This window comes from Malania oleifera, chromosome 7, assembly GCF_029873635.1.
Source record: "Malania oleifera isolate guangnan ecotype guangnan chromosome 7, ASM2987363v1, whole genome shotgun sequence".
Taxonomy (NCBI): Eukaryota; Viridiplantae; Streptophyta; class Magnoliopsida; order Santalales; family Ximeniaceae; genus Malania; species Malania oleifera.
The window spans coordinates 20,351,249-20,495,427 of record NC_080423.1 but is presented as its reverse complement, the minus strand read 5'-3'; the positions used below and the strand labels follow the sequence as shown (position 1 = coordinate 20,495,427).

The 144,179-nt window shown below is 36.3% G+C and overlaps 2 protein-coding genes across 7 annotated transcripts; one reads left to right on the top strand and one right to left on the bottom strand.

Annotated features, from left to right (window-relative positions):
* The first annotated feature begins 29,277 nt into the window (after positions 1-29,277).
* On the top strand, positions 29,278-32,659 carry LOC131160777 (G-type lectin S-receptor-like serine/threonine-protein kinase At4g27290). Its single transcript, XM_058116662.1, has 6 exons — positions 29,278-30,583; positions 31,218-31,366; positions 31,484-31,694; positions 31,799-32,036; positions 32,160-32,310; positions 32,438-32,659. Exons 1-6 carry the CDS (start codon positions 29,278-29,280, stop codon positions 32,657-32,659), a joined length of 2,277 nt encoding a protein of 758 aa, XP_057972645.1.
* Positions 32,660-41,520: 8,861 nt separating this feature from the next.
* Positions 41,521-130,343, bottom strand: LOC131160227 (uncharacterized). Of its 6 annotated transcripts, XM_058115662.1 has the most exons (18): positions 130,028-130,343; positions 92,282-92,344; positions 91,930-92,084; positions 91,468-91,581; positions 90,348-90,413; positions 88,634-88,717; positions 88,463-88,549; positions 86,970-87,061; positions 86,833-86,893; positions 67,141-67,200; positions 66,927-66,987; positions 63,465-63,572; positions 62,894-63,012; positions 62,722-62,793; positions 61,929-62,014; positions 56,270-56,366; positions 42,372-42,514; positions 41,521-42,157 (listed from the first exon to the last, which is right to left on the bottom strand). In XM_058115662.1, coding segments are annotated over exons 1-18 (1,770 nt in total). In that variant the 5' UTR covers positions 130,329-130,343; the 3' UTR covers positions 41,521-42,156. The 6 variants fall into 6 exon arrangements, 4 of the variants coding, with proteins under 4 accessions (XP_057971645.1, XP_057971646.1, XP_057971647.1 ...); XM_058115663.1 differs by lacking the exons at positions 56,270-56,366; positions 61,929-62,014; XM_058115664.1 differs by lacking the exons at positions 41,521-42,157; positions 56,270-56,366 and having other exon boundaries at positions 42,376-42,514.
* Positions 130,344-144,179: the final 13,836 nt, after the last annotated feature.

The window sequence follows — 144,179 nt, the reverse complement described above, 5'->3', positions numbered from 1 at the left end:
TCTCATTTTCCTCAAGTATCTTTTCTTAATCAAAGTTCTTATGCAATAAGCTCAATTTTGCTTCAGATTTTCTTTCTTTTGATTTCACTTCATATTGCTTTTCAAACCTTAGAAAGTTAAGCCTTGTACAAATCATCCTATGATTTGGGCCAATAATGCCATTTTGTTTGTATTTGTTTCAATTGTTATAGTTATCAATGAGCTCTTAAACTTATCTTTAAGATTTTCTATTTCAACTAGTTTAATATCCTTGATTTGGATTAAGTAGCTTTCTTAATTTCAAAGGGGAATAACTAATCCAAATATCTTTGATGTCTTTGGTTTATGAATTAGTCTTTCATCTTGGTTTCCATACTTTTTTGGGTCCGGATGGTTTAACAAGAGATGTTTCTTTTGTTTTCAAAACTTGTTTAACCTTCACATCTTTCCATTTTAATGGACATTCAAACTTTATATGACCCTTCTTTTTACATAGGTAGCATATAGTGTGAGTATAGGCATTAGAAGAGTTGCTAGCATAGTTTTTGGATGCTTTCGTAAAGTACCCTAAATAGAAATTCTTTTTCTTTTTATTTTCAATTCCATTGAACCCTATGCCCTATTTATTTAGAGACATTCTTTGTCACCTATCATTCTGTCAAAGTTTTCTTTTCCTTTTGTGAAATTGTAGATTATTTTAGCTTGATCTTCAATTTTTCCTTTAAGATCACAAATTTCCATGTCTTGAGTATTTTTATCATTTTCTTGCAGTTTTACTTGCTTTAGAGACATCTTGCTGATTTTATTTTCTAATCCACAAATATATAATTCTTTTTTATTATCCATAGAAGTTTTGGACTTTAGAACTTATAGTTCTTTTATCACCTTTTTATTCTTGCTTTCTAATCTATGAATTTTTAACTCTTTTTCACTTTCAACAAGTCTTAAAGATTCTAACTCTTTCATCACTCCTTCATTCTTGATTTTCAATGATGTGTATCGTTTAGTCACATTAACTAGAATTTTATGTACCTTGAATAGATCATTTTGAAGTTCTTCATAAGAAGACATACTTTCATCATCGGATTCATTGGATAACTCACTGTAAGAACTATTAAAAGATTTGGATGATGAGCTTTCCTCATCGTCCCAAGCCATATAGCAAGTATAAGCAACCTCTTGGTCACTTGATTGGTTATCGGAACTACTTGTACTCATATTATCCCAAGTAGTTTCTTTCATTACCTTTTTCCTTTTTCCTTTTAGAAGCTTTCTTAAGTTTTGGATAATCCAATTTTAGGTGTCCAACTTTCTTGCAATTATAGCATGTAGGTAGTTCTTTCTTTCTTTCTTTCTTTCTTCTTAGTTTCTTCCTCATCTGAACTTGATTTTTGGATATTTCTTTTGAATTTATTCTTCCTTCTTAGTATTCTTGCAAGTTTCTTGGATATGAAGGCTAATTCATCTTCTTCGTATTCACTGCTAGAGTTTTTGTTTGACGCTTTAAAGGTTATAGATTCTTGGGCTTTGGTTTTTTCACTTCTTTCATTCATGGTCATCTCATAGCTGAGAAGAGATCCTATGAGTTCATCAAGGGATGTATTTTTAAGATTTCTTCTTCCGTAATTTCTGTAGCTTTAGGTTCCCACATTGGAGGAAGCCCTCTAAGCATTTTACGGATCATTACATAAGTTGAGTATATTTTTCTTAAAGCATTAAGAGAGTTTATTATGTGAGTGAACCTAGTGTACATATTAGTGATGGTTTCATCCGAGTTCATCTTGAAAGCCTCACACTCACTTGTGAGCATGTCAATTCTACTATCTCTAACATCTATAGTACCTTCATAGGTTACTTCTAGTTTATCTCATATTTCTTTGGTTGATTTACATGTCATGACCCTATTAAACTCATTTATATCAAGAGCACAATATAATGCATTCATAGCACTTGAGTTTACTTGTAACATCTTATGGTCATTGTTGGTCATGTCTTTTTCTTCTTTGGGTACTTATTTTCCATCTACAAGTTTTGTAGGAATTAAGTCACAATGTGTGACAACCTTCAAAGCCTTCAATCCATTGTTTGAAGATAAATTCTTATACATTATTTCCAAAATGTATAATTAAAATCACAAAATTTGGGTGGCCTAGTTGAGGATTCACCCACTCCAAAGGGAGCTACTCTTAGGTGTGCCATCTAGATCCTTATATAACTACTTGTTAGGATTTGTTATAACCCTGCCATGATACCAATTTAAAGTTAAGGAGTTGTCCCAAAAGGGGGGTGAATTGGATTATTAAAATTTCTTTTAATTCTTTTCGTGAATTCTTAACCCTTATTAATCTAACAATCACACAACCACACCTTATTTGGACAATCAATCCAAAAACCAATACTTCAGCACAACATAAGCAAATGTGTTTATAATCACAAGTTCAGCGGAACATTAATTAAGTTATAAACTTTTATGAACAAGTGTAATTAGGGTAACTTGAATACTTTGTAGATTTTTAGATATTCTTCCAACAATTCAATTCAACCAAAATGATCAAAACAATATACACAAGTTAGATTGATTCTAGCAGTGCTTTCAAGATTCAACACTTTAATAACTCAAAGTAATCAATCACAAAATATTCAATCAATATATGAAATCCAGCTCTTATACAAGTTTCAGCTTTTGTAGCCCTATATATATAAATTTGATTCAAGCCCTATAGAGAATGAAATTTTTCTTTCAAGATGATAAGCAATATAACATCCACACTCTTCCCAAAAACCAGATTTCAAATAAACCTTCAGTTAATAGGTTTTGGGTGTTGAATCAATCAACATACTCCCTTACGGTTTCCGCAATTAATATTGATCAACCAACATACTTCCTTTCGATTTCCGCAAATGCCAAAAACAAATTAATCTTTAGTTTATTTAAAATCCAATCCATTTAGTTTTTATGATTAGGAAATTTAAATCATCCACGCAGTTAATATTTGCAGGAAATTAAAGAGAATAGGGAAAGAGAGTGACACCACGTTTTTTATGAGGTTCGACTTATCCCCAGCCAACGTCCTCGCCTTTGGCCAATACCACCAAAGGATTCCGATAAACCACTCCTTTACAGGTTGAGTCAACCTTACACCCTCCTTAAATAGGCTAGAGCAATGCCTCTAGAAGTGATACCCCACACTCGGTCACTCCTTTAATAGGCTAGAGCAACGCCTCTCCAAGTGATACCCCTCACTCAGTCACTCCTTCAATCGGCTAGAGCAAGACCTCTCCAAGCAATACCCCATGCTTGGTCAATGATCCAACAACCTAGAATTGTCAAGAAAACAAGAAACACTAGCTACGTATATGACACTCTTACAAAGAGTAGATTAGTACAAATTCAATCACTATGTAGTTCAATAATTAAATATTAATATGAAATACAATGAAGCTCAAGATAATTTATCATTGATTTCCTTCTAGATGGGAATCAGCAACTCAGAACTCAGAAGTAGGATGGATCAGTACTTCAGAAATTTAGCACTTCAGTTGAGCAAAGATTTGAGCAAGAGAGAGTAGCAAGAGCTTCAGCTAACAAATAGATTTTTCAATTCTTTTGTTCTTGGTGTCTTGATGTTTAATTTTATTTGTAAAACCATGTATTTATAGGCTTAGAAAAGTAATTTCGTGTTGCCCAAGTTTACTTGGAGTATTTGCCAAGTTTTCGTTATTTTTGGGGCAAAAGAAACCTTTATTTGAAATTTAAAATGTTTAAAATTTCTAGCCATTGACAGTGTTCAAATGTCTGAACTGTTGGGTTCAGTCTTCTGATATTCCTTAATACACTAAAATATATGAATTAGACACAAGGTCAGACGACTGAACTATAGGTTCAGACTTCAAAACTCCCAGCTCAGACGACTGAACTGAGGGTTCATTCTTCTGAGGGTGTTCTTCCTGTTCTATGTTTCAACAAGTAAATCTTCAGTAGACTGAACTAATTCTTCAGTCTTCTAAAGAAATTTTGCAAAAGTCTGAAGTAAAACTTTAGTCGTATGAGGGTGCATCTTCAAACTTCTTAGGGTACACCTCGGTCATCTAGGCAGACCAACTTCAGAATTTTCATTTTAGGTTGCAAAAATCATTTTTCTCTCTTGCTTTGATTTCTTATAAAACATTTTCCATATTTTGAAATAAGGTCTCTAAGTCCATAATTAACCCTAGAAGAGCTTTCAACATATTTCACAAGATATTTAAACATCAAGTACTTACATAAAAACTTCTTAAGACTTTTGACAATCTAAGCACCTAAGTCTTCGTGCTTTTCTTTCTTTGAGCTCTCTTGCTTTGTCTTCCTTTGGCTCCATCTTGTATTCAAGCTTTAATATACTTTAAGCCTTTAGAAAGTCCTCTTTAACATCCTTGTTCTCATAATCTTCAAGCTTTATTGGATCATCTTTAAATCAATGCTTTGACTCTTTAAGCTTCATTTAATCATCTTTCTTGGAACATAAGTTTTGAATGATCCTTATGAGCATTTGACTTTGTATTCACATACTTGAATCCTGAAATATCATCACTTAACCAAATATGTTAACTTCATCTTATTTATTATCATCAAAATAAGATTTTAAACCTTGTAAGGCCAACAAAGATCACTCTAAAAATGACACTCAAAGCTGAAATTGAAAAGAATGATCATGATAAATCCTTGGGAGTTAACGGTAATAAATCTTTCAAAAATGGTTCATCTTATAAAAATCATAGTCATTTTTATGTCTCGCCAAGAAAAAATAGAAGATATAAGAAAAATCCTTCTCTTGTAGACAAAGCTGACTTATATCTTAAAAGAAAAGGGCACATTCGATTTACTTCCCCATCTAGAAGTGCTAAAGGCTTAGATAAGAAAATGGAATGGATTGTCAGGAAAGCAAACCCCGTAGGAACAAAAGAAGAATGGGATCCAGTAGGAAGTACATAATTATTTAATTCTTTCTTAGACCTTAGGATTAATTATTTAAATAAAATGGGGTAGTGATGACTAAAAGGCTTGGGAAGTGATATATGCTTAAAATGAAAAATCTTAGTATATGTATTCACTATACACTATTGTCATACTGAGAGTCTTAAGAGTAACTATCCAATGCGAGAATTCAAGTAATTTATCCAATCTGAAGTTAATGCATAAATATCATAATGATTGGATAAAATATGAACATATTGACCATAGCATGTGAAATTTGAACTAAAAAGAAATAAGTCAGTCTCTGCTCGAATAGGACGTCATGTCTCTACATTCTTCATATCATCCCTCTAAATTGTTCAAAGTAGAGGTTGAGAGCATTGCTAGAAAAATTTCTGGAACCTTTCATTTCTATGATGAATGGCATAAATTCATTATTGAATAATATCGTAGAAGCATGCTTGAATTAAAATCCACTTCCAAATGGACAAAGGCATCTGTGCCTAGTTTATATTTCTTAATGCTTAACTCTTGCTTAAATATGAAAATCTTAAGTTAAGCTTATTTGGTCCATTTTACAAATTTGAGTTTTAGAGGATCTATATTGTTATATTTCATTTATCCCTACTCTCATTTTTTAACATAAAAGCCATGATCAAAATGATAGTCATCACTCTAGGCTTAAGCACTATTAATCATAAATTCCTAATTCTACTAATGCTTATCATAGGACATCCTTCCGTAATAAAAATTAGAATACATCCACCAAGGGATTCATGTTTTATTGTTTAATCAAAATATTCCCTTTAAGCTTAAGATTTAAAAAAAAAATGAAAAAAGTATTAAAAAAAAAAAAAAAAAAAGGTCACTATTTTGGTCCATCTCCTTTATAGGAAATTCTTTATCATTCCACCATCACATCTAGTAAAGATTCATCCCCTGCTTCGCATCCTGCTCTATATTGTGATCATATCTAAAGGATACCTTCCAATCAACAAAGAGCAGTGTTCAGAATTTCATACTCCTAAATGTTCTTTGCCTAAAAGATGTGGACATTTGTGCCAGCATGAAAATAACTTGAATATTGTCCACTTGTAATCTTGTTTAAATACTCTTCAAAGCTCAATAGTGATTTAAATATTGAAGAGTATTTATCTTATACCTTTCTTCACAAGCTCTCAAAATTTTGAGTCAAATCCATTAGAGCTTCTGAATGTGATCAATGGCTAAGAAGATTGCATTAGGTTTCAATCTATATAAAAATGCAAAGTTCAAAGAAGCCTATGTACATACTGTAAAAATCCAAAGCCATTCGAACTTGTGCCTCTAACGTGTTAAGATCATGAGAAAAGAGGCAGAAATAGGCTTATGACCCAAATGAAATCTTGCTTGTGACTTTTTGGTCCTCTAAGCTAAAGCATGTAAAGTCAAATATGAATCATTGAAAATATTAAAGCACTTGGCTAAAAATTTGGAAAAAAAAAAATTAGAAAAGGCATAAGATGGATAAGTGCATAACTTAGGGAGAGCATTATCTTCCTAGTTCTACAAATTAAATGTTCTCATGATCATATTTTTATATATCCATATGTCTTCTTAAGAACAATACCAAACTCTTACTATCCATTTATGCTTAATGATTATATTATCTGATGGATAGTTCATGTGTTAATTTTATTTATGACTAAATTTACATATGAGTACTACACTAAAATGATGACTATCCACTATTATTTAGTGTTTATATTATCTTGAAGGATAGTTAATTTTGTTTGAATGTTCTTGACTACTGAATTGCATGCTTGTATTGAATGCCTCCTACATAGCAAATGCAGTGATGTGAATTGTATGCTAGTAGTGAATCTAGATTATTGCATGCTTAAATTGTATTATTTTTTGAAGACAATAAAGTTTCAAGTGCACATTTTGTGGGAAAATATCCAATTTACAGACGGTATGCTGGCAGAATTTTGTTAAAATTTTACCAAAATAAAACCATGTTCTAAGATGATTATGATAGAATAAATGTTAAAATATTTTTGAAATGATGAGTAAAAGTTGAATAAATATTAAATTTCATCTTTACATAATCATCGCATATTCAGGGGAGCTGAGCTCCATCCCTATCGAATGAACATAAAGGACTCATATGCATCACACATATTTACATTTTTGAATATTGAGGCTCTTCTGAAAATCCTGAACATCATATCCGGCTTTTAAAGTTTTATGATTGGATATGGATTGTTCTTAGTTATAAGCACAAAATCATGTCTTAATATATATTTTCATATCCATGTGTTATCTATAGGGAAGACTATACTGATCATGTGATGAAAATGGTTTAATAAATACTCGGTATAGTTGTTTCATATGTTTCAAAATGATTGCTTATACTACTTGGGATATGTAATGAGATCAATCGTTGATAAGAATAAGCACCCCATTTCACCTAAGCTGGCATTAAAATCTAGAAGGGGGGATTTAATAAAATCTTAGTCCTTATGCTCACCCTAATCTTAGCTCTGATTTAAAGCTTGTTGTGGAAGATGTCTTTCAAAGCATAGTAACTTTCTTTCTACTCATAGAAAAAATTTAAATTCATAACATAACAAACAAACAAACAAAACCAAGCCTTAGTCCCCTAAGTGGGGTCGGCTATATGAATCCTTTTCCGCTAATTTACACGATCATGGACCATTTCTTTTGATAGATTCAAAGACATTAAATCCTTACTCACTATCTCCTCCCAAGTTATTTTAGGTCTACCCCTACCCCTTCTACTGCCCCCCACAGTAACTAAGTCACTCTTCCTCACAGGTGCACTACAAGGCCTACGTTGCAAGTGTCCATACCATCTGAGTCGTCCTTCCCTTATCTTATCTTCTATAGGAGCTATACCTAACTTACCAAGAATATGTTCATTCCTTAATTTATCTTTTAATGTTATACCACTCATCCATCTAAGCATCCTCATTTCGGCAACTTTTACTTTTTGGATATTATGTTTCTTCGTCACCCAACATTCTGATCCATATAGCATAGCTGGTCTTATAGCTGTCCTATAAAACTTCCCGTTCAATTTTAAGGGTATTCTACAATCACATAGAACACTTGAAGAACTTCTCCATTTTACCCAACCTGCTTTAACTCTATGCATTACATCATCTTCAATTTCTCCTTCAGCTTGCATAATAGATCCAAGTTATCGAAATCTACAAGTACTATTTATTTCTTCATCATCAAGTTTAACTTTGTCTCCAATATTCCTCCTATCATTACTAAAATTACATTTCATATATTCTGTTTTATTTCTACTTATCTTAAAACCTCTAGATTCCAAAGCTTCTCTCCATAATTCTAACTCAGTCTCTACTCCATCCCTAGATTCGTTAATTAATACAATATCATCTGCAAACAACATACACCATGGAACCTCCTTTTGAATACTCTTAGTCAATTGGTCCATCACTAAAGCAAAAAGATAAGGACTCAAAGCAGATCCTTGATGTACACCTATGGTAATTGGAAATTCTCTAGTTTCTCCATCTATAGTCTTTACACTAGTCATTACTCCATCGTACATATCCTTAATGACATCGGTATACCTACAACATACACCCTTTTTTTCTAAAACCCACCATAGAACTTCCCTAGGTATCCTATCATATGCTTTCTCAAGGTCAATAAATATCAAATGCAAGTCCCTCTTCTTTTCCCTAAACTTTTCCATTTATCTTCTTAAAAGATAAATAGCTTCTGTGGTAGATCTCCCAGGCATAAAACCAAATTGATTTTCTGAGATCTTCGTTTCTAACCTTAATCTTTGTTCAACTACTCTTTCCCATAGTTTCATCGTATGACTCATAAGTTTAATTCCACGATAGTTATTACAATTTTGAATATCTCATTTATTTTTGTATATAGGTATTAAAGTGTTTTTCCTCCATTCATCTGGCATTTTCTTAGTTTTTACAATTGTATTAAATAAATTAGTTAACCATATAATTCCGTTATCACCCAAGCATTTCCAAACTTCAATTGGGATATTATCTGGTCCCATAGCTTTCCTATTTTTCATCTTTTTTAGTGCAAACTTAACTTCGTTAACTCTAATTTTTCGAATAAATCTTATATTTTTAGTCTTTTTCTTATTTGACAATTCTAAATTTACGCCTTCTATTTGGTTTTTGTTAAACAACTTACTAAAGTAACTTCGCCATCTTTCTTTAATATCGTCGTCCTTAACCAAGATAATATCATCCTCACTTTTTATACATTTTACATTTCCTAAGTCCTTGTTCTTCCTTTCTCTAGCTTTAGCAAGTTTAAATATATCTCTTTCCCCTTCTTTTGTACCTAATCTATCATACAAACTATTAAATGATCTATATTTAGCTTCACTAACGGCCTTTTTTGCATCTTTTCTTGCCTCCTTATATTTTTCAAAGTTATCGCTGTTTCTACATTTTTGCCACGTTTTATACCAAATTATTTTTGTCTTTATGATTTTTTGTACATCTTTATCCCACCACCAACTTTTTTTGCTATTTGAGAATCTTCCCCTTGATTCGCCTAAAATTTCTTTTGCTATCTTTTTAATAAAGCTAACTAATCTATTCCAAAGAGTATTTCAATCTATCCCATCCTCTAAGGTCCAATCCCCATCTTTGATCATTTTATCTTTAAATTTTATTATATTTTCTCCCTTTAGGTTCCACCATCTAGTTCTCCTACACTGGTTTATTTTATCCTTTTTCTTCCATTTTTTAATGCATATATCTAACACTAAGACTCTATGTTGTGTGGTTAGACTTTCACCTGGAATAACTTTACAATCCTTGCATGATACACGATCTACCCTCCTAGTTAAAAAAAAATCTATTTGACTTCTATTTTGTCCACTTTTAAAGGTTATTAAGTGTTCTTCTCTCTTCTTAAAGCAAGTATTCATTATACTAAAATCATATGACATAGCAAAGTCTAAGATCATCTCCCCAGACTCATTTTTGTCTCCATATCCATATCCTCTATGTATCCTTTCATAATTTTTATTATCTCTTCCAACGTGTCCATTCAGATCTCCTCCTATAAATATTTTCTCAGTCCCTGGTATGCCTTGTATAATACTATCCATATCTTCCAAAAATTGTCTCTTAAGATTTTCTGCTAAGCCAACTTGAGGAGCATAAGCACTAATGATATTTATTATCTCTTGTCCTAATACCATTTTGATTTTTATAATTCTATCCCTTACTCTAATTACATCCACAACGCTATCTTTTAAGTTTTTGTCTATAATAATGCCTACTCCATTCTTATGTTTTTCTTTTCCAGTATACCAAAGTTTAAAACCTAATTTATCGATTTCTCTAGCTTTCTCCCCCACCCACTTAGTTTTTTGAAGGCAAATTATATTAATTCTTCTTCTAATCATTGTATCCACAATTTCCATGCTTTTACCCGTAAGTGTCCCTATATTCCAAATTGCTAATCTAATCCTAGTTTCCTGAACTAACGTCTTTACCTGCCCACGTCCAGAATGATGCAGGAACCCTCACATATTTGACACCGTACCCGGGCGCCGACACGGCCCGTCGCTTCGGGGCGACGACCTAGCCCACCCTCGCCCACTTTTCGCTATACCCGGGTGGTTCAAGTGCAATGCGTCGCTCGTAGGGGACGTCCTAACAAATATTCGGTAAGGATTCATATCATAGTGATTTAGCAAATTTTACGCTGGCTGTCAGCTACCTAACGCAACCCTCCTCCTTAACCCAGGCTTGGGACCGGCTGTGTGTGAAAAAAATTAGGACATTTAAGTGCATCACAGGCGGAGTTTAAATTCATAACATCTAGGCAACTATTCAATTTTGAAGAGGGAGCTCTTGAAATAAACTTTCTATCTTGTTTGTGCTCACCCATTCTTATGCTTAGATATCTATTGAACATAATGTGGCATGTGCTTAAATGAAATGATATTATTGAAAATCTTAATTTGAAACATGTTGTTTAGCCACAATCATTTGGTTTGCCAGATAATTTTGCATTTAAAATTGTCTATCTTATTTTTGGTTTTCCTAAACGTTTAACCAGATTTATATTGCTTGCATGATCTTTAAAGTTTCTTTTTCAGCAATCATATGCCCTATGTACTTCTTGATAATATCCAAAGGCGAATATATCTATTCACACACACACACACACACACACACACATATATATATATATATGTATGTATATATTGGCAAGAAATGATTTTATATGAGACATATCTTGTTTCTTACTTGTGTGCTTAAATGATTCATGACATGTGCTATTTATATATATATATATATATATATATATATATATATTGGCAAGAAATGATTTTGTATGAGACATATCTTGTTTCTTGCTTGTGTGCTTAAATGATTCATGGCATGTGCTATTTCTACTTTAAATATTTCTTTCTTTCTTTTTTTTGCGTCATGAAATTAAAATATTTTTAAAGAGCATTGCACATCTAGTTCATTGATCATATATGAAAATGCATGCTAACTAGTTAGACTATATTTATGCTCAAACCTACATATAGCTATCATATGTCGTACATTTTAAACTCCATTTTTTTATGGGTCTTATGTTGTATTTGAATTGATATGGATTGAGGATAATGCTGACCAGACTTTGTTTAATATATCATTTTAAATTCATTTGGCTAGTTATATTGTTTTATGTGCATAGTTGCCATGCCCAAACTATTATACCTAAAAAGGGGGAGAATTTTCTAAGCAAACATAGTTTTTACATGAAAAAGGGGGAGTTCTCTTTTAAACTAAGTTTTTTTTAGTGCCCAAATTTTTTTTACACCTAACTTAGCCCTTTTGTTGATGCCAAAAGGGGGAGAATCTTTATGAGTAAAATGATAAATGATTTTCTAACAAAAGGGGGAGAATTATTTAATAAGAAAAATATCCAAGCTTTAATGTGCTTTATTGTCAAAAATAAATGCATGATAAAATTATTGTCTTCTTTCCTTGATATGCCTAAGCTATAATGCTTATTTTAAATTTTGCATATTCTTAAGGGGAGCCTTTTCAGGTTTAACCCATTTTGTTCTGGTGCGTTTGTCAACATCAAAAAGGGGGAGATTGTTGACTTTTTGAGTTTGATCTGTGTTTTGATGTTGACAAAGTACAAGTATCTTATGTGTGCATTTAGTGTGTGAATAGGTTTACATCTCAGCATGGACATAAGATATTGGAAAATGGAAGCCAAGGCAGATCTTAAAGCATAATCAACTTGGCATATTCCATGAAGTTTGAAGAGCATAGGAATGAAGACAAATTTGTTTTAAATGTAATGCATTTAGTTTTCATATTTGGTCTATAAGAATGCATTCCATACATGATATGATTGAAAGCTTAGGATGACCATAGACTGACCATAGGGAATCAAAACACGACCATATACTAACCTTAGGTCCCAAAACGTTTCATGAAATATCCCCTAACTTAAATGGCATACTCATACATATAGGGGTGAAATTTTTAAGGTCAAAATTAGGGCTAAAATTGAAAATTTACAAAGCTCAGTCGACCGAATTTTAGCGCTATAAATGCCTCGGTCGACTAAGCTCGGCCGACCGGCCTATTATTAAAGGCTTAATAACAGCCGATCGACCCTTCATATTTTGAACCGGTTTCTTTGGACGACCAACTGTCTATTTAGTTTAAAACTGTCATGGTCGATCGGCCTTCTTGAACATATAACCGGTCTTGAGCCTAGGTTGATCGAACCTACGAAGGTTCGGAAATCGCCTTTGGGTGGTTCACCATACCTTTTCAAGGGCAACCGAGTTTACTTTGAAAATTCAAATTTTTAGCTTGGACGGTCAACCGACAAAGCCCTAGGTCAACTGAACCTCTTGGCTTGACTTAATATTCAGCACTAATCAAGTTTATATTTTTCATTTAATAAATTGGAAAATGCCGAGTGTGTCCCTAACAATCAGATTTTTCCTAGATTCTATAAATACCTCCTTCATAAACATATTTAGGAAGATGATTAGTTATAAAACTCTTTGGAAATCGCCTTTGGGTGGTTGACTATCACTTTTCAAGGGCAACCGAGTTTACTTTGAAAATTCAAATTTTTAGCTTCAACGGTCAACCGGCGATGCCTTGGGTTGACCGATCCTCTCAGGTTGACTTAATTTTCAGCACTAATCAAGTTTAAATTTTTCGTTAAAAAAATTGGAAAATGCCGAGCATGTCCCTAACGGTCAGATTTTTCCCAGTTTCTATAAATACCTCCTTTATAAACATATTTAGGAAGATTATTAGTCATAAAAATCTACCAAATATTTTTGTCATATTTTCAACTTCAAAGCTTGATTTTTATACTCTTTTACTATCATTCATTTCAAAATCATTTTTTAAAAGAGCTTCGAGTATTTCTTTTAATCTCTTCATTAGCAAGTTCTTTGCTATTGAGGATTGTTCAAGGAGTAATTTATTTGGGCATTTATTTTACATTCAAAGCATAAATACTCTCATTTACTTTTTACTTTGAAAATATTTTTGAGAGTAAACTTAGAGGTTTCTCCATATATTTCCTTGGTAAATATTTTTGGAGAAATACATTCTTACTTGGAAACCTTTTTGCACATACATTTCAAATGCATATATTTTTTTTGTGCAAAATTATTTGAAATCAAAAAACCTTAGGTTCTCCTACACTTTATTTGAAAATAATTTTTGGATAAAAATATTATTTGGGTTTAACTCTTTGAGCACTCATCATATAAACTTTATTCAAAGATTCTACTGAGAAAAATACACATTCTCACGTGAGCTTATCTCATAACATACGTGAGTGCATTTGTGCTTATTGTTGTACATCATTTACCTGTTATATAAGCACTCTCTATGTACGCAAAATTTTTATTATTGTTGTTTTCCCAACGTGTGGTTAGAAGAGGATTGCACTGGCCTATAACGTGCACTGTATTGGCTCAAACCCAGTTAGGAGATTCGCGGATTTGTTTGAACCCGGTTAAGAGAACTAGGAGCACCATCCTGTAAGGCGTGGTTATAGGTTAGGCTCAACCCTATAATGTGAGCTGGGGTATTCCTTGCCAAGTAAGAAGAGGAGGCTGTAATCGGTGTCGCTCCACCCGTTAATTGAGCATTAGTGGAATCCTCTTACTTGTGAGCTTGAGGCAAGGACATAGGTAGTATTGGCCGAACCCCCGATATCATATTGTGTTGTGTTTTTCTTCCCTATGCTATTTAAATTTCCGCACTTGAATGTTTATGTCTTAAGTATTGTGAATGATTGAGAAGTACTTAATATGCTTGATATGTTCTATTTATCTGCTCAGTTTTATTTTGTTGGGTGATTGATATTTGCTTAAACAAACCCTAGGTTGTGAATTACTAATTGTGGATTTGAAGCTAACCTAGGAGAAAATTTTTTAAAATCTCCAATTCACTCCCCTCTTGGGATTACACCAATTACATCAGGTATCCTCCTGTCCTCTTGTTATTCACAAATTGGAAATGATTTTATAATTAAACATGGACATGATACTTGGTATAAACTGCACATTGAACAAAACTGTACTTAAATTCTCAACATGAAAAATTCTAAAGTCTTCATTTCAAATATGCTTGAACTATATTATCTTTTCTTTTTTTGGAATTATGCATATTGTAACCGAGAGCCTTATCGGGCAGAACTCATTTTGTTCATGTGTTTGCCATCATCAAAAAGGGGGAGATTGTTGGCTTTTTGATTCTGACCCCATTTTTATAGAAGCCATGAAGCACCTAATCGAGCACATCATTTGGCGTATTCCATGGGAATCTGAAGAGCAAAAGCATGAAGGCCTTATAAATTTGTGCATGCATTTCTTTTGGTTTAAAGTGATGCTCTCATATGACCTTAGGCTAACCTTAAGCACTCTATATTTTATGGAAAATTATTTACAAATATGAAAAAATTATTTCAAGGGAAAATTTCATTTTTTAAATGAAAAACTCCAAAACAAGCTTTTCAAAATCCCCTTCATGTTTATACAGTCTCATTGATGAGCACTTTTCTCAATCAATCATTTCTCATATTAAAATATGCTCAACATGAAAGTTGTGGAATTTTATTTTAGCTTTCTTTTGTTTCTAAGAAAGTCCCATTTAGAGTTTTCTAGAAAAATTAATGCCCAAAATACTGAAAGGTGTCCGTAGCAAAAAACTTCCTTTATGTCTCTGGCGCCTCAATGATGAACGAGTTTCTTAATAAATCACTTCTTATCTTAAAAATTTTTCAACATTAAAGTTGTGGTATTTTATTTAAGCATTCGGTTGATACTAAGAATGTCCAATTTGGAGTTGTATAGAAAACGTCGGGCCTAAACCAATGAATGGTGTGCGCAGCGAAAATCCAAATCTAGCCGACCAGATCTTCACTCCAGTCGACCGGAACTAACTGATTTGAAGCTCCAGTCGATTAGATCTTCACCCCAATCGACAGTACCTCTTGGGAAATGGCCCCAACAGCTAGAAAATGGATAGTTTTCAAAATAAACTATTATTTTAACACCCCAATGACCATACAACAACTATATTGGGTTTTTAATTATAAATATCAACCCCAAACACTTGGAGAATGTTGGAGAATCACCTTAAAAACATATTTGATTATTCTTTAATTCTCCCTCATTTTTGGAAACTTCTTTTGAAGATCAAACTCTCATTTCTCTTACTTTTCTTTGAAAATATTTTTGGAGAATTTTTTTTAAGGGCTGGTTTGAACATAGTTTTGCTTTCATATTTTGTAGATCAAAGCTTTATTATATGTGATACTTCAAAAATCTCTTTGAGCATCAAAGTCTTATTTTCTCCTACTTTCATTTTTAAAAACATTTTTGGAGAAAATATTTTGGGGGTTCATTAGAAAGGCTTGAGCATATATTCACACTCATATATTTTGCTTACAAACCTTCTTATATGATTTTATTTTAGAGGTCATTTTGAGAAAATCATTTCCACTCTCTCACTTTTACTTAGAAAAAATATTTTTAGAGAGAAACATCATATTCTACTGAGCTTCATTGCAAATCATTTGAGAGTGCATATTAGTTGGATTTTATTTGTACAAATCAACTTTAAAGAAGCATGTTGGCCTTCCGAGGCTTAAAATCTTGTTTTGATGATAACAAATAAGAGGAACTTAATATATTTGATTAAGTGATGACATTTCAGGACTCAACTATGAAAATGTAAGGTCAAGTATTCACAAGGATCCATTGAAAGCTTATACTTCAAGGAAGGATGATCATATAAAGCTTATGGCATAGATTCAAAGATGATTTAATAAAGCTTGAAGATTATGAGAGCATGCATATTAAAGTGAACTTACTAATAGTTTAAAGTACATTGAAAGCTTGAAGAAAATATGGATTCAAAGTAAGGACATACATGAAGACTTCAAGAGTTGAAGGAATCTTAAGGAAGTTTTATGTAAGTACTTCAAATAATTTCAATATGGATGCATGAGTCTCTTAAGTTAATTACTTGGACCAATATACCTTTTAAAATACTTGAAAAATATTTTAATAAGGTCAAAAATTATTTCAAAAAAAGGTTAAAATTATTTTTGGAATGAAAAGCACCAAAAAGAGGATTTCCCAATTGCTGTCATTTTTTCTACATCCGCATTTATGTACATTTTTCTCTATCAAAAATTCATTATTTTAAAAGGTGTTCAACATGAAAGTGTTGGGATTTTCTCTTGGCTTTTTGTTGACATCAAGAAAGTCAAATTTGGAGTTATGTAGAAAATTTTAATACAAAAAAACTAAAGGGTGCTCAAAGTTGACAATAAGACAATTGCCTGATCATGTTCTCTCCGAAGCTTGACTGTACAATCTAAGAAGCCTATCCATGTTCTAATAGGTGCCTGACACCCTACAACCTCTTTAAAAAAGCTAGGTAGTAGCCTGACCATTTTTGACAGGCGGTTGACCTTCGAAACATTTGAAATTTTAACAATCGGAAAAATTTTCTAAAATTGGTTTCTTGTACTCCAAACTTTGTGAAAACTTGGGGCATTATACTCCAAGAAACTTGGGCAATATGAAAATATGCTTTTTAATTCTATAAATACATGATTATACCCAAGGATAAAATACATCAAGAAATTATTCAGCAATTAAATACTCTCAAGTGCTCTCAATTCTCAAAGGCCATCTTAGTAACATCTTGTTATTCTCTCAATTAAGTTTTTGTTGATCTTCTCACATCGAAATTAAGCTTTAAAGTCTTAATCTTTCAATTATTCAAAGATTATACCGGTGATAGATTTATATTGAGCTTCAATTTCATTCCATATTGTTATTTACTTTGAAGTTATAGTGCTTAATTGTTGTACTAATCAGCTCTATCTGAGAGCACTCTTTGTACACATCTATTTGTTGTATCTCTTGTAGATTGTGATGATTTTAGGATTTTTGGATCATTGGCTAAGCGTGGGGGATCTCTTAAAGAGGTGTTTCTCTAACCTAATTAAAGGAGTGATCGAGTGAGGGAATATCACTTGTAGAGGTGGGCTCTAGCCTACTGAAGGAGTGTGTAATGATGTTGTTCCGCCCATCAAAGGAACTGATTTAGTAGAATCCTTTGGTGGTTTGCCAAAGGCGATGACATAGGCTGGGGATAAGCCGAACCTTGTAAAAACCGTGGTCTCACTCTCTCTTTCCCTTGCTCTTTATTTTCAGCACATATATTAACTGCGTAGATGTTTTAAATTCCTAAATCATATATACTACGTAAATTTGGAAATTAAGTAAACTTAAAGTTTAATTTTGATTTGGGATTACAGAAATCGAAAGGGAGTACGTTAGTTGACTATTACTTTACGGAAACCTCAAAGAGAGTACGTTCATTGGTTAACACCCAAAGATAAATTAACTAAGAGTTTATTTGAATTTTGAATTTTGGGAAGAGTGTGGATGTTTTGTTGAATATAAAATTGAGAAAAAAATTTCATAAATATAGGGCTTGATTCAAAATCTCATTCACTACAAGATTGTAAACAAACTAAACATCTTAATTGAATATTTTTTGGATTTGATTGATTGATTTTAAAGTTTGGTGTGGTTGACTGATTGTTTAATTGTGTTGTGGATTGTATAAAAGGAACTAAGTTCTTGTGTGATTGTTAAATCAAACAAAGAATTCAAGAATAAATTAAAAATATTTAAAATAAATTTTAAAACTCAATTCACCCCCCCCCCCTCTCTTGGGAGTACACCTTAGTTTTTCAAAGCACTCTTTGTACGAAAATTTTATTTTCATTCATACTTTTGCAGTTCGGGTTGTGAACCGCGGCCAAGTGAGGGGGTATCACTTGGAGAGGTGGCTCTACCTATAAGGAGTGGACCAGGCATAGGGTATTGCTTAGAGAGGGGGGCTCCACCCTATTTGAAGGAGTGTTGTAAAAGGGGGGCTCCACCCTATCAAAGGAGTGTTGTATAAGGTGGTTTCGCCTTGTTTAAGGAGCACTTAAAGGAAATCCTCAAGTGGGTTGTCTTGAGGTAAGGACATAGGTGGGGATAGCCGAACCTCGTTAAAAATTATTGTGTTTGTTCTCTCTCCCTACACTCTTTGTATTTCTGCACGTATATGATTTTATTTATATTGTTGTGATTGATTTATATACAAGCTTGATATATATTGTTATACACGTTTTAATTTTGATATTGTTTGGTGAATCAGAAAAATTATTTGCAAAAGTTTTTTAAAATCCAATTCACCTTCCCCCCCCCCCCCCCTTCTTTTTCTGAAATTACAAAAATTACACCATTTCTCACAGTTTCAAATAAGATTTTGGATAGATGTCCACTTGGGGAACTTGTGAAGGATAATAAGGTGAGTCAAAATGAAAATAAAATAAAGACACTAGTTTACAAAAGTTTGTTATTGTGATGAATTAAATTGACACTCTGGTAAAAAATAAATAAATTAACTGAGTTAAAAATAACTAAATCACAAAAGATTAGTATGTGACTTTAAGAGCTTATTTGAAATCAAATCATTTTAATTATATTCTACGCTAGATGTGAAACAAATCAAATTTTATTATTTTATAATATTTCTATTTTGTCAGAAAAATTTATTGTACGAGATTCTATTTAGTATAAGAAATCAAATTAATTGAATATTAAGAATGGGACATTAGTCTATTTAGAACCGTGTCCTTTATAGAGATAATAAATTTAAAGGTCGTTATGACAATTTCTAAGATAATTTTACATTAATTAGAATAAACTCAATCATACCCGATCTTAAAAAGGCATAGCTAGCGCTAACGTAAGCAAAGTAATAAGCTCATCCGACCTCATAATGGAACTTGATAAATGAAAATTGACGCATGAGTGATCATGAGATCATCCACTTAGTAAATACGATTGGACGACATAATTAATGTTGTGACTTTATATTTTTGGAAATCGAAAAAGCAATCATGATCAAAACGACCCATGTTATCCAAACACAGGTGCAATAAAATAAAGTTTTCCAATTTAAGAACTATTTTATTTTCTTATTTACTTTTGTTGTGGAAATAACGTTTTGACTTCAATATCCAAATTTTTTTCATTATTGTCACCATATCACCCTTTGTTTTGAGTTTGGTTTTGTTAATTTTGAATTGCCCTTGACATTTATGATGCAATCATTACATAATCTTACGTTCATTTTTTTTTTTTTTTTGACATTCTTACATTCAAATATTAGCGCATGTTTAATTGTGGAAAATAATTTTAATTATTTTTTATTTTGTAAATAGTTATAAAATAATAAAATTCAACAACCCCCTTGACTTTTTTACATATAACACTTCAACCCCTGAGTCTTCGAAAATTACCCAAAGTCCTAGAGAGCAAATTTTATCGACAAATTGAACATTTTAATCAGTTGACAGTTAGTCATCTGTGAACTTAATGTCAAAAAATGAATTTTACCCATATTAAATTAATATTTTAAAATGATATCAAATATAATAAACTATATTGATTTAATTTGTTGGTATAATGTCTTGAACACTAAATAAATGAATTGGAGATCTCACCAATTCTCAAATTGATCTGTCTATCAAGTCCAATCAGTTTGAATCAACTAATTGACATTTGCATAACAAAAAACCTTTTATTATTATTTCAATTTTTTTTAAAGTAATATATATATATATATATATATATATATATCAAAAAGGGAAAAAATACTAAAAAATCATAAAAAAATACAAAATACTTATATTGCTACAAAATAATTTGTAGATGTAAATTTCATAAAATTTAATGATTAAACACATAGAATAAATATAACATAGTTCAAAGTTCTTGATAGGGATGTGGCTCATATTCAGAGCGGATCAAATGCACTAGAGAAAGCTACATGAAGTGAGGGTGAGTGGCATAAGAAAAGTCTACAAGATAGAGGACAAACCGTTGACGGATGGGCCAAACCATCAACAATTTTAGGTAGAACGCAAGGGTATTTCTTTCTACTCCAAACTATCGATAGTTTCAGTCGGTGCAAATCACGTAAATTTAAATCGGAGTCAGTAGATTGGGCTAATCAGAGGGATTTCCTCCAAGGTTTAGTCGGCGCAGATCACGTATGTTTAATTCGGGGTCAGTAGATTGGGCTAATCGGATGGATTTCCTCTAGGGATTGCTATAGGAATGGTTTAGATAGGATCTAAGTTCTTTATACCTTTAGTGTTTGCATATAATCACTGATTTGTTACCCTATTGTAAGTTTTGACATTGTTCATAATTGAAAAAGGTTGCCGCTCCTGTGTATGTAGGAAAATTGCCAAACCACGTAAATCTTGTGTTTTTGCTTCTATTTTTTATTCTTATCATTACTGAGTGTTTGATTCTTAAGTATATTTCATCATCGAATGATTGCATTGATGGTTGTTGATTGATTCATGTGTGATTATGTGCTTCTTCGGTGTGTATCCAAGAACCAACAACAACATGTGGTATCAGAGCTATTGGTTCAATAATGGCTAGGGTCTCTTCGATGAAGTTCGAGGTAAACAAGTTTAATGGAACTGGTAATTTTAGGCTTTGGCAACGAATGGTGAAAGACTTGCTAGTGCAATAAGGGATGGTGAAGCCTTTGTACAAAAATAATATGAACGACATGAATGACGCGAGTTGGAAGGAGTTTGAAGCAAAGGTGGTATCCATTATCTAGCATTGTCTAGCTAATGACCTCATGTACAACTTCATGGATGAGGAACCGCCAACTACGATTTGGTTGAAACTTGAAAGTCGGTACATGTCCAAGTTTCTTATGAACAAACTATATATTAAGCAAAAGCTATATTGGCTTAAGATAGCAGAAGGTTTGGACCTTTCTCATCACATCAATACTTTCATTCAAATCATTAGTGATCTGAAGCGCATCGATGCGAAGTTTGAGGAAGAGGATAAGGCATTGATGCTATGGAATTCCCTACCAACGTCTCTTACATACGAAAATCTGGTTACAACACTGGCTTAAGGGAAAGAAACCCTGTAGTTAGAGGACATCACAAGTGCGTTGCTGGGGTTCCACCAAAGGAAGAAGGCCTACAATAACATTAGTGATTTGAAGCACATCGATACGAAGTTTGAGGAAGAGGATAAGGCATTGATGCTATGGAATTCCCTACCAACGTCTTTTACATACGAAAATCTGGTTATGACACTGGCTTAAGGGAAAGAAACCCTGTAGTTGGAGGACATCACAAGTGCATTGCTGGGGTTCCACCAAAGGAAGAAGGCCAACGATAAGGGTTCACATGATGAAGGGCTTATGGCGAAGTTGAAGAAGGATCAGGGGAGGAGCGATTTTTAGGATGGCTCATTTAGCCATAGGGCTCACTCCAAGTCTAGAAAGAAGAGGATGTGCAGTCTTTTAAGCTCGAAAAAAAAGAGCACATAAAATATGAGGGTCCGAAAAGGAGGAAGGGAGTTGCTAAAAGCAAAAAAGGTTCGTCAACATTGGCGAATGTAGTTGAAGAAGAAGAAGACTTTGGGACCAGTGACGGTGATATCCTCTCAATTTCATCAAGGTCAGATGATTTCGCAGATTCTTGGATTTTGGACTCAGTGTGTTCATATCATATGATGGCAAATAAGGATTGGTTCACTACGTACAAATTGGTTAGTTCTAGTTCCATTCTGATAGGGAATGATGTTGCATGCAAAGTGATTAAGATAGGAAATATCAGAATCCGAAGTATGATGGTGTGGTGAGGACATTATGTGACATAAGGCACATACCAAACTTGAGGAAGAATATGATTTTTGAGAACATCAACAGGGGTGTCCCTGCAACTAGGAATCCTTAAGCTGACATAGTGGTTATGAATGGCTATGGATTTGGACTTGAACCATTTTCCGCACAAGTGGGTTGGGTAGAGGGTTGCCCATGAACTGGAGTAAACCCCAGAGCATGAAAATGATCTAACTCTGTCTTGAGTTCTAGAGCTTGTGCAACCTTTCCCTTATTTGCGGCCATCAACAGTTCCATCATCTTGTTCATATGATCTTATATTTCCCTAACATCATTGCCCATCTCCTCTTGGCCTTGTTCTAGGCCCATGATATGGTTTTCCAAATGTTCACTCATGATTCTGGATTTTCTTCAAGTATGGTAAGGATACACAGTGGACTTAATGTTGAATTTTGTTAGCTGAGATCCTTCTTTATTTCTAAAAGCAACCCCTTTTTTCATAAGTATGTATGCATGAATATTTGCACAATGTATGAATGCTTATTTAAATGCAAATTAAATGATTACATTATCAAAATTATTGAAAGATCCCTTGTTACTTCAAAAGAAACAAGCATGGGTACACAATATCACTTAGTTGATTTTATTACAATACATTTTGCTGGGGTCACATTTAAATAAGTTCTGAGGTTCGATGTTTTGGCTGCATCTTGGTTGTCATTGCACTTATAGAGTTTGAGATTTCCTTTGGCAGCCACTGCTTTCAGTTATGTTCTATTGATTTGAGCCTCAACTTGAAGTTTCTTTCTTAAAGCTATTATTTCCTCTTTAGCTTGCACGCATTTGTACTTTTTCTGTTTCACATTTCTTTAGTACTGAAGTATTATTCAGTGTTCTCTTTTCTTGATCATTCTATCATTAAGCTCCGCTTCCATGATTCTTTCTTCAATCCGAGCCTGATCTGCGGATGCCACTAGCAGGGTCGGAATATTCCTAATTCCAATCATCGAGGAATTTGCACTTTGAGGATTAATCCGGCTTGTCACCCAATTGTAATAATCTCCATGGACCTAGATCAAACGCCTGCCTTAATCTAGTATATAGATGGTCTTCCATGCAGCCACAAATCATCCTACTTGCTTGTGGTTCACCTCTTGTTCATAGGCAAATTCTATATTACTTAATCCGTCAGTAATGGGTATGCACTGACAAGAGCCAACTTGCTTTCGAAACATGAAAGGAGTGTAAGAAATTCCTCCCCATAGGCCTATCAATGGGACCCATGGGAAGTCTCCACGTTGGTATATCATATTGGAGTTTTCCATCCCGTAGCTTGCCATGAAAATCCTTTTGTTTCCTAATTGCACATCCTTTCTATCCATTCGTTCTTGTTCGGGTGTTCTTCCCATAAAGCTTTCTCAAAATCTGTTAGAGGGATGCAAAAACTTAAGAGCATCAGAGGAAAATGCCCTTCCTTGCATAGAACGTGACTCATGAACCAAACATAAAGCAGTGGAACACAGAACTTCAATCGCCCTTTCCCCTTGACTCTAGAGTGATTCGAGGATCGAAATTTCTCTGCCAAGATGTCGAGTTCTTGGTTAGCCCTCTAAATCTAAGCCAGAAAAGAAGTGGTTCCGTGGTCAATGGTCTTTGTCTCTTTTGGAAAAATTACTAGTCCTTAGGTGGTGAGGGCTAGGATATTCATGTGAACTTCTTCCACTTCTTCCCCTTTTATCAAAGTTTTCAAATCTTCCTAAGCAATGACCTTAGCTTCTTTTCCAATCCGTTCATTTACCCTCTGAGCCTTGAGCCCGATCACTTTGCATAGTTCCCTCTTGAAAGACGTGGCAGGATTGGGTTCACAGGTCCCATAGGTCTTTGGTAGGTGTAACAAAGACATATACTCTTCAATAGTGAGAGTCATGTCTATTCCTTCCAAAGTGAAGCAACGATAGGAGGGGTTCTAGAATTCCGTTAAAACATTTAGTACCTTGTTGGGAGACTCTCCAAGGCTTGGGTCCTTAACTACCAAAAATAATATTTATAAAACCTAACTAATCCCAACTTCTATAGAAAGTGGGGGAAGTCAGGTGTTGATCCTCAAGGACTTAAAGTGCAGTTATCAAACCACATCCAATTCAGATTATTATAGCCTTGTGTTAAAAGAAAAGTTAAAGATGGTATTTTGCAATGAGTGTTTTCTAACATCTATTGGAAAGCACATAAAATCTAAGTTACCCTACTCCTACAAAATGATGCTTAAATATGAATCAGCCACTAGACGCCATGCCTCTGACTATGCTCAATTAGATATACATAAGAGTAGTAACCAGAGAATTTTAAGCCAAGTGGGAGAGGGTCATTCAAGGGCACAAGGTAGCAAGGGCGCACCAACCGTTCGGAGCAAGGTCAGAAGCCGGAGTATACCCTATCGCAACGATCACACGAACACCTTCGCGGTTCCATAGCCTACTTCCATCTGGTTGAGACTGTAGTAGTAAGTCCTTATCATACAAGACTTCATCTGTTGGAATTGGTGTATTCCCAAGAGGGGGTGAATTAAGTATTTAAAATTTTTTTCTTAAGTCAATTCAAATTCTAGCAGCAGTATTACATAAGCCTAAAGTCTATCTATGCAATCCCAAATGCGCAGATAAATATAAAGTGCGAAAATTAATTCATACGTAGCATTCATGGACTATTGAAAGTAACATACGTATGTAGTAAATAAATTGTAAAAATATAAATTCCACACACGATATGTTATCGGGGTTCGGCTAGTACTGCCTACGTCCTCACCTTAGCTCGCAAACCTTGGGATTCCACTAATGCTCACTTAACATGTGGAGCGGCACTATTTACAACACCTTAACAGGATGGTACACCTAGCTAACCTCAACCTTTACAAACTCTCCTTGTGGGGGGGGAGAAGGCCTTAGGTCAAATTCACAGGGCTGACCCCAACCTGATCCTTACAGGCTAGATCAAACCCCTTCAGGCCACGCCTAGAATACAATAAGATAAAATTTATCGTACAATGAAAAGTGCTTCTAATACAAGTAGATTTGTATCGATACAGTACAATATAATCAATACACACCAATAATGTAAGAACTATAAGCTCAATGCAATATGTGTGCAATCAACACTCAAAGTTATGACTATATCTAATCAAGCACAAGAGTGTATCAGCAAGCTAATCTTTGAAACCATGTATAAATGTAAATCTCAATCACAATTTAGGGTTTCAAAGATTTCTACTGAGAATATTTAAAATATCTCAAAAATGTTTTCTCAATATTCTAGCACATAGAGATATTCAAAAACAAAGTTTGTGAAAAGATTTTTGCACACTCAAAAATACAAGCTCAATGAGTCTTGCAATGATAATGCAAAGACTCACTATCCACTAGATTTTTCCCTACACTGATTTATTAAATAAAATCGAGGGAAAATCTTATGCTCAACTTTCAATCTGAAAATCAAATGCACAATACAATGAGAGTTTCCTAGAAAAATAGAACAATGTATAATCACTCAAATAATAGTCACAAGGTTTGGTTTAGCAAAAGAATAAGTGTATAAGAGAGTATGGGGTTTGTATTTGAAAAAATCTCTTTCAAAAATACAGAGGATATTTTACTAATCAAAGTGCTAATCTCTTGTTAATCTGAGCAAATGAACCCCTATATATAGAGCAGGCCTATATAATAACCGTTGGGGATACACAGGGAATTATTAAAATTGTTTTAAATGGGTTTAAGAAAATCAACCTTGTTTACACCCAATTAACTGCGGTAAAATTTAAGCTAACCAGAGAGTTTCGATCAACCGAACTAAGGTTCGGTCGCCTGAATAGACACAACAAAAAAAGTCAAATTTGAACTTCCGATGCCTGAATAAGGGTTCAGTTTGCTGAGTCAAGGCGATTTTCCAAATGTCTGCGACATGGTCACTTGGTATCAAGTTCGATTTACCGAACTTGAACATTTGGTCGCCCGAGGGTATTTTGAATGTGAAGTTCGGGCATCCTAATTGTTGGAAAAAGACAGGATATTCGATTGACTAAGGATGTTGAAGTCCTTTTTGGTTCAGTCGCCCAAAATCAGGTCAACACGCTAACTCATTCAACGGTTCGGTCAACCAAGGTGTTTTGAATACCAAGGTTCGGTCGCCAGAAGCCCTTATGATTTTTATACCTTAAGTCTTATTTCAATTCAATAGTTTCACTTGATAATATATGTGATAACGAGGACTAACTTAAGTGTAAGTGCAAGGACCTAGGGTCTTTTCGAAGGTCTTTTCAAATACGCCAAAAAACCTAGTGTTACTCGAATCCCTAAGGTCCATCTATGGTCTTAAACTTATAATCCTTACATGCATGATGCACATCAATTATTACAGACCATTCCTACTTTACTATTACAGATCTGAATTAAACATAATATAAATTACAATAAAAGACTATTCTGGGTCTTTATTCTTCAAGTCACCATGTGCCACCATATGATTTTGTAAATTTGATCATGCACACAAACTCGGCAAATATTAAATAACTTGTATTTGTCATTATCGAAAACGAGATAGGACTGAAAAAGTCAACAAAAAGAGTTATTTAAATAAAAGGACCTTGTTGCATGAACTATTACCAAAATTGGGAACCCAATTGAAATGATAAAAAGGATTATCAAAAAGGACCCACTTAAATAAAAAGAATGTTATCATAAGAAAATCTCAAAAAGGGACCCAATTGAACGAAATAATAATAATAATAATAATAATAATAATAATAATAATAATAATAATAAATAGGCATAGTTAAATTTAGGAAAATGAAAATAAATAAAAGAAAAATGTTATCAAAAGGGACCCTGATTAAATTCATGGAATGAGAGGATAAATGTTATCAAAGGGACATAGTATGAATGAAATAATGAGGTTATTACGAAGGACCCTAGCTGTGCTCCATGCGTTTGCACAAATAAATGAATAAAATAAAAGAAACTCTATTAAAAAATGAGCTCATTTAAAATTGGGTGTCTATTTTTAACCTTTTTTTTTTTTTTTTTCTTTTGAGAAATTAAAGAAAGGGATCATTTGGAACAACTTATAGAAAGTACTATTATAGAAAAAATACTTATCTAAAAAGTTACTTATCTAAAAATAGTTTAAGATTACTTAATACAATTAATTTTTCAGTAAATACATTTTTTTCACAAAAAAAAAATTATTTTTCAAATCTTTTTTCTTTCTAAATAAAAAAAATAGAAAAATATTTTTTTTGAAATAAGTACATATTTAAGTGTAAATCAAATACTAATTTAAGCATTTTTCATGTTAAGTATTCATTTATTAAGACGTTCCAAACAGAGGCATAAAGACTTCAATAATTTTTAAAAATAAGAAGAATGACTATGCATATAATCTCCGTTCAAGTCAAATAGATTTTCTTTTTGTCTTGGTAGCAAATATATCATTAGTAATATACAGTGATTTTAAAAGCAACATCTAATATTTCTTTCTAGTTAATATTTCCTATATAATGTATTATCTTTTCATTTCAATTTTGAAATGATTTTCGTCCCTCATCTTTGAAATTAATATTTTATCTCCTTCAACCTAAAATTTTAGTTCCTTGATTAGTTAATGCAATTTTAAAAATATTCATTATTTATGATCCCTTTGCTCGTAAAAATTATAATAGCTGTTTCTTGAATCCTATTTATAAAAGAGCTTTTAATGTGTACAACAAATAGACATGGGTTCTTTGACTTCCAAATCTCAAATTACATGCCACATTTTTAAAATAATAATTATTTAAAAAATACCCATTAGCGTACCTCATTTATTTGCATGTACTTGATTAAAGATATGGTTATGTCAATTAAATAAGTTGCCTATTCAAGTCTCTTTGCTAAAAATAATGTATGTTGAGTATTATAAAGCAATTAATTTGATTGAGAATAATTTTTTTTTTATTACATAGGAATTTCAGCCACCAACAAACCCTTCGAACCCCTGGTGCGGTACTAAACATACGGATCAACGTCCTCCCCCTAGGTCTCGCTAATCAGGTAAAGTCCGGAATGCGGACACGGTTTCTATGCATCAGTTGAACGTTCGGCCAATCCGACTCCCGGGACACATCTCCATTACCATCCGGTCCCCACTGGCTCACAGAGCGAACTCTCACCATTCACGATCCTCACTAGTTCCATGAGTATATTTACCTTAAATTGAACCTCCGATGCTCCTTCTTACGTGCTGATACTTTTCCACCACGCCATGCCCGTGAAAGCATTTTTTTTTATCTTAATACTCAATGGAACTTTTTATTGTGGATGTTGACCTTAGTAAAGCATACGATATTGAATTTAAAAAATATATAAAAATAAAAAAAGCACCCAAAAAAACTATAAATTTATCTATAATCAATTAAAATATTACATGTTAAAATAAATACGGTCTTATGCATAACACATATGAAGTAGAACAAGAGCCTCTAAAACCTTGATGTTAGATTCGAATAATTTTGGATTAAAAAATAAAACAAAATTAAATATACAACAAACTAATTTTTTCTAGTTAAATAAAAAAATAATGCATTTATTATAATAGCTTAGATGATTTACAAGATGTATTTATTGAGTCATTTTCAAGAACAAGGCATATTCATTCAAAGTTAAGTTTGACAGATAGGCTTATCGCATGTTTTGCTAAGAAATCATCTTAATTAGTCACTATATATAAATATATATTTCTTTTTTATTCATAATCTCATATATCCACAGTGAAACGGGAATTTGTTTTTTTTAATAAAAATATATGTACAGTTCCATCCTTAACGCTCTTTTTTTGTATGCCTTAGCTCACAATATATTTTTTACTCATTCTTGCTGTGAATTAAACAATGTGGGACCATTTTAAATAAGATATTTTCTTAAGCAAAATGTTAACTATCTCATCACCAGTCCTATCTATTAAACGAACAGCTGAGTACTGCTTTTGTGAGCCTTCTCAGAAGTGTGTCCGCGTTCTCAACTTAAAACAAGGAAAGGAAAAATGAATACCCTATCTTTTCTGTTTGTGACTCTAGAATTATTCTTCATCCTCAGAAGCTCCAGAGCAGCAGATACCATCAGGCCATCCCAATATTTGAGAGATGGGGACACCTTGGTTTCCAGCGGAGGGAAATTTGAACTGGGTTTCTTCAGCCTCGGCAACAATTCCAGCAGACTCTACCTGGGAATATGGTACAAAACCATCCCAGTTCGAACAGTTGTGTGGGTTGCGAACAGAGATAAACCCATTCTGGACACCCCTGGCACCTTGACGATCAACGGCACCGGTTGTCTCCTGCTCCTCGGCCGGAATCAGAAAGTTGCGTGGTCATCATCACAACAGGCCAGAGCTACTACTAATCCAGTAGCACAGCTCTTAGATACCGGAAATTTTGTTGTAAGATCAGATGAGCAAAAAGACAGCAATTCTGAAACTGGAAGCAGTCACTATCTGTGGCAAAGCTTTGACTACATAGGCGATACTTTTCTTCCTGGGATGAAGCTTGGAACAGACTTAAAGACCGGTCTGGTCCGGCGCATGTCGGCGTGGAAGAGCCCCTATGATCCGTCTCCGGGACTGCTTAGCTTCGAGATAGAACTTAACGCTTACCCCGAAGCTCTGATGAGAAAAGGCTCAGCCAAGTTTTTCCGAAACGGTCCATGGAATGGCCTCCGGTTTAGCGGAGCTCCGGAGATGATACCGAACGTGGTTTTCGATTTTAGGTTCGTTGCCAATTCAGAGGAGGTGTACTACGCTTACCAGCCGAGCAACGAGTCTATCATCTCCATCTACAAGTTGAACGACACCTCCGGTTCTGGTATCCGTTACATTTGGATTGAAGCTGAAAAGACATGGAAAACCTACCTGTCAGTTCCGAGAGACTACTGCGACAGCTATGGTTTGTGCGGTGCGCACGGAATTTGTGTGATCGGTGATCAGTTTCCTGTTTGCCAGTGTCTAAAGGGGTTTACGCCCAAGTCGCCAGAACAGTGGAACATAATGGATTGGTCAGATGGCTGTGTGAGAAAGAAGCCGTTGGGGTGTGGAATAAAAGATGGATTTCTCAAGTTTGACGGGTTGAAAGTTCCGGACACGACGCGAACTTGGGTGAACAAAAGCATGCGTCTTACGGATTGCAGGCGGAATTGTTTGGACAACTGTTCCTGTATGGCTTATGCCAAGGCGGATGTTAGAGGAAGAGGCAGTGGATGTGTCATGTGGTTTGGTGATCTAGTAGATATGCGGCAGATTCCGGTCAGCGATCAGGAGTTGCATATTCGAGTATCGCTTTCAGAAATGAGTAAGGGCTAGTTGTTGTTTTCTCTTCATTCCTTTCTTTCTGCTTGTTTTGATTTTTAATAATAATTTGCATTTTTTGACACCGAAGGGGACCAAAGACTGTCTGAGGTGAAGATAGTAGTACTGGTAACTATAGTTTTCATTGCCGTGGATTCTGGGATCATTGTACTCTCCTATTACATGTGCAGCGCTAGGAGAAAATTGAGAGGTAAAATTCAATAGGATTCTTTGATCAATGGAAGTTTTTTACTATGCAGTGAACGGAAAATTTCAGTTTTAACGGCAGATGTCATCATTTCATCAAACTTCTTCTTTAATAAATATATTAAACCCTGATTTTTAACTCGTTTAATTATTTACGAACCATCTGGGAAGGCCTTTACAAAGCATGCTAGTTTACTCTGAAATGGTGGCCCTTTATATTTTTAACTTTTGTTTTAACTAGGTACATCATGAAATTGCCGAGTTGGATGAATTTAATCATTTGGATTTTCAGAAAGTTAAACATCTCTAGCAAGATGTCCAGCTGCATATCTTGGCCTTAACTAATGTTCTTTTGAGTACAAATATACCGACTCCACTTTCTAGTTTCATTTTTAAAAACTAACATCAAGCTTGTTTCAATACCATGGAAAACGCAGACAGCAACATAGGGAATGGTTGCAATAAAGAAATGCAAGAGGGAGACGTGGAGTTGCCAACATTTGACATCACTAGTGTAGCTAATGCCACTAATAACTTTTCAGTTGACAAGAAGCTTGGAGAAGGTGGCTTCGGACCTGTGTACAAGGTGAATTTGCAAAACATAATCTGCTGCAATTTGACCAGAAAAAAACAAAATAACCCTTTTTCTACTTTGTATAACACTATTATTTCTTTGGTTTTATGAAAATTATTCACTATCCAGGGCACATTGTTAGATGGTCAAGAAATTGCTGTGAAAAGACTTTCCTTAAGCTCTAGACAGGGTTTGAACGAGTTCAAAAATGAAGTTGCACTTATGGCCAAGCTTCAACATCGAAATCTAGCAAAACTTTTTGGTTGTTGCATCGAAGGAGATGAAAGAATGTTGATTTATGAATACATGTCTAATAAAAGCTTGGACTTCTTTATATTTGGTTTGATCTCTTAAAACTCAATGAATATTGTTAGAGAATTGTTTATGTCCTATCATAATATTAAAGATTGAATTGATTTTACTAAGAATTGAGAAATTTGGCAGATCGAGCAAAAGGTAAACTATTAGAGTGGTCAACACGTTTTCACATTATTCTCGGAATTGCTCGAGGACTTCTGTATCTTCATCAAGATTCCAGGTTAAGAATTATCCATAGAGATTTGAAAGCAAGTAATGTGTTGCTTGACAATGAAATGAATGCAAAAATTTCAGACTTTGGCTTAGCTAGATGCTTTGAAAATAATCAGACAGCGGCAAATACAACTAGAGTGGTTGGAACTTAGTAAGTTTCATAATATCATGCTTAATTCTTATTTTGAATCCTTACTGGAACTTAGTAAGTTTCATAATATCATGCTTAATTCTTATTTTGAATCCTTACTAATATTTCCTTCCAATCTTGCAGTGGTTATATAGCACCAGAATATGCTATTGGTGGGTTATTCTCAATCAAATCCGATGTCTTTAGCTTTGGTGTCTTACTACTTGAGATAGTAAGTGGAAAGAGAAATAGAGGATTTTATCACCCAAGCCATGACCTGAACCTTATTGGACATGTAAGTATATGTCAATTTCTCTTCTTCTCATGGAAACAAGTTTATAGAAAGATCAAGTTTTTCATATATTTACATTATGTACAGTATTTATAAAGGATGACAAAAAAATGGTTTTAATGTGCATTAGGCATGGAGGTTATGGAAAGAAGGCAAACCCTTGGAGTTCATTGATGATTCCTTGTCCAAGGACTTCAACTATGTATCTGAAATGCTAAGAAGCATCCATGTTGGACTACTATGCGTACAACAAGAACCTGATGATAGGCCAAACATGTCTTTTGCGGTTCTAATGTTGAGTAGTGACACTATACTGCCTCAACCCAAAAAGCCAGGCTTTTTTTTTGGATAGGTGTTTGGTGGAAGAAGTAAATTCTTCTACTAAATCCATATCATTCTACCAATAATTGTATCATTTCACAAGTATTATTGCTATAGGAATTTAAAGGATCGGGAGGTTGTAGTTTCCTTTGAGATAAAAAAAAAAAAAAAAATTCCAAGAAGAGAGCATTTGATGTGCTATATTCAAAATGACACAAAATAGATTGAGCAACTTGCAAATTCAACCTATATTGCCCCACTGAGCATACAAAGTTGCAGTAGATGGTCAACTATTTTCACATTTTCCTTAATAAGAATACAAAATGAGGCTAGGACCCATCCACTTTTTTGGAGATTGTCTTGAGTAAGGATTTTATTTAGGGAACTACACCAAAGAAGGAAAGAAAGATATCTTCAAAGGAACCACTGGGTTTTAAATGATTTTGAATTGTAAACCTTTATATAGTCTTTGATTTTTCTTACTCAAAAAATAGTTATAGAGAGATCTCAGAGTGAAATTTCCTTTACTTGATAAAGACCATGAGCATGAGTCTTCTTCTGTGAAAGAAGTTCAAACAAAGTAAATCTTGTATGGTAGTTCTTGTATAGAAGATTGTTTCTACTCCTCTCGATATTCTGATAAAGGTAATGCCCCAAAATTGATTGCCTTGACATCCTCTCAAACTTTATGTTGGCCTAATATGGCTTTCGAATCTTATTTTGATAATAACAAATAAAGGTTAATTTAACAAAGTTTTTTATTTAAGTGATGATATTTCAGGAAACCTTGTATGACAAAGTTAAAAAAAAAGGATCAAATAAATGAAAGTTCAAGATTACAAGTACCATAAAGCCATACTCCATCAACAAAGTGATCAAAAGAAAGCTTAAGAGGACCAAGATGTTCAAAGCATATTGAAGCTTAAAGAAGACTCAAGCTCAAGTCTAAGAGGATTCAAAGCAAAGACATATATATAGACTTCAAGCTTATAGTGTTTAAGTCTTAAGGATGGCTTATGTAAGTACTTCATTATAAATATCATTTTGAAATGCTTTCAAGCTCATTAGGGGCTGATATGGACTTAGAGACCTTATTTTGAAAACCCTAAAAAAAGATTTTTAAAGTAATAAAGTAAGATGGCTAAGAGTTTTGAAACTAAACTAAAAAAACATATTTTATAACTATTCAGGCGACTGAACTTTAGACCTTAGATGCTTGAAGATTTTCCTGAACTAATTTTGAACATGCAGTGTAGGTCTAGGCGCCTGACCCATGAAACCTCAAGCGCTTGACCCTATTTCAATACACTATGTTCAGAAGGCTCAGGAGACTGACCCTGAAGCCTCAGGCGCCTAACCACTGTTAACTACTATAATTTTTAAAGTTTTTAAAATTTAAATTTATATTGCTTGTGCCCCAAACTTCGTATAAACTTGGGAAGCACTCCAAGTAAATTGGTCAACATGAATTAAACACTTTTTGAGCCTATAAATATATGATTTCTCAAATCAAATCAGCACCAAGAATTGAAAATTTCAAGCCATATTGCTCTTTCTCTCTCAAAGCTCTCTTGCTTATGCATTCATACTGAGAATTGCTGAGATATACTAAGTTTCTAATCACTCTTCTCTGAGCTCAAACCTCTAAGTTACTGATTCACACCAAGAGAAGAATTCTGGTGATACAATCTTGAGCTTCAAATCTCATTCTCTTTGATATTTACTCTGAAGTATATTAGTGCTATCAATTGTAGTAACCAGTTATGTGACAACCCGAATACTAATGGGATTTAAATAATAAAGAGAAAGGGAAATGGAAACAGTAACAGAAGGAAAAAGTCGAAGCGTTCGTCGACGACATTGCACTTTGGAAGGAATAACCGAGGGGAAATCATCAGGGCTTTGTCGATGAATACAGGGGATTCGTCAACGAAGACTAAATTTCATCAACGAAGAAATACCAAGAGAGTTTTAAGCCAACTGAATTTCGTTGACGAGGACTGAATTTCGTCGACCTTATTATTGAAGGATTCATCAACAAATGACGTGGTTCGTCAACAAATCCAGTTTTATAAATATGAAAAATCAGGTTTTTTTAACTTCTCAACTAAGCAACACTCGCCCTCTCTCTCCCCCCCCCCTTTGGTTCTTTCTCCCTCTTTCGTCGATTTTGGGCCTGATTTACGCCGGATCGACAATCCAAAGTCACCACGACGCTTCTGAGGAAGTTCTCTCCAAATCTTCTGGAGCGGATCGTTGGTGAAAGTAAGTTGAAAATCATCCCTGAGTTGAGGTAAGACTTTTTAAGCCAAATTTGGTCTTGTGATAGTTATAGGAAATGATATACACGCGAAAATACTGAGGTTTAATACTAGAAATTTTTAGTTTCAAGGTATTGATCATGAAATCATACGGGGGTTAAACCAGGAAATTTTAGGAGCTTTCTCAGTAATCAGGTAAGAGAATAAACTAAAACAGTTATTTTCCATATAAATTATTATTAATTATGAGTAAATTTATTTTCAAAAAAGCATATGTTATATTTGTATATTACAGATGAAATGTACGTTTGGGAAATACTGCTATTATGTTGAAATGTATATGTATGTATGAGATGCCAGAAAATTATGATTTTAGAATAAGATGTATGATTTTATACAGCGCATGTGTGGCATGAATATTATTTTACGTGAAATGTATTATGATATGAAAGATTTTATAAGCAAAGTATGTTTTCAGGTATTATGAAAAGATATGTTATGTTATGATGATTTGACGAATACATGATAATTGATTTATTTTCAGAATGCATATACCTGAAATGATTCCAGCACAAGGCCATGTAAATATGAAATGATTTCGGCGCGAGGCCGTATTTATGATTTCGGCGCGAGGCCATATCTATGTATGATTCCAGCGCGAGGCCCTGTATATATATGAAATGATTTCGGCACAAGGCCGTATTTATGTAATGTTTAGCACGATACCGTATTTATGAAATTATGAAAGATGATATATTATCATGTACTATATGTTATCAGAACCTGGATGTTAGTTTAGTTCAGTTCAAGAGCTCGGTACCGTAACTATGTATAGATCAAATATCTATGTACAGATTAGTGCTAACCACCCCACAAAGGGGTGGGAGATGGATAATCGATGTGGCTTTCAATAGAGTGTGGACATCCACCTGACAGTTCGGACCAGGGTGTGGCGGGCCCATCATACTTACAGACATTTTTTACTCGACAGTGGTCGGCCAACCTTTGTCGGGTCCCGCCTTCGAGCTGCACAACATGTCATGGGGGGTAATACATGACATTAGCTAGCTATTCATCCTGGGTATGTTTTCAGTATTACAATTATAGCAGTTGTTTTATGTATGTTATGATTTATTAACAAATATGAAAGTATATGATTATCCAATATGATATGATGAATGTTTACAGAGTTATGAAATGTACTGTATATGTATAAGTGCCTTAAATATTCATGCTATCACACAACTGTATTTAGTTTATTTTCCCTTATTGAGAAGTGTCTCACCCCCGAACATTAAATGATTTTCAGGAAACCCAGAGAGACTAGCGGGTCAAGGCTATCGTTAAGTAATTGGAGCTTCCCTACTAGAAGGCTAAGCATTGAACTAGGATTAAAAGATTTTTGTTTAATGATCCTAGTGTTATTTTGACTTTTTAGAGGTTTTATATAGGAACAGTAATTTGATGATATTGTAAACTCTGGTATTATGTTTCATGGTTGGATGTTTGAGATTTTATGTTTACTGCTGCTTAGGTTTCCACTGTGATTGACAGGTGTCCCTGTTACCCACAGGTTCGGGTCGACTTTTTCATTTAATTTGTTACATTATATATTGAGAATTTGAGGTTGTTACAGTTTGGTATCAGAGCCTAGGATACTAGGTTCTGTATACTCTAGAGTGCAGAAGTAATAATACTAGAGTATAAGATAAGGGAGTTTGAGGTCTAGTTTTGTAGTCTAGATGCAGGACTTCCATGGTAGTTTGTGTGATTTTCTTGGGGTGACGATTTCAGGAAAGTCATTGTAAACTATCGTTGGGTTGGGTATCTAGGTTGTAGGATTGAACCTTGAATTAGGATTAGGAGAGATGAATTAATTAGGAAAATATATTATATGAGTTGGATGGTATGTATTGTGAAAGGGGTTTTGAGTTAAGTTACTTGTTTTTCAGGATGGACCTTGGTGGCAATAGTTCCCACACTAGTGGGAGTGAGGGTACTGGACCCTTAAGCGCTACGGGTAGTGATTCAGATGCAGTCTTACGTAACGTAACACAGCAAGTTATGGCAGAAATATATTCCCTCAGAAGAGGGGGTACATGAAGCTTATAAAGTTCGTACTCTTTTGTTGCAATCATCAGGATCAGAAAATCAAGAAGATATGTTACAAAATACACTCCCAAAATTTTGAAATTTGTAGGATTTTTCTAAGTATGAAAATATTATCTTGGGAGGTTTCAGAATTCATTTAGGGTAGAAAAGAATGTCAAAAATGATTTTCAATTCTCAAAATATTTTTCTCAATTTTTGGGATTTTTTATAATTAGCCCTAATTTTCAAATAGATAACATAAATAGAAAAATAAATAAGAAAATACTAGATAACCGGTTCAAATCGATCTAGTGGGTCAAACAATTCGTAGAGGAGTAAACTGGGTTTAGGTTCAAGGTTGAACCTAACTTTGGGTTTGAGTTCTCGTATTCACAACTTCATACCCAGTCTATCACATTTTAGAATGTAACCCAGGAAGGGAGAGTCTATTAATTTTACCTCTCGTCTTCCTCTCTTCCAGTCTGCTTCTCCTGTCGATGAGTCTATAGGGGTCAGTCCATAGCGTCTTTCCGAGAGTGGTCCTTGAACTTTGAAATGAAGCACTACGAAGTGATTTCTTTAGATGGGATGACCTGACACCAGTAGGACACGAGATCGGTCAACCACTTGATCTCCCGAGAGAATGGAACGGAGCCTCACCACTAACTCACAAAGAGAGAGAGACAAGCTTCACAATCTCAACAATAGAAGACTTCAATATATTCCAAAATGTCTTTTTTTTTTTTTGCTTACAATGAGAAAGCTATTTATAAACTTAGCTTGGGACAAGCATGGGAAATAAGACATAGGGGAATAATTATGAAAGGAATAAGGCATGGGGTGAACAATTATGAGGGGAATACAGCATGGGGTGAATGATAATGAAGGGGACAATGCACGGGGTGAACAATCATGATGAGAATATAGCATGGGGTGAATGATAATAAAGGGATCAATGCATGGGGTGAACAATTATGAGGGATATAAAGCATATGGTGAATGATAATGGGGGGAACAAAGCATACTTGCATTTTACAAATTAAATAATAATAATAATAATAAATAAATAAATAAATATATGTCAAGTATGGCCATATCGGTGCGGGGCCCATGAAGATGTGTGGGGCCCACAAGTCATGTGGGGCCCATAAGCCGAAAGGGGCCCACAAGCCGTGTGGGACCCATTACGATGTGTGGGGTCCACAAGCCGCATGGGGGCCCATTAAGATGTGTTAAGCCCACAAACATTGTGGTGCCCACAAGCCATGTGGAGCCTACAAGCCGTGTGAGGGTTGTAGGAATCCGAGATAGCGTCAAAGAGGGTAACGTGCACCGGATCTAAGAATCTGAGCTAGCATCAAAGGGGGTAATGTGCACCGAATGTAGGAATCCGAGTTAACGTACCAAATGGGGTAACGTGCACCGCATGTAGGAATTCGAGTTAGCGTACTAAGAGGTGACGTGCATCAGATGTGGGAATCCGAACTAGCATCAAAGGGGATAACGTGTACCGAATGTAGGAATCTGAGCTAACTTACCAAAGAGGGTTACATGCACTGGATGTACGAATCAGGGTTAGAGTACCAAGAGATGACATGCATCGGATATGGGAATCTGAGGTAGTGTCAAAGGGACTCAATTTTGAAATAAACCAGGACTCAATCAGATCCTCCTACTCCCGATTTACAAAGTCGTCTTTCTTATCATACAGGGTCTCCTCGGAAAGGCCTTATTAGAATTGGGGTGTCTACAAATATAATTTCTAATTTGCTTTAGGGACAAAAAGACAACATAGACAACACATATACTAGAATAAAAAGGGTTAGAGTACATGTGTGTGGGGCTAGGCCAACATAAATAATTCAAGGAAGTGCTTGCCTTGCATGTGTGTGGGGTTGGATTAGCTTAAATAATTAAGTGAAAGGCTTGCCTTGTATGTGTGTGGGTTGTGCATATGAATAAACAAAACAACATGGGCCATCCAAAATATTCTCATGTGCTAATTGGAGAAGTTCAACACAGCTAGGGCTGTTTTGTAGGGAGAATTAACATTCCAACATGGGCTGGCCGAGTGCAAGGATTGTGGGCTGCTATGGCAGCTTTGTCATGGAGGAAAAGCAGCCAATGGGCCAGCAAAAATCAACCCATGTGCCTATCTCAATGAGGAAGTCGGCTAGGGCAACAAAGTGGGCAAAGGAAGCAAGGGTTTTTAGAGTGTGTGTGTGTGTGTGTGTGTGTGTGGCTGAATGTGAAGGGAGTTTTGGGGAGGCAGTGAGTTTGAGGGCTGCAGCAAGCTGGGAGTTTTGGATCACCTTGTGTAATCACAAGGCCTAGAATCCTCTTCTCTGCTCTTCTCTCCTCCTCTACTCTCCTTCTTTGTTGGTACTCCTTTGTTCTTTGTTTTGGGGAATATTTTGAAGGCCATTGAAGGAAGCTTGCAAGGGCTGCGGGTTGGAATCATTGGGGCAGCCGAACCTAGAGAGGGTCCCCTCCATTCGACCACACCATGAGATCCTTTCTTCTCCTCTTCATTCTTCCGTATTTAATCTTTTAATTGCTTTAATTTCATGTTTATTTCAATACCATATTTTGGTTTATTGTTGGATTAAGTTTGTTTCAATTAAATTGTTGGTTTAAGTTTTTTTTTTGTTTAAGTTAATGTTTAATTGAGGATTTTATGGTTGAATGTTTAATTTGATTAAAGATCTCATCTTTGGTCTTTTGTCCGAAATTTCATGGTTTATTTTATTGTTTGGATGAATCATTGAATGAGTAATATTGGTTGCGTTGGTGTTACGTAGTTGTTTAGATTTTATTTGAATTCAAGGGACGTTCTAAAACACAAAAAGACTAAACTTGGTTTAGTAACAAGGTTACAAGGTGTTTGATAAATTATTCGTTAGAGCATGAACACCATTTTTGGCCATTTATTGTTAGAAATAGTGGACAAGATGATGTTGTTGGATGTAGTTTAGCTCCTTGAAGTAAGGATAATCACTATTCATTCAACACGCATTCTCGATTCCTTATAATTTAGGGACAAAAATAGTGTCAGTGAAATGGATATTGGCGCGTGAATTTTTGAACTTGTTATGTAATCATATTTTATGTTTTACTTGGGTTGTGAACATGCTGCGTTTTAATTTTATTTAGTCCATTGATTAGGTAATTTACCATCTCATACAAAACAACAAAAAGAACCATCTTCGGATCATGTCCGGAAATACCATTTCAGTATAAATACCATTTTTGTTAGTTGTAGTGCTTTAATTCTTCTCATTTTTGGATGGTAGTTAAATTTGGAATTCACTCATAAAGTTCCTATGGGGATGACTTAGGGACTTCCTTAATTCATCTCTAAGGTGTTTTTAGAGTCTTAAGTCATTTGGAATCACAAATTTTGGGTTTAAATTTGGATTTACGTAGATTTAGAACAAACTCTACATAATCCACACAAATTAAAGTCCAAAATCCAAATTTCATGTTTTCATATATAATATAAGAATTAGAAATCTTGAAAATAATAAAAGGACATTTTCGACTTTTCCTATATAAATTTGAAAAATTGAAAAATAATGTGATATTTTTGTAATTATTTAAAAATAATTGAAATAAACACTAAAATTATTTTCACAAGCAAATAGTGTCTAAACTTTTTATTATTGTTCATTTTTATTATTATTCATTTATATAATAAAAATGTCATAAAAATGAGAAATTATCTAAAAACAAAATTTGCAATTTTTATAAAAGTAAAAATAAAAAATAAAAACCATTTTCACACTAGATGTACTTTTAATTTTTGTTGCTCTATGTTCATGATAGCTGCATCCCATAGTATACCGTGTTATTTGATAATGTGATAAAATATAATTGGATAAATTGAATTGCGAAATTAACTCTTGAAATAGAATAACAAATAGCATCCAAAAGAAAAAAAAAATTGCATTCATAACTCTTTTACTATGTTTTAAACTATAATTTTAGTGATAATATTTATTAATAAAGTCCTAAAAACATATGTTGCATATTGCTAAAGAAATTAATGAAATCTCTCTTTCTTAAACATTTCTCATTCTACTCTTCTTCCTTCTTATTATCGATCCTACATTGAATGCTCAACTAGTAAGTGGAAGAGGCACGATACTCCGCGAGTAAAGTCTTTCCTCAATCATTGGGTAAAAATACTCGAGTCCCGACTGCTTAAGCAATTTATTGAAATAATTGATCCCATCTTTTCTAAAACGAAGCAACTATTACTTTTATTTTTTTAATTTTTATATTTATATTAATATATAATTATCTTATTGGTATTGATATATAACAAATTAATTTGTAAATATATTAAATATATGTATACTATGCATCATTAAATATGCAAGCTTTGAAATTCTTTTGCCTACGGACCAATCCTTTTTCAAATATTTAACATGGAAAATAAGGAAACAGAAAATATCTGCCTCACAACATTTTGCATCCCACTTCATGCTTGAATCTTAACACATGTAAGTGAATTTGGTTAGTGTTTGGAAGCATAGAATTCACACCTTGAATCAAAGATTCATGTGAATTTAAAAGGAATTTTACAATTACACAAATCTAAACTCAAAGACCTAATTCCATACTCCAAACGCAAAGTATTCATGTCCTAGCTAATCTGTTTGGCTACAGAGCAAGAGTACAAAGTGAAAGTGTAGTAGAACAGCATTCTTGATAAAATAAGCGTTCAAAGTAGCAAGGCTTCAATACCAATGAATAGGGCAGTCTTGGCAGCAATGCCACTCCTGATCACCAATAATTCCCCAAGTACAGGCATTTACACTGTTGAATTGACGCTCGTGATGATCCACAACGAGGGATGAGTAGAATCCATGATCTCGGAAGAAGGCCAATACTGAAGCAGAAACATTTAAACCACTGAATAATCCTGCTCCTCACCAATATTATAATAATCTTTAGTTTATGTTCTTTTATCTTCATGTTAACAAGCCATTGTTAATGGTTTCCCTCATACAGCTCCTGTGTCATTCCCTAAATTTTTACGACTTAGCAGGATGGGAAGTGGGAGACATGGCCGGCCTGCAGCAAGCTTGGGCTTCCTTTTCCCTGCGATTCACAACCTCAAAACTTCCCATCACAGTTTTCACCAAGTTCCACAATTTCGAAAGGCATGAAACCTGAAAATTCGATTAAATCTCATAAATAAAGGAGATTGGAAAAAATAAAGAAAATATGCATAAAAATCCATCTCTTCTTCTGACTTGCTAAAAAAAATGGGCATACCCTGCAATAGACCAACAAATACAATTAATTGTGCTAATAGAAGTAGCCAATGAAGCTGTGTCAGAATCATATAATACTAGAAAACAGAAAATCAAGCATATAGCTTACTAGTATGCGGCTTCAGAGGATCGAACTAAGCGAGCTGCAAAGGCCCCATCAAGCGAATGCTTCAGAGGATTTGAGAAATAAAAACCATGCTCAGTCACAAACTCAGGTGGCACATATTTCCCAACAGGATCTATGCAGAATTCCTGCCCAAAAAACAGTATCTTTTTTTAATTTTGAAGGAGGTACAAAATACTTAATCTGAAATGGCAAATGCAAAGAATAAAACAAATAAGGTGCAACAAGATAGATACTTACAGTATTCCTCATTTTCATTTATTGATATCTTTTAAAAATACATAAAAATATATATAAAATACATCATTTTGTTCATCAAAAAGGGAAAAAATTATCAATCATTTTGCAGTAATTATGTGGCTTTAGGCAAAGATTTATTCTACCCACTAAAAGATTTTAAACGAGTTCAATCTTATCCCTAAACATTCAGGCCTTGTGGGTTGGCTAGAATCTTCTCATGTAAAAGTGGAACCACATGGAGGTATTTTGAATAGTATTGTAGAATCTTGTTAACACAAACGACATAAACTGAAGAACAGAGAACCATATTGAACTGAATTGAACTGAACTGTTTGATGCACTTCTTTTGAATAATTGGGTAGATTTGGCTCCCAAAAGTTGCGAATCATATGGTTTAATTCAGTTTTTGGTTCTGTCATATGTATAACCAACCCAAACCATAAATGGAGAACCAAATTGAACAGACCAAACAGCTAAAATAGAACTACACTAAATTTTAAAAATTAATTGCATTTTTTGAGTAATAAAAGCAAAAGTTGAACTCTCAACTTAAAGGCTTAAATTTTAAATGTACGATGGTGCAACCACTGAACCAAATTGTGGTTATTATATTTCTTTGGATGACATACATGACATATGTTGGATCACCATCACTTAGCCTAAAAGCTTACGTTGTTAGGTTGTGACCAACTTATTATGTTAGTGTATTATATATATAGAATATGTATTATTGGACATTATGTCCAGCTACAGGATTATGTACATTAGGAGATATATAGCATGTGTTATTATGGATTATGTCGAGCTATGGGTATTACGTACATTAGCAGATATATATGATGTGTGTTATTGGGGATACTATGTCCAGTTATTAGGAGATATTTCGGAAGGGATTATGTACAGTTGTGTATGTGAATGTCTTGTATGAATAGTCTCTTAGGCCTCTAATAAACCAGAGAAATTTTCCCATACTTTGTTCAGCTAACATGGTATGTGTATTAAGACTTAACACCTCCCTCACTGCAGCCCAATTGCACGTGGAAAGATAAATAACACACATTACAGTGGACATAATGTTTAACAACCATAAAATAAACACAGGCATAGAACCTAGGGGTCCTGGCAACATAACATGTTAGCAGAAGGGAAATGAAAAGAGGAGAAGGTTTGCTGCAACTTGAGAACCTACTTGACATTCAAACGTCATGAGTGGAAGCACAAGTTTTTCCTAAACAAAATGACAAAGTTCGATATGTTGCATTCTCTCATCAAAATTGGATTTGAAGTATTATCCCATATCAACTCCATAAGCAACGAATGTGGAAAACCAAGCTCTCCCAATATCTTTTTTAACCAAATCAATTCACGGTAGTATGGGCTGTGATTCTATTCTTGGACTCTGCCTTTGATCATGTGACCATCGCTTACTTGTTGCTCTTCCAAGGCAACAAGTACCACCAATAAATACACAATACCCTCTTGCGATTTTTAATCAAAATGTGATCTAGTCCAGTCTGCATCTGTGCATTGCAGAATACAAGTATGATGCTGATCCTAATACAAAATATGAATAACAGCATCACAATGACTCAAACAAGAAGAATCAAGGAGCATCCTCACAACACACACTGAAAGAGAGATTTGGCTGAGCAGCTGTGAGATAATTTAAATTCATAACCCAGTATCAGTAAACAATTACCTCCATCTTGCAATACTTTGTTGTTGGGACATATGGATGTATCAAGAAGTTTGAATCACAACCATGTCCCTTTCAACAAGCATAGAAGATATTTACTCTATGTGACACGACAGTCCTCAAATGAGATCTGGATACCTCAATTCCCAAGTACTTCAATGGTACCTCAATTCCCAAGTACTTTAATGGTCCAAGATCTTTAGTCTCAAAATTTGTCTGCTGAAGCTCCCCTAAATGTTAAGGTCGACTCTCATCATCTGTGATTACAATGTCATCCACACACACTAGAAAAATTTTTACCTACAACAATATAACAGTAGAATCAAAATGATCTAAATCGAACATATCTAAAAACTAAACTCAAGCACTGTCCTAAATGTATCAAACCATGCTCTGGAAGACTGCTTTTAGTCATACAATTGCTTTTTAAGCGAACCTCGACTCCACTAAACGAGAAACCCGGGAGATTGCTCCATATAAACTTCCTCCTGAAGATCACCATGTCAAGGCATTCTTCACTTCTAACTATGCAAGGGCTATGTAGTAGCTAATAAATAAAGGGATGCACTAGCCTGAGCTTGGTTACCAGAGAATGTGTATGAATAGTCTAAACCACATATGCATACCCTTTAACCACTAGTCTAACCTACAAACGAGCAAAAAAACCATCTGGATTTACCTTCACAATATACACCCAATGGCACGCAACCACAGACTTCTTAGTAGGAAGTGGAACAATCTTCAAAGTATCATTTGCCTACAAGGCATGCATGTCATAAGCCACTGTAGCTCTCGACCCAGATTAAGACAAGGCCTTAGATGCAGACTTGAGAAGATTGATCAATGATAAAGACGTAATAAAACAATAATATGAGGGGAGTGGGGGAAGCACAACACATAAAGTTAAAGATTGGATGCTGGGTATAAGTTTGTTAACCTCTCCAAACAGCAATGGGAAGATCAATACCACAGGAAACAGGATTGGTAGACAAAAGAGCCAAAAACACAACGCTAAAATCTAGAGAAGTCTAAACTAAGTTTAGTCACCCCCACCCCCCCCATTGTCATGCTTACACTTGTCAGTTAGGACAGTCCACATGACCAGAAGTACTCGATGAAAATGAAGGCTCAAGAGAATGACTAGGCAGAGACAATAAGCTTGAACAGGAAAAGAGGGAAGAGTAGGAAGTGAAAAAGAATCATCAAGATCTGTAGAGCTCAAAGAGATGCAGCAGTATGGAGTAGGCTCAAAGAAAGTAACATAGACAGGGATAAAGAAATGATGCTAGGTAGAATAGTAGCATCTACATCCTTTTCAAGTACGAGAATACCCCCAAACACACCTAAGAGCACAAGGACCAAACTTATCAAAACCTGGAACTAATTGATGGACAAAATAAGGTGACAAGCACAATGGCGTATTAGGGAATGGTACAGAGTGAAAGGCATTTTACCACCGAGGACAAAAATAGCACTCTATTGACAAAAGAGCCAGCAGTCCAGAACAATTTCGGTACATTCATGTGATATATAATAGAGTAACAGTGACTTCAAGAATTCTTCTATTTTTTCCTCTCAGCAACTTCATTTTTTGTGGTGCGAGTATTTTGATTCATCATCCCTTAGGTACTCATATAGTTCGAATTAGGTGATATATTATTTAGCATTATTGTAGAAATCCCATGTATATTGGAGAGATTTAGGGGGTATTTATTGTATATTATTGAGTGAGAATCTTTTAGGAGATTGTTTTCGTATATAGAGTAGAGATTGTATTATAAGTAATTTGTATTGGCTTGCACAAAATTATTCAAGAAATACAGAAATTCCATTCTATTTTCATGGTATTAGAGCTAGGGTTTCTAAACCTTAGTTAGCAATGGCAGACGGCACCGTCAACTGCAGAGGGTCGAGCTCCTCTAAAACTCTCTACGGCGACTCTAAAGCCACCTCCATTGTGGGTTCGAATGAGCTAGACAACTCGGCCTTTACACTCTCGGTGGAGAGATTGAACGGAAAAAATTTCTGTGAATGGGCTTAGTCCATCAAACTTGTGATTGAAGGCAAAGGAAGGTTAGGATACCTTGCCGGCGAGAGGAAAAGGCCCGCCTCAACCGACGTTGCAACTCTGCAAAAATGGAAGTCCAAGAATTCCATGGTGACTGTGTGGCTCGTAAACTCAATGAAGCCTTCAATCGGCAAGATTTACCTGTTCTTACCAATGGCGAAGGATGTCCGGGAAGCTGTTCGCGAGACGTACTCCGATGTCGAAAGCTACTCCTAGATCTTCGAGATAAAGACTCGATTGTGGCAGCTGCAGCAAGGAGAGAGAGACATCACCGATTACTTCATGGAGATGACAACTCTCTGGCATGAACTTGACCTAAGCGTTGATGAAGAGTGGGAATGCCCTAGCGACAGTATTCGCTATAAGAAGAGACTCGAGAATGAACGAGTCTTTGAGTTCTTGACTGGCCTCAACCGCGATGTAGACAATGTGCGAGGAAGGATTCTCGGCCAACGCCCTTTACCTTCGACTCAAGAAGTCTTCGCAGAGGTGAGGCATGAAGAAAGTCGTCACAGCGTTATGCTGAAGGCACTGACCGGACATACTGGGAATGATACATCGGCCCTAATCTCGAGAAATAATGGGCATGAGGTACTGGCCCTAATCTCGCAAAATCCTATGGGTACAGGCCAAAAGACACATAAAGGGAGACCCTAGTGCGAACACTACTGCAAGTCGGGCCATTTAAAAGATACTTGCTGGGAAATACATGGGAAATCTGCAGATTGGAAGCCGAGACAAAATCAAAAAAATTGTGGCTATTAGGCTACTATTGATAATCCAGCTGAGAAATCACAGGGCGAGAAAATTAACAATACCACTCCAAGTGGCGCATTCAATTCAGAGCAGTTGGAGCAACTCTATAAAATGTTCTCTACCATTAAAGCATCAGGTCAGTCTTCCACAAATATTTCCTCTGGTTCTTTAGCCCAACGAGGTAATTTTTTGATAGCCTTAAATACTATATCTCATTACAAATCACCATGGATAATTGATTCTAGTGCCTCTGATCATATAACTAATTCTTATCATCTGTTCTCATCCTATTCACCATGTGTCGGAAATTTGAAAGTTAAAATTGCAGATAGATCACTCTCATATGTTGCGGGTAAAGGAAGTATTCGAATCTCTAATTATATTATTCTAAAATCTGTCCTACATGTCCCTAAACTATCTTGCAATTTGTTATCCATTAGCCAATTCACAAAAAATTCCAATTGCTCTGCTAAATTCGTTTCTTCTCACTGTTTTTTCCAGGACCTATCATCGGGGAAGACAATTGGTAGTGCTAAGGCGTGTGAGGGACTCTACTACTTTGAGGAGGCAAACACGAGTGAACAATATAAAACTATTATTTGTGATTCTGCATCTGTTTCTAGAGATAGTGAAATTTTGTTATGGCATTCTAGGATGGGTCATCCAAATTTTCAATATTTAAGACATTTATTTCCTTCCATTTGTTCAAATAAAACATCTTCTAATTTTCAGTGTGAGATTTGTGAACTTGCAAAACACCAACGTAATTCCTTTCCAAAGTCCACATACAAACCATCCAGCCTGTTTACTATGATTCACAGTAATTTATGGGGGCCCTCATGCTCTCTTACTCGCACTCATACGAAATGGTTTGTCACTTTTATTGATGATCATACTCGTATTTGTTGGGTTTACTTGTTAAAAGATAAAACTGAAGTTTGTTCTATTTTCGTCAGTTTCCACTCCATGATTCAAACACAATTCCAAACTTATATTCAGATTTTACGTACTGATAATGGTACGGAATATTTCAATGATATCTTATGACATTATCTTCAAGAAAATGGAATTGTTCATCAAAGTTCCTGTGTGGATACCCCTCAACAAAATGGGGTTGTTGAACGTAAAAATAGGTATATTCTTGAAATAGCTCGGGCATTGATGTTCACTACAAATATGAAAAAATATTTTTGGGGCGATGTCATTTTAACAGCTACACATCTCATTAATCGAATACCAAGTCAAGTTCTTTCTTTTGCCACTCCTCTCCAGAAATTTCAGGAGTGTTTTCCCAACTCTCGGCTCCACTCCAATCTCTCTCTCTGAAAATCTTTGGATGTACTGCATTTGTTCATGTTCATGCTCACAATCGAGATAAATTGAAACCTCGTGCCATTAAGTACGTTTTTATTGGTTACTCTCCTACTTAGAAAGGCTACAAATGTTATGATCCTGTCACAAAAAAATTGTTTTTGTTAGCCTTGATGTCACGTTCTTTGAAACCACTCCTTATTTCCAAAAGCCCTCTCTTCAAGGAGAGAAGTGGAGTGAAGATCGGTTCTTTGATTTCTCTACTGAGTCTCCCATCTCTACTGAGTCTGTGCCACCTACTGAGTCTCCCATTGCATCATTTCCTGACCTGTCATGAGCAGAAGATCACTTAAACTCAAAGGGAGATGCATAAAAAAAAAAAAAAAAAACTCTCGGCAAATTCATAACATCCCAAGTTCCATTTTTCTCCAGGGCCCACATTTCCTCCATGACAATTTCCCTCCATTCATGAATCTCCAGGGCTTCCTAGATATTCTTTGTAATTTTTATCTTATCAAGGTTAGAAGTAAAAGCACAATACCCTCTAGACAGAGTTTTATAAGACATGTATTTTGACCAGGGATATAGAGTACATGATCTAGTTTGTTTTCTGACTGCAATGGGTAAATTGATGTCATCAGGTGCAGACTTATCAGAAGGAAGTTGTCATGGAGGAAATGTGGGTCCTGGAGAAAAATGGAACTTCGGATGTTATGAATTTTCCAAGAGGAAAGAAACCAGTAGGCTACAAATGGGTCTTCACAGTGAAATATAGAATTGATGGGACAATTGAACAATATAAAGTCTGACTTGTTGCAAAAGGGTTTACACAGACATATGGCATTGACTACATGGAGACATTTGCATCAGTGGCAAAATTGAATACAGTTTGGGTCCTCATGCCCTTGGCAACCAACTTGGGTTGGCCACTGCAGCAACTCGACATTAAGAATGCATTTCTAAATGGTGAGTTAGAAGAAGGAGTCTATATGATGATACCTCCAGGTTTGAGTAAGAAAGGTGAAGAAAATAGGGTATGTAAACTCAAGAAGTCCCTGTATGGACTCAAGCAATCTCCTAGAGCATGGTTTGACCGATTTGCGAAGGTGATAAAAAACCAAGGATACTAACAAGGACAATTAGATCACACTGTTTTTTCATCAATCTGAAAGTGGTAAGAAAATAATTTTGATTGTGTATGTTTATGATACAATCCTAACTGGAGATGATTTAGTAGAGATGGAATGATTGAAGAAAGTCTTAACTGCTTAGTTTGAAGTTAAAGACCTGGGACAAATGAGATACTTCTTAGGAATGGAAGTTTCTAGATCAAAAAAGAGTATCAGTGTCTCTTAGTGAAAGTATATCGTTGATCTCCTAACCGAAACTAGCATGCTTGGATGCAAACCTAGTGAAACCCCCATTAAAGCAGTAAAGAGAGTTGAAGACTGCGGAATATCAGTTGAAAAGGAGAGGTATCAAAGATTGGTTGGTAAACTCATCTATCTATCGCATACTAGATCCGACATTGCATTTACAGTTAGTGTGGTAAGCCAACACATGCATTCACCCAAAAAGACTCACCTAGATGCCATGTACAAGATCCTTGGGTATCTCAAGGGCTCTCCGGGCAAAGGACTCTTCTTCAATGAGTGTGTAAGCAAGGAAGTAGAAGTTTTCACAGATGCAAATAGGGCAGGATGAACAGAAGATAGAAGTTCTACCACCGGATATTGCACCTTTGTATGGGGAAATTTGGTGACTTGGAGGAGTAAAAAACAGAATGTAGTGGCTCAAAGTAGTGCTGAGGCTGAATTTAGGGCAGCTGCACAAGGGATATGTGAAGAACTGTGGTTACGGAAACTTTTGGAAGAATTATAGATCCTAGTGAAATTCCCTATCAAACTCTACTGTGACAACAAAGTAGCCATCAGTATCTCTCTCAATCCAATTCAACGTGACAGAACTAAGCATGTAGAAGTGGACAAACACTTTATCAAAGAAAAGGTTAAAGAAGATAAGGAACCATTTGTATGACATATGTACCTACCAAGGAACAAACAGCAGACATCTTTACCAAAGGGTTAGGCCGACAAAGTTTCGATGATTTCATCTGCAAGTTAGACATGATCAATATCTATGATCCAACTTGAGAAGGAGTGTAGAAATCCCGTGTATATTGGAGAGATTTAGGGGGTATTTATTGTATATTATTGAGTGAGATTCTTTTAGGAGATTGTTTCCATATTTAGAGTAGAGATTGTATTATAAGTAGTTTGTATTGGCTTGTACAAAATTATTCAAGAAATACAGAAATTCCATACTGTTTTCAATTATCACTACAGAAATTTCAAACAAACAAATTAAACCAAAACAAAAGGCACAAAAGATAGTCATAACTTTCTTTCATTAGATAAAGCCTGGTCATCCTTGAATAATCATCAACAAAAGGTAACAAAATACCAAAAACTCAAACTTTGAAAGAACATGACCCCAAACATCATAATGCACTAACACAAAAAGGTGACAGTCCTCTTATCAACATAAGACGCAAAAGGAACATGAAGATACTCTTCCAAATCCCTACTAACATGATTCACACACTAAATTAGACACAAGACTCAAACCAAGAACCAACTGCTTTAATTTCTCCAAGGTGGGATGACTACAACGATAGTCAATTTGAAGCAGTTTGGCCACAGCGACACAAGCAATGGAAGGGGATAGCAATTCAAAATAGTAAAATCCTCCATTTTCATGTCCTCCGTCAATCATTTTCTTTGTCTTCAAATCCTGAATGATAACATTACTGGGAAAGAAGGTAATTGAAAAATCCAACGCTTTTGTAATTTCGTGAACATAAGATCAAAGGGAAATCTAGGAATTTACAAAACAAAAGATAGGTAGATGCGAGGGTACATGGTTTGCTATCACTTTTCCTATAATTGCAATAGTGGACCAATTGGAAACGGAAAAATAAGGTAATTTGAATAATCTTAGAAAAGAGATTGGATGCACTTCCCATATGGTTACTGACATCAGAATCTACCATCCAAGGTCTTGAAGAAGAGGTACTATATGCAAAGATGTTACAAGGTTACCTATTTTGGGCAAGAGATGCAATGGGAAGTGATATAGAGATGTCTTATACTCCAAAAACTTGCAATTTTCTTCCACTAATATTAACACAGCATGCAATTCTGAAACAGATAAATAAATAAATAAAAGTACAGTCAGCATTGCTGCCTTGAAATCTGAGTACATAACACTGCCATTGCAAAATGTCTGCGTCAGTGCAAGCACCATTAGCAATCCTACAGAGTCTGCCATAAAGATCCATATATTGGTCAACTGTGTGACCTCCACGGCCACAATGACTACACTTCCACACTCCACCCCACACCCATCTCCATCACCATGACTGCCCTAACCACACCAGGAACCTCTATAACTACCAGACTATGCATCTGAACCCCCATAGTGAAGACTTGTCATACGTTCCCTTTGTTTTTAGATTTCAATATTTCTAGGATCGGCTAATCGGCACCCACTAAAGACTCTTTGTGATGAAAGTTTGTCAAGAATAAGCCACTATCTATCTTTGATTAGAGAGGCAATGACCAGATGGGTTTTCAATGGCAACGTTAAATTGAGGGCTAAGGATTGCACATCCAGCACATGGAGGGATAAACAAACGATAAATGACACCCATTATGAGGAATAGGATAATTTTTTCCAGCTATTCAATAAACACGGGCAACAAAAGTAGCCAAGGACCTCCCAGAAACTAAGGCTCTGATAGCATATCAGTTCACCACTTCACCTAAAAGATAGGTTGTAAGCCAACAAAGTAGGTCAAGCCTCAACAATATATATTACATAAATTAATAAAAATTAATAGAAAGATAAAACCTCAACAAAATTGTCTGAATACTTGAAGTTGGATGTATTTTCTTTCTTTTTTCTGTGCCATTGCTATAATTTGTGAACCATGATATAAATTTGGTTTAGTTGTTTTTACTTAAATTTTCAAAGTACCATTTTAATAAATTTAAACTTGAATTTTTTTATTTTATTTTATTTTTTTGGGTTATACCACCTGGGTGTTTCGTACAAGCCACGCTTTGCACTTATACCCCCTAGGTGCAATGAGAAATGTACAAGGGTGGAATAGACTGAGTCAGTCTAGATGGGAGAGGGCTAAAAAGTTAGCAAAGGAAACTAGGATTATATTAGCAACTTAAAAAAATATTCACTTACAAGAAAAAGCATGGAGATAGAAGATACAATGATTAAAAGGAAAATTAACTTAACCTGCCTTCAAGAGACAAAAGCTAGAGAAATTGAGAAATCAAGATTTAATCTTTGGTAAACTAGAAGAGAGGAACATAAAAACGGGATGGAATCATTGTAAACAAAGACCTAAAATACAACATAGTAGACATTAAAAGAATAGGGCATGAGATCATTAAAATCATGATGATAGTAAATGTTATTAGTGTCTATGCTCCCCAAAAAGGCTTAGTAGATGGATACTATGATACAAGGGATACAAGCATTTGAAAGGACATTTAGAGGAGTTGATTTGAATGGAAACATTGGAAAGGATAATATACGTTATCTAAAGATACATGGAGGTCATAGATATGGAGAAAAAAATGAGACCGGTGATACACTTTTAGATTTTCCATGTCCTATAATTTAGTAATATTGAACACATGCTTTCTAAATAGAGAAGAACATTTAGTAACTTTCTAGAGTGGGCAAAATAAAAGCCAAATAGAATTCTTCTTAACTAGGAAGCGGGATCGTCTATCATGTAAAGATTGTAAAGTTATTCTGATGAAAGTTTGACTACACAACATAAGAGTCCTACTATTAGATATATATAAGAAGGGAAAAACCAACATAAATCAATGCAAAAGGATTAGGTGGTGGAGTTTGAAGGGAGAAAATATAATAAAATTAACAAATAAAATGATTAAAGAGAGTGGTTGGACAATAGGAGATAAGGTAGATGCAAACATTATATGGAATAAAATGGCTAACTCTATAATAAAGATGGCAAAAGAGTTTTTAAGTGAACCCAAAGGAAGATACTCCAATAGTAAAGAAAGTTGGTGATAGGTTCAAGATGTCCAAAAGGCCGTAAAGATAAAAAGAAACTAGTATTAAACATGGCAAAGTTGTAGAAATATAGAAAATTTTTAAAAGTATAAAGAGGCAAGAAAACATGTAAGAAAGGGCTATTAGTAAAGCTAATCATAGAGCTTATAAGACTTTATATATAAGACTAGATACAAAAGAAGGAGAAAGAAATATTTATCAAATGGCTAACTCTATCATAAAGATGGTAAAAGAGTTTTTAAGTGAATCCAAAGGAAGATACTCGGGTAGTAAAGAAAGTTGGTGATAGGATCAAGATGTCCAAAAAGCCATAAAGATAAAAAGACACTAGTATAAAACATGGCAAAGTTGTAGAAATATAGAAAATTTTGAAAAGTATAAAGAGGCAAGAAAACATATAAAAAAGGCTATTATTGAAGCTAAACATAGAGCTTATAAGACTTTATATACTAGACTAGATACAAAAGAAGTAGAAAGAAATATTTATAAACTTGCTAGAGTTAGAGAAAGAAAATGCAAAGATTTAGGTAATATAAAAATGTATGAAGGACACGAATGATAATGTCTTAATCAAAGAAGAAGGCAAAAAAGAGAGGTCACGGAGACACTTTATGTAGTTGTTTAATGGAAACCAAACTGAATGCTTGAGCATGGAAGTGACAAATAAGGAAAAGAGTTTTATAATAGGATATTTATTCACAAATTAGAGCCCTTGAAGTTAAGATGGCTATAAAAAAGATGAAAGGTGGGAAATCTATAGGTCCAGATAACATACCAATTGAAGTTTGCAAAATGTTTAGGAGATAAAGTATATGATTAACTAATTTATTCAACACTATTATAAGAACAAATAAAATGTCAAAGGAATGGAGAAAAAACATGTTTTGTACCTTTATACAAAAATAAAGGCTATATTCAAAATTGTAATAACTACCATGGAATTAAGATTATGAGTCATACATGAAACTATGGGAAAGGTAATTCAACAAAGAATAAGACTAGAAGTTAGATTTTCAAAGAATCAATTTGATTTTATACTTGAGAGAACAATAATAGAAGCTATTTATCTTTTGAGAAGATTAATGGAAAAGTTTAGGAAAAATAATAGGGATTTGCATATGGTCTTTATTGACCTAGAGAAAGCCTATGATAGAGTACCTATGGAAGTTCTTTGGTGTACTCTAAAAAAACGGGAGTTTGCAGTAGATATACTGAGGTTATTAAGGATGTGTATTATAGAGTACGACTAGCGTTAGGACTATAAGAGGGGAATCTAGATAATTTCCAATCACAATAGGTGTACAACAAGGCTCTACTTTAAGTCCTTATCTTTTTACTTTAGTAATTGATGAACTCACTAAACTAGATCCCTTAATGTATGTTGTGTGTAGATGATATTGTCTTGATTGATGAAATTGAGAGTTGTGTGGAATCTAAGTTAGAACTTCGAAGAACTGTTTTAGAGTCTAAAGGTTTTAGGACAAGTAGGAATAAGACGGAATATATGAAATGTAATTTCAATAACGTAAGGAGGAGTATTGGAGAGAAGATTAAACTTGATAATCAAGAAATTAATAGCACTAGTATATTTTGATATCTTGGACTTATTATGCAAACAAAAGGGGAAATTGAAGAAGATGTAATACATAGACTTTAAGCAGGTTGGGTAGAAGAGAGGAGTGTGTCAAGCGTGTTGTTTGATCATAAATACCCTTAAAATTAAAAATAAAATTCTATAAGACAGTTATAAGGCCAGTCATGCTTTATGGATCAGAATGTTGGGTAACTAAGAAACATGTACAAAAAGTAAAAGTTATTGAAATGCGAATGTTAAGGTGGATGAGTGGTATAACATTAAAAGATAAATTTAAGGAATGAACATATAAGCAATAAACTGGGCATAGTCAAAGACAATACAAGGGAGGGGTAGCTTAGATGGTTTGGGATTTGAAATGCAGTCTAGTACCGCACCTATGAGGAGGAGTGAGTTAGTTATTATTAATGGTATTAAAAGGGTAGTGGTAGACCTAAAATAACCTAGAATGAAATTGTGAGGAAGGATTTAGTAGCCCTTAAGTTAAGAGGAAGAAATTTCTCTTGATCGAGTGAAATGGCGAAAAAGTATTCATGTAGCGAACCCCACCTATTGATACTCAATACTTCTTCTTCTTGTTGTTGAAAATTGAATATTTTTTGCTTTACACTTCACAAACTTGAAATCTTTCAATCTAAAACTTGAAAACTGGGAATGTTTTGATTTTGTTAATTCATTGACTAGCTCTACTAGCCAATAGATGAATGAGTTATGCAAATTAAATTGAGCCAAATTAAGCACCAGGCACCTCTTTTGTTGTAGAGTTATAATATGTTTTGAATTTCCAGTCCATGATTTTTATAATGAATTAATTATTTTAAGTCCAAAAGGCTCATATAATATCTAAAATTAATTGTTACCATTGAGATATTTGTTACACCTATAATTATGCAAAATCATTTTGGTTCACCCAAGAACCGAACTTAAGCAAACCAGAAAATTCCAGATCAATTTGGCAGCAATGATGGTTTAGACAACTTCTGACTGCAATCATGTGGAGCCATAGTAGTTTGGTTTGGTTCTAATATATGCTTAGAAATCCGAACCATACTAAAATAAACCATTTATGCCCGCAGCATTATTGCCCTTACTGGATGCCTAATAAGAAAAGCAGCAACCCTCTCTTCATTCTCTTCAGGATCAATTGAGCAGCTACTGTATACCAATATACCACCAGGCTTTACCAACCTACACATAAGAAAATAAAATTCAAAAATAAAAATAAAAGGAAGACAATTAAGAGTGCAATCTATGACTATTTAAAAATAAAAGGAACCGCTGCTGCATACCAGTACAGCATATAAAATGAAAGTAGCCAATAAGGTATGGGAGCTAGAAATAGAATACATAATGAATTTTATAGCTTTAAACTTTAAATCATTTTTAGAGAAACATCTAAAGCGAACAATATAAGAAACCGTAATTCTTAAATGATTAAGAGGGGAAAGTTTGTTGGAATTCTCTCGTTGCAAGTTAACAAGTTTTAACTATCGTGTGCCACTTGCTTTGAATCCTGCTAATTTTCTCCCCTGATTTGTAATTTTGTTTTGGTTTCTATGTCTGTTGATTTTTGCCTTGTATACGAAAATCTACAATCAACACCATGTTGAATCACACTATTATAGGATGTAAAGCTTCTTCTTCTATCATAAATGATGATTAAGCTCTGGAGAAATTGCTAGGATTTAATCCTCACTGTTTGTTGTTGATGATGATGCTACCACAAGGCGTCACAAGCAAAGTCCTTGGGTTAATCTGGCACTGGCTGATTATATGTTAAAAAGCCTAAAATCTGCTCAAAAAGAAAAATATGCAGTCGGTCAGAATGTTGATCCTGCAGGATTATCAAATGATTCCTTCGAGAATTCTAGTTCCAGAAAGTTTTAAGCAAGTTCATTGGGTTCCGATTCCCTGATTCAACCTGACCATAAGATTGAAGCTGATGGGCCTGATGAATTAACTGGCGATCTTTCTAATTTTTCCCCTCTCATATTCTCAGAATATTTTTCAAGGAAATGCAGGAAATTCTACTGTATCAATCTTTGATTGGAAGTTTTATGTTCCATTGCTTTCATAAGAATTCAGATTTGCAACTTTTCTAGCTTACAAAGGGGAAAGAATTTGTAAATCCACGTTATCAACATGTGCCAGATAGCCACCTCTACTAAGGTGGATTTCCAAACCGCCTTGACATAGATGGTGAACTCGAGATGATAAATTTGAATGGGTTTGAAATTTGGTCAAAAATACATACCAAAGGGTCACCACTAACCTACTTTACCCTGAGTGAGGTTAGAATACGTAATTAATTATTACCAATTGATTGATTGATCAATTAGCTACACCTAAGGTCCAAGGACACGATGGTCGAAGGTCTACATACCAGAGCCAAGTTCAAGGTTTGCCTATGATCACCTTCAAGTTTAACCCATCAAGACTTTAATCCTTTTGTTTTAGCATTTACCAGCATATAAGATATTGGCTAGCCCTGCACAAGACAGCAAATTTTCTCACCCTGAGATCCTCGAAGGTATGCACAAGACACCACCTTGATGTCCACCTTCAGATGGATTTTTTAATCATATAAGAGTGCTTTAGTACAAATTTACCCATCCATTAAATATTAAGTTAACCCTGCACATGACAGCAACTACCCTCACCTCAAGATACTCGAAGGAATGCACAAGACACCACCTTGAGGTCCATTATCCGATTTATTAAGGTATTCTAATGTTAGGCAAGATACCCTGTAGGTGAACAAGCTAAAATAAAGAGATATTCTACTTAATCATACAAGGGAATGCAGATTAAGACAAGCAATCAAAAATCAAAGCATGCATTCAAAGCTACCAAAATAAAAGATGCTAAAAGAAGAGCAAAATCATATGCAATACCTATCTATTCTACAAAAGGCAATTAAATAAAATCCAATATTACTTTCCTATATTTGAAAGACTCATCTTCCTAACATAAAAACAAAACTCAAAACTTTGTGTACAAGGAAACCCCCTTCAGATCCTTATTTTGGTTTTTTCCCCTTTCCTTTGCCATTTTTATTAAGTTGGAAACCCTATTCTTAAATAAAAATATAAAAATGAAAAAAATAAAAAGAGAACACTAGAAATCGTAGAAACCCTAGGCAAGTAACCCAAATTTTTTTAAAAATTTTCTTTATTTTTTAACACCTTTTTATCTTTAAATTTAAAAATTAATATTGATAAGGCTAAAGTCCAGTACTAATAATTAAAACTGAGGAAAACCCAATTTTTTAAAATCATTTGAAACATTTTTCATTTTTTTAGAATTTTCAAGAATAAAACAGGTAATAATAATAATAATAATAATAATAATGACATGAATTTACAAAAAGTTGAAACTTTCTGACTTATTTTTTTTTTTTTGGAATTTTTACATATTAAAAAACTATTTTAAATGACCTAAAAAAACAAAAAAAAATAGAAAAAAAATAACAAGTTGACCAGTCCAAGTGAACCGATCAACTGGTCCACCTCAAATGAAAAGAACACATGCACTGCATGTGAATGCTTCCCTCCCTTTCAGATAGTTTTCCCACAAGCATGAGGGTTTCTTGTGAAACCCTAGCATGCTTCAACTGATGCAGCATCATCCCCAACACTCTGCAGCACTGGTGACGACCAGGATTACTGCCCTTTGCCTTCTCCAACTCCATTGACAACAGCAACCACATTATCTCATCAGAAAATCATGAAAATTCCCTCTGTTATTCTCTGTTCCATTTTCACCGGCATGGGTGGCTGGGCAGTGTTTCCAGCCATCCTATGACTTTTCTTAGGTGCTGCAACATCAAGGCTACATCCAGATGTTCATATTGCTTGTCAAAACCTGCAAACAAAGCCAAAACAAGTTCCCTCTCTCTCGAAAACCTCTCTCTCTCTCCTTTCTTCTCTCCCTCTCTTATTCTAAGAACTTACCTTTTCTCTGTATATTTTTCAAAAAACAGCGGCAAAACACATAGAGTCTAAGAGAAAGGAGGAAAACCGAATCTTTACATGTAAAACCATAAAATCCAAGCGCAAAATCATGATTCTCATACCAATCACCTATGGCTACTCATCATAAAGAGCATGCAAAAAAAAAAACCAAAACAAAACAAATACACATCACCATGCCTTCAAACTATCTTTTCCATACAAGAACAAGATTTCTTAAGCATAAAGAAGATAAAAACCATACCTTGTAAATCTCTCCTTGGGTAACTCGAATAAGAAAACCAAGAAAGGTTGAAAAAAATCCAACGAAAAGTCGAATACTTGAATATGCTTCCTCTTTCTCCACTCGAACTTGAGTTTTCCTTGAGCGTAAGTCTCCTTCAACTAGGACACAGCACATGCTCTCCCGAATCGAACGTGAAACTCTTAATGCTTGAGCATGTGTCTCTCTCCTCACTAAATTAAACTTGTACTCTCCAAGGAATTGGTGCGTGTGTGCACAAAGGGAGCCCTAGCTTCCCTTTTATAGACCATTTGGGAAGGTAGGGTGTTTCCCTAATTCCCTATTCCCAAAAACACCCTTCAGAGACGAGGAAATCCCTTCCTTGTCCCACAAAGTCGTTTGGAAGCAAGCCAACTTAATCTTAAGGATAAATCCTTAATCAAATTTGTTAGATTACCACTTTACCTAAAAGATTAAGCCATTAGGTTGTGGGTCAATGATGTATATCAATCTTGAACACCCCACACGTGCAGTCCGATAACACGTGGAGAGATAAACACACGATAAATAACACCCATTACATGGAATGCAATAATTATTTAAACACCACACAATAAAACACAGGCAACAAGATTAGAAAATAGGAACTCCTAGAAACCTACTTTGATACCATGTTAGATTACTACTTCACTAAAAAGCTTAAACTATTAGGTCAAGGGCCAACAATGTATATCAAGTTTTAACAAAATTAAGATATTTCCCTATTTGACAAAGCTAAGGCAATAAAACCCTAAAAACTGAAACTAAAGGTCCCACCTTAACCCAAAAATTGAATTGCACTAGCAATGCCTTAGAGAAGGGTAGAGAAATCCTAATTAATTGCTTCATCGCTAATTATTATCCATTATTCTCTAATTAATTGAGAAATTTCCATCCCTGGAAAAAATTGGGTGTCTCCATGTGCCCCTATTTATGTGTTTGTTACTATAGAAAATTAGAATAACATTCTATAGAAGCAAAAATATAAAGATCAAGACCCAGTTTTGGACAAGGTCGGTAAATAATCACAATCCTAGAGGTGAGAAGAAAAGCTCAAGTGAGCATACATGTGTTCATAGTGGAGAGAAAAAAGAGCTATAGAAACTTTCAAAGATGTGAGAAACACATTTTTGTGTCATCGATGAGGAAAAATCAACTTGGTTTTCAAGCAAGGAAACTATCAGAGGCATGGATAACCAAATCACTTTGCAAATGATAGACATAGGTTAGCTAGGTCTACGAAAGATAAACCTCTAACATGGATAACCAATTGTATCATTGGTGAGAAAATCAACTTGGTTTTCAGGAAAGGAAACTATCAAAAGAATGGATAACCAAATCACTTTGTCAATAATAGGTGCAGGCCAACCTAATCTACAAAAGAGAAACATCTAACATGGATAACCATATCACTGTGTCATCGGTGGAAAAACCAACTCAATTTTCAAGAAAAGAAACTACCAGAGACATAGACAACCAAGTCACTTTTCCAATGATAGGTGTATGCCAACTTGGTCTACGGAAGATAAACCTCTAACATGGATAACCAAATCATTGCATCATCAGTGGGAAAACCAACTCATTTTTCATGAAAAGAAATTACTAGAGACATGGATAACCAAATCACTTTGCCAATGTTAGGTGTAGGCCAACTTCGTCTACGAAAGATAAACCTCTGACATGGATAGCCAAATCACTTTGTCATCCGTAATAAAATCAAGCGGGTTTTCAAGAAGGGAACTATTAAATACATGGATAACCAAATCACTATGCCAAGGTGTAGGACAACTTGGTTTACGAAAAATAAACCTCTGACATGGATAACCAAATCACTATGTCATCAGTGAGAAAACCCACATGATTTTCAAGAAAAGAAACTACCAAAGACATATATAACCAAATCACTTTGCCAATGATAGTTGTAGGCCGACTTGGTCTACAAAAGTTAAACCACTGACATGGATAATTAAATCATTGAGTCATCAATGAGAAAACCGACTTGGAAACTATTAGAGAGATGGATAATCAAATCACTTTATCAATGATAGGTTGAATTTGAAATTGGAAAAATCCCCTCTTTACGTGCCCAAATCAGAAAATTTATGAAATTCGGACTTGTTCTAATTCCAAAAAATCCCCAAAATGGACTTGTTCTAATTCCCCAAATCCCCATAATTGAAACAGCACATGACTTTCAGCACTTCTTTCAGTTCAGCACTTTTTCAGAAGTGATTCCAAGTTTCGACAAAAATTAATTTCAACTCTGAAATGAATGGAACCTACACAAGCATCAAATTTCAAAACCTCAAGATTATTTACCTTGTCAAACATAAGATATCTATTCATTGAAAAAGTTTTCTACTTCACATCTGATACCAGAAAAGGAAATAAAACCAAAACCAAGGATTTTACTATGTTTTGCAACTAATCAATCTCGAGTCGGTTAGGGAAAATTGCAAGGTGTGAAGAGCATTACATGCTAAGATCAGAAAAGAAAAGGATAAGTATTGGTCTCACATAGCAGCTGCATTTAGGAGCTCATCTTGTAAACTCTTCAATTGTTCCATATCTTCTAAGCTTCTGTTCCAACGCAAGTCTGCCCTCTTTGACAAAATAAAGAACAAAAGTAAGCTTGTGGACCAAAAATGTATATCACTCTCCTGCAGTGCAGCCTGATTATATCAAGCTTTAACACTCCCACAAAGTGCAGCCCAAATGCACATGGAGAGACACAAACAAATGATAAATAACACCCATTACAAGGAAAAAATAGTTCTTAAACAACCAAACAATAAATGGAGCAACAATACTAGAAGTTAAAACCCAGCACCTCCTGGCAACCATGTCTCAGCTACCATGTTAGATTGCACTTTGCCTAAAAGCTAAAGCTGTCAGGTTGTGGGCCAACAATGTATATCAAGCCTTACCAAACACAAATCCGCCCTCTTCAACAAAAAAAAAGTGGGGGAAAAAAAAGCAAGAATCAGGTATCCCTTAAAACACACACACACATACCCACACACAAGGGAAGCACACAGAGTATCACAGCATTGTTTAAGCATGCTGCAAACAGCCATATAAAAGCACATACTCACTAGCAGAGTCAGTAGTATCTGGAAGGCTTCACAAGTGACTCTACCTAGGGCGGGACAATGGAATTCAAGGCTGCTGACATAATATAGAAATTATATGTGATTCAATACTGCAATTTTATATTATTAGTGAGGAATGCTGAAGGTTGAGGAAGATAGGGAACATATGCTCTTCTATTTGTTCCGGCAACTAACATAAAGAGCCTTCATGCAAATACCTTTGAGAGAACACCAAGCCCAGAACATGGAGCATCCAACAGAACTTTATCCGACTTAACCTTATTTTTTTCCTGGAAAAGTTGTTAAAAAAATAAGGAACAAAGAAACACAAAATCAAAAGAAAGCATATTCCCAAAAAAAACTTCCATCTTCCATATAGTGGAGACTTACAGCAAATATACGAAGATCAGCATGAACAGTAGTGATGACATTATCAACATTGTGCAACAAGGCTGTCTCTTTGAGGATTCTCAAACGGCCCTTGTTTATATCAATTGCAGATACCATTCCTGAAACGTAATAAGGCAACATGCATATTAATTCAAAATTGCTGGACATTCTATCTCAAGAGAACTAGAAACATAAATATAATACATCATTAGCATTGACCATTTCCAGTCTACAATATCACTGATGTTCCAACAATTTCTTCCAACAAAAGCAGTTTATTCAATTTTTTTGCATTGTATTACACGAAATTATGAAATGAACAATTAATGTTGTCTTAAAAGGAGGAAGTATGTGACAGGATCATTTTGGACTCTCACTGAAGTCAACTTTTATATTGAGATACTGAATTGAGAACAAACCAGAATTTTTGCAGTAAGAACAGACTTGTTCAACACAGAATACTTTGTCTAATATCATTTTCAATTTCTCCAAATAAAACCCTTAATTAGCACAATTACTTGAATGGAAAGCACATTAAACGGCAGATAAGACTAGTTTGCTTAAAAATTACCTTGTCCCCTCATAAGGGATGCCATGAAAAGGGTCTTTCCTCCGGGAGCAGCACAGCAATCAATAATACTCTCACCTGGTTGTGGATCTAAAACAGAAACTACTAAACCTGTATAGAAATTATAATAAATTGAGTGTATGTCATTAGAAGATGTTCAAAACAGTTCAATTAAATGATTGGACCAGAGAAAAAAGGCCATTGTATTTTTCTCCGTTACTGTAGCTGAAAACTGCAGCATAATAAACCATATAGTTTCAAAACAAAAAAACAAAAAAAGAGTAAATCTATCATCACAAATGGATTTAAGTTTTTCATATACATGGCTTCACATGGTCAATAATAATGATGTGGATGACTACAAGTGGATAACATGAAAAGAAGCACCAGAATTTGACTGGATATTCTAACGAAAAATAAGTATACTGTTGAAGCAACTTTCATCCTAACAAGAAAGAGACCCTTGCAATTGAAATTATGACCCTTGTCCATGACTGCATGATGACTAAAGTAAAGAGGACAAAGAAAAACATCTGAGATTGAATATGCAAAAAATATAAATATATTTCGCATGGATCTAACTTTCACTTGAAGTAATTAAAAACAACTACTAGATCAGCATGAAACTCATTTCAGATGAAAACCTGTCAATTAATTCGTTAGCATACATTAAAGTCAACTCATGTGCATCATAATGTATGACATGAGCCAAGATTGTTTAGAGAACTTGCCTCTGACCACTTGTCTTGTGCACATTGGTTGGCTAATCATCATATAGATACTAGTATATATTTTTTATTCTTTTGAGTAGGACGCTGCTTTCATTAAAAAAAGGAAGTATGACTCCTCGATCAAGCTAATGTTTCCTCGTGGTAGAGTAGGAACTGCATAGAAAGCTCTTTAAGGATGAGTATTCATCAATTAACTCACTAGTTACTATAATTGTGTTTAGCCTACTTGCCTCCCCACCAAACACACTTTACCCACGGAATATGTGATAAATAAATTGCATTGCTTTACCATTTTTGACTCTCGTGTTTACTTTCATGCTTGCCTTCTGCATAATTTGTATTTGATGGTTGTGAACATGTTCATGTGGTAGTTCATGGTTTACTTTCGGCAGACTAGTTAAGCTTGTGTTCTACAACTAGTGCCATGTGACCCTTCACGCGGTGTGAAATACTGCATCACATGTCAAGATGATGCCATGCCCATCAAATTAATTTGTGGGGTACAAACCGGTGCCCACTAAGAAATTATAATAAATTTATTTTGTATATTTTCCCTAATTCAACATATTTAGGTTAGGTGGAATCATGAATAATACTGCACTTCCATCTTTCAATGAGTCCATTTTATATTGTCAGGCTCTCTATCAAATGACATTTTTCCCCTATATCTAAATGCCCTCTCCCTCCCAGGGTGGCAAAACAAGCCAATGGGTTTTGCCAATGGGCCAGGTATCTAATGAATCAGGGTTTAAACGGGTTCTAATTTAAGTTGACCCATTAATAAACAGGTGAAAAAAATTGATGCCCATCCCCTTCTAGTTACATGTTACAAACAAATACCATTTACAAATAATAGTAACTTTATTTTATATATGTTCCTTAATATTTTGACATATTTAAGTGGAAAAGAAGAACAATGCACTCATTGAAATGTGTTTATCTATTGTTTTATTATTAGTAGTAGCAAAATTTCACTTAGCATTACAATGCTCTTTAAAATCATCCATGTACTCGCTCTATTCTTTTTTCATAAGACCTTTAGTCATCATGGTGACTTACAATTAATTTGAATAGTTGAGCCATAAGAAGAAAATCAATCAATTAACGGAATTATTAATATTTTTTTAATTTAAAAAAAATACAAATTATGAGAGAAAGGATATACAGTCAATAGAGGACAATAAATCCTCAAAAAAGAGAACTGAAAAACAAACCTCAACAGTACCACCATCCAGAAAAGAACTAACAAATGCTACCTAAAAAAACCGCTTTTCAATCCCTTTCCATCATAATTAATAGAGCACAGAAAATTCGCTAATTCAGAGTGTCCCTTCTTAGCCTTACTTTTACCACCATCCAAACAGACTTCCTTAATTTCCGGGTCAGCTAACCACAAACCTATTTTATCCAACAAATGTTGAAGCCAGGACCAGGGACAAGCAAAATACCAGCCTCAGTCCGCTCCATATTGTCTCTTTCCTTACCGATTCACCCATTCTCAAAAAATAGAAACACCCTCTGAATCCTTTGGGAGAAGGAGGTAGGAAATAACGCCCACTAAATCAGGAAAGTCTGATCCATACCCAAGTTTATCGCCAACCTCATCTATAAATAACCATCCATCACAATCAAAATCAGTATCCAGGGCACCTTCATCATTAGATAAATCACCCCATTTCTTCTTCTCCTTAATGGCATTTCGTCACTAACCGTCTTTATTGAATCTATGTTCGACCCATTTGAAAGCTCCTCAATATAAAAACTCCCACCACTATAGCATTCCGAAAACAAACTTACCCTCACATCTGCACTGTTATGCCTCTCAACTAAGGACTTCTTTTTTTCCATGCCCTTCTGCCCCCAACAAGTATATAGTTGTTATACTATTGGTTTCCCTCGCAACCAGAAGTTTCGTCACCCCACGCATACCCACATTCACATTATTAGGACTCCCACCATCTCAATCTCCAACCTGATCAAGCAAAAAATTTACCACCATCCACACACCCTGCTTCCCAGACACCTTCACCTGACATTCATTCTCCATAAAAATACCTATGGAAAACTTATCAATATTTAAAATATTCCTTCTCCCTGCCCTTGGCCAACTAGACAAAAGGTCACAATGGCCACTTGCTCTAACATCTCTTGCCGAAGGAGATGAGCCACGAATATGTTTCTCCTCCACCTGCACACTTTGCCCAAAACCTTTGGTGGGCTTGAGATATACTCATATGTATGCCCTCTCCACTTGTATGTCACGCCCTGAATGCTGTTGGACAACAACCTGGGCCTGCGAAGATGACACAACAGATCTCCCTAACGCCTGCAAAAAACGCATCCAGTCTCTTGGCACCTGCAAAGAAGCATCATGATCTCCCTGGCATCTGTCAAGAAAAAGCATCGAATCTCCCGTTCTCCAGCGCCGAGATAGTCCCATTCAAGCCAGATGATTTCCCAGTCATATCTATTTATAATGAGTTAAGTTTATTGAATTTCATGCTAATCCTAATCATTTATGCACTTTTGCAAATCATTATTACATCATACTTGATAAAACCATGGACAGCATTCAATATTTATTCACTTGCTCGCAAAACGAGAGCTTATTGCTAATTGATATAAAGCACATGTTCAAGGGGAAAACAAAACTTATACCAGAAATCCATATGGCATCTTACTTGCATCTGAAATTTCAAAATGTCTCAAAATGATGTTAGTGTGAAAATTTGACCTGCACTCTCATCCTGCACTGCACATAATCCTTCTTTTAGTAATCCAGCTTGTATGACATTCTGAAAGAGAAATGTAGAACAATCAAAACCCTGTGAGAAACTTGAATGACATGACACAGTTGCATCATTTTATTGCCCTCCCTTGTAGCTTAATGATTTTATTTCCCCATAAAAAATTTTGAATACTAGTGACAAGATGCATTGCACTTTTACCTGCATCCCAGTTCTGATACGGACAAAATCATTTAAATACAAAGAAATCTCATGTGGGACCTGAGGTACAAAAGAAGAATATGAATAAATGAGCTAATAAAACTCCATCACTAAGGCACAAGCAAGAAATAGAAAACAATGATGCATGGAAGATGTTCTAGAATGATTTATTTCATCCACTCACTCAAATTAAAATCTGAATTTGGGAGTTATATATGCACCCATCATGCATATTAACAACACATGTTTACAAAGAGCAGTTTATTTGTTCCTTGTTGTCCAAGAAATACACTAGTAGCACATGTAGAGCCTATTTAAAGCACCAACATCTATGCACCAACTTTTTTTTTTAAGTTGCCACATTGAGCACTTCACTTTTTTTTTCTTTTTTTGGCCACATTGAACACTTTGTAGCCTTGTTACAGACGAGCCTGCCTCAACATCCTTAGTGCAAGTTTTCACACCTACTAAGCTGCCAATACAAGTTTCAATCTGTCATATGGGCCATTTTTTGTTGCAAAAATCCTCTAACTATAATCATACCATTGCCCCTCTTGCACATTTTATGCTTCCACATATAAATTCGTCTTTTTCTGGCAAGGCATTTTGCACTTCATAAGTGGGGCAAAATTTCTGTGGATTAGTCATCCAAGAACCTATTTGGCCTAGCATTCACGGCTCTTAAGGCATGAGATATGTGTTTTTATTGTAGCTGTCTATACTACATAATTCTGTGTGCCATGTTTCAAAAGTCATACACATACATTGATGAGTAGTAGATGAAAACAAGAGAAAAACAATTTATTTTTTTTTCCTGTTTCAATAGTAGTTAGTAGTTTCTTTAATTGGATTTAGCCTATTTTCTCAACAAGTTAGCTCAATACTGACTTTGTGAAGCAAAACAGAAGAGATCAAGGGAAGGAAGAAAGAAGGGGAAGAAGAAGCAAATTATGGCTAAATAATCATCCAAAACTAGTTGTTCAATTAAAAACCAAGTATTTAAATTAACCCCGTCCTAACCAAAAGAAAAAGAAAAAAGGTGAAAGATAAACCTTATAATATCAAAAATTAAAAACAATATAAAATTACTACAATCCCAAATAGATACACTAAATAACACAAATTACAAGATCGCCATTTTCCCTAAGGATGTAACTCAAGCCTACTCACAGGCTACTTGACCTCGACTCGTCCTACCACTGACCCAGCCAACTGCATTCAAGTTCAAGTTCAAGTTCAGTTCAAGCTACTTGAGTAGCTTGTCCGCTCAAGCTCAATATTCTCAAGTGCTCAATTCGCAAGCTTAATTCAGCTTTCTTTATTTTTATATATATTTTTACACATATACATATTATGTTTATTTACACACAAACACACATGTATACATAAACATATATAAGGGCTATATTTTAAACTAAAGAGGAAGACTAATTGCTTGAAGCCTAAAACAAAGAACAACCTAGCCTTCAAAAATGGCGAGTCGGGTTTTTCATCTGCCTCTCCCTTCCCTATGATCGTAGCACTCAATGCCATCACTGCCCAATCATCACTCTCACCCCTTAGGTAACAACACAATGCAGATTCCTCTCCTCTCCTTTCCTTTATTCTTCTCTCTCTCTCTCATTCTTGGCCAGTTAGCTGCAGATTTTTCACTTGCTGTTGATCGCTGGTCAGACCTCTCTCAACATACTGAACTGGGTTGACTTTTAATTCTTTTTTACTTTCTGTAGGTTTTGTAATTGTTTATTGAATTTTTTTTTTTTTTTTTTTTTTTTGCCGGTTAATTCCCCATCTATTTTCTTGAATGACAAGGTTTTTCTGAGAGCAAATAACAGATTTTTATGTTTCCCTTTAATTTGGTATTTGATTATGGGGCTGCTGCTGAAAAATATACATAATTCTCCTTGGTGCTTTTACTTTTTGATTTAGTTTTAATTTGTCTGTCTAGGCATGATTGTGATTATGTGGTCAGTTTCTTCTTTCAAAGTATGCGTCAAACAATGAAGATGAAGCTAGCTAGCAGCACCTTTGCTGCTGCTGCTGCTTTGTCGCTCCCGGTCCTTAATATATTACAATACAAGTGGTTATATTCAGAAATTCCTCTTTCTTGCTTCAGCTTCTTGATGACTTGATGTTTGATATGAAACTGCTGCTTCCTCCAAATTGTAAACATGTATGTCAGTGTCCAACAGCATAGCTTAGTTCTTCTAGACACACTGTTTACTGGTGGAAAAACAACTTGGACAACTTACTAGGCATCCAGATCTGGTGTTCTTTTAGCTTAAAGCAATTTAAACAATTAAAGTTCATTTATAAATGATGTGTATTTATTTATCATTCAAACCCATACCCATGCCATTTGGTTAGCATGTGTTCTACTTTATGCACATGAATTACATGGCAAAGCTTATTTAGCTAATTCCAACATGTTTTGATTTATTTGATCGCCATTTGGTGTTGCATAAGAAAGCAGACGATGAATTGAAGTGGATAATAGTGAGTGCACCAACAAGGGCAACCTCTAATTCAACTCAGACTAATGATGAGGAGCAAGTTGTTGATCCATTCCAGCATAGAAAAAGAGTCAAAAAACACATCTAAATTTGGGTATGACTTCAAAGAAATTGAGATGCCTGATGGTACTAACAAAGCGAAGTGCATCCATTCTCATCAGAAGCTTAAGATTCTTGCAACTATTTTCACAACTCATTTTTGGGAGACACAAGAACACATGTTTTTTTATAACAAAGAAGATGAATTCATTAGATCAGGAAGAATGTACAAAAAAGAAGAAATCCTCCTAAACAAAAATAAAAAATACAATTAAAAAAAAAAGATAAAACAACAATCAAACTAACAAAGATAGCCAATCCAATCCCATTGAATGTCAAAGAACCTCGCTCCTTTTAAACAACCAGCACCAGCACACCACAGTGACGCTAAATAATGGATCTTAACAATAACAAAGAGAGACTCAATTTTTTCCCTATAAATATATGCACATTTGGTTTCAGCCCTAATCCCACAGCACAGCTGTACTGCACATCTCTATAATGCATATGCATCCTTTTTTTAACAAAACAAGAAAAAGAAATGACCAACAAATCCACCACCAATTCCGGACATGCCCAATTTCCTTCCAGTAGATCAAAAAGCTTATTCCACATCTTCCAAGCAAAATCATAGTGCAAAAACAAATGAGAAACTATTCCTGAATAGTCAAAACATAATGAGCACATATCAAGAGAAAGTGCCTCTAAAGGTCTACTACTCTGCAATAGATTGTTGACGTTAACTCTATTAAGAACAACCAACCGGACAAAAGCTTAATTTTTTAAGGACCTTTGGCCTTCCAAGTACTTTTATAGAGCAAAAAAAAGATATTAGCACTAGTCAAGAGATCAAAGAAATATTTGTACTATAAGAACAAATTCCCAAAGAATCTAAGTGCTAGAGAAATTGATAAATCGGGATTTAAACTTTGGTACACTGGAAAAGAAAAACATAAGAATGGAGTAGGAATTATTATAGACAAAAATTTAAAAGATAGCGGTGTTGATGTAAATAGAGTAGGGGATAGAATTATAAAAATCAAGATGGTACTAGGACAAGAGATAATAAATATCATTAGTGCTTATGCTCCTCAAGTCGGCTTAGCAGAAAATCTTAAGAGACAATTTTGGGAAGATATGGATAGTATTATACAAGACATAACAGGGACTGAGAAAATATTTATAGGAAGAGATCTGAATGGACACGTTGGAGGGGATAATAAAAATTATGAGAGAATACATAGAGGATATGGATATGGAGACAAAAATAAGTCTAGGGAGATGATCTTAGACTTTGCGATGTAATATGATTTTAGTATAATGTATATTTTCTTTAAGAAGAGAGAAAAACACTTAATAACCTTTAAAAGTGGACAACATAGAAGTCAAATAAATTTTTTTTTTTAACTAGGAGGGTGAATCGTTTATCATGCAAGGATTGTAAAGTTATTCTAGGTTAAAGCCTAACCACACAACATAGAGTCTTAATGTTAGATGTATGTATTAAAAAATGGAAGAAAAATGATAAAATAAACCAGTATAAGAGAACTAGGTGGTGGAATCTAAAAGGATAAAATATAATAAAATTTAAAGATAAAATGATTAAAATGGGGATTGGACTATAGAGGATGGAATAGATACAAATACTCTTTGGAGTCAATTAGCTAACTCTATTAAAAAGATAGCAAAAAAGATTTTAGGTGAATCAAGGAGAAGATTCTCGAATAGCAAAGAAAGTTGGTGGTGGGATAAAAAAGTACAAAAAACCGTAAAGACAAAAAAAATTTGATATAAAACGTGGCAAAAATATAGAAACAGGGATAACTTTGAAAAGTATAAGGAGGCAAGAAAAGATGCAAAAAAGGTCGTTAGTAAAGTCAAATACAAATCATTTAATAGTTTATATGATAGATTAGATACAAAGAAGGGGAAAGAGATATATTTAAACTTGCTAACAAGGTCTTAAATTTCGATTTCGACTCAAATTTCAAAGCTCCAAAAGTACAAAAATTGTGACGGAAATTTCAATTTCGATGTCGATTTCAATTTCGATTTGGAGAAATAACGGAAATCAGTAGTAAAGCATGGAATTCTTTGTGAAACTTTAGAAATCGTTAACAAATATAATAATGTAAATTATAGGACCAATATATTACAAGTTAAATACATCTATATTGTGTATGAAGTGGAAAAGTTGTAATATAGTATGTGTATCAATCATATTTTTAAGATAATGTGCAGCAAGCATATTCAGCTAATACAAATGAAATTCATAAATCATTTAAATATTATTTATTATACAAATAATGATAATTTAGATATAAATGGTTAAATAAAATGTTGCTGTAAGTTTATTTTTTCATATAATTTCAAAAGCATTTACAATAATATTTTGTTTCGATAAAAATAAATAAAATAAATTAAGAGAGAAATTTCACTTTACTCCCAAATATGGTTTTAAATCGCGGTAGTGGGTAGTGTAACGTAACAGTAGCGGTTGTAACGGGAAGCGAGAGTAGCAGATGTTACATAACGAGAATTAGGTGTAACGGCACTGCGGCAGTGAATTTTTTTAAAGCACGCACAACCTTGTGCATATTAGCGTACTTGCATGTTTTAAGCTTTTAGCCCTTCTTAGAAAGAGTTTTAGCGTATTTTGGATCCTTTAGTTCAGGTAACTAAGTTTTTTGGTAAGGGTAACAAGTTTACATTTGTTTTAAACCACCATTGATAAAAAAATTAAGCGCGTGTACGTATTTATACTTCTCATTGTTCTTATCTATGATAAATTCTTATGTGTGCTAAATTAATTAATAAAAAAAAAAACATTATACACTCCATTAATCTATTAAAAACATAAGACATACGAATAATACAAATATAAAATAGCTAGAAAATAAAGAAGGTTGAAGTTGAAATATATAGAACATAAATATCACATTACTAATATTGTCAAAATAAAATATTTTCCTAAGTTAGTATTTTTCAAATTGTTAATTAATGCATCTCTTGTGAGTATTTAAAGAAATAGTAAATTTTGTATCACTGCCATCTTCATTATAATCTTTTCCCCCTCCTCATATGGCATATTGAGAATGATTTATGAATGAGAGGGAAAAAGTGAGAAGAAAAAGTAAAAAATAAATTAATTTTTTTTATGTAACAGTCGTGTAGCGGCCTTTACATAACGGTCGCGGTCCGTAACGGCCGCTACAACCGTGATTTTTCTTTCCACTGATTTCGTGGTGTGTAACGGTATCAGTAACCCAAAAACCCGTTACATAATGGCGTTACGTAACGGTTGCAGCCTTTATTTAAAACCATTCTCCTAAATCTCTTATTTGAATTCAAAGGAAATTTCGTTGTATAGTTAAAATTTCGATAAATTTCATTGAAATTTCGAGATTTCTATAAATTTCGAGATGATTCATTGATTTCAATGGAAATTATGCAAGACAGAAATCGACTGCCATTTCAATTACGAGGGTGACAGAAACCGTAAATTTCTACAAAAATGTTGACAATTTCGTGGATTTTTAAGACCATGCTTGCTAAAACTAGAGAAAGGAAGAGTAAGGACTTAGGAAATGTAAAATGTATAAAAAGTGAGGATGATATTGTCTTGGTTAAGAACGAAGACATTAAGAAAGATGGCGAAGTTACTTTAGTAAGTTGTTTAATGAAAACCAAATTGAAGGCTTAAACTTAGAATTGTCAAATGAGGAAAATACAAAACATATGAGATTTATTCGCAAAATTAGAGTTAACGAAATTAAGTTTGCACTAAAAAATATGAAAAATGGGAAAGCTATAGGAGCAAATAATATCCCAATTGAAGTTTGGAAATACTTAGGTGATAACAAAATTATATGGTTAACTAATTTATTTAATGCAATTATAAAAACTAAGAAAATGTCAGATGAATGGAGGAAAAGCACTTTAATACCTATATACAAAAATAAAGAAGATATTCAAAAGTGTAATAATTATCATGGAATTAAACTTATGAATCATACGATGAAACTATGGGAAAGGGTATTTGAACAAAGATTAAGGATAGAAACAAAGGTCTCAGAAAATAAATTTGGTTTTATGCCTGGGAGATCTACCATAGAAGCTATATATCTTTTAAGAAGATTAATGAAAAAGTTTAGGGAAAAGAAAAGGGACTTGCATATGGCATTTATTGACCTAGAGAAAGGATGTGATAGGATACCTAGGGAAGTTCTATGGTGGATTTTAGAAAAAAAGGGTGTATGTAGTAGGTATACTGATGTCATTAAGGATATGTACGACGGAGTAATGACCAGTGTAAGGATTATAGATGGAAAAACTAGAAAATTTCTAATCACCATAGATGTACATCAAGGATCTGCTTTGAGCCCTTATCTTTTTGCTTTAGTGATGGACCAACCGGCTAAGAGTATTCAAAAGGAGGTTCCATGGTGTATGTTGTTTGCAGATGATAATGTATTAATTGATGAAACTATCAAAGTATTGTGTGAATGGTCGAATGGTTTGGCCTTGAGTTCTGTATATTATATATAGACCTTACAAGGATGCTATACATGGAAAGTAAATAAGTTCTAGCATGATTCTAGCCCTATACATGTAAACTATAATCTGTCAAGCCCTATACCTATAAACTAAATATGTGCTAAATGTACAAAATAATGAATGGAGAAATAAGGAAATAATTGTGGGCTGAAATAAGGAAAGAAATCTTTTGCTATTTGTTGTTCCGTTGATAGCCCCCCTCAAATTGATGCGGGTTGATCAACAAGCATCAATTTGCTACTTAGGAAGCAATGTAGATGACGAGCTCGCCTTGGTGAAGATATCACCAATTTGTAATTCAGTGGAAACATGTAGAAGAGTGATAACACGAGCTTCAAATGCTTCACGGATAGAGTGACAATCAACTTCAATATGCTTCGTGCGCTCATGATAGATAGGATTGGCCATGATCTGGATAGCACTCATATTATCAACATGTAAAGGTGTAGGATTGGTCTTAGAAAAATCTAGCTCAGCAAGCAAACCTCGAAGCCAAATAATTTCAAAACAGGCAAGAGGCATTGCTCGGTATTCAAATTCCGTCGATGACTTAGAAAATCTATCTTGCTTCTTACTCTTCCAAGATGTCACTGCATCACCTAAGAACACACACCAACCAGTGATGGAGCGACGTGTATCTGCACAACCAGCCTAATCAACATCGCTATAAGCAGCAAGACGAGTAGAATTGCCTGCAAGGAAGAATAAACCACGTGCAAAAGTGCCCTGAACATAGCGTATCATCCTACGGACAGCAGCCAAATGAAGATGACGAGGGGTCTGAAGAAACTGGCCGACATGCTGTACAGCAAAAGAAATGTCCGGTCTAGTAATGGTGACATGGACAAGACTACCCACCAACTTCCGGTATAAACTGGGATCAGCAAGTAAGTCACCCTCCTCTTTGCGAAGCTTGACATTTAATTCCATGGGAGTATCAACAGAAGTACCCTCCTGAAGGCCAGCTGTAGCCACCAAGTCACTAGCATACTTATGTTGATTGAGTGAAATACCGGAGGGACTACGATTCATCTCAAGATCAAGAAAATATATGAGAGACCCAAGATCTTTCATATGAAAGGACTCTAAGAGATAAGTCTTGAGCTGAGCAAGTAAAGCAAAATAGGAACCAGCAATCACAATATCATCAACATAAACCAAAAGAACAACAATACTCATGTATGATTTCCGAAGAAACAATGAAGAGTCATACTTGCTTTGCCTGAATGAAAATTGTAATAAAGTGGTGCAGAATTTATCAAACCAGTCCTTCGAAGCTTGTTTGAGAACATAAAGAGAGCGACGAAGCTTACACACATGTGAAGTTGGAGAGGGAAACAAGCCCGGCGATGGCTTCATATGAATACACTCTTTAAGATCCCCATGAAGAAAAGCATTCTTGACATCCATTTGATGTAGTGGCTAATCACTGAACGCAGCAATAGCTAGAATCGCACGAACAGTAGTCATCTTAGCCACAAGAGCAAAGGTCTCTTCATAATTGACACCATATTCCCGATTATTCCCAAGTGCAACCAGGCGATCTCTGTAACAATCCAAACTTCCATCAAATCGGACCTTAACTGAGTAAACCATTTACAACCCAGAGGAACAATGGTGGGAGGGCAAGGCTCAATGTCCTAGGTGTGATTGGCCTTTAGAGCAACAATTTCTTCCTGAATAGCTTGTTGCCGACAATCATGCTCAACAGTGTGTGAGTAGCATATGGGAATATCTAAATTGGACAATGCAACAGTAAGAGCTGAAACAGAATTGCTAGAACTGGAAGAGGGAAACTTATACCTATCCGGGGGTACACACACTCGAGAAGAGCGACGTACCAAAGGCTCTGGAGGTGCTGCAACTGACTGAATTTGGAGTGTGGTAGGATCAGATATCGGATGAGCCACCAGAAGAGACAATGGGCGGGAGCGTCGCGTATACACAATACCTGGTTTAAAACAAGAACAGACTTGATGAGGATCCGAGAACTGCTCCTCAAAGGAGGGGTGAATCACAGTAGACGAGGAGGGTACAGAAGAGAAAAAAGAAATGTTCATTTTCACAGAAAATAACATTCCTAAAAATGTGTGTACAATATAATGTAGGATCATAGCAAACAAATCCCTTTTGACACACATTATATCCCAAGAATGCACATCGAACAGATTGAGTAGATAATTTATGTCGCTCATGAGGAGGTAAATGAACAAAACATACACAACCAAAGGTACGGAGGTTATCATAACTAGGTTTCTTAGCAAATAAGCGGAAATAGGGAGACTCCATGTGTAGGACTTGAGAAGGTAAACGATTAATCAAGTAGTAGTTTTCAGAGCCTCAAGCCAAAACAAGGATGGAATAGAGGATTCCGGCAAAAGAGTATGTACCACATCTAGGAGATGACGATTTTTGTGTTCGGCTACTCCATTCTATTGGGGAGTAGAAGGACATGAACGTTGATGAATAATACCTTTAGAAGCCAAAAATTCCTGAAACTCAAAAGACAAAATATTCACCACCGGAATTTGTGCGTAATGTCTCAATAGAAGCATAAAATTGATTGTCAACATACGCTAAAAACTTAGTGAAAGTACGAAAACCTCAGATTTAGAGCGAAGAAATTAAACCCAAGTAAATCTGCTATGATCATCAATGAAAGTCACATAGTATTTAAATTTTTCACGTGAACAAACCGGGGAAGGTCCCCAAACATCACTATGGATAAGATTAAAGCACTGAGAAGCTCTACTAACATGCAAAGGGAAGCTAAGAGTTTTGCTTTTACCAAGTTTGCAAGAAGCACACTCAAGAGATAAAGAAGAACGTTCTTTATTACCAAGTAAATCAGAGTTCAATAAATGAGATAAGATCTGAGTATGGGGATGGCCTAAACAACGATGCCACACCTTACTAAGATCTAAAGCATTATTACAAACAAAATAACTAATAGAAGAAACTAAAGAAAGTGTCAAAACAGGAAAAAGTAGTGGAAACAAGAGCTCCACTTTAGGTCCCTTCATGATCGGCTCCCCCGTTTCCTGGTCCTGCACAACACAAGCATCACCAGAAAAATTAACAACACAATTGTTATCAACTAATTGACCGACAGAAATAAGATTTGTGGAAAGCTGAGGAGCAAGAAACACATCAGTGAACTTAGAAGAGGCATCTTTGACAGCAGCTATTGGCAAAGAACTGCCATTAACAATCTGAATAGCAGATGGAACAATTGTCATGTTGAAACATGGTGATCGCATGCTCTAACTAAAAACGACAGGCACCGTTATCTTGATGATATACTGATTTTAAATAAGTTCACATGGATTGAACAGTGCGATAAGGTTGCAAGTTGGGGACAATATGTGGCTCAACCAAACCAAGAAACCAAGACATAATCCGAGCATCAAGCACGGCCCATGAAGGACAAGCCGCTGAATCCTTGGCATCAAGCACAGCCAATGAAGGAAAAGCCACTGAATCCTTGGATTTATCAAGATTGGGTGCACAATTCGTGCCATCAATATGACCCAAAAGATTTTTTCCCTTCAAGAAAAGTTCAAATTGAAAGGCCCACGTAGAATAATTGTTGCCCGTAAACTTGGCACTCACAAGTGCGGGATCCATGCTAAATAAAGGAGAAAATCGAGAAGCCCAAAAATAAATCAACGCAGGAACAAAGAAAACCAAGATCAACCTGCCTGCACTAAAAAATAAATCTTGAACCAAGAAACCTGCTGTGCCGAGAATCACAAGGACAAAAGCACCAGAAACAGCAATAGAAAGAACCAATATCAACCTTCCTGCACTAAAAAATAAATCTTGAACCAAGAAACCTATTATGCCGAGAATCACAAGGACAGAGAAGCACCAGAAACAGCAACAGATAGCTGTTCCGATCGACCTGCCTGCACTAAAAATAAATTGCAACCCAAGAAACTTGCTGTGCCGAGAATCACAAGGACAAAGAAGCACCAGAACAGCAACCAAAAGCTATTCCGACAGCCACTTAGCCACAAAATTATCAAAAGACAGAGAACCAAAAAATTCCAGAAGAGAATAGACCCACAACAGCCACAGAAATGAGAGACACCTCCAAACCGAGAAGACCAAAAAAAAAAAAAAAAAAAAGCAAAATTCAAAGGGAAAAAAAATTAGCAGTCGGCAGGCTCTGATACCATGTCAAAGTATTGTGTGAATGGCCGAATGGGTATATTATATATAGACTTTACAAGAATGCTATACATGGAAAGTAAATAAGTTCTAGCATGATTCCAGCCCTATACATGTAAACTATAATTTGTCAAGCCCTATACATGTAAACAAAATATATGCTAACTATACAAAATAATTAATGGAGAAATATGGAAATAATTGTGGGCTGAAATAAGGAAAGAAATCTTTTTCTATTTTCTATTCCGTTGACAGAAACTAGGGACAGAGTAGAGGCTGAATTAGAATTATGGAGAGAAGCTTTGGAATCTAGAGACTTTAGGATAAGTAGAAATAAGACAGATTATATGAAATGTAATTTTAGTAATGATAGGAGGAATATTGGAGACAGTTAAACTTGATGATGAAGAAATAAATAGCACTTGTAGATTTTGTTACCTTGGATCTACTATGCAAGCTAAAGGAGACATTGAAGATGATGTAATGCATAGAATTAAAGTAAGTTGGGTAAAATAGAGAAGTGCCTCAAGTGTGCTTTGTGATCGTGGAATACCCTTAAAATTAAAAGGGACGTTTTATAGGATAGCTATAAAACCAACTATGTAATATGGATCAGAATGTTGGGCGAAGAAGAAACAGAATGTCCAAAAAGTAAAAGTTGCCGAGATGAGAATGCTTAGATGGATGAGTGGTATAACATTGAAAAATAAATTAAGGAATGAACATATTCGTGAGAAGTTGGGTGTAGCTCCTATAGAAGATAAGTTAATAGAGGGACAACTTAGATGATATGGACACTTGCAATATAAGCCACATAGTGCTCCAATGAGGAAGAGTGAGTTAGTGTAGGGAGCAATAGAAGGCGTAGGGGTAGACCTAAAATAACTTGGAAGGAGACAGTGAGTAAAAATTTAATACCCCTAAATCTGTCAAAAGAAATGGTCCATGATTGCATAAATTGGCAAAAAAGGCTTCATATAGCCGACCCCACCTAGTGGGACTTAAGGGTTGGTTTTGTTGTTTTGTTGTTGTTACAAATGGACCTAAACTGGAAAAATGGGAACAAAAGAAAGACCAAACCCCAGCCTTGTGCTTGGGCGGTCAATGGACCTTGGCAGAGGCCAAAGGCGGTAGAGTGGCCCCTGAATCTGGCAACTTTTGCCTGCAATGGTCATTTTTCCCTCTCTAACAGCTAGTAAGCGGTCGATCAATCTGACAAGCCAAAAGGCTCCAACAAGCTGAAAATAGGTAGTTTTCATCCAAACTCTATATATATGCCCTCATAAGCCTTGCGAATGTTAGAGAACATACTTATAACTGAATATCCAAGTACTCTTGCTTTTAATTCTCTCTTAATCTCTCCTTGTGTTTTAATTTGCTCATCTTTAAAAGAAAAATTCTTGAGCCTCAATCTTCATTATTAATTGAGAGTTTGTCTTGAGCTTTAAATTTTATATTCTTCCTTGTGAGGAATTTTCTTTCATAAAGCTTTGTTGTTTTGGCTGCTTTGTCACCATAGGAAACAAGGACTATAATTTAACAAGGGGTATAATTGGTTTCCTTGGTTTCTATTAAAACAAGGGGAATAGTGGAACCTCAAGGCGGTTAGCTTTGAGGGAGCAAATGCAGGCAAGGATAATCGAACCATTACAAAATAGTTTGCAACTTCTCTCCTCTTCTCTTCTCTCTTTAAATTGCATTCATATTTGCATAATTTTCTTAATTGTGTAATTAGCTTTAAATTTTGTATCAAGCACTTTTAATTTCATCAAACCCAATTCAACCCCCTCTTGGATTGCATTTGGGCCAAAAATTGGTATCAGAGCTAATGCTCTTCTTTTAAATTTGGACTTAACCGTCTTAGAGAGGATCCATGGAAACAAACACCCTTTCATTTGAGGGGTATTCCAGCATGAGACCATCATTTTTCAATGGAAATGATTATGTTTTTTAGAAAACAAGGATTATTATATTCCTTCAAAGTTTTTATTTCGAAATATGGGATATTATACAAAATTGATACACTCTTCCAACAATGGCAGAAAATAGTATTAACAAATCCTAAACCTAGATGAATGTGGGAAGAAAATGAATGGCTTTTGCACATAATGAATTCCAAGGCAATGAACAACTTGTTTTTAATCTTAGATTGTAATGATTTGATAAAATATCTACTTGTGATACGGTTAAGAAAATTTGGCATTCTTTTGAAATGTTACATGATGATAAATACGAAAAAAATATGCTAACTTGTGTTTTCATCAATGTGACATGTTTGAAATGGAGACAAGGGACAAAGAGGAGACAAAGAACAAGGATGAAGAAGAAACATTAACTCTTTGCTTCATAGCCGGTGGAGATTAAAAAGAAGCAAAGGCGAAAGAGGAGGCAAATTTCTTTCAAAATGAGCAACTCTCCTATGATGAGTTGTACAATGCTTTCATTGAAATGCATGATGATCTTGAAAGCAATGATTTTAAATACAAAGAGCTCAAGCAAAAATTTAATTGTTTGGTAAATGAAAATGAGTTGTTTAAAAAATAAGATGAAATTTTGAAAGCTAAGATTAAGTCTAGCTCTTCTACAAATGAGTTGAGATTAGAAAATGATTTTTGAAAAAAGAAAGTTGAGAATCTCAACCATTTTTTTTTCAAAAATTGTTCAATTAAAGGAGAACTTAGACAGAGTATTAGCTAATCAAAATATGTCATTCTTGACAAGCCTAAAAAGAGGCATTACCCATACAAAAGAAATTATTATCATAAGAAAATATTACCAAAAGGGTCCAGGTAATTTCACTTGATAATATCCTCAAATTTGGAACTTAAATTGAAAATGAGTTTCTTTGAAAAATAAAATCATTTGAGCTTTTTCAAAATTGTTACATTTTCAAACAAATTGTTTTCGCCTGAGGTTTCATCTAAAATAAGGGATTAAAATTGTTTTTAAACTTGTGTTTCCCTTAGATTGCATGATATAATTGTTGTATGCAAATCTTTTGCTAATTTTTGAAATACAATGAAAATTTTGTGAAATTTTGATTTGTCATGATTTTTAAAGGTAAATGGAAATTTTGTTGTATGTTAAGCATGAAAAACTGAAAATCTCTTTTGTTGGAAGTATTTTTTGAAACCTTGCTAGAATTTTGAGTACATTGGTTTAGGGGGAGCACGCTCAAAATTGAATATCATGTATTGAAACATTTTGGTTTTGCAATTGATGATCATTGAGCATAATAAGTTGCAAATTTTGAAAATATTGAATATGTGAAAGACGAGCTTAAATGAATATCTTGTTGGTGATATTAAAAGTATTTGAATAATGATTTTTTTGGAATATGAATATGTCATGGTAAGTTAGGTGTAGCTCCTATAGAAGATAAAATATGGGAGGGACGACTCAGATGGTATGGACACTTGCAACATAGGCCACATAGTACACCTGTGAGGAAGAGTGACTTAATTACTGTGGGGGCCAGTAGAAGGGGTAGGGGTAGGGGTAGACCAAAAATAACTTTAGAGGAGATAGTGAGTAAGGATTTAATATCCTTGAATCTATCAAAAGAAATGGTCCATGATCACATAAGGAAAAGGATTCATATAACCGACCCCACCTAGTGGGACTAAGGCTTGGTTTTGTTGTTGTTGTTTTGTTGTTGTTGTTGTTGTTGTTGTTGTTGTTTTGGAATATGAATATGTATGATGAAGTTGAGCATATTGAATATTTTGTTTAGCTTATTGAAAATTGAGCATCTTATTGAAGCTGAGCTTGAATAAGTGTCTGGAAAATTTGAGCATGTTGAATTTTTGTTATGGATTTTGAGCTTGTTATGAATTTGAGCATAATGTTGAGTTATTGAACTTATGGAATATTAAATATCTTGTTATGAACATTTAAGCATATTGAAACATAATTGTAAATTATTCTATGGATTTCATTCTTAAGAGCTCCCTCCTAAAAACCTTTTGGAATTTACCAAGGGGGCAAGCATAAGTGAAAATCTTTTTGAAAACATGAGCATAATTGTGAATATTTTTAAATATGATTGTAAATTTTAAATGATATGACCATGGTAAAAATTGAAACTTTTGAGATCATGGTCTTTGATGAATCATGAAAATATGATAGAAGTTTTGAAAATCATAAATGCATGCAATTTCTTGAAACTAGAACATCTTTGCTCAAACTTGATTTTTCAAAATTGTGGTCTATATTGCAAGATTCATACCCCCCCCCCCCAAAAAAATTTTTTCTTTTTTTATTTGATATTGACAAAAGGGGAAATTTTTTCCAACATGAAAATTTTGCTTTTAAGTTAATTGGTATCAATTTTCTTTTATTTGACTTATGATCAACAACAAATAGTATCAATTATTTTATGACCGTGCATTAATTTGGTATCATCTATTGTCATATTTTTGACCATGCAATAATTTTCATGTGGGGCATATTGCTATATCTTTTATGATATACTAATTGATAAAATTGAAACTTCGTGCTTAAATGTTTTAATTTTTAGCCTCACCCCTCTTATTTTGGTTTTGATGATGTCAAAGGGAGAGAGATAAGAAAAATAGGAACTTGTGTGTGATTTAAATGCTTTATATTTGTTCTTATTTCTTGAAAATAGTTTATCATCATTAAAAATGGGAAGATTGTTAGCTCCAAGTTTTCATTAACCTAGTTTTGATGATAACAAACTATTGTTGACTAATGGTTGTGTGCATAAATTGTGTTCTACCAGATTAAAGCCACTAAAGTTGAAGAATTTAGAGAAGATATTGAAGACTTAATTTAATTTATCTGTATTGTGATTCTATCATTTGTGATGAACTTTAGATTGTAAAGCTATGAGAAAATAAAGGCATGGCACAAATGGACCTGAACCGGAAAAATAGGAACAAAAGGAAGACCAGACCCCACCCTTGTGCCAAGGATGGTCGACCAACCCTAGGGGGCGATCGACCAACCTAGGTAGAGGCCAAAGGCGGTCGACTAGCCCTTGAAGGGGGTCGACCAGTCTGACTGCTTTTTCCTGCAACCATCATTTTTCCCTCTCTAACGGCTGGTAAATGGTCAACCAATAACAAGCCAAAAGGCTCCAACGAACAACATCCAAATTCTATATATATGTCATCCTAAGCCTTGAGAACATTACAAAACGGACTTATACTGAATATCCAAGTACTCTTGCTTTCAAGTCTCTCTTTAATCTCTTTTCATACTTTAATTTGTTCATCTTTGAAAGAAAAACTCTTGAGCCTTAATATTGATTATTCATTGAAAGTTTTTCTTAAGCTCTAAATTGTATATTTGAAATTAAAGATGTATTCCCAAGAGGGGGTGAATTGGGGAATTAAAAATTTATTAGCGGAATTGCAAATTACCTTAATCCCTTTTTAATTAAAACTTCAACCACACAATCACAATATCTAAACAGCGACCGTGCTATACCAATCGGGAATCCTAGATATGAATATGAAATCTGAAAATATAATCCAAAGTCAATACTTCAATTAATTCAGTTAAGCAATTAACAGAATCTGATTTTCAGCAATGAACAATGATTTTCTCAAGATATAATTTCAGTAATGCAACTTGTATTATTTGAGCACTTATGCTTCAATCAGATAATTAATCACAAATATTTTACCTCAGCAACTTTGCACTTGAATTCAGAGAAAATGCTTATTTGATTTTTAGTCCAACAACATAACCCAATCTCCAAGATACAACTTGGTTCAATCACAATCAATCTCAAATATTCAGCAAGTTCTCAATGAACACATAAATATACACGCAGGTTATAATCTTTCAAGAATTTAAAGAGTAAAGGAAGAAGAGCTGAACACCGGATTTTTACAAGGTTTGGCCAGCAGCCTACATCCTTGCCTCAAGCAACCCGCTTTGAGGATTTTTCTTTCCACTTCGTTACCAGGTGAAGTATCCCTCTCTCCGTTCAAGGTGGAGACGCCTCTCTAACGAGAACAACCCTCTCGCTAGGCAACGATTCAACAACCCTAAATCGTCAATAACAAAACAAGAAACAATTTTGTTTGTACAAGAAATATACGCTTGGCTAGAGCAAATTTGTACAAGTTAGAATCACAATATACTTCAATAAAATCAATAAAAAGATGAAGCTCAAGATTACATCACCAGTAATATGATTATAGAGTAAGGATTGTAGAAGAACAAATCAGATTTTTGTGAGAAATCAGCAAGAACACACAGCAGCGCTTTCAAAAAACTTTCAGCAGTATAACACTAGATTTTGAATTTGTATGTGTGTAAGTTAACCTAATTTGCGAAAATATATATAGAGCAAAAAGGTTTCTTACCATTTTCCCCAAGTTTTCTCGAAGTTTGGAAACCAATTATTCAAATTTGAAAACAAAATCAGCGCTGTTAAAAGTTTAAAACACAGACATCAGTCGACTAAGCCATAGGGTCAGTCGCCTGAGCTCTTTAAAAATAGCGCATTCAGAAAGTCAGTACTGGGTCAATCAACTGATCACGATAGTTCAGTCGCCTGATCTTATTCTATTTGTTCATTAACAAAGTCAAAAGCATATCAGTCGCCTGACAATTCATCATCAGACGCCTGACCACTTGGCCACTTATTGTTTTTCAAAGTTTGGTTCCAAAACTTAAATAAGACCATAATATTTCCTAAGAGCGTCAATCTTCATTATTGAAATTTGAAGTACTTACATGAGATTTTAACAAGATAAAAACTATCTGAGTGCCTAAGTCTTCATGTCGTATAGCTTCAACGCTTTGTCCAAGCTTTAACAAATTCTTCAATATGCTTTATATCCATCATGACTCATAGCTTTAAGTGTCGACTTCATTCAAGCTCTTCAAACATAATCACTTGATTTCATAAAAACACTTGAGCCCTGAAACTTAACTTAAACAAACATGTTAAGTAACAAAACGAGATTAAGCCTTGTTAGGCCAACAATATTCTTCCTTTTGAGGAATTTTATTTTGTAAAGCTTTATTGTTTTGGTTGCCTTGTCTTTGTAGAAAACAAGGATTGTAATGTGGTTGTCTTGTCTTCGAAAAACAAGGGGTGTAATTGGTTTCCTTGGTTTCCATTAAAACAAGGGAAATAGTGGAACCTCAAGGCAGTTGGCCTTGAGAGAGTGGACGTAGGCAGGGGTAGTCGAACCAATATAAAAGAGCTTTCAATTTCTCTTCCCTTCTCTCTTTAAATTGCTTTCATTTTTGCATTATTTGCTTGATTGTGTAATTAGCTTTAAATTTGTATCAAGCACTTTTAATATCATTAAACCCAATACATCCCTCCTCTTGAGTTGCCTTTGGGCCAACACTAAGGACCAAGAATGACTATCCAATCCAATTGAGGGCTTAAATTCTTCAGCTTCCTTCTTCTTCACGATCTTTTACTCTTTAGTTCTGGTTGGGACTTAATAAGGAAGTGAAGCCATGTTGTCCCCTCATCCTCATTTATTAGGCTAAGCCACTCAACAGGAATATTCCCAAACATGCCTTCATAGCTTGGCTTGAAATAGACTTAAAATCCTTAACAGGTTGTTCAAGTGAGGAAAAAAGTCAATTCTTCTATTAATTTTTTCCTCATCAGTGTATGGGAAAAAAAACATTTGTTCTCTGGTTGCAGGTCCACAAGAAACATTATCAGAGGCACTTCTTGTATGCAAATTCCTAGATCCTTCCCTTGCTGCAGTAAAGAGGTTCATGAGTTTTCTCATTTGGGAAGTAACCCAACTGCTGTCATAAGCAAAAGCCATGGTTTTAACATACTTGCAAAGCCAGAAATTCAGTGATTTTTGAGAACTCTTAACTTTGACCTAGAATTAGTTCTGAAGTGCATCCTTCTTTTTATGGTAGGGGCAATCTATCTAATCTTAGAAAATTTACAAAATTTTTGTCAGCTTTTGTTTCCTTTGGATTTTAAGCTTCTTTTCTTTGGCTTGTAAATTTCCCCTCATTCAACTGCTCTTGTTTCCCTTGTGCTAATATATCACCTCTTACCTTCTTCTGGAAAAAAAAAAAGGAAGAAGAAGAAGAAGAAGCTGTCTGTTCTAGCATACACACAGGTCAGGGGAGGGTAGATAACACAAAATTTAATTAATCCACTATTAAACATATAATGTCACTAGTTATACACCCAGTAAATAGTCCCCAAAAAATGTGTACATGCATGCAAAAATAATACACAATATTATAAAATACACTATATGAGTTACTGAAGCATAATATGGGGGTGTGTCCAAAAAAATAGAAGTGAAGTAATTGCAAATCAAGTATTTAAAGAATATATATATTATACTAGACCATTAAGCCAAGTAACACTACCCTCATTTTAATCACATAATTGAACTTCAAAGATATTAGGGACGTAAAAGAATTAAACTAGCACCTTCAAATCTTTAAGTTGTACAATGAGGTCAGCTGTTCTAAAATCCTTTCCACTGTTTGCCCTGACATTAGCAATAAAAAAGACTATGAGATCCATTTTATGACATTATAAAAACAAGCCATACTTTAAGCTAAAACCTCAAGCTGAAATAGGGGTCGCTGTTATTCCACATCATCAGTTTAATAGCTTCTTCCTGCCCAAGATACTTTGTCCATCGCCTTACCATCCACTGAAAACAATATAGAATAAAATATAATATAATAAGATTTACAAAAAAAGATGATTTTTTTTATAGAAAAATAAATTTCATTAATAGGGAAAGAATTTACAAGGAGGAAGAATAAGAAATCTCCTGAAAAAAATCTGGTTCAAACCAGGAAAAAAACTAAAACAACAAAACACAAGCCAACCAGTTCCTCCAATCCCTATTTAAATCCTGAAAACTAGCTTCCCTGAAAATTCCAAACCTAACACACCATAAAGAAGTCAAATACTGAATTTTTTTCCCACACCAATGATGAATTCAACTCCTTCTCAAGAAAAATCCCCACATTATGTTCCAACCATAAACCCCATAAAACTGCAAACTGGCTACAATTCCACAGGGCTACCCTATCCTTCCTTCTTCCAAACTACAAAATATAATTATCTTTCTTTAATTTAGAAGAATTTAACTTTAAGCATGAAGCATCCTTCACTATTAAAACAAATAATTAAACAAGATAACACAGCCCTTAGAATAACTCAATAGATACCACTTGTCCACACTAAAATTGGAGAATAAACTCATGGATGGAGAATATCTAGTCAACACCTTCTTGTATTAGCAACAAAAATTTATTAAATGTTCATTGCTGCATCACAACAGTTTGGACCCTTAGCCCAGCTAGTTTGCCAGTGACTGGAGTCCACAATTATTTTTTAAATATCAGAGTGCAATTTACCAAATAATGTTTTATAAACAACAACCTCAAACACAACTATACTAAGTTTTAACATTGCTCATTTTCTAAGGAGGTAGAATTAAGTCCTCCAATTTCACTGAAAATTTGTGATAACTTAGGCACATCAACTACCTTTGAAATTTTCAAAATTAATTTTAAAAAACTTATCATGCTGATACAATGTCACTCTGTGAGCAATGACTAGGTCAGTTCAATAGATAAATTTGACAGTTTGCATTGCAATAACCATTTCTATGATGAATTCAAACACAAACAACAAAAAAAAACAAATCAAGTCTTAAGTCCCACTAGGTGGACTAAGTGGGTTCGGCTACATGAATCATTTTCCACAAATTTATACGATCATGGGCAATTTCCTTCAGCAAATTCAACGCTATTAAATCTTTACTCACTATCTCCTTCCAAGTTATTTTAGGTCTAACTCTCCCCGGCACCCCTTCTACTGCCCCTCACAAAAACTAGCTCACTCCTCCTCACTGGTGCACTAATCAGCCTACGTTGCAAATGCTCAAACCATCTGAGTCGTTCGTTCCTTATCTTCTAAAAGAGTTATACCTAACTTACCACGAATATGTTCATTCCTTAATTTATCTCTGTGATGAATTCATATCATCCAATAAATTTATTAATAGAAGTGCAAATAATAGGTAGCACCACAAACTTACAACTGGATGAGAATAAAGGGTTGCAAGAGCTCGAGCTTGTGCACGATCATTGCCTTCCACCTTGGGTAATGGAAGGGAGTCATTTTCCTGCAAAAGCAGAGACTTAAGCACTCGATTAAACATTCACAATTATTAAATGATTATAATATTCATAGATAGAAAATGACACACCTTAAGCAAAACAAGCTTCCGAAGAATCCCATTAACCATGTTACCTGCACCAGGTCTAAGGGCAGCTTTCGCAAGCCTCACATTCTGCAGTTACATATAGCATAGAATGGCTAAAGAACATTTAAATAAGATATTACATGCCAAAGGTAAGAAGAAATATTGAGATCAAGATCTGATTCCACTCTAGAGTCATCTCTTTCAGAGTTTCCAGGCTCATTATTGGGCACCTTTATGATCTGTCCTGTAGACAAGTGAATGATCGATTGGACAGGTAGTAATGGTCTTTTTTCCTTTTTTTTCTTTTTTTTCTTTTTTTTCCTTTTTTAAGGTCTTATGAAGAACACCAAACAGGTTGAGTAGCACAATTAAAAGTTTAACCATGCCACCATGTAACAATTTTCCAACAAAATTACGGAACTATAGTTGTCAAAATCATGATTCAGCAAGATACTACTTATACAAAACAATCCAGATCCTAGTAGGATTGTAGCAGGCTTGTAAGATCTTATAATAAATTTATATTTTTAAAATTGCTCTAACAGTAGGCTTGGTGCTCATTCTGTACAAGTTGAACTATGAATCGACAACTTATGTAGTGATTTTTTTCTATTTAACACTAATGCAGTTATGGACATATTAATTTATGTTTAGTTCATTGACGTTCATTAAGTGGTTCAAACATTAATGCTAAGGTTGAAGATGAAACATTAATGTTAAGGTTGAAGATGAAGATTATAATTAGTACACCAATGCATTTGATTATAATGATAGCTATGGAGATGATGATTTTAATGATGAGTAGCAGATAGTAATTAATGATTATCTCAATGATGTTGACGAAGCAAAATATAGCAATGTACAGCTCAGATGATGACATAAATGTTGAGGAGCTAGCTTGATAGTTTAGCTTTTGTCTTTGTTTGCTAATATATGTAGTCATTCAATAATATTGATGAAGCACAACATGACAATGTATCATGGATAATGAGATAAATGTTGAGGAGCTAGCACAATAGTTTGGCTTTTGTTTTGTTTGCTAATAAAAAAAAAAAGGGCAGCCCAGTGCACAAAGCTCCCGCGTATGCATAATGGGTCTATAGTACGCACAATAGTTTGGCTTTTGTTTTGTTTGCTAATATAAATATAATTTTAGGTATTCATGTTGTCTAGCTGTTTGTTGACTAATTTGTATTAAAAATTGTCCTTTTTTAAGTATGTATTTATTTTTCAATATAAGTTGGCTTTATTTAGAAATTCAACAATTTGAACACTTGATTTCTTGCTTATATGAGAGTTCTACCATATGAGCTACTTAGGATTTCTTAGTTTCGAACACTTGGTAGCCAAGTTTGTTGGCTTACATTATTGAATTCTCGTTAAAATAACCTATAAATGAATTTTTTGTATTTATTTTCAATGGTTAGTAAAGGCTTATGATTCTTAATCTATCCCACTAAATCCCCTAGCAATCCTATGTAGAAACCCGATTTTAAAAACCTTATTTATTATAGAACGATTATCCTCACTGTGGTGATATTCCAGAGTACTCTGCACATTGTTGAAACTAGAGAGCTGCTTCACAATCCACTTCGGGTTAATCCATGTATACAAGGATTTTTTAATAACAAAAATACATTAAAATTACGTTAGAAACAGTAATCAGGATGTGTTCGGTAGAAAATTTGGGGGAGGGGGTAAGGAGGTTAAAATTTACCTCATCAACAGCAGCATATGGCGGCACATCCAGCTTCACAATCTCGTAGCAACCAATTCGAAGAATCTAAAAACGAACATACAATACAAAAGAATAATTAACTGTGACACTTTCACAGTGAAGGTTCCTATGCCCCACATTATCTTTTGAAGCATGTTTTTAAATTAATATAATATGTGCATGCACACACACACACACACAATAGCCTGCATGCACATTCAGCCTCTATTCTATTTCAGCAATTGGACAACCCTAAGCTTTGACAAACAATTAAAAAAATCAAAAGAATCAAAAAAAAGTCTAATCTTTTGACACATGAAAGCAGGCAAGTATGGTCATTAAATGTACAAGGTGCACTAGGGCACAAAGGGCAGCTGTGGCCTAGGCACAAGGCACAGATGTGTGCCTAAGAAAGGTGAGATTCACTTCTTTAAATTTTCCTAGGATTTAACCATACAGCTAAAAAAATCTTCTTCTAAATTGTTCATAAAATTCTTATACATAACATAAATAGTTTCTAAAAAATTTATCACGTCTACATAAACTTACACGTACCCTACTATACACACACTAGTAGCACACAAATAATTTAGTCCATAAATAAATAGAATTGTCTAATTTATTTATAATTCAGTTATGTATTTAAGGGTTCATCAAAAGTTCTTTCTTGATTTGGCTTAATACATGATTTTTTATGTATCAAGTTAAAAGAGGCCTATACGCAGCTGGCATGTCCTCACACCTGGTCCAGAGACATAAATATGACTGCGTAAGCGCATGCCTCATGCATGTCACCTTGCCCAATGCTGACTGAGTAGGCCTTGGCACCTGAGTGCACCTTGGACCTAAGCACACTTTCAATGAACATGCTGACAAGTTTTTGATATTTGAAAAATTAGACCATATATAGATAAGACATCAAAATGATTCCTTCTATTAAATCAGCCAGCAAAGCCTGTTTGGATTTCTTGATTTTTACCTTGCACAGAAAAAAAAATGTAGGAACAAAATTCAGAACCTATCAAGACTATTTCTTACCACAGCAGACTTGAAGAAATGAGAGTATCAATTTATCTTTCCAGGAAAAAACGTCCATATAAAATATGCAGAGCATGTATACCTGTAAGAGAAGTGGTTCCATGCTCCTAAAAGTGTTCTCATCATGACATAACGAAACAATCAAATGATCAAGATATCTTCTCCAACGAATGGTACCTCCAACAATTACTGTAACCTAATAGAAGTCATATGTTAGTTCTATTATACACTTGTGCCATCATAACAATAATAACAACAGCAACAATGACGACGACGACAATAAATAATATTGGAATTCCTAAACATTACATAAATATAAGGAAGCATATTGAAGTTGATGTCAACAAAGACAGTTGTGCTATAGGGTTAAGTTCCCAGTATTTAGGTGCCAGCTTCTACTGAAATTTTCTGTCGATGCCTTCAAGAACTAAAATTATGGTTCAAAGAAACAACAGTAGCACATATGACATATCTTAGATAATGAATAGGATTAACAAAAGAAAATTATAATATACAAAGCAAGAACCAGGAATGAGGAAGAGACCAATCTCAGATCTCTATCATACAAATCCCGGGTACGAAACCCAATAGTTCTCTCAACATATGCCATCTCATCATGCCCAGATCCCTTTCCTGTATCATTCAGAAGGTCAGCATAAGCACCACCCAGCTCTATCCGCATCAATCTCACTGCAGAAACTACATTTTAAAAAAATAAAAATAAATAATAAATATACACAACAAACCAACGAAAGGGAACTTCCAAACCCAATAAAATGAACTTATTCTTTTATGCAACTTTGAGCGGACCAACCAGTCATAATTAACCCCTAATAGCAAAAGCATTCAACCCAATTCTACACACATCAGTAAGATAATAAGAAGTTGAAATTTACCAGCTCTGTGAGGGGAAACTTCCAAATTTAGCTCATGGGTTCTTGTTGAGGAATTGCGGGATCCTAAAAAGTTCCATATTAGATGAATGAATGATGCTAACATGAAATTAAAAATCACTAAAAGAATTAAATTCATGCATAAGTAGGCTACTCTATGTTGATAAGGATTAGTCTGCAAAAAATTGCAATTAATTTATTACCAAATTAGATATTCATATATTAAAAAAATTAAATATATAATTAAAGTCATTAGATTGCATCATTATCAACATATAAGTTCAAAGACTGCCGAGGGAACAAACCAATGGCCAACGATTTGTCTACGCCACTATGGTTCTTTGTGTTGGAGGTCTCAAGTACAAAGGAAAGGGCGGGAAGGGTTTTGGATGGGGAATGACTGATTGATTATGAGGACCAAACAGATGAAGCCAAAAAAAAAAACATGCAATTTCAATGCTTTTACCCATACTGCTTTAATTTAATGTTAATCAAGCTTAAAATTATAAACATAGCACAAGAAGTCTCATGATATTTGGAAGTGTTGGAATTTGACTTGAATTAGGAAACTCATATGATGGTTCTAAACTTCGGCAAATAGAAAACTTGGTTTCCTAATTTTGTTGAGTTTCATATGATGGATTTCCTGCCAACAATTTTTGCCTGTCAGGGCTATTTTAAGTAATCGTGAGTGGTGATGAGAAAATTTTGAGGGTTTGCTTGTGATCAACAATTGTAGGGTCTTAAACTGTGTAAGGTTTGATGGATATGGCCCATATGGCTATATAAGGATTGGGATTGAGTGTTTAAGAGTGGTGTAAACCTTATGCTTAGCTGATTGTTCTTATGAAAGAAAATGGATGTAGACCAATTAAAAGGGCTGAACCACATTAAATTTGTGTGTGCTGTTCCTTTACATGTTAATTTGCTTGTCTGATGCATTCCAGTTTGTCACAAGAAGTGGTACTAAAGTGTGTTAGGCCCAACAAGTGGTATCAGATCCCAAGGTAGAGAACCTGGGCAATGTGGAGATGGCAGCCAAGAGGGGCTGTTTGATAGAAATCTTTATTTTCAAAAGTGGCAAAGCATGGTTAAGGAGGTGTTGGTGCAACGTGTGTTGATCATGGCCTTGTTTGGGAAAGATATGAAACAGGCAACAACTAGCAATGACCATTGAGAAAGGCGCGAGTTAAAAGCAGTAAATTTTGTTTCTCTAGCGCCTTGTGTCTACATAAACATTGTCAAGAAACTTCTCCAAAAAATTTATGCAAAATTCTAGAGAAAAGCTAGAGGTAAAAAATTGTTTGTGTCAAAGTTGAATGATGGCGATAGTTACAAGACCACTTTAAGGCTTTTGAGAAGTTGATCAGTGTATTGGCTAGCATCAAGCAAGCATATATAAGGAGGATTTGGCCCTACTGTTAGTAACTTTTCTCCTATGGCCCTTGAAGGATTTGGTATCAACCTCACTGGTTGGGAGAAAAACGATCAAGGTGTGGAGGGTGTGAGGGAGGCTTAATTTGAGACTAGGGCATGCTGAAGCCCAAAAAATAGTGGCGATGCATGTTGAGTCCTATAAGAAACATAATGGATCCATCACCATGGCAAATGGCAAGGAAGATTTTTGTCAAAATAGGTAACTTTTTTATAATCAAAAATAAATTCAATTAAAAGCATCAATGGGATGCTACCCAAGTACAAATAAACCAGAGGAAGTCACCCACACTGCAAGGTGTCTGAAAAGTCGAGAATTACATGTGTCAAATCAAAAACAATCCACAATGTCAACTACTGACAATAGCAATCCATCAGTCTTGGATAACATTAAAGGGCATAGATGATCCTTCAAAAGCTCTCTTATTTCTTTCTCTCTGCAAAAACCCACAAGGAGAATGGAGGACAAACTGACAAAGCTTTCCTCCTTTACTTGCATGAGCAGATAAATTTCCAAGCCTATAACTCTCCTTCCACTGTTCTAATGGCAATCTGATCATAGATGCGGCCAAGCTCCAAAAAATTTAGATCAAGAAGCAGTGCAAGAGAATGTGATCAATAGACTCCGCATTTTCCAAACAGAAGAAGCACCTGTTAACAAGTAGGGGTGTAGGTGAGTCGGGTTCGAGTTTTGTAAAACTACTCGTAAGCCCAATCGAGCTTTTGTAAATTTATTAATTTAATATTATATGTCATATAAAAAATATTTTATAAATTAATTTAATGTTATATATGCATTATATTGTTTTATATTATTTTCATATTAATTTACAATCAAATCGAGCTTAATCAAGTTGAGCTCAAGTCCAGAAATTTTGTGATCAATCGAGTTTGAGTTGAGTTTCGAGCTAAACATTTTCGAATTGAGTTTGAATATCCCATTGTTGATTCAGCTTGACTCAAATACACCCTATTTGCAAGAAACAGCCCCCCTTTTCTGTAAGTTATCAATGTTAAGAATCTTCCCAAGAGTTGCCTCCCACACATTAGGAAAGCAACCATTGAGGGGGGCTGTTGTTCTGATATGGATTCCCAGGGGAAGTTGTTGCTGGTTGCCATTGGAGGAGTGAGATTTTTGTAATAGCACCTGACAGCAAGTCTATCATTTTTTATCCCAGATCAACTTGGGATCACTAGTAAGTTTTTTATATTGGAATTTGTGCAAGATACCATAAAAATCAACAAGATGGTCAATTTCCCTATCAAAGGGAACATTACAAAAAGTCCCTTCATCTATAATTTGAAAATAATTAATGATTAGGGCATCCTAATTTGCAAGCCAAACTAAATATGAAGGCAATTGTGCTAAGGGGACATTGACTGCACCAAATATTGTGCCAAAAGAAAACATTATCCCCATTTCCCACTTGGAAACTGATGAGGGAGAAAAACCATCCCAACCTTTCCTGATGAATTTCCAAAATCCAAAACCATAGCTCCTTTCTCACCTCTAGTGGTCCAACCATTATGTTGAAGACCATATTTTGAAGTGATGATTCCCCTCCAAAGGTGGTCTTTCTCCTTCACGAATCTCCACAGCCATTTACCGAGAGGGCTTTGTTAAAGGTAGAGAGAGATTTAAGTCATAAGCCTCCATGTTGAATAGGTTGTTTAACAGCCCCTCATTTGATGACCTGATATTTGAGCTCCCCCAAAGGAATCTCTTTTGAATTCCTTCTAACCTCTTGCCAACAAAGTGAGGGATAGGGAAGAGGGACATATAATAGAATGGGAGATTGCAGAAGGTGCTCTTCATCAGGGTAACTCTCCCACCATTTGACAAATAGTTCCTTTCCAACCAGCCAGCTCCTTTTCGAATCTTTCAATAATGGGGCCCCAAACTCCTTCATTGGTTCCAAGGGGGAGACCGAGCTTGGTAATACAAGAAACTCATAGCTTGCAGTCCAAAAGACCCGCAAGGAGAGGCCACTTGGTGCTGTCCCCTAGAATAATTTCACTTTCCAGGTTCACCTTCAGACCTGAGATCACTTCAAACCCGAGAAAAAAGCCCCTAAAGTTGAGGATTTGCTCAGGTTCCTCTTCGCAAAAAATGCTGGTGTCATCAACCAAAAAAGGAAGACGAGAGATTTCCACTTTCTCTCCCATTCTTTCCAATACTAACTACTAAGTCCTTTGAGAAGGCCTCCTTCGGTAGCTTTATTCAACAAGAGATGACACTTCCATTACCAAGATAAATAATAAGGTGGGGAAAGGATCACCTTGCCTCAAAACCTCAAGAAGAGCACAAAAGTCAGATAAGCAGCCATTGATGAGCGCTAAAAAAGTTGGCATTGTTGGATCCACTTAGACCAAAGCTCCGTAAGGTTACATTTGGTTCACAAAATATTTATTCCTTGGAATAAGATGGAAGACAATGAGAAATTTGGGAATAGAAGTAATAGCCACAGCTTATATATTCCTTATTATTTCATCCAACATGTAATAAGAGAGGAATAGACATTCCCATGGTGAAATTTGGGAATAGTTATTCCTTGTCTATTCCTAGTTATAGATTCATGAAAAGTTTTTCTTTGTTATTTGCCTTATGGTAACATCATAATTTTTTGTATAACTAATTGTAACTAACCTATTATAACTAGTTTATTCCTAGGAATAGGCATTCCACGAATCAAATGTAACCTAAAAACCATTCTTCTGAGAATGTGAAGAAGGAAGTTTCAACTTACAAGAGCAAAAGCCTTCTCCATTTGAAACTTAAAACTCAGCCCCTCCCCCCACCCCCTACGCCACTCTTCCTATCTTTACCATAGGCATCCAACTTCATTTGCAATAAGGCAGCATTCATAGTCTGCCTGCATGCTACAAAAGCATGCTGGTACTATCCAATAACTTCCAGACTTGCTTTTTTAAGCCTCACAATGAGTACCATAGAAAGGACCTTAAGATACTACCATGAGACTGATTGGGCAAAAGTCCATAACGTCGCAAGCCCCGGTTTTCTTGTGAATCATAATAACAAATGTGGAGTTAATGCCATTCATAAATCTTCCAGTTCTGTAAATCATCAAAAGTGCTGATTATGCCCTGCATAGGAAGACCCCAATTTTCTTGATAAAGCCAAAGAGAAACTATTCGGGACGCTTTATTTCTATTAGTGCCCAGGCTTGATAAATCTCCTCCCCATCAAAAGGCCTTTCAAGCCATGGCATTGTCAAAAGATTGAGAGTGCTGAAAGCAATGGCATTTACTGCTGGCCTCCAAGTGTCTGGTTCAGTGTAAAGATCTTTGTAGATATCGCAAATGCCCTTTTTGGTATCTACTTCTTCAACTAAAGTCTCCCCCTCATTTTTTATTCTGGTCAACATGTTGAACCTACAATGGACATTTGCCGTTCGGTGGAAGAAACTAGTGCTCTGATCCCCTTCCTTAAGCCATAGAGCCCTAGATATTCGTCTCCAAGTGTTCTCTTCCATATTAATGACATTAGCAAGCTCTTTCCTGGGCAAAACTACTGCTGTCTTACTCTCAGCATTGACGCCTTGGCCTACTTCCTCATCATCAAGCTCCTTTATGCAATTAAGGATCTTAATTTTTTCAAGTTGAATATTTCTGAAAATATTCCTCTTCCACCATTTCAATTTATCCTTCAGCCCCTTCAATTTATAGGCAACTACAGAGCTTGCTTTCCCCTCAAAATGAAGAGTAAACCACGATTGTTAACCTAATCACCGAGACCATTGTGCTTAAGCCACATGCTTTCAAACCAAAAAGGAATTAGCCCCCTGCTTAATTCCTCCTGTATCAAGGAGGATAGGGAAGTGGTCCAAGATGGGCCTTCTAAGAAGATTTTGAGTAACCTTAAGGAAATGTTCTTCCCAGTCTATGGAGATAAAGAATCTATCCATTCTTGAAAATAAGTGAGTTTCCTAGGAGTTGAACTATGAGAAAGATCCAAGAATGGGGGGAATATCAATGAGGGCATTCTCATTAAAGGAAATATAGGGAACTCTTTAATGCAAACAATATCCAAAGTTCTCCTGCTTCTTTCATAAGGATACAAGACCATATTGAAGTCTCCCTGCTAACACAAGGGGCAACCCACAGCCTTTAACCTCCAGGAGCTCATTCCACAAGAACTGCCTAGAAGGTCCTTCACCTGGACCATAGACACTAGTGAGAATCCACTTGAAGTTATCCTCAAGGTTCCTGAATAGGGAGGAAACTTGTAAGGAATTTATGGAGTGATACAGCATTTCCACCACCCCATCCTTCCACAAAATAAGAACACCTGCATTTCTCCAAGAAAATCCACCTGCAATTCTCATTCCCCCATAAGCTGTTGACCATTATCTGATTCACAGATTTAGTTTAAGTTTCCAGCAAGCATACAACATTTCCACTACAATGGTTGAGAAAAGTTAAGCATACATTCCTGATTCACAGATTTAGTTTTTTTCCTTTTTGTCATGTTCCTTTGGAATGCCTGCAGCAGGATCAGTTGGCTCTGCTTCATTGAGTTGCTTTCTTTTTTTTCTGTGATCTTTATAGTCAGGTTTTATTGTTGTAAAGGGAGAATCTCTTGTTCTCCTTGTTTTTCCCCTTTTTTTCTATTTTTATTTTTCTTATGCACATTATTCTCTCTTCTAATACAATTCCTTGTTTAAAAAAACACTTCTTGATTTATCATTAAGGCCCCTCACATTCCATGATATCAGTTTCGTAAACATTGGTTCAACGAAATATCCCAGCTGCTTTCAGCCGCCGCCAAGTCTGAGATCCCTCCAGTCTTGTCATGATTCACTGAAAACTCCAATGGTTCGAGCCCCCTAATAGCATCCTTCTTCGAACTACTTCCCATAGGTTTTTTAATGTTAAGTTTCCCTTCCTCTCTTCTCTCTTTTTATCTGTTTCTTCAAATAGACTCATGACCCTCTCTTCAAAGCCTTCAAAAGAAATTCCATGGTTTCACTATCTTCATTTTCAGGAGAACCCAATCAGGTACAAACAAAGTAGTCAAAAGCGCGCCTTAGGCAAGAGGCACAGAGGGACAACGAGGCTAGCGCCACACCAGGGTTGAGGCAAGGCAACCTTCAAGAGGCGCAGCAAGGCACAGTGAAGCACACTGAGGCTCAAGGTACAGTGAGTCGTGCCTTGAGATATCTGACATTTAAACTTCATTTTTTCTTTTTAACCTTTTAAGAAAGAAAATGCAAGGCTCCCTAACCCTACCCAGAGGCTTCGACTAGAACCAGCAGGTCCAGGCTTCGTCTTCAAGCCTTCAAACCAGCGCGAAACACCTTCGTCTTCACATCTTCGAGTCTTCGCCAGAAAGAGGGCCTTCCCAAGAGCCCTTCATCTTTGAGGTTCGAGCCTTCAAACCAGCACGAAACACCTTCATCTTCAAATCTTCGAGTCTTCGAGCCTTCACCAGCAAGAGAGCCTCTGCAAGAGCCCTTCGTCTTCGAGGTTCAAGCCTTCAAACCAGCACGACCTACGTCTTCAACAGCGAGAGGCTTCAAACCAGTGAGCCTTCGAACAAGCGAGAGGCCTCGCAAGTTATAGATTAACATGCATTAAGTCAATAAGTTAATATTATATCATATGTAATTAATTATGTAATTTAACACAAGTTTATAATTAATATACAACATTTTTCACTGAATTTAGCTGCTGTTTTGTTTGGAAATACAGTATACAATACATTTTTCTGAATTTAATTTATTTATCAATTTAAGTTTATTTCTGAAATATAGTATACATTGTTTTTTGCTGTTGTTCGTTCCCGAATACACAACGGAAGCACACAATCACACATGAATCAATCAATAACCACTAATGCAATCACTCAATGATGAAATATTCTCAAGAAGCAAACACTCAGTAATGAGAAGAATCAAAACACAACCAAAAGAAACAAGATTTACGTGGTTCGGAAATTTGCCTACATCCACGAGAGCAGCAACTTTGTTTTCACTATGAACAATGTCAAAGCTTACAACAGGGTTACAAATAAATGATTATAGGCGAACCCTAAACGTACAGGAACCTTAGATCCTATCTAAACCATCTCTGTAGCAATCCCTGGATGAAATTCCTCCGATTAGCCTAATCTACTGGCCCCCAATTTGAAAATACGTAACTTGCGCCTACTGAAACCATCGATAGTTTGGAGCAAAAAGAAACACCTCTACATTCTGCCTAAAACCATCGACAGTTATCCTCCCGCCTGTAGACTCCTCTCATGCTCTTGCCCCTCACTTCACGTAGCTTTCTCCTGTGCAAGCGCTTCCACTCAAAATATGAGCCACATCCCCAACAATCTCCACCATGGCAAATATTGGCCACCTTGAAAATCTGAAAGCATAACCGCTGCTCCACCCCGAACAGTAGATTTGGGCCCGTCTCCCGTATAGCACTTGGTGACATTGATTAAGTCCAAGCAATGCTTGAACTTGTCCGTTTTGACCGGCTTCGTCAGCATATCAGCCGCATTGTCAGACGTATGAACCTTTTCAAGAAGAAGTTCTCTTGAAACAATCAGTTCCCAGGCCCTATGATACCACACATCAATGTGCTTCGTCCTCGCATGGTACACCTGATTCTTCGCCAAGTAGATGGCACTCTGACTATCACACTGCAACTGAACTCCACCTTGCTAGACACCCAGCTCTCTAACCAACCCCATAAGCCACAACGCTTCCTTGGCAGCCTCAACCACTGTCATGAACTCCGACCTAGTAGTAGACAAAGCCACGAGCAATTGCACTATAGACCTCCAACAAATAGGTCCTCCCACAAGGGTAAAGACGTCCCCTATGGTAGACCTCATGTTATCTAGGTCTCCTGCATAATCAACATCCACATACCCTACTACCGACAGATCACTCTATCACGCACTGAACACTATGACATATCCAAACACACCCCTCAAGTACCTAAGAATCCACTTCACAGCATCCCAATGTTGTTGACCCAGATTCGAGAAGAACTTGCTCACCGCACTAACAGCATGTGCTAGCTCTGACCTCATACACACTATGGCATACATCTGACACCTCACTGCACTAGCATAGAGGACCGTCGACATATCACGGATCTCATCATCCGTCCTTGAGCATTGGACGGTAGACAGCTTGAAATGACTCTCCAAAGGCATGCTCACCATCTTAGCATTAGTCATGCTAAACCTCTCTAACAACTTCTCCACATAGCCGTCCTAAGATAACCATAGTCTCCCTGTAGCTCTGTCCCTGGGAATCTCCATGCCAAGTATCCTCTTGGCTACATCCAAGTCCTTCATGTCGAACATTTTCCCAACAGAGTCTTCAACCGTTTTGCCTCGGTCATGTCTTTAGTAACAATCAGCATATCATCAACATACAGCAGCAGAAAGATGAGAGACCCGTCCACAAGTTTCCTCACATAGACGCAGCAATCGCACTCACACCTCTTGTAGCCGATATGGGTCATATAGGCGTCAAACCTCTTGTACCACTGCCTCAGAGACTGCTTTAGTCTATACAGTGACTTCTTCAGTTTGTAGACAAAGTGCTCCTGTCCGGGTTGGCTAAACTCTTTTGGCTGTGTCATATAAATCAGCTCCCCCAGATCACCATGGAGGAACACCGTCTTTACGTCCATCTAATCTAGATGCAGATCATGTTGCACTACCAGTCCCAACACTACCCTGATGGAAGTGTGCTTGGCCACAGGGGAGAAAATTTCATCATAATCTACTCCCTTCCTCTACGAGTACCCCTTTTCCGCCAAGCGACCCTTAAACTTCTCTATTTCCCTTTTGGAAACTGCTTCCTTCTTCCTGTTTACCCACTTGCATCCAATTGCCCGCTTACCAGCTGGAAACTCCACCAAGTCCCATGTTAGGTTCTTATGCAATGACTTCATCTCCTCCACCATAGCACCAATCCAGCTACCCTTCTCTTGGTTGTGCACGACCTCTTGATAAGTAGTAGGATCCCCACTACTGGTAATAAGCACGCAAGACAAAAGATTATCAAAACCGTACCTGGGGGGTGGCCTGACGACGCGTCTAGGTCTGTCTACAACTATGCAACAACGCTGCTGCTGGTCATCTAAGCTAGAACTCCCTCTGTCATCTCCACCTTGAGTTCCTGATTCCACCTGCACCGCTGGCTGATCTCTCAGGCTAGGACTCCCTGCATGTCTGCCCTGAGTCTCTAACTCCACCTAAATTGCATGCTCGTTGCTAGTGCGATTTTCCAACATCGATTTCTCTATTTCTTCTTGAGTATGCCGCAACATTGTTTTCTCATCGAAAACCACGTCCCTACTAATCACCACCTTCTAGATCCCATAGCTTAAACCCTTTCACGCCTTTCAAATATCTCAGAAACATGTACCGTCTAGACTTCACCTCAAGCTTAGATCTCTCCTCTCACCAGGAATGTGCGCATAGGCCGAACACCGAAATAAAAGTCCAGAGGAGTCTACCTTTTCTCCTGTCCACAACTCCTCAGCAACTTTCCCATTCTGTGATGCCCTAGATGATCTGTTTACCAAGAAACACGTCATACTAACCACCTCGACCCAAAAATTCATAGTGAGCACAGCCTGCAACCTGAGGCACCGAGCCCTTTCAGCCAGGGTTCAATTCATCCTCTCCACCACACTATTTTGGTGCGGTGTTTGACGTACGGTAAAATGTCTTCTTATGCCCTACTGCTCGCAGAACTCTCTGAATCCCAAGTTTGTGTACTCAGTCCCATTGACTATCCTAAGAAATTTGATCTTTCTCTCGGTCTGGTTTTCCACTTCAACTTTCTACAATTTAAACCTGGCAAAAGTCTCCGACTTGTGACGCATGAAGTAAACTCAGACCTTTCGTGAGTAATCGTTGATAAAACTCATGAAATACACATGTCCCCCTCGTGATGCCACTCTCACCGGTCCCCAAACGTCCAAATGAATGTAGTCCAGTACTCCTTTCGTCTTGTGCATGGCTGTCATAAACTGAACCCGGTTCTGCTTCCCAAGCACACAATACTTGCAGAACTCCAAATTACATGATTTTACCCCCTTCAGAAGATTCCTCTTGTGAACTTCCTTCATCCCACACTCACCCATATGCCCTAGACACATATGCCACAGAAAAGTACTGTCAGACTCAGACTCTACGGCTGCAACTCCACCTACAACCGTGGTACCCAGCAGTGCAGTGTGTAAATATTACCCGGCACTCTCTTCCCCTTCATCACGGTCAGAACACCCTTACCTTCATTACCCCACCTTCGGACTTGTAACTGAACCCGTTACAATCCAAGGTGCCTAACGAAACCAAATTCTTCCTCAACTCTGGTATGTGCCTCACATCATACGACGTCCTCACCACACCATCGTACATCCTGATTCTAATATTCCCCATCCCGATCACTTTGCACCCAGCATCGTTCCCCATCAAAACGGAACTAGAACTAACCAATCTGTACGTACTGAACCAGTCCTTGTTGGGCGTCATATGATACGAATACGGCGAGTCCAAGATCCAAGAATCTGCGAACTCATCCGACCCCGATGAAACCAAGAGCATATCACCATCACCGCTCCCAAAGTCTCCTTCTTCAACTACATTTGCCATTGTTGACGAACCTTCCTTACTATCAGCAACTCCCTTCCTCCTCTCTAGACAGTCGGATTTTAGTATCCTATTTTCCTGCACTTAAAACACCGCACGTCCTTCTTCTTCTTGGACTTGGACCGAACCCTATGGCTGCTCGATCCACCTCGGAAACCGCTCCTCCCACAATCATGATTTAGTTTCTCCACGAGCCCTTCAACATGTGAACCCTCATCGCCGACCTTCTTCCTTTGGTTGAACCCCAGCAATGCACTCGTGATGTCTTCCAATTCCAGGATTACTTTCCCCTAAGTCAACGCCATAACCAGGTTTTAGTATGCAGGAGACATCGGTAGGGAATTCAGTAGCATCAATGCTTTATCCTCTTCCTCGAACTTCACATCAACGCACTTCAGATCACTAATGATCTAATTGAAAGTGTTGATGTGCTGAGCCAAATCAGAACCCTCCGCCATCTTAAGCCAATAAAGCTTTTGCTTAAGATACAGCTTGTTTGTAAGCGACTTGGACATGTACCTGCTTTCGAGCTTCAACCAAATCGCAATCAGCGATTCCTCATCCATGACGTTGTACATCACGTCATCGGCCAAGCAACGTCAAATAGTGGACACAACTTTTGCTTCAAGTTCCGTCCAACTTGCGTCGTTCATGTCGTCCAACTTCTTTCCGTACAAAGTCTTCACCATCCCTTACTGCACTAGCAAGTCTTTCACCCTTCGTTGCAAAAGCCCGAAATTACCAATTTCATCGAACTTGTTCACCTCGAACTTCATCGAAGAGACCTCAGCCATTGTTGAACCTGGCTCTGATACCACTTCTTGTTGTTTGTTCTCGGATACGTAGCGGAAGCACACAATCACACAAGAATTAATCAACAACCACTAATGCAATCAATCGATGATGATATATACTCAAGAAGCAAACACTCAGTAATGAGAATAATCAAAACACAACCAAAAGACACAAGATTTACGTGGTTCGGAAATTTGCCTACGTCCACGAGAGCAGCAACTTTGTCTTCACTATGAACAATGTCAAAGCTTACAATAGGGTTACAAATCAATGATTATATGCAAACCTAAACGTACAGGAACCTTAGATCCTATCTAAACAATCCCTGTAGCCCTTGTCTTAAATTTCGATTTCAACTCAAATTTTGAAGCTCCAAAAGTACGAAAATTTCTACGGAAATTTAGATTTCGATTTTGATTTGGAAAAAATCACGGAAATTAGTTGTAAAGCATGGAATTCTTTGTGAAAGTTTAGAAATGGTTAACAAACATAATAATTTAAGTTTTGGGACTAATATAATACAAGTTAAATACATCTATGTTTTGTGTGAAGTAAAAAACTTGTAAAATAGTATTATCAAACGTATTTGTAAGATAATGTACATTAAACATATTCAGTTAATACAATGAAATTCATAAATCATTTAAATATTATTTATTATACAAGTAATGATAATTTAGACATAAATAATTAAATAAAATATTACTGTAAGTTTTTTTTTTTCATATAATTTCAAAAGCACTTGTAATAATCTTTTGTTTCGATCAGTGTTTTGAAAGGCGAAGGCGTAAGGCGAGTCTCAATATATTTAAAAAATAAGCATGAGCCAAGCCAAATTAAAAATGTCTCTAAGATTCTAATTTCAAAGCCAATTGTAGCCAACGTAGTGGCAGAGAGTACGAGAGGGTGAGAGGGTGGCGAAGAGAGGCAACGGACTACAGAGTGTCGCTGCAGAGAGACGACAGCTCCGAAGGGTTTGTCGAAGGGAAAACATGCGCCAGAAGGACTCAACGGAGGCAGATCAAAGTTTGGAAGGGAACGTCGAATTGTCAGAGAGAGACGAGAAGCTTGGAGGAATCGTTGGAAGCAGCCGTCGAGTCGTCGGAGAGAGAGGAGCTGCTGTAGGAATCGTCAGAGAAAAAGTAGAGGCTATCGTCGAGGAGAAAACTCGTTGGAGGCTTCATCGAGGCTTCGTCAAGGGAGCAGAACAGAGGAAGCTTCGTGTGAGAGAGGTAGGATAGGGCTTTTGATGCATTCAGGGTTCTGCCCTGTTTAATTTATGTTATAAACCAAGAATCTCGAAGGCGTACACTTGGCATTTAAGGCGTAAAAGGCGAGACTTTACACATGAGGCGTACGCCTTTTAGGACTTACACATTTCCACTAATGCTTTAGGGCGTTTTAGGCCCAAAATGCTCAAAAACGCCTTTTAAAACACTGGTTTCGATAAAATTAATTAATTAATTAAGATATAAATTCATTTCACTCCTAAATTTCTCATTTGAATTCTGACAAAATTTCATCATATAGTTAAAATTTCAACAAGTTTTGCTAAAATTTCAAGATTTTGATAAATTTCAGATGATTTGTTGAGATTTCGACGGAAATTATGCAAGACAGAAATTGACTGCCATTTCGATTTCGAGGGTGACGAAATCGAAAATTTGGACAAAAATTTTGACAATTGCGTGGAAATTTAAGATCATGCATGTAGCAATCCCCAGAGGAAATTCCTCCAATTAGCCCAATCCACTAGCCCCCGATTTGAAAATACGTAACTTGCGCCAACTGAAGCCATCGACGGTTTGGAGCAGAAACACCTCTGAATTCTGCCTAAAACCGTTGACGATTAGAGCCCAAATCGTCAACAATTATCCTTCTGCCTGCAGACTCCTCTCATGCTCTTGCCCCTTCCTTCATGTAGCTTTCTCCGGTGCATGCGCTTCTGCTCAAAATATAAGCCACATCCCCAACATTTTTGCATTTAGGATAACAAGACTTAAATCTTGCTATTGATGTGTTCATATATCAATTGCACATCAATAGGTATTGGACACAATTTTAATAATTATATGCCTCACTTTCATGAGGCGTGCACCTTCACCTTGCGCCTCACCCCTTGGCTCCAAGTACCCTTTGCGCCTCAGTGCGCCTTGCGCCTTTGACTACCGTGGGTACGATGGTCCTTGAAACAAACACTGCTAGCATCTAGCCCTTTTATCACCACCATTCCAGGGGAGAGGAGACTGTCATGCTTGTCATTTACACATTTAGGGGGCCAAAACTAACACCAGGCAATCATCTCTCTTGCAACTTCATAGACTCTTAATCAAACCACTAACTAGACTCAACAACCTGTATGAGATGATCCTACTAAGGTGGGAGCTCCAGGATTGTTCGAGCAGGGGTCCCAAAGCTGACCGGGGCCTTACTAGTTTTGGCACAACTTAGGCTTTATAAGTTGTGATAGAAGTGAAGGAATTGGGCTGACAGGGGGGTGGGGGCCAAAGGGAGAAGCCTAAGAGGATAAGAGGCTGGAGAACAACCAGAATTTATGCTAGCAGAGACCCACCCCAAGATCTACAAAGCAAGAATAGGTTTTGGCCAAGGGAGCCTGGCCCAAAACTTTTTGAAAAAACAATTGTTTGTGGCCATCTGTCTCTTGCTATCTTGCCTAACGACATGCAAGATACATATCCTCACTCACCTTCTCCATCCCTTATGTGTAAAACTTCAACTAAGCATTGATGCGAGCCTCATGGTGATGCTGCAGTGAGGACAAGAGCACTCAACCCCACGGGGATCCCTGGCTACTTTCCTATTACAAGTCAAACAATGATACCATCTTTGGCACAAAGACCTCAGATTTCTCTTTCAAGTTAGGTATCCCACACCTCCCCAGATCAAGTGCTATAGGGGAGATATTGTACCATCCCATCAAATCAAAGCCCTCTAAAAAGGAAATGTTCCTCCATCCACTAGCATTGATCAATGTTAAGGCTAGAAATTTACTGAACATGCTCTCTTTGAGTTGAGGCATAAAGGTTTTTTCCTTGCACCTCATACGATGAAACCAAAAATAAATCACAGGCCTTGCCTTTCTACAGACCTAGAAATCTTCCAAGTGGCAAGGAACCACTCTATCTCGCCCATCTCTAGGAAAATTGAGATCTTCTTGGCGCTTTGTATTCTGAAATTCTGAAGGGATTGACATGCCCACCATCAAGAACCAAATCGATCTAGCATGAGAGAGAGAGAGAGAGAGAGAGAGAGAGAGAGAGAGAGAAGTCACTAAACTTGATGTCCAAATAGGTAATGTGAAAAAAAAATGCATAAAAATGCTGATGGTTGTGTGAGAACTTCTGGTCATGTAAGGCATGTACTAGAGATGGGGAAGAATTTAATTTATTTGGGTCAGCTTGATTTGATAGGATACGGGTACTCTAGTTAGGGTGGAGTTATGAAGGTTAGTAGAGGCATGATGGTGATGTTAAAAGGTGTAAAAAATGAAGAATTTGCATGAGTCGATTGGGAGCACCATGGATAGAGGAATGGAAGATAATTCCACGGAAAGCAGTGATGTTAAGTTGAATCCCATGCCTAAGTGATGTTTTGCTTCTTCACAACTTAAATTTGGAGGTGAATGCTTTTTTAGTTAAAAGCATTTGGGTGGGCAAGGGTTTTACTTTTAGTTAAAAGTTTTTTCAATTAAGTAAGAGATGAGGGATTTCAGGGAGCAGCGTACCACATATGTTCATGGACCCACATAGTATGCTTTGAGAGGGTCATGTTTTGATAAATTTGTTAATGTTTTGGTGTTTGTAGTCAAAGGTGGTGTTTGGAAGGTGATTTTAATGTTGTTCACACTGATGAAAAATTGGAGGTATTGAATTATCACTAGTTCAAGGCACTTTTTTTATCATGGATTGTACCATTGTAGTCTCTGGGGCAGCCCTCTTTCAGATGCTCACTTTACTTAATGTATTTAAGATGGCATCAAGGGAAACATATCTCGTATTAATAGTTACAAAAATAGGAAGATATTCTTCCAAATGTTGTTGTAGGCCTATTTTTAATCATTGACCACTGCTTTTAGACTCTAATTAAGTTAAGTAGAGCCCTATGCCTCTTAGATTTGAGAATATGTGGCTTTCTCATCACCTTTGGGCTAATGTTGAGACTTGGTCAAGAGAGTGTCAAATTTAGGGGTCGTAGACTTTTGAAAACATCATGAAAAATAAGTAGAAATTTCATAATAAAGAGACTCTTGGTGATTTGAAAGAGAGAGAAAATGGTGTTTCACTAAAGAATTAAGGCACTGACAAAAATACAATGTGGATTGTAGAATGAAGCAAATAGGACTAGAAAAGTTCAGCTAAGTAATGATTTGAAGGAGATTATTTTAGGACATGAGTTTGAAGAAAAAAGACTAAATTAAAATGAGTTAAAGACGGAGACGAAAATTTTCGATTGTTTCATCCAGTGACTATTAGGAAGAGGAGGGGGAAATTCATTAATGAGCTAGATTTACACTCTAGTTTCATGGTGAGAGATCACAATCAACCATGTGACGAGATTACTTTTGAAATGAGTTGTATTCAAGGGAGATCCAAGCAAGTCTCATGTGATTCAAGGGCTTTTATTAGAGCCCTAAGGAAGGAAAAGCTTTTTCATTAGAGCGACAATTTGGTGTTTAGGGAGTCAAGAGACAATTTTTGAGATAGAGAGAAAGACGTCATTTCAAAACTGTTTCTTTCCAAAAATAATTGGGAGCAATTGGGGAGGTTCTTTCATGAGTTACAGAGCAATGGAACACTTGGGGGGAGTGTGAATTCTACTTTTATCGCTCTTATCCAAAGAATAATGAAAGACTATAGGCCAACTAGTTTGGTTATTAATCTTTATAAAGTTTGAACTAAGGTTTTATCTAGGAGGCTTAGGGAGGGTTTTGGGCGATAATGATGTCACAGTCTGCTTCTATTAAGAATAGATTGATTCTTGATGTTGTATCGGTTGCTAATGAGGTCATAGATGATGCTAAGAGGATCAGTAGGGGAACTATTTTGAGTTGAACTTTGAGAAAGATTATGATGAGGTATGCTGAGATTTTTCTAGATAGGTTGTTAGAGAAGAAGAGTTTGGTGTTGTTTGAAGGGAATGGATTAATGATTTCAGCCTTCTATGAACATGTCAGTGATTGTTAATAGATAGCCAAAGAATTGGTTAGAGCATTTGGTGGTTTGTAGTAAAGGGATCCTCTTTCTCCTTTCTTTTTTATAGTTATGGTTGGTATGTTTCACAAAATATTTTTACAAGCAATTAAGCTCAAAGTAATTAAAGGGTTTAGGGATGGTTGAAAAATGAGGAGGTGCCACATCATCACTTCCTGGGCGACCTTTTTTTTTTTTTTTTTCACTGGAGGATGATGTTGTGAGATGTTAGAAAGTACTCGTACTCATGAAAACTTTTGAGAAAATTGTGGTGTAAAGATTAATATGGCTAAGAGTGGAGTCGCAAGGATTAATAAGGTTTAGAGACAGCGTCGCTTAGATCTTTAGCGGATGATTCATGTTTGTATTAACCCTTGACATACTCCCATCTTTGGGGGTAACCCTAGATGAGTACCTTTTTGTAATCTAGTGTGGGTGATGGAAGGGTTGGCAAAGATCCTATGTCTCCTTGAGGGGTCACATTATGCTTATTAATTATTGTCTAACAAAAGATCTTTCCAGCCAAAGAAATTTTAGATTCTGTAGGACGGACCTTAACCCTTGACCCATTGGGAGGTGAGAGGGACAGCTGGAAACCAGAGGGACCTTTTAGATAAATTGGCATGCTCCGTAGTTGATCCATTAGGCCAAGGAGTCAAAGTGGTTGTTTCTCCTAAAACCTATGAAAGGAAAAATAGAAAGTGGAAAAATAATTGCAAAAATTAGCCTCTTACCTTAATTATGAAGGGGGGAGGGAAAGAGAGTTTGGGGCAGTAAGTTGGTAGAATGGAGATTCTAAGCTAGAATATTATAGGTTTGGGCAGTCTTGATAAATGTCATTAGATTAAAATATAGTCAAGGTCGCCCCTGTCATTATTATGACGCATCAGAGATTCTAGATTCAAAGACTAGGTGTGGTTAGCTTTTACTGGTTCCTCAGGGGTATTGCTATTATTTGGGATACCAGATTTGCTAGCAAATTGGATATTCTTTGTAGAATTATTAGATATCTATCAGCCTTTATTAGAGGCTGATCTTTAGGAGATTTACAGCTAACATATCAACTGATTTTCAAGCCATTTTTGGTTCCACGATCCTAGGGGATTTTGGTAGCATGGTACTTGATTCTGTAGAGAGTCTTTCCTATTTTACTGCTTTCCATTGTAAATATCCCTAGTAATTAGATGAGAATTATCATATATTTAGAGGGAATGTAATCTTTTTCATAAGTTAGTGGAATATTCAGTTTTCTTTTCCACATTTCAACATGGTATCAGAGCATCCTCTGAACCCTAATCTTCCCATATGACCAAATACGGTATGGCCATTGGGACGGGAGACGTGACTCCACCTCTTTAGTCTCAGATGTCACCACCAATCAGGAAGCCATGGTCTCAAGCAACAGCAGCAGTTCAGATAGAACACTCATGCCCATTACAAGACACAAACTTAATGGGAATAACTATCTCCAATGATCCCATTCCGTGATGATGTTTATATGCGGAAAGGGAAAGGATGATTATCTCTACGGAGTTGCAGCCCAACAAAGCAAGGATAATGCGAAGTTAAAAAAAATGGAAATCGGAAAATAACATGGTCATGTCATGGCTCATTAATTCCATGACAAATGACATTGGAGAATATTTTCTTCTCTACGGAACAGCGAAGGAGATCTGGGAAGCTACCAAGGAAACGTATTCTAACAATGAGAATACATTTGAATTATTCAAGGTGGAAAGTGTTCTCCATGACTTACGCCAAGAAGATTTGATAGTGACCCAATATTTCAACACCCTCAACTGTTACTGGTAACAACTGGACTTATTTGAGGAGCACTATTGGAGCTGTCCCGAAGATGGAATCAGGTATAAACAAATTGTTGAAAAGAAAAGAATATACAAATTTCTAATTGGATTAAATAAAAATCTTGATAAAGCACGAGGAAGAATCCTAGGATCCAAATCACTGCCAAACATCCGAGAAGCGTTTTCAGAAGTTCGCCGAGCAGAGAGTCGAAAGAAGATAATGATGGGCCCTCAAGATTCCGCAACAAACCTAGAGAGTTCAGCCCTTGCGGTTCAAGGAAATCCATATAACAGCAGTGACAGTAGATCGAAGAAAGGGAGGCCATGGTGCGACCATTGTCGATGTCTTGGTCACACCAAGGATACCTACTAGAAAGTCCACGGTAAACTTGCAGATTGGAAACCTTCTTGCTTTGCCAACGACAGAGAAGGACGGGGAAATTTCGTCTCGGTAGATGAAAAACCAACACCACCCAAGCCCAGTCTCTTCAGCAAAGAGCAACTAGGCAGAAAATGTTCTGCCAATCTTTAGCAGCCCCTACTACTACTGTGGTTGGTACCGGTTCTTTAGCGCACAAAGGTAATTTTTTAAGTGCTCTTAATGTTAAAAAGGAGAAGCTAGGGTCCATGGATTATAGACCTAGGCCTGCCAAGGAAGGCATTCTTGACATCTGGTTGGTGAAGAGGCCTGTCTAAATTTACTGCCAAAGATAAGAGGACCCGCATTGTATTTAACTTGGTTACTGGGGCAAATGTCTCTTCTTTGTCGATTCCATATGATTGAGTGAATCCCTTTGCTACCAGCTGAGCTTTGAATTGGTTAACACTTCCATCTTCATTTTATTTCACAATGAATATCCATTTGCAACCTACTGGATGTTTTCCAGTTGGTAATTTTGTGATCTCCCATGTTCCATTCTTTTCTAGTGCACTGATTTCTTCCCGGACAGCGGACTTCCATTCAGGTGTATCGAGAGCCTTTTGTATGTTATTAGGAACTTGGACTTTGTCAAGGTTGGCAACAAAAGATCTAAAATTTGATGACAGCCCCTGATATCACACAAAAGTGTATATTGAGTGTTTTGTGCATAATCTCACTAATTTTTTCACAACAATAGGACAATCACTATCATCATTAGTTAACTCATCATGGCAAGTCTCGGGATTAGAGTTACTTGGTAGATTTTCACTTGATCTAGGGCTCGGTCAAACTCTTGGATTTGCTCAAGGGATGCTTGTTGTTCTATCACCTTTTGGTTTCTTCTCCTTCGTGAATAGGTAATCAACTCATCATTTTTTGTTGGTTGAATAGTGTCCAGATGCTGATGTTTCACCGGAGATTCTAAGAAGGGATGTGAAGGAGAAATGGAGTCAGTAGTTGGAATAGATTTAGAAATTTGTGATAGGTGAGAAGGGCCAGAATCAGAAGAATGGTGAGATAATTCTTCAATATCCCAAAGGTGGAATTCTCGTGTAATCTCCCCCTGAATTTCAGATTTGGGGTTATATCATTGTTGCTAAAAAAAGGTGACATCCATGGAGTGATAATATCTTTTAGTAGTTGTTGAATAGCATTTACAACCTTTTTGGTTTGGAGAGTACCCGAGAAAAATGCACTTAAGGGCTCTAGGATCAAGTTTACCCCGGTGTTGACTATGAACATGAACAAAAGTTAAGCACTTGATTACTTTGAAGGGAGTAGTGGAGATGAGTCGAGTATAGGGAAAGGACTGAAGTAAAGTTTGACAGGGAGTTTGGAATTTGAGAATGTGAGAGGGCATCTTGTTTATGAGGTAGGTTGCAGTGAGAATGGCTTCACCCCATAAGTGTTTCGGTACATGTGTAGAGAACATGAGGGAGCGGGCAACATCTAGTAGGTGCCGATTTTTTCTTTCAGCAATTCCATTTTGCTGAGGAGTGTCGACACAAGAACTTTGGTGTATTGTACCTTGACGCAAGAGATAATCATCAAGAATAGATTTGAAATATTTTTTGGCATTATCAGTTTTCACAATCTGTATTTTTGCTTGGAATTGTGTTTGGATCATGGTGTTAAAATTTTTAAAAATCTGACTTGCCTCTGACCTTTCTTTCGTGAAGAATATCTAGGTAAGTCTAGTGTGATCATCTATAAGAGATATAAGTCAGCGAGATCTTGTAATTTTCTTGATCCTAGATGGCCCCCACACATCACTATGAATCATTGAAAAGGATTGGGATGCTTTGTAGGGTCGGTTGGGATAAGAGTTGCGAACATGTTTTGAAAATTGACACACCTCACACTGAAAATAATTTGGATTTTTATTATTGAGTAATGAAGGAGAGAGTTTCTCGAGATACAAGAAATATGGATGTCCTAACCTATAGTGCCACAACATAATTGCACTATCATTATTAGAACGAATGACAGTTACCTTTGAGAGTGAACCATTTGCCATCCTGACTGTTAAATTTTCATAACAGGGACTATAAGTTGAAACAAAATTTCCATCTCTGATCATATGGTCTGATGCTCCTGAGTCTATAATCCATGGACCTATCTTCTCCTTTTTGACATTAAGAGCACTTAAAAAATTACCTTTGTGCGCTAAAGAACCGGTACCAACCACAGTAGTAGTAGGGGCTGCTAAAGATTGGCAGAACATTTTCTGCCTAGTTGCTCTTTGCTGAAGAGACTGGGCTTGGGTGGTGTTGGTTTTTCATCTACCGAGACGAAATTTCCCCGTCCTTCTCTGTCGTTGGCAAAGCAAGAAGGTTTCCAATCTGCAAGTTTACCGTGGACTTTCCAGTAGGTATCCTTGGTGTGACCAAGACATCGACAATGGTCGCACCATGGCCTCCCTTTCTTCGATCTACTGTCACTGCTGTTATATGGATTTCCTTGAACCGCAAAGGCTGAACTCTCTAGGTTTGTTGCGGAATCTTGAGGGCCCATCATTATCTTCTTTCGACTCTCCTCTCGGCGAACTTCTGAAAACGCTTCTCGGATTTTTGGCAGTGCTTTGGATCCTAGGATTCTTCCTCCTACTTCATCAAGATTTTTATTTAATCCAATCAGAAATTTGTATATTCTTTTCTTTTCAACAATTTGTTTATACCTGATTCCATCTTCGGGACAGCTCCAATAGTGCTCCTCAAATAAGTCCAGTTGTTACCAGTAACAGTTGAGGGTGTTGAAATATTGGGTCACTATCAAATCTTCTTGGCGTAAGTCATGGAGAACACTTTCCACCTTGAATAATTCAAATGTATTCTCATTGTTAGAATACGTTTCCTTGGTAGCTTCCCAGATCTCCTTCGCTGTTCCGTAGAGAAGAAAATATTCTCCAATGTCATTTGTCATGGAATTAATGAGCCATGACATGACCATGTTATTTTCCGATTTCCATTTTTTTTAACTTCGCATCATCCTTGCTTTGTTGGGCTGCAACTCCGTAGAGATAATCATCCTTTCCCTTTCCGCATATAAACATCATCACGGAATGGGATCATTGGAGATAGTTATTCCCATTAAGTCTATTAATCTCCTTGGCTACTACTTGTCATTATTTGCATTAGTTAGATGTGAAGAATGTCTTCTTGCATGGTGATCTTGAGGAGGAGATTTACATGAAGCAACCACCTGGGTTTGTTGCTCAGGGGGAGTCAAGCTTAGTGCGTCAACTCAAGAAAGCTCTACGTGGTTTAAAACAATCTCCTAGAGTGCAGGTTTGGTCGTTTCAGTGTTGCAATACTTGAGTTTGGCCTTCGACGGTGTGTTATAAATCATTCCATATTTTATCGTCATACTTCATTGGGTAGGATCCTTCTTGTTGTCTATGTGGATAATATTGCTATTACGGGTGATGATGATAAAGGTATTCAGAGTCTCAAACTTTTTCTACAGACTAAGTTTCAAACCAAAGATTTGGGACAATTGAAATACTTTTTGGGTACAGAAGTATCTAGATCTCGTATGGGAACTATTTTTTCATAGAGGAAATATGTTCTTGATTTGTTGGATGAAACTGGATTGTTGGGATCTAAACTAGTTGATACACCCATTGATCCTAACAGCAAGTTAGTGTCGGATATGGGTGATTTTATACCTAATCCTAGACAATATCGTAGACTTGTTTGAAAGTTGAATTATCTCACAGTCACTCGGCCGGATATATCTTTTGCAACAAGTGTTGTGAGTCAATTTCTAGATTCTTCAAGGACAAGTCATTGGGACGCAATTTTTCACATTTTGGGATATCTCAAAGGTGCACCCAAGAGAGGTCTTTTATATCGTGCTCAAGGTCACACTTATATCCATGGATATACAGATTTAGATTGGGCTAAGTCGCCTTCCAACCAGAAACCCACAGGGTATTGTATCTTGGTTGGTGGAAGATGTATCCAGTTGGCCAATGAGTTTTGAGTGGGTTGTTTTAAGAGAAGAGATGAGTCAGAGGCAAAAATTTAGGATGAATTGGGTCAAGAGCAGGAATTGTCATTCTAGCCTCTTCCAGAGAGTGGCTAATGGTAGAAGAAGAAAGAATTTCATTAAAAGCTTGCGGGGATGATTATTGATTTTTATAGGAATCTTTCTTCAAAATAGGAAGAGGGGAGAATTGCGGTCAAGGGGCTGGATTGATCTCCTATATCAGCTAACAAGGCAACCTTGCTAGAGACGCCGTTTAAGGAAGAAGAGATAAAAAGCCGGTCTTCCAAATGGATAGAGAGAAGGCCCCTAGGCCAAATGGTTTAACTATAGCTTTCTTTCAAGATTGTCGGGAAATTTTGAAGGGAGATCTACTCAAAGTCTTTCATGAATGTTTTGATAATGTAGCAGTAGGAAGAAGCATTAGTTCTACATTTATTGCGTTCTACTTCTATTGCCCTAGTGCCCAAAATAGATTTGTGCAATTAAAGTTAAGGACTTTAGACCAATTAGCTCAGTCATGAGTGTCTATAAAATTTTGACTAAGGTGCTATCTAAGAGATTGGCTATCGTTCTAGAGGATACTATCTCTCTCAACCAAAGTGCTATTATAAGTGACAGACAAATCCTTGAAGCTACCTTGATAGCTAATGAGGTGGTTGAAGATGTTGTTCATAGCAAAAAGAGGGGACTAGTGCTGAAACTAGATTTTGGAAAAGCTTATGATAGGGTAAACTAGAATTTCTTTGACAAGGTTATGGATGAAAAAGGTTTCAGTCTGAGGTGGAGGAAATGGACTAAAGGGTGCTTATCTTTGGTGGGTTTCTCTATCCTATTTAATGGTGAAGCTAAGTCCTGGTTTCATGTGTCCAGGAATAAAAATAAGGGATCCTCTCTCCCCTTTTCTCTTTACTATTGCAGTTGATGATTTGAGCAAGATGATTAAGACGGGAGTTGATAGAGTGTTGGTGGAGGGGATTAAGATAGGTATGAGGAGTGTATGATTTTGCATCTCCAATTCACAGATGACTATTCTCTTTCTCACATATAACATGGGTTGCTTTTCTAATTTGCTAACCATCCTTCAAGTATTTGAGAAAGTTTCCGATTTGACGACTAACTTTTCTAAGAGTAGTTTGGTGGGCCTTGGCATTAATGTTAATGAAATCAAAATGAATAATTTCTGTATTTCTTGAATTAATTTTTGTACAACCACTACTCTCTATATATAATACAACGGCATATTAACAAGGAAAGAATTGCCTAAAATAAATGCATAAAATCTGCCCATTAAATCCCTATACAATCTCTCGTATTATTGACCCTGTATTCTCGGAATTTCTAATAATCTTCAGGATTTCTACACTCCCCCTCAAGTTGGATCATAAATGTTAATCATATCCAACTTGTATGTGAAATCATCAAAACTTTGTCAAGATAGTCCTTTGGTGAAAATGTCGGCTGTTTGTTCTTTGGTAGGAACATAAGTCATGCAAATGGTTCCTTCTTCAACCTTTTCCTTAATAAAGTGTTTGTCCACTTCTACATGTTTGGTTTTGTCATGCTAGATTGGATTGAGAGAGATGTTAATGGCTGCTTTGTTATCACAATAGAGTTTGATAGGGAACTTTACTGTGACATGTAACTCCTCCAAGAGTTTTCGTAATCATAGTCCTTCACATATCCCTTGCGCAACTGCTTTAAACTCTGCTTCAGCACTACTTCTGGCCACAACGTTCTGTTTCTTGCTTCTCTAAGTCACCAAGTTTCCCCATACAAAGGTGCAGTACCCGAAAGTGGGTCTTCTATCTTCTGTTGATCCCGCCCAATCGGCATCTGTAAAGACTTCTATTTCTTTGCTTTCACATTTTTTGAAAAATAGTCCTTTGCCTGGAGATCCCTTGAGATATATAAGGATCTTGTACACTACTTCTAGATGACTTTCCCTCGGCGAATGCATGTGTTGACTCACCACACTCACTGCAAATGCGATATTAGGTCTAGTGTGTGATAAGTAAATTAGTTTGCCAACTAATCTCTAATACCTTTCTCGTTCAACAGGTTTTCCAATGTCTTCTCTTCTCTTTCCTGCTTCAATGGGAGTGTCGCTTGGTTTGCACCCAAGCATGTCAGTTTCAGATAGGAGGTCTAGGACATACTTCCTTTAAGAAACATTGATTCCCTTCTTTGATCTAGCAACTTCCATCCCCAAAAAATACCGCATTTGTCCCAAATCTTTACCTCAAACTCAGTGGCCAAGACTTTCTTCAACCTGTCCATTTATGCTATGTTATCTCCAGTTATGATGATGTCATCGACATATACAATCAGAATTGTATTCTTCCCATCTTCAAATTGCCAGAAGAACATAGTATGGTCAGATTGTCCTTACTGATATCCTTGGCTCCTAATCACCTTTGTAAATCTATCGAACCAGGCTCTCAGAGATTGTTTGAGTCCATACAGGGACTTTTTTAGTTTGCATACTCTGTTTTCTTCACCCCTTTTACAAAATCCTAGTGGTATCATCATGAAGACTTCTTCTTCCAATTCAACATTCAAAAAAGCATTCTTGATGTCAAGTTGCTGGAGTGGCCAATCTAGGTTGGCTGCCAAGGCTAGGAGAACTCAAACGGTATTCAGTTTAGCCACAGGTGCAAAAGTCTCTGTGTAGTCAATGTCATAGGTTTGAGTAAACCCTTTTGCAACAAGGCAAGCTTTGTACCATTGCATTGTCCCATCAGCCTTGTATTTCACAGTAAACACCCATTTGCAGCCCACTGGTTTCTTTCCTCTCGGTAGATTCATCACATCCCACATTCCATTTTTTTCCAAGGCTCGCATTTCCTCCATAACTGCCTCTCTCCATTCAGGGATCTCAAGAGCTTCCTGAATATTCTTAGGAATTTTTAAATTGTCAAGATTAGAGGTAAAAACACGACACCCTGTCGACAAAGTATTATAAGACACGAATTTGGAAATGAGATTTCTGAGAGCAATAGGTAAATTGAGATCATCCTATGTAGGTTTATCAAAGGAGGACTCAAGATTACTGAAAGACATTACCTGATCAGGAGTGGATGAAGACTCATGATTGCTTGGATCAATCACCGATTCCGACTCTTTGGGTGCTTCAGGTATAAGATTCTCTGTGTCCTTTAATTTTGGCTTTCTTAAGTAGACAAGTATCTCCTTGTTATATTGTTGTCCTGCATCTCCCCTTGAATTCAAATTTTCTTCTGTATTTGGCATATTAGAAGCATTTTTCAAGACAAACTCAGTGTTTGGGACAGGTGTAGTAAAAAAGGTATTGAAATCCAAAACTTGAGCTTCTTTACTACCCAAAGTCTCCCCCTGAAGCGAGGGTTTTTTGAAGTAAGGAGTAGTTTCAAAGAAAGTAACATCGAAACTAACGAATACCCTTTTTGTTGCAGGATCATAACATTTGTACCCTTTTTGGGTAGGAGAATAGCCAAGAAAGACACACTTGAGAGCGCATGGATCCAATTTATTGCAATGATGTATATGGACAAAAGCAGTACAACCAAACACTTTTGAGAGATAGATTTGAGCTGAGGCGAGAGTTTGGGAAAAATGCCTCAAATTTTTGAAGAGGTGAAGCAAAGGAGAGAACCCAACCGGGCATTCTATTAATGAGGTACGTAGCTGTGAGAATGGCATCCCCCCAAAACATTTTTGGCATATTGGTAGTAAACAGCAATGCACGAGCTACTTCAAGGATATGTCTGTTTTTTCGTTCGGCAACCCCATTTTGTTGGGGTGTGTCAACACATGAACTTTGATGTATTATCCCATGTTCTCGTAAATAATTTCCCAAAATACTATTAAAATATTCAGTGCCAGTATCTGTATGCATAATTTGAATGTTTGTGTGAAATTGTGTTTGAATCATGGAATGAAAATTGATAAACACATAATGCACTTCAGTTTTGTTTATTAACAAGTATACCCAACAAATGCGAGTGTGATCATCAATGAAAGTAACAAACCATTTTGTGTGGGTACGATTGAGAGTGTTAGATGGGCCACATACATCACTGTGAATCATCGTAAACGGTGCGGTTGGTTTGTATTTGGACTTTGGGAAAGAAGTACGGTGGTGTTTTGCAATTTCACAGATCTCACATTGAAAATCAAATGATGTTTTATTTGAAAAAATGGAAGGAAATAACTATCTCAAATACTGGAAATTGGGATGACCCATTCTAAAATGCCATAACAAAATATTACTATCCTTAGGAACAGATGCAGAATCACAGCTAGCAATTTGACATTGTTCACTCACAGTAGCCTCCTCAAAGTAGTAGAGTCCCTCATACTCCTTAGCGCTGCCAATCGTCTTCCCCGATGATAGGTCCTGAAAAACACAATGAGAGGGAAGAAATTTAGCAGAACAATTGGAATTTTTCGTTAACTAGCTAATGGATAGTAAATTACTAAGATAAATTAGGAACATGAAGAACAGACTCCAGTGTGATAGAGTTAGAGAGTTGGATATTCCCTTTGCCTGTGACAGACGAGAGTGATCCATCTTTAACTTTCAAATTTCCAGCACCGGGTGAATATGATGAGAAAAGATGATTGGCATCGGTCATGTAATCAGAAGAACCAAAATCAATAATCCAAGGAGTTTTGGATCTAGAATTTATACTCAAGGCTTGCAAGAAATTACCTCTTTGGGCTAAAGAACCTGAAGAATTATTTGTGGAAGACTGACCCGAAGTCTGAAAGGTAGAGAACATTTTGTAAAGTTGTTCCAACTGCTCAGAGTTAAATGCACCACTTGATTTGGAATTATTTGTACTTTTCTCCCCTTGTGGTCTTTCAGCTTGATTGTCAACCGTGGCTTGGTAGCCACGATTTTTGTTGCCTTGTCGTGGCTTCCAATCATCTGGTTTTCCGTGTATCTCCCAACATGTCTCCTTAGTGTGACCAATTTTTCGACAATGTTCACACCAAGGGCGTCCCTTCTGTTGTCTTGAACTCGATCCTGGAAGAGTCCCTCGAGATACCAAGGCAAACATTTCTGGTCCAGTATGATTAGTAGAGACCGTCTCCTTCAGCATTACCTTATGCCTACTTTCTTCTCGTCTTACTTCTTAGAAAACTTCACAAGAAAACTTCGCATGTCGATGGTAAAGGATGGCATCCCAGATTTCTTCCGCGGACATCGTCAAGGGTCCGATTTAGACCAGCAAGAAACTCAAATACCCGTTCATTTTTAAGGCATTTTTTATATCGAACACTATCTCCCGAGCATTAGCTCCTGCCAAAGAGCGTTCATCTTCATATAATAATTCGAAACATCCCTTTCTCCCTGTTTCTTCAGCCACAATCTTGTCTTAAGCTCAAAGATTTGGGACGAGTTCTTGGCATCGGAGTAGGTCTCACGTACGGCATCCCAGACTTCCTTCGCCAATGGCAGGAAGAGATAGGTCCTCCCGATCAACGGCTTCATGGAGCTTACTAGCCACGTCGTGACCATGAAGTTTTCCAATTCCCATTTCCAAAGGGCGGCAACTTCGATTGGGGCAGGTCTCCATGTCTCACCGGTAAGAAATCCCAACTTTCCCTTGCCATCAATCACAAGTTTGATCGATTGTGCCCATTCTCGGTAGTTCTTGCCATTCATCTTCTCGACCGTGAGCTGGAAGGACGAGTTGTCGAGTCCTGTTGAGCCCATGGTGGAGATGGCTTCATTCTCCCCTTTGTGAGAATCAGAGGTCATCGAACCTTTACTTTGGCCGGCGGTTTCTGCCACTGATAGCTAGGTTTAATCTTCTAGCTCTAATACCATGAAATTAGAATGAATAATTTATGTATTTCTTGAATTAATTTTTGTACAACCACTACTCTCTATATATAATACAACGGCATATTAACAAGGAAAGAATTGCCTAAAATAAATGCATAAAATCTGCCCATTAAATCCCTATATTGACCCTGTATTCTTGGAATTTCTAATAATCTTCAGGATTTCTACAGTTAACCCTTTTCTTAGGCTTGTGGATTGTGCGGTTTTGACTTGGTCGATTATCTATTTAGGTGTTCCCTTAGGTGGTAAACCTAATGCTGATTCTTTCTGGGATCCTATTTTTGAGATAGTGGCTACGAGACTAGATGGGTGGAAAGGAGCGTTCTTCACCTCAAGGGGTTAGATTACTCTTATCCACGCGTGTCTATCTTCCACTCCATTGTAATATCTCTATCTTCTTAGAATTCCTGTGAGAGTAGTGCAAAGGCTTGAGAAACTATGGAGGTATTTCTTGTGGTCAAGTGGGGGAGAAAGTCGAAGAGATCACCTTGTAGGCTGGGAGACTCTATGTAGGTCTAAAAGGGAGGGAAGTCTAGGTCTTGGTAATTTGGTGTCCAAAAACATTCTTTTGGTAAGGAAATGGTTATGGCGCTTTCCTTTGAATCTAAATTCTCTTTGGCATAGGTAATTCATAGTAAATTTGGTCTACTACAGAATGAGTGGGATGCTAAAGTTGGGGTTAATATTACTCATGTGGGTCCATAGAAGTTTATATCTCAAATTTATGATTATTTCTTTCCAAAAATCCAGTATATGGTGGGTAATGGGGAGCAAATTCATTTCTAGGAGGACCTTCATATTGCAGAGATGTTGTTGGCTATTGCTTTTCCCTATCTTACCAAGTCTCTATTCTTCATGATACCCCTATGTCTGATTTTTTTCTTTCGCAAAGGGGATCATCTTTCTCGGAATTTCCATTTCGAAATAAATCCTAATGATAGAGAGATTGATGAGTTGACTCTTTTAACTAATTTGCCCGATTATTCTTACATGCACTTAGGGAATGATAATTTGGGGATTTCTCTTGTAAATCGTTTTTCTCCTATTTGGCTCACAACTCTAATGTGGATCCTTTTGGTTTGTACTCTTTGATCTGGAAAGCTAAAGCTCCCTCAAAAATAAAAGCTTTTATTTGGACTGAGATTCTTGATAGAATTAAATACTAATGATGTGTTTTAGTAGAGATGCTTTAATAAGGCCCTATCATCAGATGTTTGTGTCCTTCATTTGAGAAGTAGGGAGACTTGCTCACATTTGTTTCTTCATTGCCCCTTTACTTGGATTATCTAGAATAATTTATTTGGTATATGTAATGAAGACTGGATTCGTCCCTTCACCATGAAGGCTTTTTGCTCTATCACATTTAGAGGTTTTGGAAAAATGAATGGATAGGAAAGCCTTGTGGCGATGTACCATTATAGCTGTTTTTTGGTGTGCTTGGTTAGAGAGAAACACCAGAATTTTTAAACAAATAACCACTGGCCCACTACTAATAATTTGGTTTGGAGTAGAGTGGCTTATCTTACATCACTGTGGGTGTCAGTTAATGGCTTTTTTCATCTGTTTCTTTGGAGGAGCTGCAGCTGGACTGTTTCCCCTGCTTCATTGAGTTTGGCTTTCAGATTATGATGATCTTTTGTTGTAATTTTCTGTTTTTGCTGTAAAGGGAGGATTTCTTATTCTCCAAATTTTTTTCCCTTTTTCTTTTCCTTTTTCTTCTTCATACGTACAGACTTATCTCTTCTAATAAACTTCTTTGCTTAAAAAAAATCCTTAAAATATTAGGGCCCAATCCGTCAACGGTTTGCCCTCAGTGCTGCAGACTCCTCTCATGCAATTGTCCCTCACTTCATGTAGCTTTCTCCAGTACATGTGATCCACTATAAATATGAGCCACATCCCCAACAATCTCCACCTTGGTGAAATTTCACCACCTTGGAAATCTGAAAGCATAACCACTACTCCACCCAAGCAATTAGATTGGGTCTGTCTCCCCTCTAGCACTTGGAGACGTTGAACAAGTCCAAGCAATGCTTGAACTTGTCTGTCGTGATCAGCTTCGTCAGCATATCAGCTACATTTTTAGATGTATGGACATTCTTAAGAAAAGAAGTTCCCCTGAAGTAATCAGTTCCCTGACCCTGTGATATCGCACATCAATGTGTTTCGCCCTCGCATGGTACACCTGATTCTTCGCCAAGTAAATGGTACTCCGACTGTCACACTACAGCTGAACTCCACCTTATTGGACACCCAGCTCTCTGACTAACCCCGTAAGCCACAAAGCTTCCTTGGCAGCATCAGCCACTACCATGTACTTTGACTCGGTAGTAGACAAAGCCATGAGCAACTGCACCATAGACCTCCAACAAATAGGTCCTCTCACTAGAGTAAATGGTACCCCGTGGTAGACAACCTGTCATCCAGGCCTCCTTCGTAATCAGCATCCACACACCCCACCACCAATGGATCACTCTGTTGTGCTATGAACTCTATGCAATATCCAATCGTACCCCTCAAGTACTTGAGAATCCACTTCACAGCATCTCAATGTTATCGACCCGAATTCGAGAAGAACTTAGTCACCACACTGACAGCATGTGCCAGCTCCGGCCTCGTACACACCATAGCTTACATCAGACACCCCACTGCGCTAGCATAGAGGACCCTCGACATATCCTGAACCTCATCATCCGTCCTTGAGCATTGGGCGGTAGACAGTCTGAAATGACTCGCCAAAGGCATGCTCACCAGCTTAGCATTGGTCATTCTAAACCTCTCCAACACCTTCTCCACATAGCCGCCCAAAGATAACCATAGTCTCCCAACAGCTCGGTCTCCACGAATCTCCATGCCAAGTATCCTTTTAGCTGCACCCAAGTCAATCATATTGAATTTCTTTCGCATCAGAGTTTTCAACCGATCTACCTCGGTTATGTCATTAGCAACAATTAGCATATTGTCTACGTATAGCAGCAGAAAAATAAGAGACTCATCCACAAGTTTCCTCACATAGACGCAGCAATCGTACTCACACCTCCAGTAGCCAATCTGGGTCATATAAGCGTCAAACCTCTTATACCACTGCCTCGAAGACTACTTTAGCCTGTACAGTGACTTGTTCAGTTTGCAGACTAAATGCTCTTGTCCAGTTTGGCTGAACTCTTCTGGTTGTGTCATGTAAATCAGCTCCACCAGGTCACCATGGAGGAATGCCATCTTTACGTCCATCTGCTTCAGATGCATATCATGTGCGCCACCAATCCCAACACTACCCAGATGGAAGTGTGTCTGACCACAGGAGAGAAGATTTCATTATAATCTACTCCTTTCTTCTGCAAGTTTCCCTTTGCTACCAAGCGAGCCTTGTACTTTTCTCTTTCCCTTTCTGAAACTGCTTCCTTCTTCTTGTATACCCACTTGCATCTATTTGCCTGCTTCCCAGCTAGAAGCTCCACCAAGTCCCACGTCTGGTTCTTATGCAATGACTCCATCTCCTCCACCATAGCGCCTATCAAGCTACCCTTCTACTGTCTATGCATCGCCTCCTGATAGGTAGTAGGATCCCCACTGTTGGTGATAAGCGCATAAGACACCAGACCATCAAAATCATATCTTGGTGGTAGCCTAACGACGCATCTAGGTCTGTCTACAGCTATACTCCGACGCGGCTACTAGTCATCCGAGCTAGAACTCCCTGTGTCATCGCCACCCTGAGTTTCTGACTCCAACTGCACCGCTAGCTGATCTCTCAGGCTAGGAATCCCTGCATGTCTACCTTGAGTCTCTGATTCAACCTGAGTTGCACACTCATTGCTGCTGCGATTTTATGGCATCTGTTTCTCTATTTCATCTTGAGTATGCCGCAACATAATTTTCCCATCGAAAACTACATCCCTACTGATCACCAACTTGTTTGCCACTGGATCCCACCGCTTGAACCCTTTCACACCTTTCTGATACCCCAAAAAGATGCACCGTCTAGACTTCGTCTCAAGCTTAGATCTCTACTCACCCGAGATGTGCGCATAGGCTGGACACCCAAATACTCTAAGACCAGAGTAGTCTACCTTTTCACTAGTCCACACCTCTTCAGCAACTTTCCCATTCTGTGATGCCCTAGGTGATTTGTTTACCAAGAAACACGTCACACTAACCGCCTCAGCCCAGAAATTCATGGCGAGCCTAGCCTGCAACTTGAGGCACCGAGCCCTTTTAGTCAGGGTTCAGTTCACCCTCTCCGCCACACTGTTTTGTTGCGATGTCCAGCGCACGATAAAATGCCTCCTTATGCCTTGTAGCTTACAAAATTCTCTAAATCTCGAGTTTGTGTACTCAGTCCCATTGCCTGTTTTGAGGAATTTGATCTTTCTCCCGGTCTGGTTTTCCACTTTAGCTTTCCACACTTTGAACCTGGAAAACGTTTCTAACTCGTGACGCATGAAGTAAACTCAGACCTTTCGTGAGTAGTCGACGATAAAACTCACAAAATATACTTGTCCCCCTCGTGATGCCACTCTCACTAGTCCCCAAACGTCAAAATGAATGTAGTCCAGTACTCCCTCCGTCTTATGCACGGCCCGATTCTACTTCTCAAGCATGCAGTACTTGCAGAACTCCAGCTTACATGATTTTCCTCTCTTTAGAAGATCTCTCTTGTGAAATTCCTACATCCCACGCTCTCCCATATGCCCTAGACACATATGCCACAGAAGAGTACTGTCAGATTCAAACTCTACGGCTGCAGCTCCACCTATAACCGCGGTACCCAGTAGTGTGTAAATATTATCTGACACTCTCTTCCCCTTCATCATGGTCAAAACTCTCTTACTCACCTTTATTACCTCACCTTTGGATTTATAACTGAAACCATTACAATCCAAGGTGCCTAACAAAACCAGATTCTTCCTCAACTCTTGTATATGCCTCACATCACACAATGTCCACACTACACCATCGTACATTCTGATTCTAATATTCCCTATCCTGATCACTTTGCACACAGCATTGTTCCCCATCAGAACTGAACCAGAACTAACCAGTCTATACGTAATGAACCAGTCCTTATTGGGCATTATATGATATGAACATGCAGAGTCCAAAATCCAAGAATCTGTAAACTCATCTGACTCCAATGAAACCAAGCGCGTATCACCATCACCGCTCCCAAAGTCCCTTTCTACAACTACATTCGCCGCCGTTGATGAACCTTCCTTGCTTTCAACACCTCCCTTCCTCCTTTCTGGACACTTGGGTTTTAAGCGCCCTATTTTGTCGCACTTAAAACACTGTACGTCCTTCTTCTTCCTGAACTTGAACCAAGCCCTATGGCCGCTCGATCCACCACAGAAACCGTTCCTCCCATGATCCCGATTCTCCTTCACCACGAGCCCTTCAACATGTGAACCTTCGTCGCTAGCCTTCTTCCTTTGGTGGAACCCCAGAAACGCACTCGTGATATCCTCCAACTCCATGGTTTCTTTTTCCCAAGTTAGCATCGTAACCAGGTTTTTGTATGTAGAAGACGTCGGTAGGGAATTTAGTAGCATCAATGTCTTATCCTCTTCCTCAAACTTCACATCGATGCGCTTCAGATTACTAATGATTTGATTAAAAGTGTTGATGTGCTGAGAAAGGTCCAAACTCTCTGCCATCTTAAGCCAATAAAGCTTTTGCTTAAGATACAACTTGTTCGTAAGCGACTTGGACATGTACCGGCTTTCAAGCTTCAACCAAATCGTAGTTGGCAATTCCTCATCCATGACGTTGTACATAACATCATCGGCCAAACAATGTCAGATCATGGAAACCGCCTTCGCTTCAAGCTCTTCTAACTTGCTTCATTCATGTCGTTCGGCTTCTTTCCGTACAAAGCCTTCACCATCCCTTGTTGCACTTGTAGATCTTTCACCCTTCGTTGCCAAAGCCCGAAATTACCAATTCCCTCGAACTTGTTTACATCGAACTTAATTGAAGAGACTCTAGCCATTGTAGAACCAATAGCTCTTATACCACTTATTGTTGTTCGTTCAACTTGAACACATGCAGCAGAAGCACACAATCAAACACGAACAATCAACAACCACCAATGCAATCACTCAATGATGAAATATACTCAAGAAGCAATCAAACAATAATAAGAAGAAGCAAAAACACAACTAGAACACACAAGATTTACGTAGTTTGGCAATAGCCTACGTCCACGGTAGCAGCACTTCAATTTTCACTATGATCAATGTCAAAGCTACAATCTGTAGGTTACAATATTGTTTAAGTATGAACCCAATGCCTATAGAAGGGTTCTAGTAAACCTAAACTACATCTATAGTGATCCCTCGAAGGAAAATCCTACAGATAAGACCAATCTACAAGTCCCCGAATTCAAATTACGTAATCTATGCCGATAGTAATTGTTGATGGTTTAGCCAAACCATCGACGGTTGGGGCTGAGAAAATAACATCCTGCGTACTGCCTAAAACCGTCAACAGTTAGGGCCCAATCCGTCGATTGTTTGCCCTTAGTGCTGCAAACTCCTATCATGAAATTGTCTCTCACTTCACGTAACTTTCTCCGGTAATGTGATCCGCTCTGAATATGAACCACATCCCCAACACCTATGATAGATTTCTTGGTTGCCACATTTGTGCTCTAGGCCATAAAGACTATTATAAGTTGTTGCAAGGATTATAGGAAATGTTCTCGTGACAATTGAAAGAGTCGTCGTGTAGGTTTGGGTGGATGTCATACTTGAATGAAAACACAATATGAGGATTTTCTTGTAACCAACAATTGTAGGGTAGTATACACTTTGTAAGATTTTTAAGGCATGGGTCAATGGGGATTAGGGTTGTCTGTTTTAAAGTAGTGTAAACCCTTTTTCTCCTTATACTTGGGGGATTGTTCTTGTAAGAATCATGGACATACATTAAGTAGAAGGACTAAGCCTTAGTTTGGCCTCTTGTGGCTCATGAAAACAAACTTTTGGAAAGGAACTAATATAAAGGAATTGATTCATTCATGCAAGCCCCAGGAAATTTGTCTCACGGGTTTTTGGTTGTTTTTTTCCCCTCATCCATTTTTCTATCGAAATTGGGGATACAATTTGTTTTTGGGAGGATATTTGGGTGAGTGAGACTTTGTTGGAATCTTTAGTGCCTCATTTGTATAGACTACCTTCCATTCATAATGCATCAGTTTTACAATTCTATTCTTCTAATGGAGGTGTATTGTATCTTGGGACTTCCATTTTTTTTTTTCTGGATTCTCAATAAGAGAAATAATCGAGCTCACTTTCCTGTTAAGCATTCTGAATTCTTTCAAGCCTAATAGGAGAGGGGATGCTAGGCTTTGGATTTGGGGCTCTTTGGTGTCTTTTTCTTCAGTCTTTTTTTTGTCCACCATACTAAATCTCTTCGCCGTAGTGCCTTCTATTTGGATAAATTTGTGTGAAAGGCTAAAGTCTCTTTTAAAATTTGCCCTTATTTTTGGACTTTGGTTTTCAACCGAGCTAATACGACAACTTCCTTCAGACTAGGAGGCCTCACAAAGCTCTCAGGTAAGATCTTTGCATGATGCATTGTGAGAAGAATGAGATTAATTGTCATTTATTTTTGCATGACAGGTGACAAGATTTTCATGGAACACTCTGTTTTTCTGTTCTGGTGAGGTTGGGTGGCACCGCAGGCCGTTCATGAGCTCATTGCATTGCATTTTTAGGGTTTAGGAAGGAGTAGGGAAAAGAAAAGGTTGTGGAGTTGTGCGGGTTTTGCTCATGTTGTGGACACTTTCCTTGAAAGAAACACCAGAATTTTTAGAGATCAGAAGACTCCCTCGAGTTTGATTTGGGGGAAAAGCATTTTTGGTTTCATTTTGGGCTCATTCTTTTGGGGTTTTTCAGGGTCTTATGCTCTCTAATATCCAAAGGGACTGGAAGGCAGGGTTGATCTACATCTTTTGTATTTTCTCTTTTCCTGGTTTTTGATATGTTTTGGAGGATGCCTAATCCTCTTTCTATGTAATTGTTTTCTTATTTTTGTCTTAATAAGCTTTTTGTTAACTTTTTGGAAGTAGTTAACCTTTTTACACCCAATAAATTTTAACAAATCATGTGATGCAATATCATTTAAAATGTGCTTTTGTGATACTTTTCTTGTAACGACTAGAGTTTTCTGGGAACAAATGAATAATTTGTTCTAAAAAAATATATAGCTTCCAAATCCTAACTTCCTAAAGCTCCCCAAACAAACAAAAAGGAAACTTTTTAAAGATTGAAAAAGTGGTTTACAAATCTGCTGTACGCAACTTCTATTTTTTTAAATGAATAGTAAGCGGAACTCTCCCAGAAACCAGTTTAAATAGGTGGATGTCCAGTTTCTTCTCTTGTTAATTTGCCTGTTTCGCAGTGGTATCAGAGTGTGTTTAGGCCCCAACTGAAAACTTTATCCCAAAACAAAATTGCATAGACAATTTGGCATTGTTCTTCGGTTCAAACATCTTCCTATGATCCAAAAGAGTTTGGGGACTAAAAAATCTTCCTAAGTCCTCACTGATACGTATACAGATATCTGTACAGTTCAGTATACTTCCTCGTGACACATTTTCTCCGGAACTGAATGGAAGAGATTACCTGTGTTGGAGGTAGATAACGCCGTGAAACGCTGCCGGGCTCTTTTCGTAAACTTCGATGGCTTAGGAGAAGCTTGGCGCGTCTCTGCAGAACCGACTGCTCGAAGAAGAATCGATGGAGGCAGTAACGGTGGTTGGTCGGAGCTGAGTTCAGGTTTGTTGCGGAGATGACGAAAGCGGGAGTGACGGACGGAAGAGAAAGGATACATGTGGGAAAGAGCTCCCTCCATTTCTGTGGCCAAAAGCCCGAAGGGCAAAGCTGCAGACAGAACCATCGACTCCCCACATTTTAGGATCAGCATTTTTCCTCTTTTCTCTTTTTAACTTTTGCCGGTGAAACGGATTAACGGAATGACAACTTGCTTTTGAGTTCAGTTTAAAGGGCAGGTTTTCACCGAAATAAAATTTTGAACAAACTTCTTGTTAAGAAGTATTATTCTGAAACAGACACATGATGTTAAGGGATTTTTATTTTTTTTATTTTCTTTTAGGTAAAAGCCACTCACAGAAGATTGGTAAAAAAATAAAAAATAAAAATGAATTTTTTCTAAAATTTTAAAATTTTCAAAAATTCCCTCTCAATTTCACAAATTTTTTTATTTTTCTTTAAATTAACCAAAAAGACATAAACTTTCTTGATCAAAAGACATTTTTTTCTTTAGGCAATATCATATGAAGAGAAGTATGTAAAATTTTTAAAATGATAGGAAGGTGTATGAAATTTTTGAAATATCAGGAGAGGTTCTTAATTTCTTTTACCAAATTTTAGAGAAAATTAATGTGTTTTACCCTTTTATTTAACATCGTTTAAATTGTACAACTGAAAATAATTCATCTTAGATTTTATATCTTTTTAAATTTTTTAAGATCTAAATGTTGGATCTTGTTATAAACATTATTTAATCAATGTCTCTTAGATGACAAGGTAAAAAGAGTTTGTATATTAAATTTTTATTCTAATATGAAACTTGTTCTATTAATTTTGTGATATATTAATTATGAGATACTCTAATTATGCCACTCCTTATCAATTATCTCAATAATTGAACGTCAATGAAGTTTATGAAATTTTTGAAATCTCAGGAGAAACATGTGCGATATTTTAAACCCAAAAGGAGGTCCATCTTTTTACCAAACATATGCATCAATGTTTTTTATCCTCTATTATTATTATTGTCGCGACGCCCCGGACCCGCCAAACACTGCAAAGGTGCGGCTGCGAACTGGGAAAAATGGGGTGAATTTTTAAAAAGTATTTTCGTGGAAAAATAAGATGTGATGGACCTTTTGGAGTGCGGTTAGAACACTTGATTACTACCCAATTAAGGGTAGAATTGGTCTGCATTACCAGAGTCAGCTTCGGGAGTTCGGTTACGCAAGAGGAAGGTATTAGCATCCCCTACGCACCCGTTCTTACGAACGGTATCTAATTAATCAAAAATTATCCCAAAATAAATTTAATAAGCCTTTAAAAATTAATCCTTTTCAAAAATCAAAAAAAAAATGCACAAAATAAAATACTATATAAGTATTCCCTCATAACCAGGGCATTTCATACTCCGAAGAGCTCAATGTCTCCCTTTGCAATCATCGGAATGGAAAATTGAGAAAATAATTTACAAAAATACACTCCTGGAGTTTTGAAATCTTTATAGAATTTTCTAAGTGAAAAGTAATATTCCGAGAGGTTTTTGGAATTTGTTCGGGATGGAAATGATTTTCTGGGCCTAAAAAAATACTTTTGCGATTTTTTTTCTAAGTGTGAAAACATTTTTTGTGATTTTGGTGATTTTTCAATATTTTTCCCGAACTTCAAAATAGTACAAATAAAATTAAGATGAAAACCATGGAAGTTAAAGTTTGAAAATATTTTTGAAATTTTCTAAAATTTTTGGGCTTTTTCTAACATTTTTGTGAACTTTTCAAACATTGAAATGATACAAAATAAATAAAATGAAGAAAATCGATGCTAACTAGTTCAGGAGGAGTGAACAGGTCAAACATTGACTGATCCCGGGGGAAAACCACTTTAAGGTCTTGGTCAATACCAATAGTCAACACACGTTGCCTTTCACGTGGGTTGTGTGCGTTCAAGTGCATATTAAAGTGTGTGCAGGAGAATGTGCACGGTGTCATGTGTGGTGTCATGGTGCGTGTGGGTGCATAGCATATGTGTGTGTAGCAAATAGTGAGCATGCATGACGTGTGAATGATGCATGATGCATATACAAGAATGAGCATGCACGCATGCATGATGTGTGATGGGAAGGCGCATGCATGAATGGATCAAGTCACGGGTGATGATGTAATACATGAGTGTACGTGTGCATGGGCAAGAATGAGCATGCACGCATGCATGATGTGTGATGGATGCATGATGTGTGATGGGTAGGCACATGCATGAATGGATGATGTCATGGATGCTGATGCGTGTGTGCATGGGCAAGAATGAGCATGCATGCATGCATGCATGCATGATGTGTGATGGGTAGACACGTGCATGAATGGATGATGTCATGGATCATGATGCATTTGTGCGTGGATGTATGTATATATGCATGTGGGCATGTAAAGTGTACGTGGTTGTGAGTGTTAATATATGCATGAATGTGTGTAAAGACGGGTGTGCGCAAGAGTTTGTGTGAGTGAGTAAACAAGTTTATTGACATTATAGGTCACGCCCAGTTTTGATAATAACAAAATACTTGTTGTATTTGACAGCTATATAAGGATATGTGCAGGTATATAGTTGGCAAATCAAAATGATGGCACATGAAGTAGAGCGTGAAGACCCTGAAGACCATATTTGTGTTGTACTATAAATTCATTTTTATGTATTGCGAGTATGTAATAGTAATTGGAAGAAAATGGTCTATAATAATCTAATGCATTACATGCATAATATGATAGGTTAGCTCAAAGAGACCTAGAATGACCTTAGGACCCACATGCATACATAAACATATATGCTTATATGGATAGGGTGATTGCATAAGGAAATTGGAACCGAAATGCATTAAAAATGCAAGTTCGATCGATCGAACTGGAATGTATAAAGAGGTCAACAGTTTGACCATAGCTAAGTTGACCGTACCTTACCAAGTTCACACAACTTGGTCGACCGAACTCCCACACAGGCAACGTTTGACTCCTCGGTCGACCGACCGGATTTATACTTTCAACACCCTAGTCGACTGAACCCCCACATGGGAGAATCCAACTGCCCGATCGACCGAACTTCATAGTTCAAAATCACCTGGTCGACTGAATAGCGTAGAAATGGAAAAATTACCCTTAGGACCCTTAGTCTGGTCAGCTGAACTCTCAGTTCAAATTTCTCCTGATCGATCGAACTTTGTCACTTGGTCAACCGAATCTCAAGTCCGGTCGACCGGTGCTCTTGGGTTGGAAATTTTTTTTACCATAGTTAAATTTTTTAAACAGGGTTACAACAACAACAACAACAAAACCAAGTCTTAGTCCCACGAAATTTTTAAACAGGGTTAATTGTGCTAAATTGTTTTAAAACAATCCTAATAATATCCTATGTGTCCTAGACGATTATAATTATGGGGTAGTCTATATATACCCCCTCATTTGAAAATATTAGCACCTAATTAGCAACCTTGATTAGCAAAAATTTCTGAAATTCAAAATTCTCATATACTCGTTTTGAAGCCTCCTACACCCACTCTTGTTAGTTCTTATTGCAAAAATCCCTTCGTAAGTGTATGCTTGAGTGTCCTTGTTATTAAGCCTTTGCTCTCCCATGCTTGGTTGATTGAGATTATTTTCTTTGGGAGCAAAGCTTTAAGTTTTTCCTATGAGACTTTATTGATAAGTCTTCTTTAGGGAAACTTCATTTGAGCTTGCGAGTATTGCATTCTCATTGCAATATCTCAAGGAGTTCGCAATGTTTTTTGATTGCTAAAAATATTTTTCAAATCATCTTCAAATATCTCGTGTAATTTACTTTGAGAAATAATTTGTTGAGATATTTGTGCGTATGCAAAAAAAAATTTGTTGCAACATCCTTTGATTGATTTTATCTTATTAAACACAAGATCAAATCGTTTTATAAATTAAATCTGAATATCTCTTGAGATTTATATTTGTAGAAAAATATTTTTTGAGATATTTAAAGTGTGCTAAGGATCTTTGTTTGTTCATTGTGATTGAAATCATTATTTTGACACAAAGATCATATCATTTATACTCTCACGCACTGATTGCAATATTTGTATAAATATCTGAGAGTAGACATTTAGACCACATTAAGCTTACTTCATTATATCATTCGGTGATGTATTGATTATATTGGGTACATATCTGCTTTACTGAGAAGCATAATCACTGTACCAGTTTCATTATTGAGAAATACTATTGTATTCCAGGCGTGGCTTGAGGGGGCGGTAATTCAGTTCGGTAAGGATTGGTTGTAAAGGTTGAGATCAACTCTGTGCTAATTGACTTGGTTGTTTAGGTGCCGCTCCACCCGTTAAGTGAGCTTTATAGTGGTAATCCTTGTATTTGTTAGCCAAGATAGAGACGTAGGTAGTTTTCTGAACCTCAATAACATTTATGGGTGTCATCTCTTATTTACCGCTTTCTGGTGCATGCTTGATTAATTTTATTGTGCAATTTAATTTCCACTGTATTTTTAAATTAATTTAATTTATCTGCATTAGATTGACCATAAGGTTGTGTAATACTGCTGTTAGGGGATTTAATTAGGACATTAATTTTTGAAATATCAATTCACCCCTCTCTTGGGTTAACGATAAAGCTAACAAAGTTAGTACACAATGTAAGTAAATAAGATAACATACAAGCAAACAAATATTAGTAAGCAAGTAAAATAAATGTTAGTAAGCACATAAAATAAATGTTAGTAAGCAAGTAAAATAGATGGGTTAGTAGGAGTTAGTGGGGGTTAGTATGCAAACAAAAAAAGTAAAATGGGTTAAGTATGCATGAGTTAGCATGGGTTAATATGCAAACAAAATAAATAAAATGGGTTAGTATGTAACACCTTGGCCCTCTAGGTGGCCCCGGATTGTTACTTAACACATATAATATACAAACCTTCCAATACCTTATATATACAACTCGCCTAAATAAGGGAAAAATGGGTGTTTCATACTAATATGTATAAACATACATAGCGGAAATACAACATCATCTAATACTTACCAAAGTTTCTAACTGTTCTCATATACATTTATACATAATTAAAACATAATCTGTTACTGCAATCCCCGAAAGACAAACACTGACTAACATCTCACCAGCTCTAACAAGAACTGTCTGCTATCTAACTCAACCCAAAAGAACGCTAGGCTTGATCCCTTGGAGGACCTGAAAATACATTTTTATATTAGGGTGAGACACCTCTCAGTAAGACGGATTACATTGTCATCATTGTGTGGTTAACATGAGATTTTGTGTTTACATAATACTGTTATCATTAATCATTTAACTGGCATTTAAAATTGTACTAAAATGTATATCTGAAATCACATGCTTTCATAATAACATATTGTTGGCTCAATATAGCCCTTTCTATAGTAAATGTTTTCATATATGCCTAGAAAATATAGCCTGGTCTATAGGACTAGCGTCGTCATGCTATCACATACACGTGCGACATGCTTCCCCCCATAACGGGTTGTGCGGCCCAAAGGCTGGACCTAGCAAATAGTCAGCCAACTAATGCTAAGTCAAACATAAAGTAGTATGATGGTGCCTACTCAATCTGTACCCGAAGGCCGCCCGAAGGTTGAGTCATTTGGGATTACTGCATCAAATGGAGCCCCAGAAAACCTTTGGGGAGTACTTTACCTTGGTCACCAATCGTCCTTCCCATCCACACTCTCAATATGTGGATTGCACTTCTACATACATTTACCTACGGTATCGTACTTTAACATGACAACATAATTACAGGGCTCTACTATCATATATGACAATTTATATCGTATAAAACTGTATTCATAATTCATTTCATATAACTGTACATATCTCTACTACATATCTGCTGGATAATGACTTGGTAAAAACCGGCATATCATATCATATCATTTCTCATATCTCATATCTCGACGTATAGCCGTCACATTTCAGTATTTCACAAAACCTACTCATTTAATGCTAATTAAAAATTATACTCATGCCACACAATATTTTTCATCATCTAATTCATAAATAAATCATCTACTTGATAAAGTAATTTCTGTTGCTAAAACTAGGGTATGAATATCTCCAAGTTGTTATTTTATTAAATATAGGTATATAGCTAAATACGGAAAAAAAAAATTGGTGAAAATCAACCCTACCACTTTGGTTAATTTTTAAAATAAGCTTGTGGCTTAAAATAGCGATTTCCAACCGGTGAAAACGTTCATAAGGACTTATACTATACTTTAAAAGTACCATACTTAAATTTAAACGGTTGGTTTCGAAAATAAAGTCGGTTAACTGAACCCTAGGCCTGGAAACCCTTGAAAAGTCGTAACTAAAGGAAAGTCAAATAACCTTACAAGATACATTAACATCACTTGATGCAATTTTTTGGAAAGAGGCTATGAATGATGAGATGCAATATTTGATTTGCAATAAAACATGGAAATTTGTAGATTTACCACTGGGTTGTAAAACCATGGGGTGCAAATGGGTCCTTAAATTAAACTCAAACTGGATGGGCCAATAGACTAGTATAAAGCTCATCTTGTAGCTAAACGGTTTAAATGAAAAGAAAAGCTTGATATTTTTTTATACCTTTTCTCTAGTTTCTAGGAGTATTTTGTTGGAATATTAATTTTGATTGCTGCAATTTATATTCTACAAATCATCAAATGGATGTAAAAACTACTTTTTTCATGGGAACCTATATAAAGAAATTTATATTGACTAACTTAAAGGCTTTATAGAGTTTGTCCAAGAAGATAGAGTGTATAAGTTAAACAAGTCGCTTTACGGCTTAAAACAAGCTCCAAAACAATGACATGATAAATTTGATTCTTGCATGATTAAGAATGGATAAAAAATCAACTGATTCTTACAAGTGTATTTATTATAAATCTTTGGAAGATTTACATATTATTATTAGCCTCTATATGGATGACTTGCTAATTTTTAGTTCAAAATTGCATGTTATAAATAAAACAAAAGATACACTCAAAAAACATTTTGAGATGAAAGATTTAAGTGAGGCTAATACTTTTTTAGGCATGAAAATTACAAGTTCATGTGATGGTATATTTCTTGATCAGTTGCATTACATTGAGAAAATTTTGAATAAATATGGTTATAATAAATATAAGCATGTCTCTATTGATTTGAATAATCACTTATTTCATATTGAGAATAAAAATAAAGTGATTAATTAAAAGGAATATAGTAGCATTATCAGTAGCCTTAGATATGCAATTGATCTAACTAGACTTGACATTGCATATGTAGTTGGAGTATTCAGTAGATTTTTTAGCAAGCCAAGTGAAGAACATTGGAATGCTCTTGAGTGTATAATGAAATATTAGTTGGTACCAAAGGTTATAACTTGTTTTCTCTCTAAGTATCCTAGAACACTTGAAAATTTTTGCGATGTCGATTGGGAATACTTTGTCAAGTGATTCCCTCTCTACCACTAATTATATTTTTTTACTTTAGGTGGTGGTGCTATTTGTTGGAAATCTAAAAAATGAACAATGATAGAAACTCTACTATGGAAGTTAAGCTAATTGCTTTAGTGTCAGCTAGTGAGGAAACAAGTTGGTTAAGCGATATGTTATATAAAATTCTATTTTGGGAAAAAACCAATACCACCTATCCTAATTAATTGTGATAGCACTACTACAATTTGTAGAGTGAACAATTGTTATTATAATGGCAAATCTAGACTCATAAGAAGGAAGCATAGTATTGTGAGATCATATTTAAGTAATGACATTATTAATTTGAATTATATAAAATCTTTTGAGAATATTATAGAATCACTAACTAAGACCTTTGGAAGAGAAAAGGTTTAGAATATATCGAGGTGGGGTGAAGCCTATAAAATCAGGAACTATGTATGAGGATACCTAACCCAAGGACCAAAAATCCTATAATTGGGTTCAATGGGAAGAATGGATCATATAGTTGTCATAAGAAATGTATTATTATCTTAAACTCATCCTTAAAGTGTAAGTGCATTTATATTGTAATTGGGAGGTCAATTTTTTAAAAAAATTTTAATGATAATTTGTATCCTTTATGAGTGGGAAATTAGAGTTATGTGAGCACCTTTGGCAAATTTTACCTATGTTAGCATGAGAGGGGGTCATTCTCTATGAGAATTGGACTTATTCTCAAATATGCTCATGAAATTGGGATTAGCATGAGGCTGAAATGTGCTGACTATTAAAGGTCGTGTCAATATCTAGATGTGTGAGAAGTAATACTTTATTTCCCTTAAGCAGTCATAGTTCAAGTTTGAGACAACTACTGCCTTTGGAGTAAAGATTGTTGTTCACTAAGTGAAAGCTCAATGCAGAGCACACCTTCATTATGCATAATTATCCCTCTTTGTTTGTTAAACTCTCTATATGCATGTTGCCTATTTATATTAAAATTAGGGGGAATTCTTAGTTTATTTTAATATTTTAATATTGTCAAATTTTATTAATCATCTTGAGAAAGGCATGTACTTTGGAGTTAGACATCTATTTAATCGAGTCTTTAGAAAGGGGTATATACCTTGGAATTAGATACCTATTTAATTGAGTCTTTGTTTGATGTTTTTCATAAACTCAAAATATTAAGTGTACCTTGATTTTAAGTGTTGTGTTTCTATAAATAGACCCTAAAGCATTGGCTCTACATATAGTTTTTTACACACAATTCTTTTCACATCATGCTCATCATACTGTCTTATTGTTGATGCTCACTTTGACTCGAAGGTTTTCCTACTTGAGTTAGTGGGATGAAGAGAGTCTAAGAGGCTTTATTTACAAATTAGAGGCCCCTCAAGGACCTTATGGAGCTTTATTGGTGTTTGGCAAGTTTTAAGAGAGCCCTCAAGGTTTTGGGGTCTTTTAGAGTTCCTTTAGGCCTTCCACACTGCCCTTTACAGCTTTATTGAGCCAAATTGGGGCTCACAAGGCCTTTTTGGGCCTCCTTGAGGTATTAAGAAGGCTCCTTGTAGCCTTGGGGAGCTCAATTGGGTGGCCTAAGAGCTTGCTACATAAGCCCTAGGGACAAGGTTGTAATTAACCTCCCCAAGGACACTCTTATCCTTTGAATTTTTTAAGAAAACCTAACTCCTCCTCATTGCCTATAAATAAAAGAGAAGGAGGGCAAGGGAGAGAGGGGAGGAGCTCACTTGGGATGTGAAGAGAGAGAATGAACTAGAAAGAGAGAGCTTGGGAGAGAATAGGTTAAAGAGAGATTAGGGTTTAAAGGAGAGAGGAGAGAAAAAAAATATAATAAGAGAGAGAGAGAGAGAGAGAGAGAGAGAGAGAGAGAGAGAGAGAGGGGGGGGCTACGACCATAAAAGAAAAGAAAAGAGATAGGGACTAAGGGGGCTATGACTACACAAGAAAGAAAGGGGCAAAAAAAAAGAGGGGGGGGGGGGAGGAGAAGAAAAACCTTGAAGGGAAGGAGAGAAAGAATAAAAGACAGATAGAAATATAAGACTAAAAAGGGGGGTTTGTAGCTTAAAAAAAAAACCCTTGGGAGTAATCGACCAAAAAGAGGAGGAGCACCAACTTGTGAAGCAAAAGGGAGCTAGCAACCTCTTCATGTGGAGAGCTAGAAAAGAAGTTCACGAAGTTGATGGGGGTGAGCTACTTAGCTTGATAGAACGGGCACTAATTTGATTTCTTCAAGGTAATCTCTTCCATTTTTAGTTTTTTTTATATCATCTTGGATTTTTTTGTTCTTGTTTATCATGATGTTATATATGTGTTAAAACTTGGTTGTTTTGAGCCATTACGACTAAAGAGGTGTAGGGAGACTAAAGGTAGTTGTTTCAAGTTTAGGGGGTTGTGAGATTAGGCTACAAGAAAGGAAGTTAAGGGTTGTGAGGGTGTTAGTGGTCAAGGTAGGCGATTACTAGGGTTTTTGATAAACCCTAGTTATTTTATGCCAAGGTGAGATTCTGCGTTTCTTTGAGCAATGTGTGACAACTACTGCTGCAAACAACAGTAGCTATGTTTTCAAGTATCTTTTAGGGTTTTGCTAAGTTTGGCTATAAGCAGTTGCAAAAAGGAGCCTACTTGGGGTTGTTTTTTTGGGCTGTGTTAGGGATGTAAATAGCAACAATAAGAGGCTACTTGGGTCTTTTTTTTTTTTGTTTTTGTTTTTAAGGCTTGCATTAGGGTTGTAAGTGGTAGCAAAAAGGAGGCTGCTTGGGGTTGTTTTTTAGGGCTACATTATGGTTGTAAACAACAGCAAAAAGGGGGTTGCTTGGGATTATTTTTGTTGGATTTGCATTAGGGTTGTAAACGTTAGTAAAAAAGAGGTTGCTTGCGGGTGCTTTTAGGGCTTCATTAGGGCTGTAAGCAACAACAAAAAGGAGGCTACTTGGGGGTGTTTTTTGGGCTGCATTAGGGTTGTAAGTAGCTACAAAAGGGGCTGCTAGGGTGCTATTTTGGGGCTGCTAGGGTTGCTATTTTGGGGCTGCTGGGGTGTTGTTTTGTGGATGCTGAGGTTGTATTTACCCACATGATATTGCTATGACTATGAGAATGCTTGTTCTAATGAAAGTTTGAGATTAATATGCCTGCTATCACTTTATGCTTGTTATCAAAAACCCGCTTTTTGCATGCATAATGGTTTCTTGAAGGCTAGCTCATTTCTTCTATATCTGATATATGTGGTACGACTTGCAAAATGCTTTGATTCTAATGGAAATTTGAGGTCATTATGAACACGCTCACCCATCAATTCATCCATATTGTCTATTTGAATGGTTAGCATGACACCTTACACTAAAATTGTGGCCTTCTTGAGGGGAGATATAATTTAATAATGTAGGATACCATATCGTAAGGAGACATATCTCTTGGAAATTGTCATTATCATAAGGTGTGGTTACATCAATTATGTGAAGGCCATTGCAAATATTGAATGTTTAAGTTTGATGATGCTTATGGGCACTTCCCCTTTGTGCAAGTTAATGTTTCTTTACTTATGTATGCATGCAAGTTATTGAATGTACCTTTTGGTTATTGCATGATTCTTAGCGAGTCTCATCATTTATCCAATTTTTGTTCAAAACCTCTCAACCTGGCTGATGATGAGACGACAAGGGGGTTTCACCGTGTGGTACTCTCTCTCTTTTTTCAACCCTAGACAAGGGATAAGTGCTCTCCATTAAATATGTATGGGCAAATGGAGTCAATGCTTGTACCCTGGGATTGATGTTATGGGAAAATTTGGAATCCTTTTTTTTTTTTTTTAATGTCCCTTTCCTTTTTTAAAACTCCTTTCACATTCTTTCCTTTAAAGGTCAATGATGATCCTAGCAATTTTTCAAAGAACGTTCCTTTCTGATCAAAATTGAAACTTTCTTTTTTAAAAAATGTCAAATCTTTCTTCATAAATGATGATTGCCTTAATTAAGGATACTCTACCCAATCAAAATAATTGGAACATCAAAGATTTAAAAGCCTTAAATTAGAGAGTTAACTAAATCTAGAGCATACTCTCAGTGACTATGAGATTTTTCAAATCCTTAATCTAGGGTTGACTCTATATTTACATTAAAACCTTGATCTTCAATCATAAATTTTCAATATCTTCAATCAAGAGTTGACCCAATCCTTACATTAAAACCCTGATTGCCAATCAAGAATTTTCAAATTCTCAATTTAGGGGCGACTCTATCTTTGCATTAAAACCCTGATTTTCCATCAAGGGTTTTCAATATCACTGTATCCTTGAACGAAAACCTTGATTGCCAATCAAGATTTTTCAAGTCCTCAATTTGAGGTTGACCCTATCTTTGCATTAAAACCCTAATTTTCAATCAGGGATTTTGAACATCTTCAATCATGAGTTGACCTTATCTTTACATTAAATCCTTGATTTTCAAATCCTCCATCAAGGGTTGACTCCATTTTTGCATTAAAACTTTGATAGTTAATCAAAGATTTTTAACTCTTCATTAATGACTAATTTATTTCAACCCTTCATTAAGGCTTAAGGTTAATCAAGATATTTTCTCACTCCCTCAACATTGAATTTTCTATTTTCAATCATTAGATTGGGGCCAAAAACCCCTATTTGTTTAAATTTCAATCACAAAACCTCACCCATCTCATCCAATCCATTATTAAAATTAAAAATTTTGATGGCGAACTTCCTAAACCATAATTCCAAAGGGAATAGTCATCTTTGAATTTAAGGCAATCATTCAAAATAATTTTTTTTATAATATCTTCTATTTTAACTCTTGTTTTCAAAATTTAGGATAAGCTGAGGTCAAAATCTCCTTTCAAACAAGAGTATGTCAAAACTATCACCCCTGTTGTTTGGACTCTTGGATAGTGATTCTTCACTGGATGACCCAAAAAGGGATTTTCCTTCCATTTTTCTTATTCCTTTTTATTTCTTAATTAGGACACACACACGCACACACATAGCGGTAACCGTTCTTTGAACAAGTGTTATAGGGTGCTGGACGATTAATCTCCCTTAAAATGGTTGGTCTAGCACCTTCTCTACACATAAATGTACTCCCGAGCCCATTTTCTTTGGACCATAGACCTTTTTAGGCTTTTTTTCCCCTTTGTTTTCTCTCTAAAAGAAGATAAAGATGGTGATTCCACATTTTCTATATTTTGTATTTTCTCAAGTCTATTCGAACCCAATTTAACTATCTTGGTTGAAGATTGCCATACATATATAGCCAATTTCCATTCGTCAACACATCCCTTAGACCAGAATCTAGTGCCGACACCTATCATATGAGAATAGAGAGTTTAATAACCTAAGAAAGGTGTTCTTTGTGGAGCTTTGGACTCTTCCATTTGTGTATAATTAGAGAGAGTCGTACGATTCAAATGAGGCTATTGTATCTTGTAGGTAGGGCCATACACGGTTCGGTGCAGTTCAATTTTGGCCAAAATCAAAAACCGAACCGAATTTGTCGGTTTTGGGATTTTTGAACCGAAACCAAAATCGAACCAAAAATATGCTCCAATTGAAAACCAAAAATGTGGTGGTTCGGTTGTGGTTTTTCGATTTTAAACCGATTTTTTTTACAAAAAAAAAAAATAACCTTTATTTCTCAGCTCTGAACTTTAAAAGTGAGGTAGAGCCGGACGAGGGACGGCCGGGAGTGAAGACTAGGGACGATCGGACGGGACCACGGGAGCCGAGAGGGAGGCAGAGCCGGACGAGTGAGTCTTGGCTGGAATGACGACGGACGCACGACGGAACTGAGTCACAGAGAGCTGAGAAGAGAGGAAGAAAAATGAGGAAGGAGGTGGAGGAGGCGGAGGCGGGAGGCACGCTGGTCGCTGGCCGCTACACATGCATAGCCGACCAGAGTGTAGACTGTAGAGTCACTAGAATGTAGAGAGATCAGAGATGACTCGTGAGTCGTGAGGAACAGCCGAACAGAGTAGAGGAAGTGAGGAACCGAGGCGATGAGGCTTGTGGAAGAAGGAAGAGGAGGAGGTGGGAGAGGAAACTTGGGAACTTGGAATTGGGAACTGGGAACTGGGAAGGGTGAAGCCCGAAGGCGTTTGAAATTGATTGAAAAGTTAATTGTGAAAAGTGAAAATAAATAATAAAAAAGTTAAAATTTAAAAGTTAAAACCCTATATATATATATATATATATATATATCTTATATTATTCTGTTTTTCGATTTTTTGGTTCGGTTCTACATAAAAACCGAAACCGACACCGAAATCGAATTTCTTTATTTTGGTAAACCGAAACCGACACCAAAAACCAAAAAACCAAACCGTTTATGATTTCGGTCCAGTTTTTGGTTCTTCGGTAATTTTTGTGCACCCCTACTTGTAGGAGATAAATCAAGTGAAGTTCTTCTACATTAGTTTGTGGACTAAGTTGAAAAAGCACAAAGGGCTTGAATCTCCTTAAATAGAGTGAGATATTCATGTCTTAACCTCGTTATGAATCGTGTTTGTATCAAATTT

Bases quoted from the DNA above. Each gene is read 5' to 3' on its own strand.
- LOC131160777 (XM_058116662.1), top strand. From the start codon at position 29,278: ATGAATACCCTATCTTTTCTGTTTGTGACTCTAGAATTATTCTTCATC. The intron at 30,584-31,217 runs GCTAGTTGTTGT...TGGAAAACGCAG, and splicing joins GCTTTCAGAAATGAGTAAGG to ACAGCAACATAGGGAATGGT. The intron at 32,311-32,437 runs GTAAGTATATGT...AATGTGCATTAG, and splicing joins ACCTGAACCTTATTGGACAT to GCATGGAGGTTATGGAAAGA.
- LOC131160227 (XM_058115662.1), bottom strand. From the start codon at position 130,328: ATGCTGATCCTAAAATGTGGGGAGTCGATGGTTCTGTCTGCAGCTTTG. The intron at 92,345-130,027 runs GTAATCTCTTCC...GGAACTTTTTAG, and splicing joins GTTATCTACCTCCAACACAG to GATCCCGCAATTCCTCAACA. The intron at 86,894-86,969 runs GTTTTAGCTTAA...TGCTAATGTCAG, and splicing joins GACCCCTATTTCAGCTTGAG to GGCAAACAGTGGAAAGGATT.